The sequence below is a fragment of the Haliotis asinina genome, chromosome 3 (assembly GCF_037392515.1).
Source record: "Haliotis asinina isolate JCU_RB_2024 chromosome 3, JCU_Hal_asi_v2, whole genome shotgun sequence".
In the NCBI taxonomy this organism is placed as follows: Eukaryota; Metazoa; Mollusca; class Gastropoda; order Lepetellida; family Haliotidae; genus Haliotis; species Haliotis asinina.
Genome location: NC_090282.1, coordinates 37416577 through 37560755, shown reverse-complemented (window position 1 = coordinate 37560755; position 144179 = coordinate 37416577). Strand labels below are relative to the sequence as shown.

Genomic DNA, 144179 nt, shown 5'->3' with positions numbered 1-144179 from the left:
AGGAAATAAGAGTGAGTGAGTGAGTGAGTTTAGTTTTACGTCGCACTTAGCAATATTCCAGCTATATGGCGACGGTCTGTAAATAATCGAGTCTGGACCAGACAATCCAGTGATCAACAACATGAGCATCGATCTGCGCAATGGGGAACCGATGACATGTGTCAACCAAGTCAGCTAGTCTGACCACCCGATCCCGTTAGTCGCCTCTTACGACAAGCATAGTCACCTTTTATGGCAAGCATGACATGGATTTTAGAACGAGGCAATATGAACTGGTGTTTTACGTCGGTGTAAAGTCTGCCGCACTTTCATCAGCATTGTCTGTTGACATTGAGTTCATGAACGACTGCTCATCATACACATGTGTTTTTTTATCACTCATTTAAGACAGTGGAATGTACAGTGGAAGAAGAGAAACTGGTGCTATTTCAGAAGAGTTGAGAAGTGTGATATTCATAATTCATTGTTCTTGTATGAATGTTATGAACATAAGTGAGTTTAGTTTCACGCCGCACTCAGCAATATTCCAGCTATATGGCTGTAATGAACATAAGGCTTCTTGGAGACTTAAAGAACTTTTTACAGAATCTAACTATGATAATGATTCTTCTACCACACATTTGTTCTGCCAGTTTAAATTTCTACAGAAAATACAGTTGGACGACCAAGTACCGCACAGGACAGTCGTTCTTCGTATGGACACAATACATCTGCTTCATTTCTTACATTCTGCAGATCCAGCGAGCAAAATCCAAATGGCCCGTAACATTATGTCACAACGTACACTGATTTTAAATTATGATTACATAATAATTCATGTTATGAGAATCTGTAAAGAGAGAGCCCTAAAGACATGTATGGTAGCCTTGTGGTTACCTATTTGTGGTGTTCCCAACCGTCACACTGGTGGAATATTGTTAAAAGCAGCGTAAAACCATTCTCACTCACTCACTCACTCAGTCAGTCTAATTCAGCGTCAATGTTTCTAGGTTGACCGACATTTGTGCGGCTGAAAAAATACTCACTCACACATTCACGTATAAGACGTATAGCGTACCTGGTACAGTGTTGATGTGGTGGTCAAGCACATACGACACACAGACCCATGTGTCCAACGGTTTGATGTAGCAGCTCTGCCATAGACCTTCATGCCAAACCACATTGCCGTCCAGCTCCCCAGCTATCCAGTACGATGACCCTGTACTGGCCAGATGGCATATTATTGCTACGCCAAGAATCCCTACAGCAACCCGAGCATACACTGTAGCGTTGAAACACAACCTGATTGCTGGCTCATCGTAAGGCTTCTCTTGTTCTATAGACATGGACATCGTGGATCCAAAAAATAAAACTGTGTCTGTGAGATAATCCGCTTTGAAATATACCACCTTTAAAGTTGATATTGTCAGAGACCCAGCATTAAAAGGGGACGTGGAACACAGTCAGGAGTAGTGCCTTCGTCAACCGTTGAAATGTTCACAACGCATTAGGACGGATCACTTTCCATAGGACATTGGTGAACAAACCTCTTTACTCATTACTCAATAAACCTGCAACCATCAGCTGAAGAAGGATGTACGCCATGCATTCATCCTGGAACCTTTGTCCAAGAAGTCTGTTTGGCATATGCACGAAGGTTGGATACGTGGTCAGGTAAAAAAGGAGCGCCGTGACAAGGGAAATGCCAAAAGGCTGACTTGACACTTGGGAACATATCTGTCTTCTCTTTAATGCAGCAATTGCAATATACATTCTTGACAGGTTTAAGCGTTAACTCAGTGACACACACAGTGTGTCAGAACTCTGTTAATCACGACCGTGTTTATTGGAACATGCTCGTGGCATTAAAATGTAGGTAGTGTTGTGACATGTTAATGCCTTTGTTAAAAAATCTAGTGGACATTTATTCGGAGACGACATATCTGTGGTTGAGGAACACACAGTATATGTGTGTAGTAGCTGGCTTTGTTCGAACTTCACATAGTGAGAATTTATAGCTGGTACATATTTCAAATTTACAGAGAAGTGCACCCACAAACATCGTTAAGTGGAAAACAGAATTTCATGTTTCGAAGAGTCTAATGAAAATGTGTGACAAAAGACTGCTCCTGAATACGAAGACATTCTTGATTTTAGCCACTTTTAAAGGAGATAGAGATCTCGGTGAACTAACATTCAGCTTATCATACCGCTGTTTTTCTCTTGCTGTCTTTCACTGTACGTGCTACTGGCGATCCGGTTCATAGCAAGAAGTAGCCAACATTCATTCCAAAGTTAAGGTCATTATATCGTCAAAAACGTATTTATGAAAGTAAAGTGAACAAAATCGAGGAAAACGTTAGCGGCAAACTGCAACCCAGCTTTACTCCACCGTGAATAAGAAATTATCGGTTCAACGACTGTTTACATGAACTCTTGACCGATAGTATTCATATAACGATTTAACAGGTAAGTAGAAAATTGACAAAGTTTACATGACTTATAATTGTTGATTATAGAAAATAAGGTACATTCTGCAATGTGTACAGTATAAGTTATACAAATACATGTATATGTAATTAAAAGTTTGTTTTAATAATAATGGCATGAAGTAAATCATAAAGTTGTGCTTACAAGGATATGATGACTTTTTCAGTCGCTGTGTTCATGGGATAGAGTGTAAATATCTTCGTGTCGATGAGGTCTTCAAATGGCCATTGTTCCTGGTGGCCAACACGTTTTCAAGAAACCTAATGATCGTGTAAATCATAAATGCAGTTGTATGTGTCAACAGAAACAGAAACTGTAATGATTTTGAAATCTAACATAACTGGGCATTCAAACTATGAAATAACACTGATATGAAACATCGGTTACAGAAAGCTCGTGAACAAGCAGACACCTTGTGAACAAGCAGTACACGTGGATGATGAAGAAAACTCTTCGCCACCTCACGATCATCAGCCAGTAACGAGTGACGATCACAAGCCATCATGGCGTCATCGGTTGATCTTTACAAATGATTAAGGATGTACACACATTTAATGTGAATTATTACGGGGTAGTTTGTTGTTTAACGCCGCACTCACCAACAGTGCAGCATGTATGGCGGCGGTGTGAAAATAAACGAGTCTGGACCAGGCAATCGGGTGATGAACAGTATGATCATCGTTCTGTGCAATTTCGATACGGTGACGTGTGTGAACCACGTTAGCAAACCCTACCACCGATCCCTCTAGTCGCCTTTAACTAAACCCTCTAGTTAGTATGTTCGAATATAACACGTGCACATTCATTCTTGTCTTTATTTTGATTTCTTTTTGGTCCCCCGAAAAATCGACCTTAAAACTTTATTTCTGCGGTGGAGGACTTCTTCTGTCACCAGAAGGATGGTTCAACTGACGCTGGCTGAAGTGGGGACTATGTGAATGCGCAATGTGCATCAAACGCCATAAACGAGACCCCTGGAGTTTCAGCCACCACACGTTTCTCTGAATCGATATTGGTCACAACCACATCCGTGCCAGCTCGGTCTAAGTAAAATATGCAGCAGATATATGGAAGGATTCAAATATCTTACATGTTGGACAGTTGGAGAGAGGAATAGTTGACTTCCGTAGGATAGGTATTCAAAAGAGGCATTTTTGTTCAGTTTCGATTTCATACGATGATTTAGGCTGATATCAAGTACCTTTAGAAGCCGATTAGTGTAAATCACAGCTCCTGTCCTTTGAACAGCTCAATATCTATGTGTGATTATTTAATCAATGGGAGCTTTCATATTGACAAATCATCACCTCATATCCAATATTTCCACACCATGTGCTCCATGGTGAATAATGAAAAGGATCTAACACGTTCCTTATAGGAAGACTGACGTCACTTGATTGTTTTTGATAACGGAACAAGCGTGACCATTGTTAGTAGTGCAAGGAGGCAACAACAAGGTTAAGTTCAACGGTCCGACGGCAGTCCGTATTCCTGAACCAAAGGCGTATGTTCGGGTGTGTAGTTCTTTGTCATTCCATGTTCTTTATCTCACAGCTACGGTAAAAGCGGCCATATTGGGCCGTGTGTCAAGGCGGGTATATGTTGTCAATGACAAAATTACAAGGTATTTCATTTTGGACATTTACAAGGTTTTGTCTTAAGTCCACTGTTATTATTTTTTATATTAACGAGTTTTTAATGGTAATTGAAGTATATTCAATATCCGGATATACTAAAGGGATGTTCCGGCGAGGATACAGCTATTCTTGAGATAAATATTATAGTTGGTCTAGTTATGAAATATTTTCCAAAGAAAGTGTCATGAATTTGAAATAGAAGTGCTATTTTTAGGAGAGGTGGTCGTGTATCTAAAAGTGATACGTTGACATAGAATTGTGTTCATTTTACTTTACCAAATGGGTATATATGCAGTGGATTGACTCGATTATTTAGAGACCGCCGCCATATGGCTTGAATATTGTTGAATGCGGCGTAAAACTAAGCTCACACACTCTGTCGCTGTGTTCGTGGGATAGATTGTAAATATCTTCGTGTCGAAGATGTCTTCAAATAGCATTGTTCCTGGTGGCCAACACGTTTTCAAGAAACCTAATGATCATGTAAATCATAAATGTTGACGCTCTTGTATGTGTCAACAAAAACAGAAACTGTAATGATTTTGAAATCCAACATAACTGAGTATTCAAACTATGAAATAACACTGATACGAAACACCGGTCACAGAAAGCTCGTGAACAAGCAGACGCCTAGGCATTACCTGTACACGTGGATGATGAAAAAACACCAGCTGCAACTCAACAGCGAATAGAGTTCTGTTCATCATCTCACCATCATAAAAAAATTCCTATTGTATAACGGTGGAGCAACGTAGCAAATGTACACACATTTAAAGTAAACTATTAACCAGTAGTTTGTTGTTTTACGTCTCACACATCAAAAGTGCAGCATATATGGCGGCGATGTGTAAATAATCCAGTCTGGACAGGCAATCGAGTGATGAACAGTATGAACATCGTTCTACGCAATTGGGATACGATGACATGTATGAATCGAGTCTGCAAACCCTACCACCGTTCCGTCTAGTCGTCTTTTACTAAACTGTTGGTAAGTTTGTTCGAATATATCAAGGGCACATTCATTTTTGTCTTTATTTTGATTTTTGCAACCTGCAACCAATCCTTAAATTACTCATTAAAGTTTTTATTTGTTTGGTATATTTGTTTAATATCGGATGTTTCTTGTACACATTTCATAAAGATTTCAAAAACTTTAAGGAGTTAGAAGATCGTTAGGTCTTAATCATCCAACTGGGGAATGGAATGATGGGAACTAGATGGTCAGATGTCTCAGTTGTCACCAATGCAGAGTTGAGTCCCTTTGTTTGCCACAAACCTGGTCAGTTCCACTTTTTGCAGCACCATACCCCGCGATCTCTGTAACCTGGCTATATTGCATGCATTATACTCCCGCAAAAATGGACTTTCTACCCTCTAGATTTGCACTAAACATACATTATTTCGGCGTAGGAGGGCTTTTTATGTCATAAGAGGATTACTTCATGGAAACTGGCTGAAGTGTGGATCTTTCCGGAGGTCATGCGCAATAAGCACCCAACGCCATAAACGAGACCCCCGGAAAGTTTTGAGCCACCAGACGTTTCTGTAAGTCGATGGTGGTCACAATCACATCTATGTCAACCAGGTCAAAGTAAAATATTTTATATACAGCAGATATATGGAAGGATTCAAACACCAATCTGTGGGCGAAACATGTCTTTATGTGTTTTCAATGGTAGGAATACACAATCATTTAGATCGATATCGAGTACTAAAGACCTCTAGTTTTGAAAATCACAGCTGTTTGTCGGTGCTCTTAAGTAAACAGGTAAACAATATTTTGTGAGATTACTTAATCAGTGGAAGCTTTCATTCATTTCCGCACCATATGTTGCATGTTGGATAATGGACAGAATGTAACACGTAATCGGAACTCTGACGTCACTTGGTTGTTCATGATAACGGAACAAGACCGTTAGTAGTGCAAAGGGGCGCCACAGGGGTAAGTTTACCTGTCCGAGTGCAGTTACCCGTACTGCTGAACCAAAGACGTATATTCGGGTATGTGCGTCTTTGTCTGAATGTATGCGTGAATGTATATTTTATTTCATGTTCTTTATGTCAAAACTACGGTAAAAGCCATCCTGGGTCGTGTGTCAAGGTGGATGTATGTTGTCAATGACAAAATTAAATGAAGATAAGACCATTTTTTTCTTTTGAATTTTATTCATAACAAGGTGTGTCAAAGAAGATGTTTGGATTTGGAATGAAAATATGTTTATCCAGGTTTATAGTTTAAGGCAAGTATGTAAAACCTTCAACATAGAAAAGCTTATTTGACGATCTCTAGAAACTTTTTTAAAAGAGCATGACGTATGCATCTCAAGAGTGTCTATTTTATGTATTATACGCATGAAAACGTAAAAGTGACTTGGAATGCTGACGTTATCCTTCTTGTCATATTACGGAAGAGCTGACGTGACCTGAAATAGAATATACCCTGAGTGCGCGAGTTAGTATGTTGAGCGCACAAGTTAGTATCTTGAGCGCTCAAGCTAGTGATCTTTTGCGCACAAGGTAACATCTTGAGCGCACGGGACCTGAAGTAAAATATACCTTGAGTGCACAAGTTAGTATGTTATGCGCACAAGTTAGCTTGCTGAGCGATCACGTTAATTATCTTGAGCGCTCAGCTTCATGTTAGTTTAGTGACATTACTGGAACGTACGTTTGCTTGACTGTTGGCCAAATGTACAAACTTATATCCGTTTTGGAAGATTTCAAACAATGGAAAGTCTAGTAGAGTTAACCAGGTGCTTATGATGAGACCATGGAAGATGCTAAATTGTGCTCTCAAGATATTAGCTTGTGCGCTCAACATACTAAATAGTGCATTGAAGATAATAATAATTCTCATTCCGGTGAAAAAGCGACAGAGCCGCAAGGAGGGGAACACATTTGGTGCCCATGGCATTGCCTGCGTCTAGTCCAAATGTATTACGTCCACATTTCACGAATGTTATCAATGAAGAAATCAGGCATTCACAATTATATTGTAAACTGTAACAGTACAGTTAACTTCGGTCTGACAAACTGTCCTGAATGTCTACATTTATGCTGTGCAGTAACAAATATACCATGTATCAAAGAATAGAATTTTTATCACACGTTTGTGATATGGGATAGTGGTGTGCAAACTTGAATTAAAAAATCAAATATTTTGTCAGAACTGAATCCTGTCCTTGTTTCAAATTCAAGCAAATATTAAACAAATGAATCATATATGGACGAATTCTCAGATATACCACATGGTATATTTATAGCATCATGGGTATGAACACGTCTTCTGGCCTCGTAACTCAATCCAAGGTAATGTAAAGAATGACTTAATGAATGTAGATCAATGCTGTGCTGAGCAACATACCAGTTGTATCGCGATAGTCTGCAAATACTTGACACTAGGAAGCAAAACAGGAGTATCCTCTTGAAGGTTTTATTGATAATTTTAGCTAAAATCAATTTCAGATACATCATGTCGTACGCATGGGCTCTGCTGTTGGTGTGCTTTTCAACAGGTAACTGGACGAGTGTAGTTCTACTCCGCTTCAATCAATTCTCGAGCCATTTTACGAAGTAGAACTTCAGAAATTGGGTGTCAAGATGTGCTTTATTTTACAATTTTGCTACATTTATACTTTGATGGTAGGTACTGACATACAACATTTGGACACTTGCTTCATCAAATATTGAAAAAATATAATTTTGCCTTAGACGTATGGGGTGCTCACTTTATCTTGAAGTCAGTTAACGTTCTCTTTTCCTGTCAAACATATATTTTATATGTTTGAAAGATTGACCAAAACTATTCTCTTTCTAATAACGTCAAAGTAAATGGGAGCTATTTCGGGTGTTTGAACTTGGTATTGGTCATGTCGGAATAATACCACCGTAAAAGTTCACATGAATTTAAGTGTGTTCATAGTGTATAGTTACGTGTTTTACATTTTAGTAACGAGTGAAGTTTTTTGGAAGCAAAGGAGTTTCACAGAGTCTGGCCTCCTGGATGACTGGAATGTGGACAGCAATCGTGACTTCGGGGATGAGTCGATGGATGTTGTTGACGATCCCGCTAATCCGTCATCTAAGAAGAAAGTCCTGAGAATCTTCTACAAGGAGGGTTCCTACTCCGGGTCTGGTGATTACAGGGGAGCTCAGTTCTACTCCCGGCCCATCTCCACTCGGAGCTGTCTCACCTTGGACTACAAGATCTACTTCGCGAACAATTTCGATTTCGTAAGGGGCGGTAAGCTACCGGGTCTATGGGGAGGGAACCTGGATTGTTCCGGAGGAAGAAACGCTGACAATTGTTTCTCCACTCGATACATGTGGCGATCCGGCGGTGCTGGTGCTGTGTATTCCTATATTCCAGACAACCAGAAGAGCGGTTTTTGCGACAGGGATCATGTCTTTTGTAATTATGATTTTGGCCATGACCTCGGAAGAACGTGGGAGTTTAAGATTGGGGAATGGCAGAAAATCAGACAAACAGTCAAACTCAACTCTCCTGGCCAAACAAATGGGGTTTTGACGGTCAAATTCAACAGAAAGAAGGTGTTGCAGATGAAAGAATTGGTCTTTCGGGAGTCTAACAGCATCGAGATTGAGGGGATCTTCTTCTCAACCTTTTTCGGAGGAGGAAGTCCAAGCTGGGCAACGCCTGTTGATACCTACACGTACTTCAAGGACTTCAAGCTGTCTGACCGAGGCTGCTAAGGTGTTGGCGCTTTGAAATAAAGATAGATCTTCAGTTAAAACGATACATGTTTTGTACAGTTTATTTTACAATTGCTATGATGCAGTACAGAAGCAGAGACATATCGGAATCTATTTGAAGTAATTGTCAGGTGCAGCAAAGGACTGAAGTGTCAGCAAAATGCAGCAGGTGACAGAGAGAGGAAGTTACACTTACCACATACATGAACATGCCAGAAAAGATGGTTCGAGAAGTTTCGGGATGGGACAGAATCTGAAAGCCCGGCTAACCTGACATTTTAATTAAACTATACTACAACATCAGGCTATTATCGCAATGCAACTGCGCTTAGAAACCGTTTATTTATGGCTAGGGGTGGGCTGATGGCGGTGGTCGGAGGGCTGCAGGGGGTTGGGGACGGGGTGATGGTGGTAAGTCTTAGCACGTACAATGTGAGTGACCCCTCCTAAAATTTATGTACAAAGCAGGTGACTCCCCTGCTTGCCAGTTACAACCGAGTACCCCACTCCCCACACACCTTCTCTAAAATCATCATCACGCTTTTCCATAAATTATGAACGGTCGTTTATGGACATTGGGTCATATCAGTTATGTTCACTTGCACGGAATCGGTTTTCGACTGTTTCTGAATTACATGCATTTCCATTTTCTTCCCTAATCCTAATCCTAACCCTAATCCTAATCCTAACCCTAATCCTAATCTAAGCATGTTTTACCAGCATGCCTGTAACGTCGCATGATCGGGTTAACAGTTACGATGATGCGTGACTGGAAAGAATATAAATACAGGGAAAATATACCGTAACGCTATTTGTGGAAAACGATTGTGTGCTTCTGTGACTATCATACAATCATGGGTAATAATACATTACCAAAGAAAAACGTTGCAGCAGGACAATAAAATGATGCCCATGAAAGTCGAATTCATCATGAAAGTGTCACCACATGTGATTTGTAAACGTCCCCTCAGGCTGCAGGTGGCATGGGGGTCAACTGCCACTTTACAAGGCAGTATTGAATTGTACGCAAGCAGTCAAGAAGATTCCTGTGGGCTGTCAGAAGTCACAACATGAATTTCATGGATGTTTCAGAAGTGTTCATGAGAGCACATCAGGATTCATGATTACCTGTGATGACAATGAAACTCCACGTGCATCAATGCATATATTAGAAATTCCTAACCCACACGTAGAACCGTGCCGAATCACGAAAAAAATTAAATAAAACGTGAACCATACCGAAACATCAGGCTCATTAACTTATTCAGTCAGTGATCTACTTTTCATCCGATCCGAATTTTCTCGAGTGAAAGTGAAAATAGACACCATGCACACACAACTCTGGTTAAACAGAATTCCTTGTTTCATAAGAAAATGTCATTTACGAATGAATTTTAATTTCAAACTTTAGTAACACCGTCATTATATACTTTATGTTCTGGCAGCATACCTTAAACAACTTATTTATGGAATCACAGAATGTCCCTGTTTGGTGAGGTCGTAAAATGCTTCACAATGTGTCTGGCTCACTGCTTAAACCTGTTATGTGTTTTGTATTTTCTGTTGTTGCTTATTCAACATAGTTCTGTAACGCACAATGAGGTTGATGTAACATCAGTTCCGTCAGAGACCGCCAAACCTTTCTAAGGGCAGAGCCTCGTTTTGAGACTTTCACGATTTCCAGGTTGAACACACTGTACGACGTGTTGGCTAGGATTAGAAGGAGCGTAGTGTTGCAATATACAAGTGCTTAGCCTTATCAAATCATACTGATTAATATGTATGAAGCCAGTTAATTGGCATAATTGTTATTATCATAACTGTGGTTATCGCACTAAACTGCGCAATAGGACGGAGCCCTGTAAACAGGAAATGAGCCTGGTCTGTAATCAATGTTTTGACGCGTATTTAATAACTGAGCTTGGATTGTTTGTGTTTTGTTGTCTGACGCTGCCCTCAGCAATATTCCACCTTAGCCGGCGGTCTGTAAATAATCGAGCCTGGACGAGAGAATCCAGTGATCAACATCAAATCGGATACGATGCCATGAGTCAACCAATTCATACCAGACCACTCGCCTCTTGCGACAAGCATGGACTGATCTTCAGCAGATGAGTTCAAACCAGATCTTCACGGGCTACAGCAATTAACAAACATGTGACTAACATCATTCAATAATCATATTGCATTTAGTAAGAAACTGCCGTTTGCTTTGTGCCCCTTACTGATAGTCATGCAGAATACCCGGATGTTACTGCATGTAGTTTTGTTTATTCTTTAGAATTGTTCCTGAATATCTTGTCACCTCAATACGTATCACTTAATTCACAGTGAGTGGGACCCGTGAAGGTACTGAGTAGAATAGGCCTTCAGCAACCCATGCTTACCATAAAAGACGACTATGCTTGTACGGAGGCGACTAACGGGATCGGGTGGTCAGACTGGCTGACATGGTTGACACATGTCATCGGTTCCCAATTGCGTGCGATTATATACATCCCGCCGCCATATAGCTAGAATATTGCCGAGTGCGGCGTAAAACTAAACTCACTTAATCACCTGATCAACCGATCTTTGACTCAGAGTCCGTGTCATTTTCTTGTCAGGGCGGTGGGGTACCAAAGTGTTTAAAACGGTCACTCGTTATCCAGAAGACTAGAATTTAAGGTGCGATTCCGCACATGGGAACATCTGTCATTACCATCGCTGTTACAGTTCGTTACGGTACAGTTGTACACTCGCACATAATCGCATATACAATTGTGTATCTAGATTTACCGAATTCACCATGCCAATGGACAATCCGTCAATGACAAGGTTCACGTAAGCGTCTGCCTGCGATGGGGTTGTTGAAATTGCTGTCTTAACTACAGTATACCATGGCTATAACGAACTCAAAAGGACCACTATTTTAGTTCCTTGCGACCAAAGTTCAATACGAATTTCCAATAAAACATACAGCAAGTGGTGAGACGTGCAAAACATTTCGCCATAGCCGTCAAGCTAAACAAACCGGGAGAAATATACGGATATACAACTTCTTTATTACTAATAAGAGCAACGTTCCGTGTCGCTGCTAACACCGTTACTTTTATTGTCCACAATGCTATCCCCATTGTCGGTCACAGAAACTTCTAAATGTCATTGAAAGAAGTCGACTTTAGCCTTCCGTTATGAACGTAGCTTACTTAACAAACACCGCCAAATACATTTTTTATAATCACATGATGCGTGAGCGATGACTATGTTGTACTCATAGTCGGGGATAACCTTAGGGCAACTGTGAAAAATCTCCACGAAATAACTCAGCAAGTCTCTGTGTCCCCGATGATGGAGTACAGCATAATGAGCTCCACGCCTACTTGTACCTGTCGATCACTTGGCGAATCATATGAAACATTTTATAATAAGTGTAAGAATGTAAACAACGGTTGGTGCGCTTTAAAACTGTGGAGTCGAGTAGAAATATGTGCCCTTTTCACTTAAACTTTGCAAATTATCGAAATAACATTACAAATACGCTGTTGGCATATGACTTGTCTCATAAGTGTCAGCTTAAAATCATGGTACACGATAACGTTAATACACGCAGCTGTCAGACACAGCTGCTTTTAATGGTAAATAGATAAAGGATAGCTATTGGCTCAGATGTTCATCTCTGCACTGTACGAGACCCACAGGAACCTTTATCGCTCTGTAGGTTAAAAGGAGACTATATACGTAATGGCGTGCGTGTAGATCTATGGTCTATGTTTAACCTACTGAACTATAACGGGTTCCTGTGTCTAGACTTGTAACATAACGTTCAACATGAAGTGGCGAACAAGGAACATAACGGTAACAGATCTAATAGGTCCGTGGGCTTCGTGATCGACTAGTTCGCTTCAACTGTTTTACTGTTTTCACTGCTTGAAAAGGACGTCATGTGAAATACTTTCCGCGCATATTTGACAATTTGACGTTTATGCGATGACATATTTTGATTAAGTGTTTTATGTATTAAATAACGGTATCCACCAACACAGTCTCTCACAGTTAGCGTTAAAACCTTTCAGCACCACCTACAACTAGCATACCATCGTACTTCAACTACGTGTTGCATAAATGTTCATCCGATGTGTAAACTCCATTTCTGGTGATATAGCTCGATGGCGGGCTTTAAGACGCAAACATCCCCACATTGCACGCATCACCTCTTCTCAATCTGTATATAGGGCAGTGGGGTAGCCACGCGGTCAAAGCGTCTGCTCTTCACTCTGAAGACCCGGGTTTGATTCCCCACATGGGTACAATGTGTGAAGCCCATTTCTGGAGTCCCCCGCCGTGATATTGCTAACGAATATTAATGAGTCTCATATTATTGTATCACATCTGGATGTTTCTCTGGCTGAGTTCTAAATAGCACGCACAAGCCATTCGACGAAGCACACATGAGCGTGAGCCTTACCTGGAGGGTTGTCTTCAGTCTACCATCTGAACCATTACCCCAGTTTTTAGGCATGGCAGTTTGTATGCGCTAAACCGATTCGTAAATCCCTTCTGTTTCATACAGGTTTCATTATAAGCATATTCTAGTGTTATTGCATAAGCACTTTGTAGGTCAAGGCACAATTATATGACAGTAACCTGTGTTCACGTGGCAACAATATTGTAAGCAATAACTCAGTCTACGGCAATAAACTATAGTCTACTTTAAAAGGATGTTTTCCTGTCATTTCTAAATTACGATGACTCACAAAAGTAAGTGGGGTCCTGGTGTTTGACCCTCGTGAAATCATGTGAAAACGTTGACGGAATTCATTTTCGTTTGGACAGTTAACTTTTTTGAGTGACATGTTTAGAAGTTGGTGAATAAGATAAGGACAAACTTTACGGTTGAAACAACTTCTTGATGCAGATGAAGGTTCGTTTCCATTCACATTCTTGTATCGTGGTCACCCGTGAAGGTCCCAGGGTAGAATAGGCCTTCAGCAAACCCATGCTTGCCATAAAAGGCGACTATGCCTGTTGTAAGAATCGACTAACGGGATCGGATGGTCAGGCTCGCTGACTTGGTTGGGACATGTCATCGGTTCCCAATTGCGCAGATCGATGCTCATGTTGTTGATCACTGGATTGTCTGATCCAGACTCGATTATTTACAGACCGCCGCCATATAGCTGGAATATTGTTGAGTGCAGCGTAAAACTAAACTCACTCACTCACTTGTATCGTTGTCAACCCATGACACAAGAATTTGTATCGAAACGTCGCTTCACCTGAAGAAAGAAATAGTTCATCCAAAAAGTTGTTTTTTAATTTGGTAATATTTTGATATACATGCATTAATATACATGCATATGATTTTCGAAAGACGAACATAAAAACTTCATATGTCCAGTCATGTTCAAACCTTTAACTGAGAATCAAATTATGAATTACTAATCACGGCAAGACAGGCAAATTCCGTAGAAATCCATTCTGTGAAAAAGAAACTGGTTTAGATAAACAACATAAACAACTTATATGTTGCCGGAACAACATGAGTGTTAATTGATACGCATGAAAACACTCAAACGAATTTGATTGATTTGTTTCTGTTTGTGAAACGATCAGTTCAGTTGTGTTAAATCATTCGGTTTTTCAACTTTATACGCCACGACACCACATGGCAAACTAAAGAAAAGATTCCGTTCCTTGGTCCATTACACTTTTGCCGCTAACCTTGAAGATCAAAGACATGGTTTCGTCAGTATCTTCAAAGATTTAGGACACTTTGAGAAAATGAAAGCAAATGTCATTTTGAGTATACTGAAATACAAATCATGTACTCCTTCTAGGTAAGATCTACGTGAAATTTGTGAAGAGGAAGTTTGATGTTTGTATATACCATTATGTTCCTCATACATACATGTAGCTGTCTGATTGGCTGAGCGCTCTTCTATTATCTTCAATGTACCTTGTGCACAAGCGATGTGCATTTCAATACACCCCGCTGCCAATGGCAACTCATTCGGTACTTCATGGTAGTTACTCTTTTTATCTCGAATAACACTAAATGACGCATGAATAAATTCAATTTGATATATGTTCTTTGCGAATGGAAATCGATGAAAATGAGAAAACTCTAAATCTGTTTTCTCGTGTCTGCGAAATCTATGGATGTCACGAAAACATTTGACTCTCTTTCCAAAAAGTAAATTTTAACAAAACGTTCAAATGTAGTCGCTGTGAATATTAAGAAGGTGAATTACATCACGTGACCAAAGATGAAACTGAGCATCACGTCAAGCTGTGGAAACAGTTGAATAGAGATTCTCGGCATCTAGTATTTGACAGTCTAAGCACACACGTTATGTTGCCGTTGTTCTCATAAAAGTGTGACTGTGATTTTTTGTTTTACAATTGTTCGACACATCGGCAATATTTCTGTCATAACGTGACCATATATATCTATCCTAATAAAAAAGGAACGATATACAAGTGCTGATTCTACCCGATTCTATTAAACAGAGTAACATGGCGTTAAAACAGTAATATAACTCGGAATGTATTATAGGTATGAAAACAACGTAAAAAATGATAAATAATGAGTCCTTCAGATCATCTGGTGTGCAGTTCATTCCTTCGGGATTTCCATAAAGATCTATTCACTTGTAGTTCTCGTTTGCAGGGAGGGAATTCTCGTGTATCGTATTTCGGTTACATGTGACTGTTGGTCTGCAAGCCTTTTGACATAGCTCGATGGCGGTCTTTAAGACGCAAGCCCCCACACAATGCACGCATTACCGCTCCTCAATCTGTACATAGGGCAGTGAGAAGCCTAGTTGTTAAAGCGTCTGCTCCTCACTCTGAAGACCCGAGTTTGATTCCCAACATGGGCACAATGTGTGAAACCCATTTCCGGAGTATCCCGCCGTGATATTCCTGGGATATTGCTAAAACAGGTGTAACACCAAACTTACTCACTTAGTCTGTATATAATATTGTTTTATGATCTACAAGTAGATGATTCGTGCTCCATTAAATAAATCAACTACAGCAAGTACTCTGTTCGTGATTTCTGAAAATAACGATTCACTATCACGATGTAGTGACTGATATCTAGCAGCAATGCATCACCCGTGACATAAACTATATATCTTGTTGACAATAGGTAGTACTGCATATAGGGCAATGGATGAAATATACCACCCACATGCTGATGTTTATGTCTAACAAGCATTGAGAGTATTAAAATATAAGATAGTCCCTCGCAGTTTATTGCATGCAACCAAATGAAATGAACAACAAAATTTGCCAAGAACGTGTAACCCCAAACATAACATATTCCTATCTAACGATGAAGTCCTATCTAAAGATTCTTCAAGCTGACGAACCACAACGGAGTATTTCAGTGTGACAAGGAGTCAGAGATTATTTACTATTTCCAGGAATGGATAAATATAACTAAAATCTAATTAGATTGTGATTAGTAACTCAAAACCTTAGGTCTTGGATTATAGTCTGTCTGTCTGTCATCTTTGAAGCTGAAGAATCAGGTTGAGAATGTGCTCAGTGGGTGACTTGTAATGTTGTCATGTTTACAGAGGCGTCCGTGAAGATCAGGGCTAGTAATGGTCTTCGGCAACCCAGGCTTGTCGTAAGAGTCGATCGGGTGGTCAGGCTCCCTGAACTGATTGTCATCATACCCCAATAGTGCTTATGCTCATACTGGATTGTCGGCCCCAGACTTGATTGTTTACAGACTGACGCCTAATATTGAGGTGTTAAACAAACAAAGCAACCAGCCGAACAACTTATATATGTGTTAATCCAAACAGCACATAGGGTAGGAGAATGGCATGTTCACTTTCAAGAATATTTCACATCTTTTTGAGATGACGCTTGTATGCGATTGTAGCAGTTAGAACTGTTGGTCGAATGATGTTGGACTACTTAGATACCAAGTCGCTGTTGAACATAGACACCCACTCAGACACATTATAATAATTTTGTTCTGCATCGAACCACTAAGCTTCGTTTGTTGGTTGTTCAACCCCACACTCAGCAATATTCCGGCAATAGTGCGACAGTCTGTAGATTACCCAATCTCTGTCACACTCCACTCACGGGACAGACAACCATCTTAGGAAGAAGTCCCCTGCTAACCTCTTTGCTCACATCTGTCGATATCCATACGTCGACAGTGAAAAAATGCCCATTTGACAAACAAGTCAGTGTCCTCTCTGTGCTGTCATAACAATAGCCATGTGTTTGTGTTTTTGAAATTCCACTACTGAAATGGAATCAACCCCACAATCTATTGTAAAGGGAGTAACCGTCCAAACAAATTGTAACCATATTTTGAATGGCTTCCGAGTTCATTAAACACCAAAAGTATTGAAGATGAGGTGTGTTTTTGTAGAGACATTCAAATAGAGGTGAGGTGAAATCTGGTCGTACCTAAGGTTATTTCACTCATCTGACAGTGTGCATGCGCGTGTGTATGCTGTACTTACTGTAGTATATTTGCAGTGATAACGTACCGATGAATTTCACTTAAATCAATTTAAATTTATATTGCGAATCCTTGTAATTTTATCTTGCCAAGTGAAGATTTTAATCTCAGAATTTTATTGAACTTAGGATACTTTTTTAACAAACGATCATAAATTCTAATCGCCGTTATTGGTTTTTATTACTAGGGAGTAGGCGCAGTGGTTGGAACAGTGAAACAAATGAATATGAAGTATGTGAAGAGCGTTAACTTACACCAAACCTGCTTGTCATCGCTGTTTCATTTGAAGTGCATACCCCCTTGTAATATAAATCAATAATAACGATTGAAATTATGAGCGGTTGTGGCATGAACCAGTCTCCATCTAAATGTAAATGAGACAGTAGAAGTCTACTCATTACGACGTCCCGAGAAGCACCACATGGCAACCTTGTTAAATACTAATAATTCAATGTGGTACCCATGCAGCTTCTAAACGACATTATCTATATAGAAAACAAACAGATCACATATCAGGGGCACTTTAGTAAGACAAGCTAGATTTATTTTGTCAAAGTGTAATTTTGTTGGCAAATAAGAATTTCCCCCCTAGAAACACACGTAACGCAGTATTGCGCCTGGAAAGAGATTTCAAAGGCCTCCAGCTATTGACGCTTTTACGTTTTGATGTCTATTTAACCGAACAAAGTGAGACAGCTGATACTCAGGGAGGTTGGTTATTCTGGGAGTCTCTGGACTGTGTAGTCGGCCTTTGATTGTGCAGTCACTGTCTTGCTTGTTTAAGTGTTTGCCCAATAAGTTAACCAGTCAAAGGATCTTTGTCATCGGGTTGTACCAGTCCGTAAGTGTCGATGGGATCTGTACTTGACGCGGATATGTTGTGATTTCAGTAGTCATGTGAGATCCAAAATGAGATGGGTCTGGTGTCAAAGCAAGATGTCTTGAGGTCATTGGTTTGCGGGAGTATTTGCTAGTTGGTCAAGCTAATATGTTTTATGACATCTAAATTCTAACTGTCAAGTTTGGGTTCATGTAGTTTACATGTTGACCAGGTACGGTGTTTTGTGGTTGATATATTCTAATAGTCAACATGGGGTCAGATTGTTCTTGCGGTTGAAGCCGATCTAATGCCGGTAAGGTCGTGATTGAACCAGAGGGAGATCTTCCATTGGTTAGACCAGTGTCCATTATGGACGTTCCAGACAAATTATCAGGGTTTCGTGGTTGAAACTGAGTTTTCGTCAACATTTTCGCTGAGTCTGAGACGATTTGTGACTGACTTTTCTTTGATGACCTGTGATGCCACTGTCCAGATACCCCCTGTTGTCGAATCTTAGTAACAGGCAACGGAGGCTCAGCATGGAGTTGTAATGGTTCATTTGGAGTTACAGATGCACGTGATATCAAGTTGTCCACGGTAGGTATAGTCTGCTTAGAGCCTGACAAACCTGGTGACGTAGTTTGTTCTCCTTGCATTAAAGCCTTTCTCTTGCCAGATGGGTGTTGAGGATGACCAAGGTTTAAAGTGTTGTGTGATAATAGAGGATCAGACAAAATCATAGCTTGATTCATTGGTGGCAGAGAATTGGACTTGATTTGTGGGTACAAAGGGTCGACAGGTGTCATTTGCACACCAGCATCAATTACAGTTAGTGGCTGATCCGTTCCCTTAACACTCATGGAGCTTAACGGACCGGTTGTTTTCTCGCGTTGCAACTGGATCTGGTTCATCGTCGTTGATCCATGGTAGGGTGGGTTTAATGGCTGAAACTGAGCTCCCGTAGGCAAAGACATTTCATGGTCAAATGAAGAGTGAGACTGAGTAGGATGTTTGGAGGTCACTGTCGGCCAGAGATCAGATATTTGTCTTGTATGACCTTTGTCTTTCGGGGTTATTTGTTGCGACTGGTCGAACTGGGGCTGTGTCTGGAATGAATTTGATATCTGTTGAAATGGATCAGCCACTGAAAGACGATCTGGATTAGAAAGAGCAAGTGCTCTTGCACCTGTTTGTGTCAGTGTAGGAACTGGTTGAGTTTGAGACCGATGTGGGTCGTTTGTAGATCGGGGTAATTCAACGACCAGGGCTTTTTGTGGTGGCGACACCATGTCATTCATCATGTTCAGTCTGGAGTCAGATGCGTTTTTTGGTTGTAGTGGGTCAGCTGTTGTACTGCGCAGACTAGATCCAGATGAGGTTTGTGCATTCAAGGTGTTTGTTGACTTGGTCTGCATAGTCTGTACATGGTTTATTGGTTTGAGAAAGGGATATGGGTACTGTAGTTGCAACGGGTCCATCTTGATCAGGTTTTGAAATTGGTCGACATGTTGGGGAATATATGGTCGTCCAATGTTTGGGTTAAGGCTCGACAGAAGCGTTTGTCCGATGCTCTCTGTTACCGCTTGTTGTGGCAAGGTAGTTCCTGTAACAGCTGGTCGTGGTATGTCCCATGGCCAAACACCAGCTTGAAGTAATGGTCCACTGAAGCTTAGTGTCGGAGCTACAGGCTGGAACATGTTGGTCATGGTAAATGGTTGAAAGTATCCAACTGTTGCTGGAGTAGCTGATTGAAATGAACCGGCTTGGTTGATGGGTAACTGACCAGTACCGACTGCAGCTGTTGGATATAAATCTGGTTGGAAGGAACTGGACGAAGATGGTTTGGAAGCAGATGGCTGAATGGAACCGGTTACAGATGGCTGAAATATTCTTGGTTGTAGTGAACTGAGTGCAGCCTGATGAAGAAAAGGCACCATGAAAGGCACGGTGGCAGCATGTAACGGGGCAAGGAACGGTAAGGAATCCATCGTGGTTGGCGCAGTGGTCAATGGTTGAATGTAGTCAGATGAATACGTCGATAAAGGGTCAGCGGCAGAAACTGTTTCTGATGCTCTCCTTGGTGATATTCCTGTTGCTCCAGTCGGAGTTTGAGGAGCGGCGTCTCCTGTTCTTAGAATCGGAACATGGTGGTCTTTGTGTAATGGACCGATGCCAGGCAATGACATGTCAGTTCCTCGTGCCTCAGCCAGATATAGACTTTGCTGAAACGATGCTCCTTTTGGCAGACTCACGATTGTAGTTGCACAAGCAGTCGAAACCAATGTTGCCAAGAAGAGGAACCGCTTTACCATAATGCTCATCTCGCCTGTAATTAAAAGGACCAAACCCATATTTTGGAATGTGGTTAAGAAAATGCCAACGATGAAACGTTAGACTCTCCTCAACATGGCGGAAAGCAAAATGTTACCTGTATGCATCAAACTGGAAGATGTGTGAAGAAGCAAGTAGGTTCAGTGTCTGATTCCGTGTTTTGCAGACAAGCTCTGTCGTGAATGAGACGAGTCAGAGCTCGATTAAACAACAAGCAACAAGCCTCATCATTCTCTTTCGCTCGCAGCAGGAATTATAGTGGCATCGGAATAAAGGTTGTTATCCAGACGATTAGAAATCGCTAATCTGCAGGCTCCAAGATCCGGTGTTGTAGCACATTCTAGCCAAATGCTGATCTGTGCGTAGAAACTGAATGAATCCCAGACGCATTAGGGAGTACAGGATCGCTATGGGTGTATTGAATAAACATGTATGATATACACTTGAAGACCCTGGTCAGCACTGCCCATGCTTGTCGTACTTACAGAGGCATCTAACGTGATCGGATGGTTACGTTCACTAACTTGGTTGACACATGTCATTGTATCCCTATCGATGTTTATGCCGTTGATCTATTGATTGTATTGCTTGAATATAGCTGAATGTGGCGTTAAACAACAAACATACACAAATACGCAATGGTGTGTTTACAGCATTTTGAGAACACCAACACGAAGCGAAATCAATCTGGATGTTGTGCTTTGGTAGAATGGAGCTGGATCGCAATAAGTTCCAGTACTCGAGAACTACTGAAACAACATACTCAAACAAATATGTTTGTAAAATATGTTTTCACGCCCAGGCTGGTCCATGTCATGCCTCTATGAAGACGGTAACGCTTGTTGTCATACATCATCATCGCACACACACATGCGAACATGCATATATACATATATACCAACATAATTATATACAGGTTATTTCTGCACGTGATTTCTGCAGGTGCACAAGCAAGGAATGTATCAAAGATGAGTCCAGATGTTGCTTCTTATTTATCTTTCACACATATATCATATGTTATATACCGTTTTTGACAAGAAGAAAATCAAGTCAGTACAGATGATAAATACAGGTTTACCTAATTGTTAAAGGTATTAACAAAGTCTCCACGAATGGCAATGGAACACAGACTTGGGTCACATACATTTGTCTTATATTTCCAGGTAGTCATTACGTACCTTTGTACACCTTGTTCTCCACTTGACTTCCACTTGAATAATGCTAAGATCACAGTACCTTGATTTGTCAAAGTCAATCTGGACACGCACCTCATAAGTAAAGTGGTCGACACCTGACATACATTGATGAAAGAGACGTACGTACTTCAACAGCCATTCTATGCAAGACTGTGTCGTGGTGATTTATTTGGCCATGAGGACACGCGCAATGGATTTTATAGCCCTCTTGCTCCCTTTGTATTTCGGTTTCATTTGGAGGGATTGTACTTTTGAAGTGTCATTAACGGAGAGTGAGTTGGGTTATATGCAGCTTTTAGCAACATTCAATCAATATAATGGCAGCTGACACTAGGAATAGGCTTCACACATTGTACCCGTACGGAGAATCGAACTCGAGTGTTCAGCGTGACGAGCGACAGCTTTGACCACTGGGCTCCTCCACCGCTCATCACTAACAGCGATCCATTTACACATTTATCACGACTACTTCGATGTCGTTATTTTCTAGCGCACCGATGCGTTATATCATAATTTTATACTTTGAAGGAAACGAGAGAAAATTAGAAGAATAGAAGAAAAGTGAAATGGCAAATACATACATGATATATATTTATGTTTTAATCTGTTTCTAATTCCCTTACGGTTGCCAATGTAATCCAACCACTTTATTGAACAAGTTGGCATAACACAACGATGACACATTTTCAAGATTCCTTGATCAGTTCTTTAGTAAACATGTGAAATTAGGTATTTTGAGTGGATTCCACCTTGAAGGAATGTAGGACTTATCTTTGGTTTAAAGTAAAACACGTACTTACTCATGCGCCAACAGACAACCTGCATAAGAACATAGCTGTGGTCAAAAGATTCCTAACGAAAACTATACACAATGCATGAAGCATGATGGCCTCACTGGTGTCAAATTCTTCTAGTTCAAATGGATAAATCATTAGATGGGTATTTTAATGATTTTTGTGATATGTAAATATTTGAGATCATTTACATATTTGAAGCTTAATTAAATTTCTTGGCCAATCCGATCATAAATTCTGACTTCTATGCCGAAGAAACAGACCAACGAGGACTGAACTACCATTGGTGGTCATGGGTCTGCTCACTTTATCATTTCCACGTTTCACTACCAATGAGGAAAGTCGAACATTTCACATACTATTTTATCAGTACACGTCTTATGATAAGCTCTCTTTCTCTCTTTCACATAAGTTGCCCTCAACCTCTTAAGATAGCAATAGAACTGTGTCCAGTGGGGTAGTGTACAAAGTTGCAAAATGAAACTATACTGAACAGCAAAAGAAACATAACTTATTGTCATGTTTTTAAAATTGAAGACATTCTCGAACGCTTAGTTTTATGAGATTTTTTAGAAACTTGAATTTATTTTGTTGCTCAGTATTTGGCAGAATAGTAGCAGACTCTGTCCGGGCTTTTAAAAGACAAGCATCACCTTTGAGATTTAAGAGTCTCGAAATGTCAGAAACGGAAAGCCAAAGTAAATTATATCTTCTTTGTTAGCTTTCAAGTTTCTACCAGAAATATAAACCAAACCGTAAACTAAGTTATATATGTTTACCTCCCCATCCCGAACTCGAATCTTCTTTCTGAACTCGTCTTACATCACTCTTCGTGAGTGCCAAATATACTGAACAGCAAAAGAAACGTAACTGTTTTTTACTTCAAGATTTGAAAGAGAAGGCAAAAAAGCTTACTTTGTGAGATTTCATTTTTCGAAACGTGCGTTTCTTTTGCTGTTCAGTTTATTTGTTCCAGTGATGTTGCTGTTTGGAATCTGCGTTAATCCAGACAAGCCTGATCTGTAGGTAGGCCAAACATCAACGTAATGCTTTTATGTTTGAAATGAGTCTACCAGAACAAGAACTGACACCAGAAACAAACTGAACCGACATCTTTTAGGTGAAACTGTGGTAAACGTGGGTTATACTTAACGGGCTGAATTTTGAAATAGATTTGATTATGTTTGATAGGCTGGTGTGACCAATGTACTTGTTCAAATGACAAATGCGTCTGATAATATTTTTGATAGATCGTCTTCGAGGAAAATAGCCAGCAATGTTCACTAGAAAAGAACAAGAAAGCAGACGCTAAATACTTAAATACAATACAAGCTAGAGTATCCACTGGTCAATTTACTGATCAGTTTCACTGATAGTGAAATGTTGATATTTTTCCTGGGATGGGACCCATTTCGGATTTTTATTGGCTATCTCAACGTTGGTTGAATGTTAATCGTCTGTATATGTTTCGATGGCGTTTAATTTTTAAAGGTCTATTAACGTTCGTGCTAATTATGGAGATAATTACAAATATTAGGAGTGCAGTATAAACACTCTGACAGGTCAGTACTGATCAAGACACTGCGACTGGAAGGTGACAGGCAGCGGTAGTGAGTGAGTGAGTGAGTTATGTTTTACGCCGCTTTTAGCAATATTTCAGCAATATCACGGCGGGGGACACCAGAAAATGGGCTTCACACATTGTACCCATGTGGGGACTCGAATCCGGGTCTTCGGCGTGACGAGCGAACGCCTTAACCACTACGCTACCCCACCGCCCCCCACAGGCAGCGGTAGGTAATAAGAGATCATGGTATTGGTACTATGCCCGAATCGTGTCACAAACCGTAATGCAACAATTTTCAGTCATTTGTACGATGTTCAACAGACATTACTGTCGTCTGCCTCATCCGTACTGGATTCACGCATCATCCACCGATGATGTGGATACTCATGAATTACCATTTGGTATATTTCCTTGAAATTTCAGAACGTCAACCTTGCTTGATGTATTGAACTCGAACATGTCATGGAAGCAGAGAAACAACTCGTTCTTCGAACTCGTTTCTCTGCTCCCATGACATCTCGTTTAATGCCAAACATCCAAATGCACTAGTATGACGTTCTATATATGTACTGGAGTGTTCAGTACTCCTCTGTAGAGGTTTTACAAATCTCAGAAGTCGAGTATTAGAATGAGATCTATATTGCAATTAAAGTTATTTGGGATAAAACATCGGCGATATTACGTTGTAATGGTTCATGAACCTCTCTATCGATGTTTTGGATCAATGTAGTAACATCTGAACCATCACCTCATCTTAGAGCCTTGGGAACTAATCCGCAGTTTCCAATGGTGAACGTACTCAGTGTCAGGTCGTGTCCTGTGTCCATTTGTGCACGTTCAGCTGATTAATTGTCCGCATTTTCTGTTGAACGTGGACCAACCACTGAAGCATTGTGCAGACTTCTGTCTGGGGCGTTTTAGTAGTTCTGTCATTGCTTTATAATCAGTCTGGTCAGATTCTTTCGCAGTACGAAAGATACAATAGTTTTCGCTAAGACTGAGAAGGATGACATAAAATCAATTCATCCTGCAGAATGAGGAATCGTAAGTAAAACAATACTTAAGAAGAAATTCGGCATAGATGGACTTGGTTCTTTTAAGCTTGGCATCTATATGACATCGAGTTACAAATATCTCGAAAAGTCGGACAGGAGGTATTCAACCAGACTTTGTCTCGGGAATATCATTGTATAATTACTTATGATGTATGATTGTTTTTCCAAGGGATTTGGGACTCGATGTCATCCAAGTCAGCGAGTCTAGCTACCTGATCCGTTAAGCCACCCCTTAAGACAAGCATGGGTTACTGAAGGTCAATTCTCAGCCGGAACTTCACGTTTGCTGTTTCATTGTTAACTTCATTGTTATATTGTAATCAATTACATCCTTCCATGATATTAAGAGGTCGCGGGTTCGATCCCTTGTCGCGAATACACTACTAAAAAGACGTTAAAATATGGCACTTATTGGCCCCTGCCTGGCGCTCGGCAGTAATGGGCACAACAACAACGGGTCGGCTCGATGTCGGTAAATTGTGTCTGAGTAGGGTATTCATACTTAACTGCAGCAATACATCTCAGGGAGCTAGCACCATGAAAATAGCTTAAGTCTCTGCTAGTACAGGCAGCCACACATATACACGCATGCACGTCGTCGTATGAGAGAAGTATTCTTCGATGTTAAAACTCACCTCACCTCACCTCACCTCACCTCACCTCACCTCACCTCACCTCACCTCACCTCATATACCACGCTACACCTCTTAGACGTTGCTTACAAATCTATACAAGTGTATTGTACCACAAAGGCACTGACGGAGTTATTGTCACCTTGGGAGAATCCAAAGCATACAAGAACAAACTGGTGACAACTATTTTTATTTACTTATCTCGGCGGAACTGTAAGCATTGTGGAAATGCATACAAAATACGCTGATAAAGTTAAAAAACGCTCATATTGTGTATTGTCAGAGGATGTCAACAATTGAATAGACTTTTCGTTTGAGCAGCGTTGTGTTGTACGTTCCTGTGACTGATGCGGCCAATACAGATGGAAAAGAGGATCTTTTACCTGTTGACGGAGCAAGATTCATATGTAATGAGTGAGTGAGTTTAGTTTTACGCCGCACTCAGCAATATTCCAGCTATATGGCGGCGGTCTATAAATAATCGAGTCTGGACCAAAGAATACAGTGGCCAACAACATGAGCATCGATCTGCGCAATTGGGAACCAATGACATGTGTCAACCAAGTCAACCAGCCTGACCATCCGATCCCGTTAGTCGCCTCTTACGACATGCACAGTCGCCTTTTGTGGCAAGCATGAGTTGCTGAAGGCCTATTCTACCCCGGCACATGTAATGACTCGGTAGAGTGGGAATATAAATCTTAATAATGATTAACATAATATGATATTTGGAAATGCATTTCATATTAGAACGTAAAGACGAAACATCATGTTAGCATTACTCTGCACAAAAAATGTGAAAAAAGACCCGGCTATGGCTTTTTACGTGTTAGAGTTTGTGTGGATTACATACATACTTACATTTAATACGGGAGGCGCTAAGGTGGTGTTTGTTGACCCTTTGTTGCACTGGGTGTATCGGAGTGTGCTTTCGTTGAGACCCAAGGATCAACATGAGGCTGTCCTTGGCTTGATGGGTCCACAGTTTGCCATCTGTTAGGGTGGCTTATTGGTGGATCTACCCTAGGGGCAAAAGGACCGTGAAACTGACCCTGCATTGATGGGCCAACCACTCGCCATCTGTCAGGGTGGTTTTGTGATGGATCTAACCATGGGCCAGACGAACCTTGCCTTGATGGACCAACCACTAGCCAGGTGTCAGGGTGGTTTTGTGATGGATCTGACCAAGGACCAGACGAACCTTGCCTTGATGGGCCAGCCACTCGCCAGGTGTCAGGGTGGTTTTGTGATGGATCTGACCAAGGGCCAGATGAACGTTGCATTGATGGGCCAGCCACTCGCCAGATGTCAGGGTGGTTTTGTGATGGATCTGACCAAGGACCAGATGAACCTTGAATTGATGGATCTTCTACTTTCCAAGTGTCAGGCGGAAACCGGCCACTGAAGGATGGGTTTGTTGGCTGTATACCAGGTCGACTTGGAGGCTGGCCTTGGTCTGGGGTTTGACCAAGCGTAGGCCTGGGATCAACAGTATTTCCAGGTTGACCCTGTTGTTCAGATGAGGTTTGAGTTGGGCTATTTCTTTGTCCATCAGATCCAGACGGGTTTATTTTCTGAGAGGACTGCATTTGCTGATTGGTCCCAGTAGCAACGCTTGATTTCTCTGGGACGGTGGTATGGTCGGGGCCGGTGTGTTGTTTTGTGTACCGAGTTTGTTTCTTGTATGTAACAGAGTAGATCTTTTCCTTCTCTGTCGCTAAGGTCTTTTTCGGTTTCGGCATATCTAGGTTGTCTTCTGGACTTTGACCAAGGGTACCGTTAGGATTCAAGGAGGGCCTCGGATTTGGCAAAAAACCTCTGGGATTCATGAGCATCGGTGGGTTACCCACTGGGCCTCTGATTTGATGTAATCCAGATAAGGTTTGTAGTTGTAGCTGACCCTTAGGACCAACAGGAAAGAGGGGTGTTCGCGGACTGCTGTGTGATGGGATGGGTCGAAAAGATGGCACATAACCTTTGGGGTGCACACTTAGCAAACGTCCACCGGGAAATGAGCCCTTAGAGTAATACTGCGGAGGTGGAGGAACTGGAGGATCCTGGAAGGTGTACGGTGCGATGGTAGTGACTTTAGGTTTTGGGCGAGTCCATGGAATGTAATAACCCTTTCCGCCGTAAGGACGTCCGTTGACAACTGCAACTGCTATTATTGCTGCCATCAATATCAATCGAAAACCCGCCAGTCCCATTTTCGCAATCTGAAATTCGAAACGAGGAATGTTTTACAATATGACTATATTTAACTCAATTGAAAATATAAAGCCAGGTGGAATGGAGTTGCTCAGTGACAACTATACTCTTAAAAAGTAGGGATCTTATATTTTTTTCATTTACGATTAAAAATATTATTAGGAGATTTATAGGAGTCAATCAACGTTGATATGATATTATTGAATGTTTTGAGAGTGCATCACCATTTGCATGTCCTTACAACCATAGTTATTTGGAATGTAGTCGCTTTTGAAAGATGATTGGTGTATGGCATGTAATGTGCATGTATACGATTTTCATTTTAGGACAAACGACTAGAAACAAACACTAACAAATATGTGATGCAAGATGAGTGTCAAAATTAATTAATGCTGTAAGTGATTTCTCGACATTCTTGAAAAAACATCAAAACCAAGAATGGGACCTCATGCACGTGTATGCGTTGTGCACGTGCATATCATGCTTTGTGTTTAGGGGTGGTAATAGAGGGAAATGGTGGTGCGTTAATAAGATGTCTGTACTTGAAACGTTTTTAACGTTTACACTTCCTATCAAGATTGAAAGTTCATTATCCCCTACTTTTTTGGAAGAGTATAATCAGTATCTATTCCTGTATAAAATACTTCTCATACAAACAAAAATCCATCCTCTCAGAAATTTGATAGCCTTTATAAGGTCTTTAAGAAGTGTAATTTATTTGGATCTTTTCAACACCGAAGATTAGAAACATATAAAATAAAGTATAAAAGATATGGATATTCAAGAGAGAACTTTTTGAAAACTTTTATCAAACAGATATACCAAATTCCAGATTTCAAAATTTAGCAATAATTCTTATGACAATCAGGGAGGGCATTTCATTACACGCTGAAAAAGTATAATTTGATTCTCAAAACCTCAAAGAATTTGCTTAAATCGTTACAAGTTCAGAAAAACACTCGTGTATACATGGAGCGTTCGACTTTGGAAGTTCTTGAAAAAATTAACTTATTAGCCAATGCCATCTGAAGTTTACATTTTCTTCATGCATATTAATCGGCGTTTTGCTTATTGGCAACATCAATACTAAGGAACTTGGGTATTAAAGGGAACATCAGTTGCAGGAACATAATTAATGTGGCATTCTTCAATATTCTTTGATAATCACCCTCAAAATTTCGTGGACTTTCCTGCTACACTGGAAATTAATGCCACAGTTCCAGCCTCTTCTGTACGTAAGTCCCAAAACATTCTATGTAAATTTAGTACGGCCAAACGTTTAATCGCAGTATATTTGTTGTTTTTAATAATGTCTAAATTTCATTATAATCGTCAATGGCTGAGGGGATGGTATGAATCCTGTTGGGGTCCGTGCAGGTAGCAAAGGTACTGTAAGTCCCTATGGTCCCTAGTGTGGTGATCTACCTTCAGATGTTGGCGATCTACAGCCCGTACTTTATAATGTATTGCCCAAACAGTGATATTAGTTTTAACTCTCCACATTAGTTTTAATTCTAACTGTATTCTAGTTGTTTCGCTGTCCTTGGACAAGAGGTTATATAATGTATACATATTTCATTTCAATATCAAAATGTTCTCGTCACCATATGGCTGAAATATTGCCGATGTGACGTTAAATATTAACTCATTCACTCACTCACTCCAGCCACTTGTATCCTGCTGAGATAGAGAAGATACAAGGGAGTATGGCAAGAGATGACGTCTTCCAGAAAGTCAACTCTCCCGTCTGTGAACTACTAAATTATTTCAGCAGTTCAGCCCTTGGGGTAAACTCTTTGAGGAAAACTCGATCGTTCTTTTCATGAGATTTTAAAGAGCATCATACGAATTGTAATCAAACCGTGTTGCAAAGTTGAAACGTCAAAAAGGTAGATATTTGTACCAGCTATTACCTTTACCACCGTGACGTCTATTTGATGAACATATGCGTATGATAGTAATAGAATTGTTCAGTAAACACTTTTAGTTACATAGATTTCTTAGAAATTCTGAAATGGTGCATTTTTCGAGTACATTTCCAATATTACACAAACGTTACCACGCTTATGTCGCAATCAGCTGCTGTTTTGATTCGCTTGACAATGCCTTAAACCTGAAACGGGTTCTGCATTTATCAAGGATTTTTTGTTTGTTGGTAAACGCCGCATTCAGCAATATTCCAGCTGGCTGACGGCGATCTGTAAATAGTCGAGTCTTGTTCAGACAATCCTGTGATCAACATCATGAGCATCTACTTACGTAGTTGGGATACGATGACGTGTGTCAACCAAGTCAGCGAGTCGGACCAACTGATACCGTTAGACGACAAACGCAAATTGCTGAAGACCATTTCTAAAATCCGAGCTTCACGGGGCTTTTTCCATGACACGAGGTTTGGTGCTTTTATTTAGAAGGCATAATCAATGATACACAATATATATTTCGGAAACTATTCTGATTGGACAACCAAATGTTTTCTATCCAAATAATGTTAAACTTCTGAGTTTCTTCTGCGTGTCAGGGAAAATGAACAGAAAGAAGCCGACGGTGCTACCAGTTATGAGGCAGTTGACATATTTTCGCATATTTGCTAACGAAATATTTCATTCGCAAACAGATCCTGTGTTGTCTTAATGGTATAATTCGCAATGCTCATTGTTGGAAAATATGTAAATGTTTGCATACAGATTAGGCAAATCATATGGACAATATATTGCACTAATAACATAGTCAATTTATAAAATAAATGTGATATTTAATAGTATCGTCACCATGACGATCAACTGTCAGTAGATTTTATACATTTTTCTTTACGCCCATGCTCGGGGTACATTGCCAAATTTCTAAGACTGATAAATAATTGAGACATAAACAGATATAAATACGTAAATCGGTATATAATGAATTGCATTTATGTTTGTGTAGTCATAGATATATGCAAATGTGTATTTAGGGCTGTAAATGTTATGTACAACAATCATTTAGACTGTTAACAACTTGCTTCGAAAACAAGCAAGTAAAGGGATATACTTTTCCATATGCAGTGTAATGGCTTCTACATACTCACAGCAATGCCTTTGTGGACTCCGGCCTGAATGAAGATCATGTAGGTAAGTTTCGACTTTAAACAGTCAATAATCTTCATGAATTGCTCTTCTTAATTTTTACAAAGTGATGGATACGATTCAAATGAATTGTCGGGGTAAAAGGACAATATTGATAAATCGTTTCCTTTAAACACCGTTTTTAAATATTAGTTTTAAATATGGTTTGAGAACTCAGGTTTGATATATTGTATTGAAAATCCTCTGAGGAATTCAGTTTTTTAACAGTATACCTTCATTCACTTTGAAGTTTTAACGCAGAGGCCATACAATCAGAAATACTACAACTATGAAGCAATATACACACACCCATTGAGTTTTTAAAGATGCTAATATCAAAATTTACACGACCACGTGACTACGTTTCAGTATAATTATATCCCAGTGTATGACTCATTCATTATTTGGCCCAGATTCTTTTGGAGGCATAATAGTAAAAATGAAACTGTCAAAACTCAGTTAGACTATTATCAGCCCTATTTTCTTTCACGCAGGAATCTACGCATTTCAATAGGTTTGTTATTCAGAAACATTTCACCTATATGGCGTCATTGGTTTGCCTGGTCCAGAGCCAAACAATATGATGGGGGTCTGGAAATAGTCGAGTCTGACCAGAAAACCGCGGTATCAATATCATAAGCATCGATCTACGTAATTGTGATACGATGACGTGTGTCAACTAAGTCCTTGGGTCTGACCACAGGATCCTGTTAGCCACTGTGTAACCTATTTTTGAGCACCACTCTACTCTATTACCAAGTAATTTTATGTCATTCCTAGAAACAACCCTCTTCCTGATCAATTTTATGCATATTAATCAGAAATTTTGCTAGGATCATAATTTATCCGATAAGTCTTACTTACGCTTCAGATATAACGATTGTATTCTATTATTCAATAACCATTCTCTTCCACAGATTTGTCCACCAGGACCCTTATTCTCGAAATGTTCTAAGCCCAACGAACTTCTTAAGCCCATTTTTGAGACATTGACTACGATCAAAGTTAAGAATTCTTTTCGCTACCAATAAGTGCCCTGAACTTGAAATTACGTAAACGAATGAGACTGCATGCGTTTCATATCTAAATTTTTGCTTTAATATTCGGAGTGATGGAAAACATTTCCCTTCATGTTGGCCAATATTCCAATAGCTCCGGTCTTTGGTGTTTACACTTCACAATTCTTGTGATTGAGTCAAAAGTGTTGCTCAGAAATTGTACTATCAGAGTTACATCAAAAGCTTTCGAAAAGTTTTCTGGTAAACATGTGGAAGAAATTTCAAAATCTGACGCATCCGTGTGGAAAATGCAATTCCATATTTTGTTGCATACCGTTGCATGGGCAAGATATGATCATCAACAGCACGATCAGTGATCAGTGATTTACAAACGCATTGACTTGTTATATTTAATTTTTTAAACTAATACTCAAAATAGAGGTCAGTTTCGATTGGAGTGTCGACTTAATTGTGAAACAATTGTTTTTCTCCAATGCATTAATTTTATTTCACGTCTGATCCACAGTGTGGTATGTGCCAGCCATGTACAAAATGTTTCCATTTCAGTGAAATAGTTGTACTTAATAACAGACAAACTAAAAGCAAATTACCACCCTTTGTGAGGAGGCCCATCTAGTCCATGTATTGTATCTATGTGTATCCCATTTCAAATAAATACCCGTGAAGATCCGGGTTAGAATTTTCAGCAGCCTGTGCTTGTCGTTAGCGGTGGCGGCGTGGTGCTGAGGTTCGCTGACGTGGTTGACACACATCATCGCATTCAAATTGCGTAGACCGATGTTCATGCTGTTGATCACTCGATTGTCTAGCCATTACTGGATTATTTACAGACCGCCTCCATTTCGCTGGAATATTACCCGTAAAACTAAACTAACCATTGTGAAGAACGAAGCCACTGCAAACAATCTTGAAGTACGGTAGTTGTTTGGTGGGAAATTTAAAAGTTGAAAATTCTGGATGAGTTCACCTGACGAGGTACATTGCGTCTCAAACATATATGCACTCTTAAGAAAAAGTAGGAGAACCTGAACTTTCAATCTGGATAGGAAATGTAAACGTTAACAAACGTTTGAAGTACAGACATCTTATGAACGCACCACCATTTCCCTCTTTTACCACCCCTAAACACAACGCATGATATGCACGTGCATAATGCAGTAGCCCCACACACGTGCATGAGGTCCTATTCTTGATCTTGACGTTTTTTCAAGAATGTCGAGAAATCACTTACAGCATTAATTAATTTTGACACTCATCTTGCATCACATATTTGTTAGTGTTTGTTTCTAGTCGTTTGTCTAAAAATGAAAATCGTATACATGCACATTACATGCCATGCACCAATCATCTTTCAAAAGCGACTACATTCCAAATGGATATGGTTGTAAGGACGTGCAAATGGTGATGCACTCTCAAAACATTCAATAATATCACATCAAGTTTGATTGACTCCTATAAATCTCCTAGGTATTTCTTAATTATAAATAAAAAATGAAGTTCCCCTACTTTTTTTAAAGAGTTTATTTGAGGGAGTCTGCTCCAGTCCTCTTGCAGTACTTGACTACGTTCAGCCAAACAGGAAGGCGGCTAATACGCTGGGAGCGCTGTCCACACGGAATGTGGAGTTGCCCCCACAGCAAATCCATTTCCTCGGTAGACAGTGATAGAAGAACACGTGGCACAAGAGTAAAGGTGCGTTTTCTCTCGCATTTTCATTATTTTGCGAGTATATCATGCTTTGCCATTTGGCAGAGGGGTCTAGAAATCTGCAGCCACACCTACATGTCAGTTCTTAGATGTAGTTATTTTAAATCTTCAATCACAGTGCAGGCTTTATTTCGTCAGTAATTTTTCATTTATCGTCGAAAACTCAAACTGTACATTTTATATGGAGTTGTTCACATTCAGCAAACAGACTGCACATTACTTTGTGATTTTACTGTCCAGGGAGTTGACAGTTTGCAGTTTTAACCGCCATCTCATAAAACGATATTCTAGAGGTACTTGTGAATATTTTGTTCATGATTGTTGTAGTTTCTGAATAATATTACACTAATGGTGAAAAGTCAAGCAACCTCATAATTTTCAGACGTTATTTTCACTGCTAACGTTTCACGATGACACGCATTATGGTGTACTTTAATCTGCATAATGTCGAAATGGTAATGTTTCAGGCACATACAAATCTAACAAAGTCTGAGCACTCAGGAAGTCTTGTAAGTGTATGGCTGAATATGTTACTTTTCAGCACAAACTGTAAACTATAGACTGTTTCATGACTCCGTTTTCACAAGTCCAAACTGAAACAAATATAAACAAATATTAGTAAAGCTACTACGTTTACTTCTTAATGTAACTTAAAGCTGATCATACAAATGCAGTCTGTTCATATTTTGATGACTGATTTGTTTATCGTACGCAACACTCTGACTCATCTAATACAAAAGTTTGTTAATGTATAGTAATACTATGTAAAAATTCCACTACAAATGTGAACAGAGCATGTCATCTGGAAAGGCATTAATATAAGCCATACAGGCTTGTTGGCCAGTCCATTTCTAACTGAATAAAATATGTTTAAACCAAGTCCAAACTGACATAATGACCGTCAGTAATGGGAGTTACCTCGGTTGTTTCTCACCTCCTGACATATTTGCCTCATTGAGAGCACTAGCTTATGCAGAAAGCCCCACTGGTATGTTCTTCCAAGCATTCCGTACAGCATGGCCAAGCTCTTGTACGTTGGCCGGAGGTTGATCACACCGGTTTATGTGTCTATAAGTCTCATTCCATACTTGCTCCATCGGGTTGAGATCACTGCCCCGTTTCACAAAGATCTTGTAAGCCTAAGACTCCCGTAGCATTCGTACTTCCTATGTTACAGTATAGGAGATTACGAGAAAGTTACGAGATCGTAGACTTACGAGAGCCTCGTGAAACAGGGTCCATGGGCCCGTTTCATAAAACTCTCGGAAGCCAAATATCTCGTAACTTTTCTCGTAGCATTTATACCTGGTATACTGTAACATAGGAGGCGCTACGTGGAAAGTTACGAGTCCTTAGGCTTACGAGAGTTTTGTGAAACAGGGTCCTGGGGCCCGTTTCACGAAACTCTCGTAAGCCTAAGATCTCTTAACTTTTCTCGTAGCATCCATAGCTCCTGTGTTACAGTATAGGAGGTACAATGGCTACGAGAAAACTTACGAGATCTTAGGCTACGAGCGTTTTGTGAAACGGGCCCCTGGACTTGGAAAATAAAGGGACTCTTTTCTGTGCTCTTGTTTGGCGTCCTGTACAACAATAACACGATGTGGGCGAACATGCGTGATGTCCACTTTCTCGTCATAAGTGAATTCAGCCCATACCATGATGGAGTCACCTCCCCAGCGACAGTAGGAGGGACACACTTTGGGTTCAGCTCATCCTTGGTTGTCCGTCAGACACTTAAACAACTGTCAATGATGTGAAGGTTGTAGTGGGATTGCAAATTACTACTTTGCCAAGTTCGGATGTTCCAGTTTTGACGTTGTCTAGCCCAAAGTCTAGGTGACAGGACGTGGGTATTTGAGTAGCCTTACAGCCTTTTAATCCAGATGCCACAGGACGTTTATACACTAACTCATGTGACACGTTGATGTGGTTGCCTGTGTCCATAACTTGGCGTAACTAGTTAGCTGAATGGAAGGATAATGGTTCGCCATTCTAACTAAACGGCGAACACAGGTCTGTCCTTCACACCACCTGTGCTTCACATCATTCTGTGTTTGGATAACAGTCTACTTACCACTGACTTTCTAACGTTATGGTGCTTTGAAATTTGTCTTAGTGACACGCCTGGTTCCCTCATGCCTATCATCTGCCATGAAGCATCCGAGCGACCGTTCTATATTTGCAGTGTAATAAAGTGTAGAAGATCAGTCATCAAACTTGCATTGTCCAAGTCGTGAGTACCTCATCGGACTGCAGCCTGATATCTGGTCTCATTCTGTTGGATGTGTATCTCTACCTGTGCAGACGTATGATATCTGGTCTCATTCTGTTGGATGTGTATCTCTACATGTGCAGACGTATGATATCTGGTCTCATTCTGTTGGATGTGTATCTCTACCTGTGCAGACGTATGATATCTGGTCTCATTCTGTTGGATGTGTATCTCTACCTGTGCAGACGTATGATATCTGGTCTCATTCTGTTGGATGTGTATCTCTACCTGTGCAGACGTATGATATCTGGTCTCATTCTGTTGGATGTGTATCTCTACCTGTACAGACGTATGATATCTGGTCTCATTCTGTTGGATGTGTATCTCTACCTGTGCAGACGTATGATACCTGGTCTCATTCTGTTGGATGTGTATCTCTACCTGTGCAGACGTATGATATCTGGTCTCATTCTGTTGGATGTGTATCTCTACCTGTGCAGACGTATGATATCTGGTCTCATTCTGTTGGATGTGTATCTCTACCTGTGCAGACGTATGATATCTGGTCTCATTCTGTTGGATGTGTATCTCTACATGTGCAGACGTATGATATCTGGTCTCATTCTGTTGGATGTGTATCTCTACCTGTGCAGACGTATGATATCTGGTCTCATTCTGTTGGATGTGTATCTCTACCTGTGCAGACGTATGATATCTGGTCTCATTCTGTTGGATGTGTATCTCTACATGTGCAAACGCATTGGGTACAAATGTAATTACCTTCGAATGAATCATCGTGTATATACTTGGTTGCTTAACTTGTTACCATCAGTATACATGCATTTGTTTGATATGATTATGGTTTCGGGGACGAGTCGCATATATCCTTCAGTATCAGTCATTTTTTGTCAAGCACACGGAAAACAAAGAAGAAACAAACAGACTAGGCTATGTCTTATTGCGCAACTTAGTACAATAACGAGTCCAGAATTCTGAGACCAACTCATTCAAGTGGATATAAAAATATTATTAAGTATTATCTGTTACATCTAATCATTTGTACATTGCGACATTGCGCTTTTTATATTCCGTCGCATAGCACGTGCTCTGCCGTACAGAGTGCTCGAAAACACGAAATAATTCGGCGGTCTTTCACTCCCTTGCTATGGTATCAGTCATCTTCTATGTTAGAAAAATACACTGTAATACGCTCAAAGAACACATGATGACAGGTGTAACCAGTGAGCCAGGTGAATCATTTTACAACATCATCAAATTGGCACTCTGTGACATCTCAGTTAACGCAATGATGCCTAAACCTTCAAAATACAGAAATACGATATTTTTCAGTTTAAAATTAAATTCATTTGTACATACCATTCTCTTATGAAACAAGGAATTGGATTTTCGTGTAACCATAGTTCTTTGTAGTGTCTCATTTCACATTCACACTAGAAAATTCAGATCGACTGAAAAATAGGTCATTGTCTGAATACATTCATGAGACTCCTGTTCCAGTTTGACCTCTGCCAAGTCTTCATTTGGCCTCAGACTGCGTGTTAAGGGGATCCACTACTGTTTCCATTGCCAAGACAGGGTATCAACAACAGTAGGGTTTCGACTGTTAATGCTCTAGAATTCATGCAAGTACATGGAAAGTTACTTGAAAGTAGACATTCAAAGCAATGGACAGTTTCAACGCAACTTCATAGAAAATGTACAGTTTGACCTTTCGGCAAAAATTGAAGAATTACGGGCGCATTAAAGCCTACACTGTGAACGGAGATCTAAAATAACTACGCCTAAGAACTGACAGCTAAAAAACAGGCATTTCTGCTGAGGATGCCATACTTCGTGTTGAAACGATCGTTTTCCGCGATTTTGTTCCGACACTCGGGAGCCCTAGGGTGCCCTCTTTTAACGCGCAATGAACTGAGTGTATTTCTGATGGTCTTTCGCGTTTGTTGTGGTGATTGTACTTGCGCTTCCAACATTTAGGAAATGTAATTATGAATCTCACCGATTTTCAAAATAATAATATTATATCTGTATGTAACTAATCATCTTTAATCTCTAATATTGGAGATATATTTCACATAGTTTTAGTAGGACTTTAGTGTGGTCATTCATATATTTTTCTGCGAATTCATTTACAATTAAACTTGGGGTCTGACAGTGAGGTGGTCAGTTTGAGAAATATTTTGAAATAATTTTTGAGTTTCTGCTTTGGGATTTATTGTAGATGCTTTTTATGTTTTTATAAATCCTATTTGTATATTCAATCAAATAAATCCCATTTGTGACTGTTAGACCCTTTTCAGAAATATAATTAGAAATAAAAGGTGAACATCTGCATGATAATAATTACGTCAGAATATGTCTGTAACAAATGTATTGTTTTTCAGTTGCATCCAAGAAGTTTAATTCTTTAGCCTAGATAAACAAAACCAAAATCAGCAATACAATGTATGAGTACTTCGGTAATATTGAATACCATTGGAATTAAACAGGAATAGAATTATCGTTGCTGTTTGAAGTACAGGTTGTCCAGCTTGACCTGAGCTACTCTACATATGCATGACCCCGGAGGTCAAAGGGCACAAACGGCTGGTCGAGTTAACTTCATAAAATAGGGTAGCAGATAATGTTGTGTTTGCGTTCGTGCGAAATATGCATACACAGATTCGTTACAGAACATGTCCCGGAGAACAACTATTCTAAAAACAGCAGTCATATCATGTTTTAATTGCATAGTGTTTTACATTCGTGAGTTATCTAATTGGATTTATTTATTTACAACGTAAAGTCATTTACTTTCAGAATCCGTTTCACTGCCGCCGCTCGTTGCCTAAACGTCCGAATAGGAAACATTAAACAATATCTAGCTAACTGATTAAAGAAAATTAGTACGTTGCTGACGGTTTGTCGACTCTGAGATGTCAAACGGCGACCTTGTCTCGGCTTTTCGGACATGCTGACAATCACCTGACATAGGTGCACCCCTTCACAATAATAGACCCATCCAGTTGTGACACGGTCACTCAATGCATTTGTATTCACTTGATCACGTCAAACTGAATAACCTGTAGTTCGGATGCTCCTCTAGTCTGTCGCACAGACCCTGAAGTATATACATATCCAAGAAAGCCCACGCAAGTCTAGAAAATGTGGCAAGTCTAGATTTCCATAGCTTCTGAAAATAAAGAAAGTCTCGGGGCTCCATTTCATTATATGTTATTTTTTTTCACTATGAACGTTTTTTCAATAAAATATGTTCATTTCAGAGACTAGCTGTTAGTCTAATGCTCCTCCGCCATTATGAAATCCTTCGAGGAGGGCACGAGTCGCTATTCGCACTGTCCCGGAATAGCACGAGTTGGTCACGAATGCGAATTCTTGGAGGTTACGGAAAGGGGCGAGTGGGGACGAATGTCATCTAACGCCACACACCCCACTTATCTCCCTTTGCTGAAGACGCCGATGACCCAGATATCCACTTCGAGTCAACAACAGTGAATCAGCAACATGAACGAATTTCTTAGCAGTTCCGACTTGCATCACAGACTTATTTGTGTTGGAGGTGGCGTCGCAGCAGTGGCGGTATCCGTTGTCATCGTCAAGAAACTATGGCCTAAGTATGACTTGTAGTGGAGGCGCATTATAAGCAGCTTGGTCGATATATAGGAGTCCATTTGCTGTTGGTGACATGTATCAATGTCTCTGTTCATTATGAATGTTAAGTCATGCGTGGTGAAAATGAGATTCAGTTAGGGTGGATGTGGGGACGCTGTCTCAGTGCTGCTATGAATACAGGGTCGGATCAAAGATTTTTTAGAAAGAGGTGGTGGTGGGTTTTGGGGCTGAGAGTGTTGGTGGGGTGGTGTTCAGGAAATCATGAAGTCAAAAGGTTGGGGAGCAATGCTTTTTTTGGAGGAGAGTGGGATTTGAGTTACTCCACACTCCCCTCTTTATCCGCCCCTGCTGGACATAATCATCCCAGTTGTAAAATGGGGGACGAGATGCGCGTTCTTTTACCTGTGCAAGTCTACTTAACTATCGGTGAAGCACCCATAAAATACCTCGTCAGACTGCCGCTCCACATTTGTGCTGGAAGTAAACTGTAAAATGTTCATTACTCAAGTGCATCAAAACCTTGAGCCGGCGATTTATCCCGCCACCCTAGCTCTTGATGAGGAGGGTCACAACTATGCTTGATCATTACTGTCAGGAAACTTTGCCCTGTTATCACCAGTAGTCGCGGGTTGTGTGTTCATCATTAAATGGCTATTGGTTTGTACAGTGTGTGAAACCCATTTCTGGTGTCCCCCGCCGTGATGTTGCTGGAATATGGCTGAAAGCGGTGTAAAACCCAACTCACTCATTCACTTCCCCGTAACAAGTGACTGGGCCCTAGGTGGACTGGGTCGACCGTGGCCCTAGGTACATTGTTTAATATCTACAATATTCCAACTTAATTGAAAGTCCATATTGTGCAGTGGTTATTGTTGTTTCAGAAAAAAGAAGACCTATCCCCGAGACACTGTCATTCTTCATCAGATAGGGAGGGGTCCCTATGCGCCAAGTTTGTCTCCATTTGTCGTCAAACTTGAGACTTACATCAGGATAGCAAAAATACCTCACCAGGTAAGCCTTTTCCTCATTATCGCTGGAGACTGCGCATGCGTGAGACGGGAAAACTGGTTCTACTGTTGGTTCGCGAAAAAACCTAACACTTCAAATCTTAACTACAAAAATATGTTCGTATGCTGTCTGCTTAAGTCTTTTTTAGCTAATGTACTTTGTGATGGTTTGTTGGTTGGTTTATTATGTAAAGCTGCACTCATCAATATTCCAATATAACATAAACATGTTTGCACGCTTCAGTTCGGATCGGCAGAAACCTATTTACTTTTTAAGAAATAAGTAGTGTGTTATCGATAAATAAGATTATTTGAAAAGTAAGGTTTGAATATATAGTTATATATATAGTTCAAATGTGATGCGGGGCGATTGGGTAGCCTAATGGCTGTAGTGTCCACTCGTCACGCTGAAGGCCTGGGTTCGATTCCACAAATGGATACAATGAAGTCCATTTCTGGTGGCGGGAATCGTGTTCGATCGGATAGGTAAAATAATATTTGTATTTCAGATTTCTCATGGAATGACACCGTCTCCAAAAGGTAAATGGCCTTGGATCCAATACAATGACGAAGTGGTGGCGGACTCCCAGCTCTGCATCGACTTCCTGAACAAGAAGTTTGGCGTAGATTTGAACAGTCGCCTAACGCCTTATGACACAGCCGTGGCTCAGTCGGTAGGAATCATGTTGGAGGACCATGCCAGCTGGTAAGTTGCCCGAGGTTCTATATTGGTGAATACGGATACAGCCAGGGGCGTAGCTACCCTTATAACAAAAGCCCGGGTTTACACATGGTTGTTGCAGAAAAAGGCAAGCTCCCAATACTTTCTAAAAATAAAGTTTTGGAACCTATCAGACGTACATGACAAAATCGGCTTCCTAAGCGCCTGACAACAGTGCATGTTTGTTTGTTTGTTTAAACACGTACTGAGATTATCCAGTGATCAGCAGCAGGGGCACAGATCCACGCCATTGGGATTCCTTGATATGTGTGACCAGAAACAGCTGGCCTGACCACCCGATTCCGATCCTACGATAAATATTGGTTATTGAAGACCACTTATAACCTGGATCGTCAAGGATATGAAACGAATCTTTTCTGGAGAATTCATCTGAGCATAATGCATGTATGATGCTATGAATATATCCAAGGTGATAATATCATTATTTCATGTGATTTGTATCATAATGTTCATTTTCAGGTGTCACGCCATGTTTCGATATGTATATGATCCTGAGGTGACCTTATTTTGCAAGGCATTCAAAATCGGTAAAGTGATGCTGTGGTACTACCGGAGGGGAGTTCGCAAGCTTCTTTACTCAGTAGGGATGGGGCGACATACCAAGGAGGAGGTCACTTACTTCCTGAAACGTGATCTGAAGGCTGTATCAGACATCTTAGGTTCGTATTAACTTTCGGCAATGTAATTTTTCTTTTTTGTTAAACCTTGGGTTTGCTTCTGATCACTAAATAATAACATGATTCCATCGTATGGAAGATATGTCATTAACAAGTCATCTAATTTTGACAACCGAGGAGGTAGTTCATTAAGACATCACACATACAGGGTGAAGATTGTATAATGCAGGACTGTCTGAGTTTGTGCGAATCCAGCAATAGTGTTTCTACAATTTGCTGACCAACTTGATGGCCAGTTTTAAGCATTCATGCTTTGAAATGGGCGTTAGGGTAGCCTAGTGGTCAAAGCGTTCACTAATCACACCGAAGACCCAGTTTCGATTCCCTGTTTGGATGCAATGTGTGAAGCACATTTCTTGGATTTTTGGGAAACTTTCAATGTTTTCCTTGATGATGAAAAGTTTAAAGTATTTTTGACAGTACTGGAAGAGAAAGAAAAACAAACTCGAAGTATTTCAGTCATTCAGCCAGTCGTGACTACGAGTGATATCGTCGCCTTGCATATATTTTTGTAGCCTCATGAACATCTGATCAAGATGGGGACCCCAACTGGTTCGAGTCGTTTGCGTCTCCGCGGTGTCAATGCCAAGGATGTAATATACTGGGAACCTCATTAGTCCTGGGATGGTTGGGTATCCTCGTAGTTAAAGCATTCGCTTTTAAAATTTCCTGGTGTCCTAGGCCGTGATATTACTGGAAGTGCATATAGTGAATGTCTATTAATATAAACATCAACACGTAACAGTGACAGCTAGTCAACCCAGTCAGCTAATAATCTGTATGTTTTTCTGTTGGAAGTGTAATCGTTCGGGTTAGGAAGGGTCCAATGTATTTCAACCTTTTTTAATGGAAATTAATGTTGCAGGACAGAAGAAGTATCTGATGGGAGACACACCGTGTGAGGCTGATTGTGCCGTGTTTGGTCAACTTGCTCAGTATCATTGGCATGCCGTGGGGAACGAACTGGAGACTATACTTAAAGGTAGTACTTTAGATTAGCATCCCACGAAACCAACTGGAGACTGTGTTTACAAGTAGTGTTTTAGATTACCATCCCACAAAACCAACTGGAGACAGTGCTTACAAGTAGTGCTTTAGATTACCATCCCACAAAACCAACTGGAGACTGTGCTTACAAGTAGTGCTTTAGATTACCACCCCACGAAACCAACTAGAGACTATACTTACAGGTAGGTCTTTAGACTACCACCCCACGAAACAAACTGATCACTATACTCACAGGTACACTTTAGATTACCATCTCACGAAACCAACTGTAGACTATGCTTACAGGTAGTTCTTTAGATTACATGTACCATCCAAAGATCTAGACCGTTTGTCTAAGATTTTGAACGTATTTATAGAAATCCCTATATATATATGCAGATTATCGGTGAAGAGAAGTTATTCTTTGACTTACCGTTCTGAAAAATATGGACCGATCCATTTCTTTCAATTATCCCTTTCTATCATTTCTGATAGAGATCACCTGTATTCTATGGCTAAATATGTCATTATTCTGTGTTGTTATTTCAATGTTGGTCGTAAAGGTCCTTAATGCACAGTGGTGGTAATGCACAGTGACTTGTTAGACAACGTCTCCTGACAGCGTAGCCATGTTATGGTGCTCATAATATTAGTCACTAGAATGAATGATCACGACGACGAAGGCACTTAATTCATGGAGCTGAAATGCCACTGTTCATGGCTTTAACAGCAACCACGCAAACGAATGATCTTTCAAATAGGTCTTTTGTCCTTATGTTTTAAGTACCACAAAAACTCCACCAAATTACTTTTACTATGAAATAGAAGCTTAGCATTTTCCAAGCCAAGCTTTCTGAAGAGTATGAAACTCCCCAAAATTGCAGCCAGACCACAGGCTTGTTTAGATGTAAAACTTGTCAACCCTGACCAAAACTTACTTGCCCACAAAATATCTTCAAATATCCATGTTTGAATTGTAACCCGACCGTCGGACACGTGAATTTGAGAAATTATCAGTCCGTGTTGAAAATAACCCGTCAGCGGGACGGACAGATGGGTATTTCGAATGTTGCTTTCTGTACAAACAGTGGACTTTCTGTATAATTCCAGACGAGTTTCCATCCCTGGCTGCCTACTGTGAGCGGATAAAGGAAGCATACTGGCCAGACTGGGAAGAGTGTACAACGAGAGGATTCACTGTCGAAGCCACAAAATAACGGTTTCTGGACACGTGCAGTGCTGACTTTAACATTTTAGTTGACCACATTCATTTTAAAACGATCTGACCAGCGTGTAAGGAAATAACAAATACTATTATATGACATGAATTGCTTTCTATATTAAAGTGTTGTGATGGGAGGCACGGGTAGTCCAGTAGTCTGCGGCGTGCGTGTATACAAAGATTGTGGGTTCGATTTCCAGACCAACCCGAACATAGACCTTGATCTGTCAATACTGCTTTGCTGTTGGATTTCTCCAAAATAATTTGAAAAACCCAAAACGTTTACTGGCAAGCAAGGACAAGCTGGACCGGCACAGAGGACGCGTTTACGAGAAGTAGGCGGTGAGCAAACCCATTTGGTTTGTGAAAGGTAGATCAGATCTAGGGTAGTGCAGCGCATGGTGATGACATTGATTCCACGTACAGCTGCACACGTCTCACTGTAAAGACTCTCGGGTGATCGTGGACAACCTGGGGTCCCTTCGCTCACAATCGCAAACGCCAGTTTTGCGGCACTCATACTTGCGGGTTAGGTCGGTGCTCAACTTATCCTTGTTTGCCAGTAAGATATGTATCATATCGGTTTTCCCACCGATAATCCAAGATGTGCTTTAACCGTAACATTGTTCAAAGCCGCTACATTTTGTGATAAAGAGTGTTGATGAACTGAGTTAGTACATTGTACAGTGATTATGAGATACTATGCAGTTGTTTCGGTTTATGTGGGTTGTTCGCTGTTTAGCAGCCCACTCAGCAGCCTTTTCATCACGATCTGTAAATAGTGGAGCCAGGAACAGCCTGCCAGTGACTGATATAATGTGATCTATAACAGGTTTATATCAGGACATATGTTCAATGATTAATATTTACCACTACTGGAGTTATTTCCAGCGTTGTGTCTATGTCTGTGTTTCCTTCATCAATAGACAAGTCCGTGATAATGTTTTGTACTTGGTTTTTTTTCTACGTGATAACCTTAACACTTTGATGTTTTCAGCAAAATATGTTATACTCAGATGCTTGTGTGCTTTGTCATGTGCATGTACATTAAAAGAAGTTTATTTTCACCGACTGAGGATTTTGCAGTTTCAATTTCAAACACAAATATATTAATCAACGCATTTGCTTACCTCAAGTTCACTTCCAGACCCAAATACCTTGGCATTTGCCTACAAGATTCGCCCTAAAAATAATATTTTATTTCTCTTGTCGCAACTTACCTTCAGAGAGAGTGAGTATAGTTTCATGTAAATGTTAACATTATTCCCAGTCTAAGTACACTTAAGCTCAGTACCATTCGATACACTTTGTTTACTGAGTCTAACAAACACTAGTGGAAGGTCACGCATGCTATCTTTGCACCTGACCAGTCATTAGGCCGACACTCCGTGGTGTAACCTCAGTTACACCACGGAGTGTCGGCCTTATGTCAGAGATGGGACAAATATGGTGCAGATCCTAGACGTATGTCACTGTCAATAACCTCAGTTACACCACAGTGTGTCGGTCTTATGTCCGGGAAGGGACCAATGTGGTGCAGATCCTAGACGTATGTCACTGTCAATAACCTCAGTTACACCACGGAGTGTCGGTCTTATGTCCGGGAAGGGACAAATATGGTGCAGATCCTAGACGTATGTCACTGTCAATAACCTCAGTTACACCACGGTGTGTCGGTCTTATGTCCGGGAAGGGACCAATGTGGTGCAGATCCTAGACGTATGTCACTGTCAATAACCTCAGTTACACCACAGTGTGTCGGTCTTATGTCCGGGAAGGGACCAATGTGGTGCAGATCCTAGACGTATGTCACTGTCAATAACCTCAGTTACACCACGGTGTGTCGGTCTTATGTCCGGGAAGGGACAAATATGGTGCAGATCCTAGACGTATGTCACTGTCAATAACCTCAGTTACACCACGGTGTGTCGGTCTTATGTCAGAGAAGGGACAAATATGGTGCAGATCCTAGACGTATGTCACTGTCAATAACCTCAGTTACACCACGGTGTGTCGGTCTTATGTCCGGGAAGGGACCAATGTGGTGCAGATCCTAGACGTATGTCACTGTCAATAACCTCAGTTACACCACAGTGTGTCGGTCTTATGTCAGAGAAGGGACCAATGTGGTGCAGATCCTAGACGTATGTCACTGTCAATAACCTCAGTTACACCACGGTGTGTCGGTCTTATGTCAGAGAAGGGACCAATGTGGTGCAGATCCTAGACGTATGTCACTGTCTGTAACTCCACTTAAGCACGGCGTGTTAGCCTGATGTTGGAGAAAGCGCCAATGTGGGGCAGGTCCTAGACAAATGTCACTTTAGAGAAACACTTAGAACATGGATGAGAAAGTTTATGGGGAGCACTACCCTGGCACCAGAAGGAAACTTGTAATCCTATCTTTCACTTGCAAACCAGATGTCACTGCATGTCACTGTGAATAACTTCAGTTACTCGCCATGGCATTGAATACTCACTCCAGACTCGTGCAAGTCGTCCCTTAGGATCAACAAGACATAATCCTTGATTAGGTTGTGTTCAGCAGCATTCTGGTCCGTATATACTACTAATTGTTTGTTTATGAAAACCCACAAATGGGTGGCCATGTGTTGTAATACCAGTAACTCATTATGGGTGAGTGAGTTTGGTTTGACACTGCTTTTAGCAATATTCCAGTAGTGTCATGTTTGGAGACACCAGAAAAGGGTTTCACACACTGGACCCATATGGAGAATCGAACCCGGGTCTTCAGCATGACGAGCGAACGCCTACAGAAACAGGCTACCCACCGACCCACTAGCCACATATCAAATATGTTTATGTATATATGTCATGATTGTTACTGAGAGTCCAGAAACATGAGAGGCTCAGAAAGAAGTGAAAAGATACGTCATGACTCTTTCCAACATTTTATTGACACGAACAATATATTTTGTCTACCATTATAAACATCTGTTAATTTAACTCAACCTGACCTGTAACATCACAAATTGTAAGAAAACCATCACAAACTTACATTTATGGAAACATATGCATATACATTATCATAATCTCAAATTTATGCGAAACATATAATAACAATATATGGGTAACTAATTTAGTTATGTCAAAGTGGTAGACATTATCATCATCAAATTTATGCAAACTCACAATAACAATATATAGGCAAATAATTTACCTAGGTCAAAGTAGTAGAAACTTCCACAAAGTCATTCTCGATCAACATTTACCTCCTCTGTAATTACAGACGGTACAGTTCAAATCTGCATACAATGGACAGCACGGATTATATATAAATTCCTTTCTTAACCCTATATAATGGACAACGTGTGATACAGTAACCAGCGACGAATGTAACGGACTGTATATTTTACAGCAATTGAACCTATACATAATGGACGCCGTATATAATCAGTAGGTAACTAAACATTTGAAATCATTACTCATCAACAAATATTTCTTTCACTTTGTCACTACAGACAACTGGCAAGGAATGGACACCTTCACAATCAGGCCACGCTCAACACCCTTGGGCTACCGTGGGCACGGGTGCTTGGCCTGCCTCTCCACATCATCATCATGGGTTGGTTTGTCCATCGCCCGTATCCACAGCGACTGGCGAGCAGGTTTCTCATACGGAACTGCCTTCTTTCATTTTGAAGGATTCTTTTCATCAGGAGGAGTGCCCTCTTTTCGTGGAAAGTGAGCTTGTAAGGTGTCTGTGTCCCAGCATCTTCAGGACCGTTACAGTTGTCATTCTCCTGACAGGTCATTCTCTCTTCATACTTTCCACAGTTGCTGCGCATCTTTCTCCGAAATCGCCTGTAGCAACCTTTCTGACGACCCCAGGATTTGCCCCTGGCCGGACACGTGATCATCCTGTCATGTTTTTTTAGGTTTGTGCTCTTGTCGCCCATACTGAATTTGTCCGGGTATGTAGGAGGACCTGTAACTGTGTCTGCCAGATGAGTGCCCATTCCAATGAGGTAGGCACCTCGGTGACCTCTCACCCCACAGATTCCTCCAACTTTGGGTCCAGTTCCTGGTCGATGAAGACGAAGGCCATCGCGACAGGTCTTCATGACACGTCTTCTTTGTCCCTGCATTCCTGAACGTTGATTTCTGTGAAATCTGTAAAGGCTCAGAAGGTATCGTAAGCGGCGCATGCGTCTTACAGTTCGAAGACGATGAATTTGAAACGTTGGTCCCCTTCTATGGCTTCTGTTCATTCTATCTTTCAGCATGCACTTCCGCATCCCTTGATTCATCTGATCACATATCCCATGCCTTCGGTTATGGCCGTGGGAGTTAGTAAGGGTCTTCCTGGGGAACCTGTCGAGTTCGACTCTACAAGAATCATCATCTGAGGTTTTGAAGTTGGGTGTATCCCCCATCATCATCTGGAGACGACAGCGTTGCCTGATGATGCGTGCGCATGCTCTCTGCCATTTGTTCCCACGCTGGGTCGTGTCACTGGAATTCTTATCACGTGACTCGGCTTCATCATCGCAAACCCTCACACGACAGTTTTTCATACATCTTCCCTCATTTGCGTGCTTGCATCCAGGCATGTTTCTCGGGAAACTCATGCAACGAACACGACGTCGCTGACAGCTGGCAAAGCTGCCATCAGCGTACTTGTCGTTGGGACAGCGTTCATCTTCAGTCATATTAATTCGCCTGGAAAATCTTCTAAACACGGCCTCATTCGACAGGCGCCACATTTTTCGACTGGCCTCTCGCTGACGTTGCTGTTGACCGGCTCCATAATAACAGGCTGCTTGGAATCCCCCACATCCAGCAAGGAAAGATTTCCTGGTTCCGAGACATCCAGGGTACTGCTCAGTGAAAGCTCTCCTACTCATGGCATATTTTGAGGCCCGCCCTGCTTGTATTGATCTCCAATGTGGGCTTAGCGATAAATCTTCTTTTGTGATACCATCTCCTTGCATCGTCCGTCTTCTCCAAGGTTTTGAACATTTCCTTGCTGTGACATCATGATGGCAGGGAGTCTCGTCTTGCATCATTCGCCTTCTCCAAGGACCCTCACATTCCCTGGTCGTTTCATCACGTTGGAAGCGAGCATCTTCCAAACGCTGTCCACAAAAATTCTCGGGAGGCGTGCCACCAATGGCATTCTGCTGTTGGAGCCGATGTCCTTGCATCAGTTGCCTTCTCCAACGTTGTCCGCAGGAATTTAAAGATGCATTCTGCTGCTGCAGGCGACGTTCACCTTGCATCACCTGCCTTCTCCAACGCCCTCTATGACGTTCAGCGCCATCACCCTGACGGCGCTCACCCAGTTCCCACTGTCGTCTCCACCCACTCCGGGCGGGCATCGGAATTACCTCGTCCGTAGTTGAATCTTCATCAGCTGTAGGATCTGACCTACGCTGACGTCGCCTGTGACGCCAGCCGTTCACACTGCACACTTCAGCTCCACTGTCCCCAGAGGATGCATGCAGCTTCCATCGACGGCCGTTTCTACAGACATCTTGTCCGGATTCGCCTGTACCTGTAAATAAACATTATTATAATATGCATTTGAAACCATTAAATGAAGATAAAATCTAACTAAGACAGGACACCTGCTGGTACATGTACTATAATGTATATGTGTTCCATTGCAGATATACCCGTGAAGATCCGGGTTACAATTGACATTCAGTAACCCACGCTTGTAAGACCACATGTCATCGTGTCCCTATTGTATAGATCGATGCTCATGTTATTGATCGCTGAATTTCCTGTCCAGATTCGATTATTTACCGACCGCCGCCACAGAACTGGGATATTGAGGGGGGCGGTGTTAAACAAAACTCACTCACTCAGCACATTTACCTGTGAAATTATGTTTTCTTGTGAGGTGATCACCGTTAAATCGTCGGAGAACAAACTTTCATTTACATATGCTATACGTATATCATTTGATCCTTTATAAATGGCGCCTAGTATAGAATAGATGACTAAGATATCCATCAAGGTATTTTCCACATTTCCTAATTTTCAAATCAATGAAACCGAACATGTTTGTTTTGGTTCCTTTAGTCATTTCAACAGTGTTGTAAAGTTTAACACATTTGCGCAACTTTGGAAATGACTTACTGTTGTAATTTCTCCTGACTTGTGCATCATTTGGGGTCCTCGTGGCATTGACGTCGCCATCAGGGACTCCTTCGACATCATCTGTCCGTCCCCGTTGTGGACCTTTCCCAGCCCATCTCACCTGACGTCTGAAGTTTCGGGACTGAACGCCCTCCTAGAAGAAATACCACATTTATGACTAATTGTAAGAAATAACTTTGCATGACATGTACAATGTATTGACTACTTCAAATTAAGAAAGAAAGCAGAATGAAATAAGTGAAAAACATTCAAAATATTTATCTACGTATAGATGTTATATCGAGACAACAGAGATTTCGAGGATTTTATTAAAAAATAAAATGACAGAAAAAAGTGACGAGGGAAGAACACATTTTTATTTTTTCTCTCTCAAAAATACAGCTTGTTAATGAGTAGTAGATTCACTCACACTCGTTCTTATAGACAGTCTTTCTTATAGTGGATAAATGGATGATCGGGACGCGACCAAGTCAAAGTTTTTTTCTTTATATGACACTAAAATATTGTTACGCGTACAAATAAAAGTGACGTGCCGAAGCCCGAGAAACATTTCACTGCTTTTATTTCGCCTTACCATGTTCATCACACGGTTCCCTCCAAACCCTGCAGCTTCGTTCTCAAATGCCCGAGTTCTCGTAAGGTTATTCGCTGCAAGGGAGGTAACTCCTTCGGCTCTTTTGGCCACATTGTGTTCTGTCAAGCAGAGAAAATGAGTCAATACAAGAATGATATTTAGGTCACACTGTTTCTCTGCTTTCTGTGGCCTTGCGCAGAGGGATTGTTTATTTTGCAGATCCCGTGATCAATGCATTTATCTTATTCACGAGCGAGGTCAGAGGTGAAATCTCACCGCAAGGTGTATATACCACCTGTCACATTGATTAGCAAAACGGATAACTCGCAAACATCCTCAATGCTACACACACATATAACATATTGATTCATAATGTGTTATCTATGTTAATTTGAAATCAGCTCACCTCGGACTACGATTTTCACGACAGAATCGCGGGCACTGCCGAGAGCATCTTTGAGCTCTTCTTGTGAAGAGAAAGTTACTAAATCTCCGTCTTCATCTGCAGGGAAATGGAAAGATTTTGTTTACGACCAAACGATACTGCCGCAAGGTGTATATACCACATGTCACATTGATTAGCAAAACGGATAACTCGCAAACATCCTTAAGTCCATTCACGTTCAGCAAATTCAAAAGAATAAATTAAATTAAAACTTATTATTAATTACTATGTGGAAAATTAAAACAAAACAACCCCCCCAAAAAAACCAACCAACAAACAAAAAACAAAAAACCCAACCCCCCTCCCCCCCCCCCCCCCCAACACACACACACACACACACACACACACCACCACCACCAAAACCACACACATAAAACCTCCCCACTATACATTTACTCATTTAGAATGTGGTAATGCAGTATGATATAAATTTATTATTGATTTAGTTATGACAAGAAGAAACATCAGGACTCATATCTAACACAAACATACACACACAGACATTCAGACAGACAGACAGACACAGACACACACACGCGTATGTAATATTATGTATACATAATGTTATTTATTTGAATTTTACATTTAATTTACTTGTACCATACTGATGAATCATAGAGAAGGCAACGTTTACCTGTCCAACACAGTTTGAATTTGTCCGCTTCAAGGTGTGGAAACACCTGCATTAACTTCTCGTTGATGAAGGTGTAACTCGGGGTGGTGTCACTAGGAACAGTGAAACGTCGAACTTCGGGAGTTCCACTGTCCTGCCGTTCATAAATCACCTTTATTACAAAGGATTGCATCTTGAGATTTCTCTGTTGTACAGCAGAGGTAGAACTGAATGATTCTCACTTAGAGCAATCGCTGTTCGCTATGTAGACCGGTCTTATTCGTTCAGCAGACGAGGCTTGAGTCCTTGTATTACCGCAGTTGGCGAGGTACCTTCTGTATAGCTGTAGAGCGCTGGCCGGTAGGGTGATTGCGACCCTAAAACTAGGGGTTTATATACTAGGAAAGTCAGTGATGTCAACTTCTATGAATAGAATCAAACCGTTCCGGAACGTTCTCGTGACCGGTTCAGGGCGGGCCCAAACTATTTCAGACCGGTTGCGTCAGAATCACGGGACTCGGAGCGACTAACCAGGTCACGTGACGTATGGGAACAGTTCTGAATGGTTCTCGGACCGGACTAGTTCACATTCCTTGGCACTCTGCCAACACGGCAAAGTGACGGAAAACTGCATGTAGACATTTTCACGAGTAAAGCAATTCACATTTATTAAATGCAAACTCTAGAAACAATACTGGTGCACCATCATGTTGATTAACAAATACTACCGTATCGGATTAGGTACCATTTGTTATTTATAACAAAGTCGTTATATAAAGTCGGTCTGCATCACGGCCAGGCTATTTACTTGGCACTCAGCCAAGTTTGTGACGTCAGTGTCGTTTCTAATGCGTAGGTGTCGCGGAAAGTCCATTCACGTGACATGACTCATCCGCACTCGTGATCCTGATGCAACCGGTCTGAAACGTGCCAGCTCAGTTCTCGGAACGTTTTCGAACGTTCAGTTCTATTTTCAGAAATTACAGCATACATAGGGTATAAAAGACCGGGATCGGTTGGCTGGGAGAATCAAGCTACACAGACTACACCAGGTGACGTGTAATCAGACAAAAAGAAGATAATCGAAGTTCTGTCGTCTGCTGAAGAGACATTTCATAGTGAGACACCTGTTGTACGTTAAAGTCACTGAGAAGCATCCCGTAATACAAGATGGAAACTGTGGTAGTCAAAGTGTTTTATGAATGCGAGGGGAGGGAGAGACCTGAGATTCGGCGTTTTCCCGGTCCCAACGACTCCGCACCAACATACGCCTTCGTGCACGATAAGGTGACACAGGCGTTCAAGCAACTCGAGGCGGGGACTTTCAACATGTACTGGAAAGGTAAGTTGTTTCCTGTTTAAATGTATTTTATGTATATTTTGATTATTGCTGAAAACCTCCCAGTGTGTGTGTGTGTGTGTGTGCGCGTGTGTGTGTGTGTTTGATTATACCGCGCCGTAAAACATTATTCATTCACAATACTTTTCAAATAGTTACTCCTATTATACGTTCTATTAGCCATTTGATCAATATCCATAAGTCATTAGCTTAACAAAAGGGGTTTGAATCGGATATTATGTCCGTAAAATATTGTGATTAGAGTTCTAGCTTAGTGAGAATGATATACGTGCGTGAGTGTGTCAACACAAGCTTAAAGCTTGTCCTGACGGTCGTGCCACCAGTGGGGGCGACATTGCCTGGATTAACATTTGTCTCTATGTGTGTTTAACACCACTCAGCCATTTGACGGTAATGAGTAACTACTCTCGACCAGACAATCCAGTGACTGACATCATGAGCATCGATTTAGGCAATTGTGCAGCGATGACGTGCCAACCAAGTCAGCGAGCCTGACAATCTAGTCCCTTTAGTCCGTTTTATTGAAGACCAATTCTAACCCGATTTTTTGGAATGGGATATATGTACATACAGTACATGCACCAGTTGTAGAACATTTCTGAGACAGATGTTCATGGGTTCGAGTTATGTCCTTTGAGTATTCTAGCTCCCTATCGCTTACCAAATACGCCTGTTCCAGATAACCAAGGTTTCACAGTAAATACCATAAACGAGGACATACATAAGCTGTCATCTATTTCAACCAGTCGAACGTTTTGTAATTTTGTGAATAATCTCCCTTGTGTTACTTGTTCGCGACAACAATCTCAGCAGTAATGTATATTTAGCATCACTGTTTATTCCGATAAATGAGTTATGAACATGTACATGAGCAAAGGATGGTATGTTTCAGATGGTGAAGGCGACTTTGTGACCTGCTCCTCGGAACAGGAGATGAAGGAGGCGCTGTGTTCAGTCAAGGATTCCGTCCTCAGAATCTACATTCGAGGTACAAATGAACATTCATCTATCGCTATACAAGTGATTGCCACACTAAGTAATATTCTAGCTATATGTTGGCGGTCTGCAAATAACCGAGTCTGGACCAGACAATCCAGTAATCAACATATCGGTATACGAGTGAGTGAGTGAGTGAGTTTAGTTTTACGTCGCACTCAGCAATATTCCAGCTATATGGTGGCGGTCTGTAAATAATCGAGTATGGACCAGACAATCCAGTGAACAACAACATGAGCATCGATCTGCGCAATTGGGAACCGATGACATGTGTCAACCAAGTCAGCGAGACTGACCACCCGATCCCGTTAGTCGCCTCTTACGACAAGCATAGTCGCCTTTTATGGCAAGCATTGGTTGCTGAAGGCCTATTCTACCCCGGACTTTCACGGGTCATATACGAGTATCATAAATGTAACAGTACTGACAACAGCTGATTCAGTCTCGGTCTGGAACACTGATTTGAAATTGACTGATTTGAAATTGTTTCGGATCACTACACGAAAAGACTCGCAAGAATAGCTAGAGTATGCACGTAGAGATTCTATGTACGCTTATGTCAGTAATATTGTCAGACTAATATGTTCATGAACGGTTCTTTTCTCCAGATGTCTCACCTGTCTTATCAGAGGATGATGAACGCGATTTTGACCCCCGGATGCAGGGGTGGGGCCGTGGGTGGGGATGGATGGGTGGCATGCGAGGTGGAGGCGCAATGGTGAGTTGCCTTAAATCATTTACAGTTTTAAGCATTTCTGGTGTACCTCACAAATGTTTCTACCTCGACGGTTTTTTTTCGGAGTAATATTTTCATCGTGGTCACCGAATCATCTTCTAAATATTCAACACGCAAACATGGCTAGCGATTTGATCAATGAACACATTATTTTGCAGCCTATGAGAGGAATGCATCCTCCTCCACCTCCTCACGTTCACCGATGGATGAAGCGCATGAAACGCTGGAACAAGAAGAATAAATGCCATGAGGCAAAGGCAGAAGGGGAGGTCACTCCCGGTGAGGAGTTCGATATCAACACAGCAGATGACGACCAAGCGGGAAAACATGAACCTCACAGGACAGAAGGCAGAGGCGGTGGTAATGGTAGGTATCCTTAATTTTTATAATACAGTCTCACGTCTAGCAGTTTAACTTTTTTCAACTGTCAAAGCACTGGCTGTTCCAGGTGACACTGTTGACAAGGTACTCAAGCCTTTGACTTTTCGAGGAGTTCCTCAAACAAGGCCACCTCACTGCCTCTTCAGTGTTGGGGTGTTACAGAGTTCGTCGAGATAATCAGAATGCTGTCTTGCATGGGCAAAATCTGCCGACGTCTGTCTGAGGACAGTAATGTCAACAGAGTCAGTTCCTAGAGGGTTACTTGAGCGGTGTACCAATTAGCAAATTCATTCAAAATCCATTCGTTAAGTCGGATTAAGAGATACTGGTACTCTCTTTGGTTAGCTGTGACGAAGCATAAAGGGTACAGAGTTAACTCGTCAGATCTCCTTATTCGATAATAACTCCCTTATTCGATTTCCCATATTGGTCTACTTTGGTCCAAGGCATGAAGCCCATTTTCGATGTCACCCGACCCGATGAGTTGGGAGATTGGGAAATCTAGTCTTGCTTCATTTATTGCTTTAGCATTGCAGGGAGGGCAAGGCATATAGGGAAATAACGTGGTTCAGAGACTGCGAAACAGACTAGGTGTCATAATGCACTTTCTTTGGTATATTCTTTATTAATCTTGTACTTCTGTTTCACAGATACGGAAATGAAGCCAGATGGCCAAAATGGAACCCAGAGGTGTGGCAGAGAGAAGGGGAGAGGAAAACATCATAAACACGACAAACACCATGTTGAAGACTCCCAGACCAAAGACGATGAGACATCCGGATCTTCTGAGGAGGACATGCCTCCGCCATTTTACGACCACCCTGGTATGTTAGCTGGCGGTCCAATGCCATTCTGGGGCATGATGGGAATGCATCCTGATGCCTGGGGTGGAGGTTGTTGGAACAGAGGAGGAGGATGGAGACGTGGCGGTCGTGGAGGTTGCAAGAGAAGCTGGGAATGGAGCAATGGGACGGGACCATGGGACATGGGTTTTGTCGGATGGGAAGATGGACGATGTGATCCGAGAGAGGGCTGTAGAGGTCGATTCAGAAGTCACCCTCGAGGTGAAGGTCATGGCCATGCACATAGCCCTCGCCGCCGGTGTCGCCGTCAGAATGAGGCTGATGAGCCAATGGAAGCTTGCATTGAAGAAATGCGCAACGTGAAGGCGACTGATGACGTCAACATCATGGGGAATGAGAACGAGGCACACAAGATGTAGGATGCTGAAGCTTCCATAAGAGGGATATATACAACATATTTTAATTTGAACATCTGAAACTCTGTCATATATGCCCATGTATATAATTCATTGTGCGATGAATTATGTGATATCACGAGTAGACCATTGTTATGTCCCTGACGGTAGCAATGCTGCTCAATATATCTTGTGAACATGTATCTTTCATGGTTTAATTCAGTTATATATATGCTCTTGGCCATATGGTTATTCTGTTTGTTATTTGTATGTTTTGTGTTCACATAAAGCTGAATAAAATGTTTTTATTGTGAAACGAAATACATTTACTTTGTGTTTTTCTCAACAAGCATGGATGATTCATGCTTTGTGTGAATGCCCAAGCGGAAATGGTTTGATGGTGGTAGATTGTGAGACATTTAACACACAAGCAATGATGTCCATAGTTAAGAGACCAGTGAAGATCCGGTCTAGAATAGGTCTTCAGCAACCCATGCTTGCAACAAAAGGCCACTATGCTTGTAAGAGACGATTATCGGGATCGGGTGGTCAGACTTGTTGCCCTTGTTGACACGAGTTATTGGTTCCAAATTACTTAGATCGATGCTCATGCTCCTGATCAATGGACTGTCTGGTCCAGACTCTCCATATAGCTGGAATATTGCTGAGTGTGCGTAAAACTAAACTCACTCACTAACTCACTCCATAGCTAAGACAGTAGGAGCCACACAGGAGATTACACGTCTTCCGTGTATGACGTCTTCATAACTTCCGTTACAAACAACCTCACGTACAAGAACATACATATTGTAAATCAAAGCATTATGTTTGAAATAGATCACACACTGCCTTTGACAGCATATGCATGTATATATTATGCCCTGCAGTGAGTGACTTTAATTTTACGTCACTTTTAGCAATATTCCAGCAATATAGCAGTGAGGGACACCAGAAACGGGCTTTAACCATTAAACCTATGTGGAGAATCGAACCTAGGTCTTCAATGTGACGAGAGGACGCTTCAGCCATTAGGCTAAACCACCGCCTCTGCAGTGAGTAAGTGAACAAGGTTTAGGCTAAATAAAAAAGTGAAATGTTTCTCGGGCACGGGATGGGAACTTTTATTTGTACAAGTTGTTATTGTCATTTTAGAAATAAGTTTGACTTTGCCGCGTCTCGATCAACCATTTGTCCACTGTAAGAATGAGTGTCTGTAAGAACGAGTGGGAATGAATCCATAATACATTAACACATGCTAAACCTTCAAGCCGTATTTCTGAGAGAGAGAAAAATATAAACGTGTTCCTCCCTAGTCAGTTTTTTTATCAAAATAAAAAAAGTCCTACCGCCCCCGTCACTTTTGAAAAAAGAATGTACCCGAGAAACATTTACTTTTTTATGCAGCCACATCAAATCTTTATCACTAACCCATTTAATAGGTGCAGACGAATATGACATTGATGTGAACCAGAGTTCGAATTTCATGTTTACCTGATAATATTTCATGGGGTTTGTAAGTACAATTTCCAACTGTTTGATTTGGTAAATAAGGTAGGCCACTTCAACGGTAGGCCAGGGTATCACAGGTCGCCATAGGTGAAACATTGTTCTGAGGTGCATTTCATTCATTCACATTATTCATATACCAGGATCACTCATTCACATTATTCATATACCAGGATCACTCATCCACATTATTCATATACCAGGATCACTCATTCACATTATTCATATACCAGGATCACTCATTCACATTATTCATATACCAGGATCACTCATTCACATTATTCATATACCAGGATCACTCATTCACATTATTCATATACCAGGATCTGTTTGGTGTCAAAATGAAAACATGTATGTTGAGAATGTTACTTTCAAGGGCGGAACAACCGACTGCAACGACACATAATGCCACATGTATGAAGTGACAGAATGTTCTGGTAGACTCAATATCAGAAGGTGACAAATCAATAAGAACAAATACCCGGGGCGAACTATTTTTATCAAATATATGTGGGTTTACATCAACTAAAAGCGAAACAACATATCACAAGACACAAGAAAAGCTATACATATCATTAAAGGAAAGAATAGTCTGTCCAATCTCGTCTGCCATACAGATCCTAAAACAAATATATCCAAGAAAGGACATGCAAGTATAGAATATGTGGTAAGTCTAGATTTTTTATAGTTTCCGGCTAAAAATGAAAATATGCGCAGGAGGACAGCCTGACATCACGTGATCGAGCTAACGTATCTTTCTTGGAATGTTTCTTTCTCTGTTCTCTAGCACCATGTCTCATATAAAAGACACAACACTGAGGTGGATTTTCCAAAGTATGTCTGAATCGACATAATTACAGCAGTGGTCCAACTCTGTTTAGCTACACGATGGAGGGGTTGAGAAAACTACTTTTAAAGATCAAGATAGTTCTGTTCAGCAGGGCTACTAACTGTTAAAAGGACGAAGTTCAGTTCAAGAGAATTGGATTACTGATCGAGGTGATAACATTTGTGAGCGACGTCTGAACCAAATACATTGCCAACAGCTGTTTATATGTGTATAATGATATCAAACAATTGTCTCTGGAATACATTTGACATACATGTAATCCGCAGTCACTACTTGGTTGCCTCCCTTGTTCCACCGTGTGTGATGCACTGGTCCCAGTCAGGCCAGAATGTTTCCTTCATACGTTCACAGTAGGCGGCCAGGTTGGGGTATTTGTCTACGGAAAATGGAAAGTTCTAATTATTACCACAAAATAATACCATCAACGTATACGTAAATTAGAATCTCGTAATGCGACCTTATTTTAATGTGTTACAGATTAAGATAGATATGCAACAGAGAGGGTTTGGGTGATCCTGGCACAGTGAGACCGGTAAGGCTCATCATCAGCTCAGGGCCCTCGTCCCCTCTACACGCAGCCCAGACAGCGAATGGGACTTCTCCCAGGAAACACTGCCTAGTCGAACCCACCAAGAACTTTCCGGAGAATATAAAGGCTCCCCAACACTGCAGCCTATAGCATTACCCAAATTGTTAAAAGGGATGTGCTCCGGGTGGAGAACACAGGCACTCTCCTGATCTGCGCCAAGAGATCAGGAGGTACCAAACCAGGGGCACCGAGAACAATGGGGAGCCTGACGACAGTGTACTTGGAATGCAAGCGAGACAGTTCAAAGGCGAGGTCAGCATATTTATCATGCTTTTCCTGAATCCTGACAATCACATTGCTGTCAAAAGGGAAAGAAAATTCAATGTTATAAATAATCTCATTGTCTTTATCAAAAAGGACAAGGTCAGGTTTGTTGGCAGGAATTCGTCTCGGGCTGTATATTGGCCTATTCCAGAGAAGTTGAAAAGCATAATTTTGCAGGACGCCCTGGACATGTTCAGGGTCGTACCATGGATGGACCTCGGGATCAAAGCCACAGGCATGGCGGAGACGACAGTAAAAGCAGCGAGCCATGCCATCATGTCTTTTAAGATATGCTGTTTGTGCCAAAGAAGGGTATCCACTGACAAGGTGTTGGACAGTCTCTGTGAATTCATTGCACAGTCGACATTTCATGTTAACATTTTGATTGTGAATCACATTCTGGCGATTGCGAGTGGACAGTGACTGGTCCTGAGCAGCAAAATGAAGCCCCCAGTTTCACATTTGAGACCAGCCGACTTCATCCGGGCAAAGGAGTCGGTTGGATTGATGTTCTGTTCCACACACGGCATGTGCACACGATGCAATGGCTTCTCAGACAGCTTCTCCACTAAGGATCGACTTTTATTATTATTTGTTATAATTTAGTTAAGTGGGAGAAGTGGATTTGAATGCTAACCATGATATCTCTTAGGCTGAAAAACATGAGGTTGAAACGTAGGAAATGCAAGTGAAGATTGATTTTCATTTTCACTTTATTACCAGGAAATCGAAAAGTTCTACATCAGGTGAAGTAAAATACACAGGTACACAATAACACACATTAATGCAGACACTGCAAGAATCCAACCTCCACATAACGAGGTGGTTTTGTCACAGATGTTGGAATAAACGCATCTGCGTCTTATGCATTGTTTGTGTATATAACACATAGTTTACATCGCAAGTGAATACCCTCTGCTGATTTGCAACGTTGCCGTTAATTTGAGACATCCATTCACGACAGGGTGTGAAGTTAGCTGGTGCTCTGACCAATGAGCATTCATCTTTCATCGTAAGAAAAACATCGTGAGCCAATGGTTACGCGCCTATCTGCTCCTCACATTACTTTTACAATGGCAAGCTTCACAAAACGTTGATGCGCTCATCTGACGTTTGTTGACTAACAAGATACACACGTCTCAACGAAATCGCAAATTTGTCGCTCGTTTTGATGGGTGATTGAATAGCTTCATGTTACAATTATTGCACTAATGATGTATCCGAAAGTAATTACCCTTGAGGATGTTCTCATGGCCTGTGCCCATAAAATGCCAGTAAACCTGTGCCAGCTGACCGAACACCGCACAGTCCGTCTCACAAGGCTCGTCCCCCATCAGGAACTTCTTGGTCCCTGGAACAGAAAGCATGAGGTCTGAGGAGTGTATGGACAAGGAGGAATACACCAGATATATGCGAAAGACGGCATATAAATAATGTGTAATTTGTCGTGGTGGACAGTCTGAAAAGCACTGAATATTTATCCGGATGAAAGAAGATTTAATTAGCAATAACGGAATAGCCAATCAAGTAGATTCATTCTTTTTCCGAATATACAGAGCATATTAAATTCATCGTTGTTGTTTTGGCATTTTCACTTTATTTTCACATCCAATATCAATATAATTAATCTAATGTCTTAGTGATTGTCAGAATATATACACAATTTCAAAGACTGTCAGCAGCCCTGTCAAGAAACGAATAATTTTCACTGAAAACTGATGAAGAGTGATAATCTCACCCTCGTGTCCTCTGATAACGAATATATCAACAAGCGTTGATAATGTTACGAGAGTGTATTTTCTGTAAATTGTATTATTAAGTAAGTAATAGTTATTATTAGGTGAGAACGTTTAGTGTTTGGAATAATAATTAATATGGTTCACATTCCGTATCATAAATGTTCAGTACGTTTCGTATTTTGGCAGCAGGCTCTAGAGTTGCCTCCCTTGATTAATTGTCTACTTCCGGGAGATTACTACTGTTCTAGAGCATTCCACGTTGGCGATGGTCGTAAGTGCTCGAACTTTCAGGAATTTTGACAATATATTAAAAGGATTCACTTTCCTGCAGTATTGTACATCACGTCCTTGATAACAGTGTCTACACCAAAACGTTGCTTATATTATAATAAAGAAGCTGAATATCCATAGAACAGTCCCCACTGTTCAGCACACCATCTGCTCAATACCTCTCGAAGTTCACTATGGTTAGTTTGACCAGCGTTTAACTGCGTAGTGTATACTGTATATTTTCAGCTTTGACTGGACGAACGTTGGACTGCATCCTATTGCCTAGGTTAGACCACTGACTGTGGAATGGTTCTGTTTCTACATTTAGGTACCAATTTAAGGTGCTTTACTGTCAAGCGCGCCTCTTCGTTCCTTGGGTAGGAGCGATTTGGGTTTATAAAGATGAAGATCGTTAGTTAATAAATTTTATCATCTTGAAGAAATCAAAGAAAGTACAGCTGTAATTTTTGATAACCATGAAAAACATAAATGGTTTCGGCTTTTTAAAAATTATTGCTAAGAGCGACGAAAATCGAATCTCACTTAATGGGGCTGTTGCAGTGATTTTATTTTAGGATGAATGTTTGGATGTGGTTGAATACGCCGTTGTAGGTTGCGCTAGTGCTATCACAATGCCTTATTTGTCATTAACATCCTCCCCGCTAATAATAAATGGTTGATGTCATTAAGTTGGTTAAGACAATTCACATTCAAATAGTATGTCAAAGGAAAGTCTACATCTATCTTAAATTAGTCAAACAATGCCAAGAACATTACTGAAAACCATTTTATACTATTGAGAAATTACGAATGGCGATTAAGCTCCAGTCATTCTTGCCCAGACAGGACTGACTTGTGGGTAATATCGCTTTCTCGCTCTTTCGCTCTCTCGCTCTATGGCTTTCTCGACAATGATATCGCTTTCTCGTCTCGTGCTATCGTTTTCTCGTCTTGTGCTATCGCTTTCTCGTCTCGTGCTATCGCTTTCTCGTCTTGTGCTATCGTTTTCTCGTCTCGCGTTGTCGCTTTCTCGTCTTCCGTTATCGCTTTCTCGTCTCGTGTTATCGCTTTCTCGTCTCGCGATATCACTTTCTCGCTTTCTCACCTCCAAAATTTAAGGCGAGAAAGCGATGGCCCAAATCAGCCACCATAGTGAGTTGACATTATATTGGTGACCCATTACTGTAGATTTGACTCATTTGCATTGTATATGAAACCTCTGTTGTGTAACGTTGTATGTTGCTGTTGTTTAATAGAAATTACTGAAAATATCAGACTTCTCAGTCTTGTATTTTTGCTGGTTCTTACACCTTTTGTCATGGCAATTTTTAACCGTAACAATAAAAGTAAAAATTTAATGTGTATATGTAACTTTATCAACTCGCGTTGATATAATTGATATCAGTGGACACCCAGGTGAGATTCTCTCTGTACCATACAGGTTTGTAATTAAACGGGGGGATTTGATCAAAGCGTCAAAGCAGCGGACTCGAGTCACACTTCCTTTGAATGTGAGACCTTAATCTTCAACCGAAATATTTTGTGTACCAGCTTTCTGTACCTGTATTTCGTTGAACGTTTATTTCAAAGACCAAATTAAAACGACGAAAAGTAAAACGAACAAGGGATTTCAGCGAGCTCCTCACTGCCTTACTGTAAACAACAATTCTACATAAAAGAAAACGAATGACGAATTACTCTGACGAATGGGTGAACATACAATACATCGATATGCCTGAATCTCTGGGAGGGTTTGCTGCATTTGTACACAATGATTTTGCTGAATATTTTCAGAGGATCTACGATGGCTGTACAGACTGTGTGTTTCTCAGGATCGAAACATATTTTGATTAAAGAGAAGAAACTTATAATAGGAGCTATGTATGTGAAACCTGAAAACCAAGAGAGCAGAGACGGTGTTGAAAGTTGGAAAACTATTTTGCTATACTATCAGCTGAATTACCAAAAAGTGAATATGTTATTTCTGGTGACATCAGCTAGACCTGGTGGAGAAGCTGATTATATCAGTTTCGACAATACAGATCATCTTTCATCAGATGACGCTTGTTATAATGTGTACGATATACCTGGTGCACGGAAATATATAGACGAAGTAATAAATACCTACGGCCGTGATTTTTGGGACATGTGTAAAACTTTGAACTTGTTTATTTTGAATGGATGATTCTTTGATGACGGTGCCTACACATACACAGAACCCACAGGCTGTAGTACCCCTGACTATATATGTGTTTCTGCATCGCCGTATGAACGTGTACAAGATTTCAACATTGTTTCCTGCACTGAATCTGACCACTTACCACTATGTGCTAGTCTTACTTATCGATGGAATCGAAACCCGACCCTAACAGTGATAGTGTCCTCTCTCACGACAGAACAAATTATAGATGAAATGAAGCTAAAAGAGTGGAGTTTGTAAATAACCTATCTCTACCCTCCTCTACCCAGATGTTACAAGATTTCATCAACATCAACGTGTATGACATTAAAGCGACTGATCTGTTGCAACAAATATTACAGGAATGTGGAAAGGGCATGAGTGAGTGAGTAAGTGAGTTTTGTTTTACGCCGCACTCAGAAATATTCCAGCTGCGGTGGTCTGTAAATAATCGAGTCTGGTCCAAACAATCCAGTGATCAACAGCATGAACATCGATCTGCGTAATTGGGAACCGATGACACGTTTCAAGCAATTCAGCGAGCCTGACCACCCGATCCCGTTAGTCGCCTCTTGCAACAGGCATAGTCGCATTTTATGGTAAGCATGGGTTGTTGAAGGCCTGTGGAAAGGGCATGAAAATGCACGACAAAACAGTAAAGATGTGAAGAATCAGAATCTGCGAAAAGAATCAAATACCAGGATGTATTCGATCCTTTAGGAAACAGTCAACGACAGAATAGTATCAAAACTACAAAACATGCAGGAACTATTTTGAATCCTTATGCAAGAAAAAGCAGAGTGATTACAAAGCATTTATCAGCTCTAGCATTCCGGCAACTGCAAACGATAAGGACTGTACAACGTTCTGGAGGGTACAAATACAAATCATCACTCAGTACAGAGAATGGTGCCACATCATCGTCATGGGAGGAATATTTCAGGGAACTGTTAAATCCAACTAGTATAGAAGATGGCCAATTCACCGACGATACAATAAGGTTCATCAGCAACCATACATCTGATTTATGCTGGCTTGCCAAAATCAAAATGACATTTCATCAGTGGAATTTAATAACCAAGATGTGCTGAACGCCATTAGACACCTGAAAACTGGGAAATCCTCGGGCGACGAAGGCATCTCTTCTGAATTCTACATAACAGCTGAGGCACAGGACCCGATTTTGTTCGACTCTTCCATAGTATATTGATCCCTGGTGTATACCCGGATGCGTGGATATCAGCCATGATAATATCCAAAAGAAAGGAAGTATTAGTAACCCTGATAACTTGCGGGTCATATCGTAGTTAAATATCATGAAAAAAATATTTACTTATCTCATGAATGGAAAACTAGAGCTATATCTCGAGTTAAACAAAACCATTGGGTATTACTAAGGATGATTTCGCAAAGACCATTCAACGATTGACGATGCATCTAACCTTCAAGGATGTACATTAAGCCCAGTATTCATAAATAACCCGTGTGCGATTTCAGAGTCAATTTGATGATGGTAACTCTATGTCCAATGAAATGCTGAACCTTATTGCTTTGTTGTGTGCTGATGATGTGATACGCAGATAGCGTTGTTAAGTTGCAGAGACGTTTGGGTGATCTACATAATTATTACTACAAATGGGTACGAATATTTACTTAGCTAAAAGTAAAATAATCGTCTTTAAAATGGGTAGACCTCTGTCAAAGTGTGAAAATTTCTTAATGGAAATCCTAAGGAAACACTAAACGCATTCAAATATATGGGGTTAATGATAACGCCTAAATTGATATGAACTAAATACTGTTATACCTCCGAAAGAGGGGAAACTATAATGTGCTTTTATAGATTTCAGAAACGCGTTCGAAATGGTGAATAGAAACAAATTGTTATATATTTTATTACAAAATGGTATCCATGGTCATTTTTGCAACGTCATAAAAAGTGTGTATACTAATGTCAAATCTACAGTTACTTTTAATTATGGTAAACAACTAACAAACTATTTTTACAGTTCCTGTGGTGTCAGACAATGATGTACATTAAGGCCAGTGTTGTTCTCGCTATTTATAGATGAACTTGTGTGTGACTTGCAGAGTCATTTTGATAATGATATCTTTATGTCCAATGAAATGTTGAACCTTATTGTTTTGCTGTTTGCTGATGATTTGATACTTATCGCAGATAAGATAACCTCTTAAGAAAAGAGGTTTGGGTGTTCTACATAATTATTCCTACAGATGGGGTATAATTACAGCTAAAAGTAAAATAATCGTCTTTAAAATTGGTGGCCCTCTGTCAAAGTGTGAAAAAATCTTCCTTAATGGGAAGAAACAGATAAACGCCTAAATTGATATGGACTGAAGCCTGTATGGCGTTAGCGGAGCAAGCAAGTATAGCACTATGGTGTATAAAATAATTGATAAGACGTTTTGAATTTCCAGTAAAATATGTTTTCCTATTATGTGATAAGAAGATTACTCCAATTATTACACATGGGGCTGAAATTTGAGGTTGGGAAGAATTATTGAAATAATACATAGGAAGTTTTGTAAATTTGTTTTCCGCCAAATCGTCAATCGTCAAATGCTGTCTCATACGGGGAGTGTGGAAGATATCCTCTTTATGTTTCCTATAATATTAAATGTATTAAGTATTGGATACAACTGTTAAGAATGCATTGTTGTAATATGTTGCTGTCCATGCATTCTTGAGAGAAAGGGGCCAAATTGGACAACCATGTAAAATATTTACTTTTCCATTATGGTTTCGTTTTTGTTTGATTAAGCCAAGATTTTTCTGATCCAGATTGTTTTGTGTATCTCTTTTGTCAGCGTGTGCTTATGAGAATGGACACTTCTCTTTTCAGATAAGTATTTGCTTAACTGTGAAAAACATTACTTCGTATGAGTATAGAAGGTTATTAACTTTGTTTAGAAGTATATATCTGAGTAAGAAAAATAAAATGTCTTTTTTAATAATCCCTACATTTGTAAACACTGTAAAATAATGCTGAATGCAAAACATGTACTGTTGGATTGTTGATATATTGTAGCAGAGAGATAGCGTTTCATCCTAAAATGTAGTAGTTGTCATCATAATACTGTTTCAAACCCGTGTCAATCAAATAATAAGATCCTTCTGTTAAATCTTGCTAAAATTCTTAAACATGTATTTGAATGTATAAAACAAAAAGAAGTAACTCTATAGAATTGTATGTTGTATCCTTTATACTTTGGGCCATACTTTCTACAAAAATAGCTTGAATCTTGAATCTTGAATCTCTGGAAATATCATGATGCCTGAGATACATGTAGCTGCGTTTATGAAACAATATGTCTGTGAAGGGCACCAGTGACTTAACGGAATGTATTGTAAAAGGGAATCAAACCGTAGCTCGTAGCCGATCACGACTTAAAGACTGAAAAATTACTGCCTCTCCTTCATCATATGTACAACCCGTCAGGGTTAGAACTGGTCTTCAGAAAACTATGCTTGTCGTAATAGATTGATGCATCATATTTGTGTCTCGGTTTCGTAGATCTATGCTAATGATGTAAGTCACTGGATTGTCTGGACCAGGCTCGAATATTTACTAAGCCCCACCATATGGCGTGATGTTGACGAGTGCGGCTTTACACAAAGAAACGTAGCAGCCATAAATGTACAAGGTTAGAGAGACGATACGCCATGCGAGGCTTCAGATGAGAGATGGCGTTTGTCTATACACAGGACTGGTAGATATGAAGTGGATGTCCAGGAACGATGTAACAGAAGAAGATAGTCAAGAGAATATCTGGATTTTAACGTCCATTGTTTCCGTTGCACACATTCCGTGCACATTACGGAAAGGGGCTAGTGACAACGGATAGATCTTGTACTACATGTATTATCCAAACTGGATTCTTTAATTCTTAAACATTAGCAATTTTTAATTATAACTATAATTTGTATACAACGTAGACATCAATAGAGTTTCTACGTACCTATGAAATCTGACAGAGATTGTAGATCCTTCTTAAACATCTCAGTTACCTCCTCTTCTGTGTGCCGGCCCAAGCCCTGACTCCATGTCGCGTTTTTATGTTTTCGTCGAATCGACCAAACGCGGAACGTCCCCAATTTATACGTCTTCATCAATAGAGACTTGTCGTTGTCATACACCCATCGGAGGAGGACACGGCACCTGAAGCGAAAAAACTATTCACTCACAAATACAAATAAAATAACATTGAACATAAGACATGCAGATGCACACCCTCTAATCTCTTAAGAGGAAATGGGGTGGGGAAACGCGCGCTGAAAAGGTCCAACTGTCGTGTAGTGATTGGTATGCACGTGTTGGTGACCTATATTACTGATCTAGCCTTGTCCAGCCAACAAACATATGACACGTCAGTGTAACATGGCACAGACACGGTAGAGGGTCTATAAGTCTCGCTCCATTTGCTCGCGTCAACTTGCGATATGCGCACAGGTCTCAGCTTACTTCTGGCACCAGGATACCGTTGTAGAATACAGACTTACAAGTGTCGTAGCTCTTGGGTTGCTTTGTACAGCGGCACGCTGATTTCCGATGACCCACATCGGACCAAGCCGGAGAGAGAGAGAAACGCACAAACATACATACGTATATAATATTTTGTATACATTGTTTTATTTATTTGAAATTTACCTTTAATTTAATTGTACTATACTGATTACTGATGAATCATAGATAGGGCAACGTTTACCTGTCCAACACAGTTTGAATTTGTCCGCTTCAAGGTGTGGAAACACCTGCATAACTGTCTCGTTGATGAAGGTGTAACTCTGGGCGGTGCCACTTGGACGGTGAAACGTCGAACTAGGTTCTACCTCAACACATTTACTGCTGTATCAAGATTAAAACAAGTCTCAAAGGCGGATCCAGAGGGAGCGGGTGAGGAAGGCGGACTTGGGGAGGGGGAGTGCGTTGGTGTGCAAGGGTGCGCAGCCCCTTTTTCTCCTGCGTGAGTGAGTTTTACGCCGCACTGAGCAATATCTCAGCTATACGGCGGTGGTCTGTATACAATCTAGTCTGGACCAGACAATCCAGTGATCAACAGCAGCATCGATCTGCGCAATTGCGAACCGATGACATCTGTCAAACAACGAGGGTGAATAGACTGCACCCCACCCCTCCCTCGCCCCTTTCTAAAAAAGCTTTATCCGCCCCCTGAGTCTATCAATGTTGGTTGCATAGACACATTTCTCACCAGTACATATGTTCTTCCACCATAACCTGCATCGCCTGAGCTACACCTCTGTCAGCAGGACTCAGGTTCCTGTTGAGGTCTACACCCATCTTCTTGTTGAGGAACTCGATGCACAGTGTAGAGTCCGCTACTGCCTGTCCATTATACTCAATCCAAGTCACTTTGCCCTTTGATGACATCTGCCCCTTGTGGACATTCTGTGTGGGAGAGATCAAATTTACAACGATTCCACAAGAAAAACTAAGCTTAGCGAAATGTAAGTACGGTCTTGCTTGAACTGTACCTAAAACTGAAAAGGACACCAACAAACCAATGCAAATTCCACACAACTTAGCAGTTCCAGTTATCTTAATAGTTTTCCAGGAAAAGCTTTGTTAATGTCTCTCATAACAAAATTCTCATGAGTAAAGCTACATAATGGAAAGAACGAAGGGAGCATCAGTGGGTCTCCAGTTTTTATTCAGAAAGACATTCAATGTTCACGTGGAACGAATCAAAACATACTTGTACTCGACCGCTATTCCGAACACAGATGTGCGTGTTTTCTTTTGTTTACGTCAGTTTATGTGCGACTGTGCCTTTGTAATAGCAGTTTTGAGATTGCAATGGTAACAAAGCCGAAGCAGAGATTTTAGTTCAGTTACTCAGTTATTGACATTTCAGGCTTGTTTGTTCTTTGACTGTTTTGTGGATGCTGGTGCTGGTGCTGATGCTGGTGCTGGAGCTGGTGCTGGTGCTGGTGCTGGTGCTGGTGCTGGAGCTGGTGCTGGAGCTGGTGCTGGTGCTGGAGCTGGAGCTGGAGCTGGTGCTGGTGCTGGTGCTGATGCTGGTGCTGGTGCTGATGCTGGTGCTGGTGCTGGAGCTGGTGCTGGAGCTGGTGCTGGTGCTGGTGCTGGTGCTGGAGCTGGTGCTGGTGCTGGTGCTGGTGCTGGTGCTGGTGCTGGAGCTGGTGCTGGTGCTGGTGCTGATGCTGGTGCTGGTGCTGATGCTGGTGCTGGAGCTGGTGCTGGAGCTGGTGCTGATGCTGGTGCTGCTGCTGGAGCTGGTGCTGGAGCTGGTGCTGGTGCTGGAGCTGGTGCTGGAGCTGGTGCTGGAGCTGGTGCTGGTGCTGGTGCTGGAGCTGGTGCTGGTGCTGGTGCTGGTGCTGGTGCTGGTGGTGCTGCTGGTGCTGGTGCTGGAGCTGGAGCTGGTGCTGGAGCTGGTGCTGGAGCTGGTGCTGGTGCTGGTGCTGGTGCTGGAGCTGGAGCTGGTGCTGGTGCTGGTGCTGGTGCTGGTTTGGTGTTGGTGTTGGTGCTGCTGACACAATAGCCCACTAACAGAGTGCAACCACTGCATTCATATAGAGTCTGTGGTGTTTGTGAGACATTGCTGTTCTTTCCGATACCCGTAAAGACACGGGTTAGATATGATCTTCAGTAGCCCATGCTTGTCGTAAGAGGCCTCAGATGGGATCGGGTAGTCTTATGACAAGCTTGGGTTACTGAAGATCATAAGTACGTCGGATCTTCATGAGTTCGTCATAAGAACAATGTCCTTTGAGTATTCTAGTTCCCTATCGTCCAGAATTTTGTTGTTCCTAAGTTCATACCAGACAGCTGATCTGATGATAACGGATTAAGAGTTCCCCCGGCTATAGTCTGTTTTCAGGTGTTACCCATAGTCTCATTTGGGGGACATGAGCGTTTGGCAGACTAAGTTCAAACTCATTCATTACAAGGCATCAATTTGTTTTGAGTGAACTCGATTTCTAGCAACTAATTTGAGTGAAGTCGAATTATATTAGGTAAATTGGATAAAGCTTCTTAATGATTACTTCTGTCATTGTGCGTGTAAATTAAGAATGTAGGCATGGCTCCCTGATCGCCAAATGGCAAACGCATAAGTTAACATGAAGCAAATAGTTTTGGACACGACCTAAATGCCGAGCCATGCAACTGAAAATAAGCAGTGGATTTTGTAAACGGAATATCAAATCAGCAAGATACTTGTTTTAAACATATTTTATTCACAGAGAAAAGGATTAGGAACAAGTTCTCCAACTTCCAACTCCAAGTTCTACATACATAGCATAGATTCCTGCAACTAGAGATGACAGATGTGGACAAGTAGGTAGTAGAAGTGAAAAAGAGATAGTGCTATACAGAATAACGCAGAAATGCTAAGTATACAAATCGTTTTGTCTCACTGATGAATGATTGCACTAACATGAATACATTTGTATTTTCGCCTGATGATAGGTCTGCACTTCCTTCTAACGAAAGTTTGAGGTCAACTGAAATACCAGCCGATAAACAAATGCGCTTAACAGATAACATGAAGTTAACTCTCTGTTGTTTGTACAGTGAACATTCAAACAGATAGTGATACGAATCCTCAATAAACTCACCACATGTACAAATGGGATCAGTTTTTAGCCCAACTCTGTACAAATCAGAGTTCAAACAACTAACACGAATAATACTGAAGTGCATACTCATGGCTGTTAGCGATAGATGATTTAAAATTAGGATCTGATACACTTTTTGAATTACGAACTGTGGTTGGTAAATTGTTCTAAGAGCATATTGTAGAAGGAAAAAAAATGATTCTTTTGAATGTTTAAGTCTTGGAGTAAGAATCGATATATATATATATATATATATATATATATATATATATATATATATATATAGATTTTTGTGATTATCAACAAATTTAATTTCAACACCATTAAAGATATGATGTATCGATATCATTTTTCATCGAGAATAGGGCAGTTTCCGTCTTTTCTGGATTGTACTTAATTAGCCATGTTTTACCCCAAGTATTTAAATCAGCATCTAGATTCATTTCAGTAATGCTGTTATCTGATGAAGAGAAACCCAAAGACGAGTCATCAGCAAATATACTAAGCAATCTAATTAATTAGCTATGTCATTAATGTAAGCAATGAATAAAACAGGACCAAGCACTGAACCATGTGGGCTACCAGCGCTTAGCGTCCTCAGCTTGGAAACTGACCCATTGTCAAAAACACTCTGACTCCGATTTACTTATGTAACTAACTAAAAATCCCAGCAGTTGTCCGCTTACACCATACTTTTCAAGTTTTAACGACAATACTCTATGCCAGACACGATCAAACGCTTTTTCATCCATTGATACGCAAACCCGGTTGTAAATTTCAGTTAACTGATGTACAGTGGAATGTCCTGGCTGAAAACCAGACTAATATTCATACAGGAGTTTGTGGTATATGCCATCTATATTAATGACATTGTTGTCGGTATAGATAACAACATTCGCCTCTTTGCAGATGATACATCGATATATACGATAATAGATGACCAAGTCACAGCAGTCGCAACTTAAAACAGAGATTTGGCGAAAATTTCAGGTTGGGCTAAAAAGTGGCAAGTTAGTTTTAATCCTAGTAAGACTGAGAGTATAACGTTCACTCTAAAAACGCAAAATTATATCAGGTACCACTTATTAATGACTGGTGAAGTTATTAAAGTTGACAACCATAAACATCTAGGTATTACACTTCAAAGCGATTGTTTTTGGAAAGTTCATATAGGCGACATGATAAACAAAATTAGTCCAATGATCAATTATCTGAAGTTTGAAATACCGTTTATCTCGGAAAACTCTACACACCTTGTATAATTTTTTTTATCTTACCACTTTTTGACTACTGCAGTCATGTCTGGGATAATTGTACGATTGAACAGGCAAACTTACTGCATTTAGACGCTTTACGGTCCATATGCGGAACGGTTCGTGGCACAAGTCATGATAAACTATACAGGGAAACCAATTATAGTACACCGAAAGAAAGACGACACCACTCTAAGCTCATAACGCTTTATAAAATGTATGATTGTCTGACTCCGGATTATTTGAACAACCTTGTACCAGGAAGAGTATTTGAACAAAGCAACTATAATCTTAGGAATAGTACTTCTATTCAAACTATTAACTGTAGAACACAAATATATTCACAATCATTTTCACCAAGTGCGATTATGTCGTGGAATTCATTGCCTGGTGGATTTGTTAAAGCTGTTTCCCTCAGTCAATTTAGAACAATGATAAACCCAAGAGAAACTCATAACTACTTTGATTTGAATGCTGTAAGGAGATTCTGTCAAATCATCCACTGTCGCCTTAGCTCGGCCCTGGTGATCTAAGCGCGGACAGATATAAGCGGCACATATAGGAAACATCCAAGTGTTCATGTGGTCATGATAACGAAGACGTTCGTCTCTATCTCTTTAATTGTCAGAACTATACGAATCTAAGGTCAACTATGTATTTTTATACTCAAGGCTATGGTGTTAAAACAACTTTATACGGGAATGGTGCATTGAATAACGTAATAAATAGTGATATTCTCAACTCATTACACCATTTCATTTCAAAAAGTAACCGTTTTCAGTGATCTATGCATATATATTGAATGTAAGAGAAGCTAGATGTAACACGATCTTCTGCAGCAACTGACTTGGTTACTAGGGATAACCAACACCTAGCAACAGTTGTATGCTATTTGGTCCTACTATTGATCTTTGTCGTCGAACTACTTGTACTATATGTCCACCTAGTGGAACACTTCCATGTACTGGAGCGGCGTTAATATAAGCTTCTTAGCTTATTCGCCTATCCAGATTTCATCACATTTTGAAATAAAAATATGTTTAAACCACAGGAGTTTGTAAGCATGAAAATAATTAAAGAGGTGTTTGAAGACAATTCGATGAAACACTTTTCCAACACAGCTTGTAAGGGATATCGGTCGATAGTTGGAAGTTAAAGACGGATCGCCTTTCTTGAAGAGAGGCATGACACTGGCAACTTTCCACTCTGATGGGTACACGCATGTTTGTAAGGGCATATTGAACAACAAACAGAAGACTTTACTTATTGAGTATACAACATGTTTCAATAGTTGATGACTTATTCTGTCACGACCGGATGCCTTTTTCACATGTAAACATTTGATGACATCTTCAATTTCATATTTGGACATAATAGTTCGCTTACCGAAATATGGTAGACATGCGTTGTTTTCATCCACTGTGGAAATAGTCTGGAAATACTCGTTCAATCTTTCAGCTTTTTCACAATCCGAGAAACAAGACGGACTTTCATGATCATCATTAGATTTAAGACGGGGTATGCAGGTATAGATTTAAGACGGGGTATGCAGGTATAGATTTAAGACGGGGTATGCAGGTATTCGTGCCAGACTGTTTCACTAGATAACGTAGAAGATTCCAATATGAACTTTTGCTTTCAGTATATGAATCCAGAAGAAAATTGTCTAGATTAGAAAAAACGTTTTCTTTTGCATAACATTCATATTATTAACTGTTTGTTGTTGCTTTTTGAATTTTGTAATATCCGATAACAACATTGTTCGTTTAGCTTTTCTTGCGAAACCGATCCCTTTTCCTGCATTCTCGTCTCAGATGTGAATCGAACCATGGCTTGTCATTTGGCCTTATAGTGACTTTCTTTGTAGGATAAATGATTTGAGAAACATCCAGTTTGTGGTAAAATATTTCGCAAGCGAGATTTACATCCTGACAATTTACTAACAATTCATTCCAATCTGTGTCATTGATAAGTGCATTTAATGATGTATAATGACCACGGTTGTAACATAACATCTCTGGTATATGCCATTCGTGTATTCACTGTCGTGGTTAGTGCCACGTAAATCTCTTTGTGATCACTTATCGATCCGTCGAATTCAATAACTCTATAATCACCAATTCTTTAAATATCATCCGTGACAATAATTGATCAATCAAAGTACTAGAATGCCACGTTAACCGTGTAGGTTCTGTTATAATATTTTTCAAACAGTTATTTGACATGATATCTTTAAGATGATTACCTTTACAAGACAGAAGGTCAGCATTCAGATCACCTATTGTAGTAATTCTGTAACATCTGCAGCATTTTCAGTGCTTGCGTCTAATCGTTCCCAGAATTCTAATGAATTATACTCGGGTCTGTATGCTTAAAAATGATTAATGGTTTTACGGGAAAGTATAGTTTTATCCAGATTGTTTCATCATAATTGTTTTCTAAGTTTTGCATTCTCTTAAATGCTAATGCATTTCTGATATAAATCATAATACCTCCGCCAGATGCGTTTCTGTCCTTACGAACAGGATCGTGGTAACCTGTCCACTTCATTGAATCACTATCGGTGTTATCGTCTAAATGTGTTTCTGTAAACCAACCATGTCGTTATCGGAAACATACTCGCTGAGAGATTTATATTTATTTCTTATGCTTCTTGTGTGAAAGTGAAACAAGGATAGAGTTTTGTCATGAAACTCATGTGCATTTGTGGGACTGGATTTGACTCTATGTCTCCAGCAAGCTGGAGTAACAATAGCAGAAGTATGATTACGTTTGTGTTGCTAAATTGACACTGTAATGCTCAAAGGAAATTAATCACAAGGCTTGTTTTACAAGACGCCGATAAGAGAATACACAGTCATGTTATATAATTCTGAAAGAATAGCCAATTATAAAGAATTGTTACATAAACTAAATGGGGAATGTCTTTTGCTACAGCGCATGATCTTACAAGTTGAAACATGTTTTACACTGAAATATCCCGAATGTCACACGATGTTGAATTATATCACAAGATGAAAAGATAAGGTGTGACATGAAACTCGGGGCATGTCATTGTAAAACAATACCAATTGTTGTAGTATAATTCTAACGTGGATTGGAAGTGCAGACCTAGTGAGATAAGATATTCTGAGTAAGTGATTTGGTAAAGTTGGAGCTAAAAAAAACAGTAAGGAATGATAGAAGAAGGCACACACAGATAATAACAACATGTGTACGTGTTACCATGATAGTGATATGACATTGTATATGACAGCTTGTATGGATGTATACATATATAGCATTTACATGGTATATATGTACACACTATTAAGACGTAATAACATTGTATTAATTCGTGTCACGTAGTGACCAGTATCATACACAAGCAAATTGAAACTGACCCACACTTTGATGGAAACACACAACGCAATCTTTAGGTACATGTAATGCTAGATCCGAACACAGTACTCGACTTATTTCCGTAGATATTGGCTCAAGTCCTCTTTACACTGGATCTGGCGCACGGCACCTACTAACTGTTCAAGAATATAAATACGACCATCTCTGGTCCACGTATTTTCGATCCAGCGAGATTTCCTGAGGTCCCTCGACATCTTGAACAGCTTGCTCCTGTATTGTGTCAGGTCTTCATTTATGAAAACGTTCTCTATCATAGAGCGAAGTTTCCTCCGCTGGGTATACACCCCGTCCTTGTCCTGATAACTCACAAATTTTACAATAATCTGACGATTCCTGCCTTGGACTCTCTTTCCCACTCGGTGACATCTATCGATATCCGAGATCGAGATATCCCTGTTGATCTTCTTAAGGACATCCAGGGTCGCCCTCTGAATATCCTCGTCTTCCGATTCATGCACGCCACTTATCCTGATGGAATTCCTTCTACTGTATTCTTCCAGTTCGTCGTTTTTCCTGTACAGTTCCTCTGTCCTTTTCCCCCAAATTCTCTTGTAACGTAGATATCTCCTCTTTCATAGATTGTATCACAGTGTCGAGTGTACTTGCGATCATATCCTTTGCAACTTGTTGGAATGCTTTTTGAAATTTTACTTGTAGCTTTGGTACCATCAACGCCTCTGACAGCTTCGTCGTCAATACATCGACTGACACTTTATTTATGAAGTTGAATAATGTTGACGGGTACGAGATGTTTGGGCCACCTGTTTCTAATGAGTTGTCTGTTTTGACAGTTCTTGGTGGTGATTTTGGTGTACTTGTGAAACTGAAGACATCGGGCATTGTAAGCTGTAACAGAGGTTTGGTAGTGAGTCCGTGGGTGATCCTGACGGTTTGCGTTTCTCGCTTGAACTCCTCATTGCTGAGGATTTCCCAGTTCGCTTTAATTTCCTTTCTCTGGACGACATGATCAGACTTTTGTTGTAACAAACGTTGACATGATGTTTGTTTCACTAATATGTGCCTGTACTGGGCCTCACTGATGATAATTTACTGAGATATATCCACACAAGCGAGAGCGATTCTAAACACGTCTTGTCACATCCGCTATCTTGGATTGCAATTGAAGTAAGAGTGAGTGAGTGGGCGAGTTTAGTTTTACTCCACACTCAGCAATATTCCAGATATATGGCGACGGTCAGATATATGTCATGTAAGTCAACGAGCCTGACCACCCGATCCCGTTAGTCGCCTATTTTACCCCGGAACCTTCACGGGTTATTGAAGCAAGATACTTCATGTTATACCTATACATGTATATTCTATATTTGTAATAGAAGTTATGGTTTGATTTTCCGAACTTCAGCTACCATTTCCCCATTTTCTGAAAATATACCAAATGTGTAGTTATGAATTTTAACACGAAAATATTCCAAAATGTTGAATTGCTGAAACAGAAAAAATGAGATGAAATTACAGTGTGCACTTTGTTTGGCCGAAACAGACTACTAGTATTAGTTAATCCCCCATTGTCAAGCGAATTATCGCGCATCAGTGAATTTTCATCTAAGACGAAAACGTCCTACAAAACGGGAACACGCGTTCCGGATAACCGAAGTTGCACCGTAAATACCATAAACAAAAACATACATAAGTTGTCATTTATTAAAACCAGTCCAATGTTTTGTAATTTTATAACTAACAATCTCTTTAGTGTAGCCTCTTCAGTATTGATGTATATTTGATCTTCACTGTTCATTCATACAAACCCGTGAAGACCCGCGTTAGAAATGATCTTCAGTATCCCTTGCTTGTCGTAATAGTCGACTGATGGGATCAGCTGTTTTTGAGAATAAAGAAATAGAATTGTTCAGGCTCCCTGACACATGATTTAAACATATTCATTTCCAACAACGGAACCGGATTGGTAAACAACCAGTACGCTGCTTATCTGAATACCGCACCGGAATACAAATAAATTATAAATATAACAATCGCGGATAGAAAAGCTTGCTATTAACAAAGCTATCTGGAAGTGTAACAATCAATAACACTGAATATAGCTGCTTAGATCATTAGATCAATTAGTGTCGGAATGCAATTATTGCTTTTACTACTTACAACACAAATCTACCTGACAATACAATGAATAGATTCTAGTAATTTAAAATTATCTTCTGTAGATCCATTACAGTAGCCGTATAATATTGATTTGATGTCATATTCTTTAACATAGAAGAGACCATTGTATTTCTTTTATCAATGTAATTGACGCACGATATGAAATAGTGAATTTTATCTTTGTGACAATAGCCACAAGAACAAGAAGTGTTTACAGATATAAATCGCTCGGATTTATGTGCGTTTATATCGCTGCAACCGAGCCTGAAGCGTGAATGAATAACCTGACAGAATCGTGATCCAGAGTTTAAATTTAACTAGATCTGACTATTATTATTTGACACATTGACATGTTTCTTAAAACAACCCATAGCAGATTCTCTATGATCGATAGACAGAAGATTCCACATTCTTACTGTATCTGGGAGAAATGACTTGGCATAATTTGCACTTTTACAATCGTTTTTTTAAAGATTCAAACGGTCTCGGAAATTGTAGCTGGAAGTGACAGATACCTTAGGAGGATCAATACTACTAAAATATTTGGGAGTTAAATCGTTAACCATTTTATGAAAAAATGTTAGTTTTTTAATACGTCTGCGAGTACATAGTGGTTGAAAATTTGTCTCGTCGTAGATTTTTTTATGACTCGTACCGTGAACAGCACCGCAAATAGTTCTGAGTGCGTCATGATTACGTTTTTCAAGTATCAGTGCTTGCTGTTTGTTACAGTTGTCCACTTGGAACACGGTATTTAAAACTTTTAAGACAGTTCACCATGGGTGCAACCTTTTTAGCGATACAGTTAACATGATAAGTCCAGAAACAATCGTGCTGCATACCATGTCTCAAATGTTTATGGCTATTAACGTCATTGATAATACTACCCTTCATTGCTAAACTTCGTTTTGGGCTAGGCTGTACTTTACGAGACAATTGGATAGAATCTGTTTTATTAGGAGTAAACGTAACTTGCCATTTGTCAGCCCAGTCAGAAATTTTAGATCATTATTAAGACACAAAGCAGTTTCATCAGGATCATCTATTATAGCATAAAGTGATGTGTCATCTGCTAAGAGACGGATGTTGCTGTTAATTCCTTCAACGATGTCGTTAATATTAACTATAAACAATAGGGGTCCTAAGACAAAGCCTTGGGGAACCCCGGCTGAGATCATTGATCTTTGATCAGAAGTGTAACCATTTACAACAACTCGCTCGGCTCTTTTGTCTAGATAACTCTCGAACCATTTCAGCAAGTTACCCCCCCATACCATAACGTCTTAACTTATATATAACACCTCTATGTCAGACTTGCGTCACAAAATACAACCATAATTTCCTTACCGCTATCTAATGCACCCGATATATAGTCATAGAGGCACGTTAACCGACTTACCGTTAAATCGCCTGGTACAAAACCAGATTGTAAGTTTGTAAGTATTTCATTATCCTCAAAATAATTAAATACATGTTTAAAGATGCATTTTTCGATTTTTTAATATTGCTACACAGCGTGTTAGTGCAATAGTTTGATACGTAGAGCATTCATTTATGGATGGAAACTTTCATCTGTAACAGGAAAGGTAACGGTGGAAAACAAACAACTGAAAACATCATCTGTTTACTAAACATGTAAGTGACCTGTCTTAAATCTCAGCTATACACGCAGCGCATGATGCACGAGCATGTGTTACCTAATAGAAATGTCGTGGTCGGATTGTAACTAACAAAATATTTTTAGAAAGAGACCGTGTATACAATAGTGAGTGAGTTTAGTTTTACGCCGCACTCAACAATATTACAGCTATATGGCGGCGGTCTCTAAATAATCGAGTCTGGACTAGACAGTCCAGTGAGCAACAGCATGTGCGTCGACTTGCGATATTGGGAACCGATGACATGTGTCAACCAAGTCAGCGAGCCCGACCACCCGATCCCGTTAGTCGCCTCTTACGTCAAACACAGTCGCCTTTCATGGCAAGCATGGGTTGCTGACGGTCTATTCTACCCCGGGACCTTCACGGGTCCGTGTGTACAATAAGTAATGGCAACTGTAATTCCAAGTGTGGAATATCAACTGACTGTTGGGGTAAGTTACTCGTTGCCCACAATGAGAGCTACATATAGAAATGTTGTACCTGGGTATTATGAGTACACGCACTTGCACGTGCAGTTTCAGTAGTGTTGATTACGTGATTACAAGAATCTTCGAATGTGTGATAAACACTTTAACATGTATCACTACCTCAACTATATTCCTGATTAAGCTGAGTTTAGGTTAAAATATCATGGTCTGAAAATAGGTAGATACATGGAACACCTGGGTTACCGTGAAGATATATTTGGCAAGTCATCAAACACTCTAACATGCATCAGAATTCGATATAACCATAGCCGAGACAGTGCACGTCATGAATTGCAAATAGGGTGACACAATACATAATTTGGTTGTCTTGAGAGTATGATCTATAATATTAAGACATACTTTGGTACATTAAATATCTACATATTGATAGGAATACGATTAGCAAATGAGTTGATTTCAGGAATATTTGGAATATTTCAGTTCTCATGTAAAATATACCATTAAGCAAGTAATTTGGTGCTATGTAGCTTGCGAGCCTTGCTAGCTATGGTGGCTCTCGTTCGGGTGAGATCCACATTCATATAAATCTTGGGAGAGTTGGGTTGTCTCACGAGCTTTAATTTGGATCGGGCTTTTAGAAGGGCACGTTTGGCTGCGTTGCTAACGAACCTAATAAGAATGGGGCGGGTATTTTGTATCACTGTGGATGGTCCCCTAGGAACGCGGTGCCTTATATCAATATCTTGGGTACGTATGTCTACTCCACATGACTTGCGACGTTCACCATCACGCCATCTGTGTTCTCCCCTCACACTCAGGGATCCCCGAAATACGGAGATTGTTTCGTCTTGAGTACTGCTCGCTCCTGTCGAGGCGGTAACTGAGGTCCTGATTGATCTGATCTTTCTCACTCAATCCGTCATTGAGAGATGAGATCACACTCGGGAGAGGAAAGAATTTCTTGCCGATTCCGTTTAGCAGAATAAGGAGTTTTAGTCATTAATGAGATGCAGTTACTTACGAGTTAGTGGTCCGTTGGAAGTCGTAGATCATTGAGCGCCATTGCTAGGCGACCCTCATTGTGAGACAAGCGCAATTATCCAATCCAAGGAATTTCCAAAGAAATACCTCCATTCCGGTTATACTATTTTCACATGTATAGCAGATATATGTAATATTTCAATGTATCCCATTTATGGTCTCTCACATCTGTTCATTTATTCACTGTTGCATATTTTTACACCGCATCGTGACAGCTCGAGACAACATGCCCTTTCATCACACATGTCATAGTATCCCAGTTGCATAGATCAATTCTCATGCTGTTGATCAGTGGATTGTCTGGTCCAGACTCGATTAATTACATACTTGTCACTATTTTTTAGATGAGCGTTTTCATCACTACACCCTAAAACCAGGATTAGACAGGAGTGAGATCTTCACAGAGGAGGTGTCACAGTAAAGCGTGACCCTCATTTGCTATTCATCAAATGTCTGTAAGTAATTTACCTGTCTTCATGACCTTCGTTACAAGATTGTGATAGGCGTCAGATGAAGGTGTAACAACAGAAGTTTCATCTCGCTACCCAGCACTGGTTTTATAAACCGTCCGGCGTACAACGTACAACAGAGTGACATAAATGAACACCGAACTGGACACTAACGTGCAATCGCCACCTCCAACATATCAATATGCTATGCTAATAGAATGTCTATTGTGTCTATAAAAAATAACTAGCCTTGTTTTAAAAAAGCAAATGTTTTCAAGTGCATCATACACGCCCAGTGGACAAAAGGTATTTTAAAAGTACAAACTTTAGGACAAGGTGCATATATTTTTCAAAATACCACTTCAGAAGTACTATGAAATCAGATGACATGAAACGTGATCAATCACTTATTCGCCCACCTGGTAGGGTATCCTGGCCATCCGGAGGTAGGTCTCCAGCTTCACGGCAAATGGCGTCATGCTTGGGACGTAGGCACCTCTGACCATCTGGTGATGGATCACAGTATCACGAGGATAGTCATTATTTGTCTCTCTACAAAAGAACCGATTACAGTAGGTGTAGCATTTTAAACATACGTCAAACCTAACATTACGACATGCCTTAAGTATATCTAAAGGGTATAAATAAATTATCTCCAATTTAATTTACATGATAGCAACAAGGCCCTTTCCATATTCCTCTAAGGTTGATGCGTACACATCACTGTTCCCTGACAGATCTTGCATCCCAAAGCTGATACTGCCATCGACCATCAAAATCAAAGAGCAGCTAAACACTTTAGCTCAGCATTGGAGAAGCAAATTGGGGAAAGCACGGTCAGCTTCATGAAAAAATCCTATTTGACCAAACTGTCAGCAGAAAACTGAAAACATTGAGGAAATTGTACACAAACGACGAGGCTGGTCATTGTTGCTTGGAGAACTTGAGGAACTTATGACAGAACATGTACATTCCATTTATGATAATGGGGGAAATCATCACTAATAACATTCTTGTGGCTACAGCAAGAGGCATCGTAACGTACGAAAACCTATCACTTCTGGCCGAAAACGGTGACCCTATCTCAATCACAAAATCTTGGACATAATCATTTTTGTCACATACAACGAAAAGGAAGGAAAGCTGCCAGAAAACTGCCAGTCAATTTTGATGAACAAAAGGAAGAGTTCATTTCTGATGTTGGAGAATCAGTGGCTAAGAACAAAATTAGACCGGAATTGGTTATAAACTTTGATCAGACTGGAGTGAAAAAATGTACTGGCTTCCAAATGAAAAATTAGCTTCTCGGGGATGTAAACAGGTGGGCATTGTATGCTTAGTGAAGAAAAGAGAGACAACATTATTGCATGGCAGTAAAGCCAGCGGAAACATGTTATCCTCATAACTAGTTTACCAAGACCAGACTGAGAAATGCCACGTCCAGTACAAATTTCCAATGGCACACTCGCAATCATTTGAGTAATGAAAACAGAATGTTGGATTACGTTGATCATGTGCTTGTCCCTTACACAAAGGGAATCAAGAAAGAACTCAAACTGCCACTACGTCAGATATCACTTGTCATCTTTGATGTTTTAGCTGTGCACCGATGCGAGTCATTGTTAAAACAACGTAAGTTCCTGGCGAGCTACAACCAGTGGGCTTGTCAACTTCAACTTCAACTTCATTTATTCTCCAAAGACCACCAATGGTGGTATGAGAGTACATGGTACCCACATCAATCTTTACATACAGTCAAAATGGCAGCAGAGTATGACAATATATTATCACAAATCAGTTGCTGATATGACATGTCTGTTACCTAACAGTTCTTATAGCAGAAGAGATAACATTCACAAACTTTGCTAAGTTATTTTGTACAGTAATATCTAAACAAGTAAACAAAATTTTATACGATACAATGTTTGAGTGTTTCAATAATTTGGTTGGTATCAATTTTTTTCTAGATTCGTTAAAGGCAGGACAGCGAAAAATATAGTGAAACTCATCTGCAATTGCTGGGGATTCGCATAATTTACAGGTTCTATTTTCTCTTGGAATTTTATTCCAGCGCCCGGTTTCAATTGGTAGCCAATGATTGGAGGTTCTGAATTTTAATAATAGAAAATAAATATGTTTGGGCAATAATAGAAAGGCTTCAAATGAGGGTAGAGTTTAATATATTTATAATATTGTCCCTTAGAGCTCATTTCTATTTTATTCCTCTAATCTTGAAAAAAATGATCTCTTAATCTGCATTCTACCATATTCAACAACCATGTTCGACTAAAATTACTAGGGAAAATATACACCTTGCTAAGTCCGCATGAGTCCGCAACAAACTTAAGCCAAGGATGGGAATGATTAGTTACTACACTATCTAGTGACATGAGATTATAGATTATCTGCGATAATTTGGATTGGGACATGGTCGTAGCAAGTTTATGCCAATAACTAATAATTCTTTTAGATACATGGATACTGATAGGACATCTTCCGAATTCACCATAAGAAGTGATTTGGTGTAGACATTCTGAGACCCGAGGCCAGTTTTAAAAATTTTATATGTACGGTTTCAAGTATATCAATTTTACCATGGCCCCAAAATTCAGATCCATACAACATGATAGGTAAAATCATGATATCAAACGCTTTAAGTACACAGTCTAGTGGTAAGTCGTTATTTCTTGCCAATTTCAACAACAAAAACATACATGTTTTTGCCTGTGTAGCAAGTACATTAATACCGAAGGAAACCTTTCTATTTTTGTGAAAATTAAACCCCAGGTAGTTATAATTATCTACTATTTCAATTTCATTTGTGACATAATGAAACGATAGCTTATTTACTCTACACTTCCCACTTCCAAAAATAACAACTTCAGTCTTATCACTATTTACAGTCAGTCTCCACATCTGGCAATACCCATGAAACTGGTCCAAGGACCTTTGCAGGGATGCTGCTGAGGTAGCAAATAGTACGGTGTCGTCTGCATATAAAAGTACCAGAAGCTGTATGTAGATTACATTCATATCATAGTTATTAATAGATATATCAACGCCATTACAATCAAATGTTTTTAACCATAATTCTATATCATTTATGAAAATAGAGAACAATAAAGGAGAGAGATTGAATGTCGAGTTCAAGACAGCCATGAAAGCTCAGTTCGCGCAGCGGTATGCTGACAGCGTGACAGACACCGTGAAGGACAAGACCAACAAACATGTTTGTTTAAGGTTTACTGTAATGAAGCCGATCCATGCTCGATGGGCAATGTCCAGCTATGACCAAGTGAAGAAAAACAAGGAGACTGTTGTGCGTGGCTGGCGAGCATTCGGGCTCCTAGGCAAAATGTTTGCGGGCAAGTGTCTGAATGAATCGTTGACAAGACACTGATAATGTTCCAATAAAGGATAGTGCTTAGAGACAATATGTTTTAAGCATGCTGCATTGTTTTAAAGATGTTATATTATGGTACAATATGGAATAAAGTTAAGAAACCCCACGACCATTCGTTGCCTTTTCTGCGTCTTAAACCTTTTGCAAGGTCAGGACAAACGCAAAATTCGTCGAAACTGTTCTCGTTTTACAGTATGTATTTGTGTAGCAACCGATTCAAAGGGTTGTGTGATCACAATCATTATCACAATGACGACCTAACATCCACCTAAACTATTGCTTTGTTCAGGTGAAAGCATTCACATTCAGATCTAAATGTAAAATTTGTTCAGGTGAAAGCATTCACATTTAGATGTCAATGTAGATACTTCTACCACACCACTAGAAGAGCTTTAGGGCCCGGAGTTATTGGCTGACATATATAATGTCATCTAGTAAACAGTCATGCAAATAAAATCATCTAGAGACGGTTGAACAGTTTGTCTAATAAAACAATCTTATCCTCATCCCGTCTAATAACATTGACCTCTCCACCATATCAAACACGAGGACAAACTGATTTTCAGGTTTTTCAAACCCGGAATATTAAATACTTGACCGCTTACGTTAAACAGAACATCAACTCATAGTTTGTACTGCATTTATACTAAGTATAGCGGTGATGTACCATACGTCAACATACAACTTTAGTCCGTTACACCGTTACATGTGTCTCATATTCAAATCTAGGCAAAAGTGTCAAGAAACTTCCAAAAAGACTTCACAACTTTCTACTATTATTTTCGAAAATAATAAACTTTCTTTATGTCGAGCAATATTACTGCAGCTTCGTCTATATTTCAGAAGCATGCAGATAAAGTCGAGCGTGCTCTTTCAACGCAGATTTGAGTGTATTGCGAATCTTACATTGTGCGATTTGATACATCACTCCAGGCTCAGCAAGACAGTTGAAATTATTTTTTCGAAATAACTAGACACATTTCTCGATTTTCCTATGTACCATATATTTCCATGCATATCTGTTAACATGTTCTTTCAACACTAACGTTGCCTTTCCAGCACACGTGTGCAAAACTTCTGTAATATGTTGAGATTATTTCGTTTCACTGTTGAACCCAAATTTAGTATTTCAGTGATAATGCCCGTGTCGCTTTTACATACCGTCAGTGTAAAACGTCATGGCGTGTCCGGAATCGGAATGAAAGGTACCGAAACCAATCCACGTGTTATTTTCTTTGATGTGCGTTTTAGAAGTTTCACAGATGAAGGAAATCCAAGTTTAATGAATAGTCAGCTTCTTTATTACAATGAGTGCGAAGGTTCGGTGTCGGTACTAACATCACATGCTTGATAACGGTGTTTGTACCTACACCGAAGCGTCGTACTCATTTCCTTATTTTATCATTGACTTCCTCAGCATCGAGACAACCCAGGTGCCACTAGCTGGATTCTCAGTATCATCTCAATTGGATATTTGTACAATAGCGCTTTCGCTCGGTCAGATACCATAGGAAGGACACTCAGTTCGTATACTTCGTGTGTAATGAGACGTTGTGTAGTATTGTCTGCGTCAGGCATACACCGTTAAGGACAAGTTGCTGAAAATTACGGAACACAATTGATTTTGTTCTGAATAGATGACCGTAAGAACTAATTCTGTGTGTAAACCTTAAAAGAGAAAGTTCCTCATCCAACAAACTGGTGGTCTGTATCAAAAATGTAAATACAGAACTGGATAATGTTAATGAAATCCTTACCGGTAAGGCATGGGTGATAAAGGGGTTAACAAGTCTTCCTAAGCTGGAGACACTCCAATCTGGAAACAGCATCATATCAAGTCTGTGTGTGCATTACACAATTATAGATAATACTACAAACCATATATTGACCTACAACCAACCCGTCACCAGTGTGCCATGGTAACCTTTACTGTACTTTTCTCTTTCTTTTATTTTATGGTTGGGTTGTTGTTTAAAGCCGCACACAGCAATTGACATACCAGCTACATGAGGGTGGTCTGTAAATAATCGAGTCTGGACCACACAATTCAGTGATCAACAGCGTGAACATCGATCTCAGGAACTGGAACACGATGACATGTGTCAGCGAGCTTGACCATCCGATCCCTTTAGTCGAGTCTTACGACATGGGTTGATGAATTCTCACCCGGATCTTGACTGGTCAGACGTTCTGGACTCGATTACCCCTAGTAGGTTATTCCGACTTGACCCGGTACCCCTTACAGAGTTATATCGCTCACTTACATGGATTTAATTCAATATGTTTTACCTTATTCATGACCACTTCTTGCAATTTCAGTTTTGTTGTTAAGTACTTGAATTTGACTTGTGTTTCCATGGAAGCTAAAGCATACACACAAATATTGTTTTTTGTATTAAAACGCAGAACCTCAGTTACTTACATTCACGTAAATGAATTATTACCAGGACCACAAGCAACTTGAACCCTAACGGAATTTCATCGTCGGGGTCATATATTTGACTCATAAATGCCAACTTCCACGAATTATATGTTATACTCAACAAAAGATATCCACAATTCTCTCTTGCATATAGACCGGGTGCCATCTTTTTACAAATGTGTAATCAATAATTACCAATAGAAACAACCGAAAATGATGTGCCCGGTATTACTTTGCTGGGGTATGTAATGGCGGAATGCACACTCAGCATGTGGACGGAAGACAACATTGAACTTTTAATCAACAATCAGCAGATACCCTGCAGGTAATGCATGATAGTTCTTATATGTTTCATGTAGTAGCTACGTAAATGATTTATTAAAAGCAATACCACACGTGTTTAGCATGTACTGCTATACCATTGTTGGAAAAGGACCGTTTTCAATTCATTTCTCTGAGTTTTGCATTCACCATCTTCAGTAAATTGGTGTAAACTAACTCGGCCTTCCATAGAAGTAATCTATGATGTTAACTGACATGATCTGGAAATTATTTATTTCGTATTAAGGCTTCTTTCAACATTTTCGTTTACACTTCAAAAGTTTTAAATACGTGGTCCCGTTTAAATGTGACCTATTATAACGGATTTCCCCGTTTAATTTACAAAACAAATAACAGTTGCACACGGAGACATTTCGAACTTAATTTAATATAATATTAATATATAGGCATTTTATTGTTGGTTTTATATACCTCAGTAGAATCACAGTAAATCCGACTTTATAAAACATACTTAAATGTTACTTAAAGAACTGAATGGACCATTATGTATTGCTTTGAGTAGGTTACATGTCATGTGCACTTATACCTTGCGTACGCATGCTTTAGTATTGTGAATGTTTGCTTTGTTTTCAAGGCAAATGGGATTCATCAAAATTATTCATTGAAGATTTGAAGTCTTTTACAGACCATATTGAAAAAGGAGGTAAGGTGTTGACCCGCACACTGGCATGTGTGCTGACTATTTTAAAACTAGAATCGACTGGACCCTTACCTCAAATCACAAACAACGCTAAAATTAAAAACATAACATTAACAAATAAAATAGCCGTGGAACTGCGCTTTTGTGCATCCAAAAGAGTGAGTGAGTGAGTTTAGTTTTAAGACACACCCAGCAATATTACAGCTATATGGAATATGGTCTCTATATAATCGAGTCTGGACCAGACAATCCAGTGATCAACAACATGAGCATCGATCTGCGCAATTGGGAACCGATCACATGTGTTAACAAGGTCAGCGAACTTGACCACCCGATCCCGTTAGTCGCCTCTTACGACAAGCATAGTCACCTTTTATGGCAAGCATGGGTTGCTGAAGGCCTATTCTACTTCGGGACCTTCACGGGTCGCATCCAAAAGATTTCTAACATATGACACTGTCCATAAAAATATCAACCTTTTTCAACCTGAGGGAAATGAAATGTCAACAAAGCTTTGCTTATATCCTCTCAAAAATGCTCAAAATCCACACAGAAAAAATCAGAAACCATAAACAGGACATTCACTCCTTCACAAATACACCTTTTGCATCATCAGCTGCGTCGTCTCACTTTCAAAGAATTCGTTCATCGGATACGTAAAGACAGCAATGAACGTCTCACCGCTCATAAATGACATTCTCGGCACTTGTGCACGTGCTCCTCGAACACCTGGCTGTGTCGTTCCTTGCACTCCTCCGTCGTAATAAAAAGTAAACTGTGTCAGTATTTTAACGAGAGTTTGTTAAACAACTTAGGACAAAAATTCTGCCCAAACCTCAAAGAATTGGTATGATGTCTTGATTATGATCAGAGTTTCATTGAGTATGTTATGCTTATTAGATTTCGAGTTACATAGCAGTTCATCGGTCCGCTTTTGAGCCAAACGGACTTTAGTTGTGGACTGTTAAGTTAAATTTAGCAAATGCCACTTTTCTTGGTGCCATCTTAGCATTTCAAATTAGTCTGGAGACTTGTGATAAGGGTGTTCAAGGCGAAATCCGATCACTGAAGAATTAGGCCTGGGGCTCATATATACCCTTCATAATATCAAATGTGTTTTAGTATGTGGAACCATTCTGCACTGTTCTGATAAAGGTGTTCAAAACGAACCCCGATCACTTTATATAATTTTGCTGACGATTAACCTTCATTATTATCGTCTTCGTCAAATCACTGAAATGTATCATATATGACATTTGCAACACTCCTCTGGACTGTTGTGATAAGGGTGTTCAAGGCGAACCCCGATCACTATTATTTGACCATTTTACCCCAGATTTGGATCATCTGCCACACAATTGGAAATGTATATAATGAATGTGACATACTCATTTGATGTGTCTTCATTATAATTTGACCTGTATCTTGCTCATCTGTACAATTCCTTTTCAGTGTATACATATAAATTTGCGAAATGCTCCTGTATATTGTTGTGACAAGGGTGTTCAAAAGCGAACCCTCCGATCACTTTATCGGTTTATCTCTGTAACCCGGATGGTATTCATGTTATGCCTGGACATAAATATAATGTCAGTGGCATAATTGCCACACGAGGTTGCCAGTGCATTCATACACAAATTACCAGATTAAACCAAATCCGTATGTACATACGCTTTTGTGGAAGTTATATACTACCTTCAAAGAGGTAGGTCACAATGATGTACAGTTTTTCAGGGAGTATTTTTTTAACTGCATAGTTGTTGATTAGGAAAGGCAGGACTGTCTTAAATGGTGAATCCTATACATGTTTTGTTGAAAAGGTGTTAATGATGACTGTTTGAGAAGAGAGGAACATGCATTTGCCATGACAATAACAACAAAATAACTACAACCAACAAAACGAAAAATAATGGTTACACGTTGTGCTGTATTGGAAGTGTAACTTCACAACATAAAATTGAAAATGTAAACATGCAATGCATTAATATACAATTTTCATACATAAATTACTACCGCTGTGTGAAGACTACTTGCAGATGTGTCTTCCCCTGCTGATTAATTGTGTGCTCAATATTAGGGTATCTGTATATGCTACCAAATTGTGTATATTTCTTATGTCTCTGCATCTGTCGTCTTGGGATGGTCCACATGCTAGATGTGATATATTAATCACTGACATCACAAAATCCAGATTGAATTTTGAAATGAATGAACATGCTGTGTAAACACTGACGCTATGTTCAGAATGGCAGTTTATGGAGCACAACATCGTGCTGCAGGCTCGGGTTCGACACCGAGTTTCGAGTCCCAAGCTGGGCACATTTGCGTAGTATCCTTGGACATGATACTGAAATCCACATTGTCTCACTTCACCTAGGTGACCTGGCATAATGATGTACGTAGCTCTATGAGCTATCAATATGCCTGGACGTGAGCACGATATAAACGGATTATTACCGTGGCATTTGGATTATTATCATGGCATTTTGCTGACTAAGCTATTACTGTATACAAGAATACTTAACCGTAATAACAGCATTTCCTTTTGAGGGATGAGTACATATCAAATTTTAATCTTTGGAAATAGTAGTAGAAATCCAATTGAAACAGATTGCCATTTGAGAAATGTATAAATTTACAAGATATATGAAAGGTTGAGGGAATACAAAATTTCCCAGAAGTAACTTATTCCTTAAATAGTGCATGGTAAAATCATTGTGCATATGACTCTAAAACTACTCTGAAACACACAAATTACACATTTAATTTTAATTATGAAAATTTGTATACATGTTAACATTTGCGCGTTTTATGTTACATTTGTTACTTTGTGATAACTGGTTTGGTGAGAGGCTGCACAAATTTATGGGCCATGGACATTTCACTTTTTTAAACGTACATTTATTCTGACAACACATGTAAAACTGTGATTTAAAGTCCTCAGTAATTGCTTATTTTGCAAAACCAATAATTTTGAATGCATCTGGGGTACAGAAGAAATAGACACACGTAAAAAGCTGTGAAGAATTTCAGGGGATGTAACTCTAAATCCTATTCTTCTGGACTTACTGTGTAATAGTGACGAAGTCATTCATCAATAGTTGTCAGCAAATATACTCTTCAAAAAAGCAGTGGAACCTGAACTGTCAACTTGGATAGCAAGTGTAAACGTTGACACACGTTTCAAGTACAGACGTCTTATGAACGCACCACCATTTCCCTCTATTACCACCCCTGAACACAACGCATGATATGCAGGTGCAGAACGTAGTAGCCCCATACACGCGCATACACTGAGATCATTAATTTTGACACTCATCTTGCATTTGACACACATTTGTTAGTGTTTGGTTCTAGAAGTTTGTGTTAAAATGAAAATCGTACACATGCAAATTACATGCCATGCACCAGTCATTTTTCAAAAGCGACTATATTCCAAATGTTACACAGTATGATTGTGCATAACTGGTTTTGTTGTTATTTCACTGGAGACAATATTTTAAAACAGGGGATCCCTACTGAAGTGTTGCAGGAAGTGAAACGGTGGTTCAGAGGTGTGCATGAAATTATGAGACTTGATGTGACGGAACTCCAAACTGTGATAGACACTTTAGAAAATGTTGTGCACACAAAAACAGAGACTACCAAGAAGCTTGACAGAGATTTAGACGATCAGGAAGCGAGAAGTAGTTCCAATAATTCTGGTTACTTATGGAGTCAAAGAACTAGATAAAGAGACTGCAGCAGACTGTCGTCAAACAGTCCTTGATGTGCTGAACGATATTCCTTTCCGCAACCTGACAAGTGGAGAAGTTACACGTGCTCACGGGGTAGGCCACCGTTTACGAGATCGTGACCGACCTATAATCTTCAGGCTTTTGAACTCGGATGTCAAACATTTCCTCCCAGTGGATGCAATTGACGCCACGGAACTCACAATATATCACGACTTGTCGACTCGAGGTGAAGACGGGACACTACACAAGCATGGTAAACTGGTGGTCGTGGACCAACTGGATGCAGACCGGCGTCCTTACAGACCTAATCTCAGATCTCCAGAGGCTAATAGCTAGGGAACTAAATAGGGGTGTGGCCACAGCTTATATAATACTACTGCAAACTGTGACTCTCATTTGGAACATTGAAGTATTATTTTCAAAGCTGATTGATGTTGATCCTATTCCTTATCTATTAGAACATAGCGTTATCGCCTTTTTGAAGACGTGGGCTGATAAGGAAATAGACCACCCAAGTTTCAGTGTGTATATAAGTGTTTTGTACAGAACGCCACCAGATATGACGGCAAGGGTCGTTATTGAGGTGGTATGCATTTATCAAAAGAAATATTGTCAAACGTTTTACTTGGATTTTTAAAAGTCATATTGGCATGTTTTTCAGTGTTGATAAACATTTTGTTGGTACTGAAAGTTATGTTTTATCAGGATCTGTATACATTCCACCAAGGTATGCATCATTTTATGATGACCTCGCTAATAAAAACGGTATAAATATATATTGAAATATTGCCGATTTATACCATACTCCGTATTAACTTCTGGCGTCCCATCAGTTTGTGTACATCAACCCTATCAATTGTATAAGCAATTCATTTTCCTTTCTTTTATTGTAACAACACTTCATGTATATATTCTCTCCATAACTTTATACCCGGTACCATTAGTATCTATGTCGAAACGCCACAATAACTGAATGAAAGAAGTTGACGTATATCCATAAATCATCGTCCTCATTCTTCACTCGTTTTTGATTATGGGATGGGTTTTATTATCCTACCGGGTATTTTTTCTCAGAGTAGCTAATTTTTTGTTTCCTCAGTTACACTATCAACAAACTCAAGTTGTGACAACTTACTTGTGAAATAGTTTCTTGATAGCGACGACTGACACCACAGCTACAACAACACCACCGACAGCATGCAGCACTTTCTGTGATGTGTCCATGTCTCTATAAGCATTCACGAGTCTCCTTTGTTGATGGCCTGCGTCTCCCTGTGTTGTCTCATTTCACTGAGGTGCTTTAAACCTGACCAACCTGAATAACACCCACAAGGCCACCGGCAGTACTATGTTATGTTGGAAAGGGGAATAAGCGTTGAGCGAAGTAATAATTCATTGCGCTTGCGCTCACACTGTTGTTTGCCTAGTGAGTGAAAGAAATTTAGTAAGGCTAACCTAAATATATTTTCTCACCGAGTCAACCGACCGCTTCCTGTGAACCGCCAGGTAAAGGTTAACATCTGGACTATCGGAGTCGGCAGCAAGTAGCAATACACATTCCCGTCACTTCACCAAAATCACCAAGTACACATTGTCTGCGAAAATAGATTAAAGGGATTAGAGATCTTCGCAATTATTACTGGCCTGTTCTCATTCCTTTCAGGGTGGTTGATGGTTTTATTAGTCATTGGGTAACTTTAGACCTGTTCACTACATCCGAAATAGTATTCAAAGAATTATCAGGGGAGTTGTAAAGCCGTTGGGAAACGTAAGACCTGCTAACATTACAGTTAGAATTCAAGCGGTAGGTATAAAGGATAACGGGTCATTTCACCCCAAAGACGTTCACCCCAAGTCGATCGTTTCACCCGGGTCGTTTCACCCCATGTCGGGATCATTTCACCCCAGCAAATAAATATTTTTATCAACTATAAATTGTTTCAATATTTTATTTGTTTATGTAAAGGGTCGAAACAGATTATATCAATAATATATATCAGTAATCTGTACATATTAGCTTTGTTGGATCGTGTGATCCAACAAAGTAGCTGTAGCTGTCTTGGACAGGAGTGACTTTGTAGAGAGTTCCTTGTTTGTGTACTGTGTCTAGAGGTTAAGAAGACTTCTAATGGATCTTCTTTAACCTCTACCGCCTGCTATAGTTCTCAGCTATCAGCAAATAATGTCTTTATATCGCTGTATGATGGGATCACTGAGGCTCTGTCATCTGTTTGTGTTGGGCAGCATGTGTTGAGATCGAGAATGAATGTCTCTATTAGCACTAGTCAGTTCTGACAGGAGTTCATTAATGAATAAAAGGTAGAGTGTGGCAGAAAAGATCGCGAACTGACGAACACCTTGCAGTAAACTGAACCATCTTGATTGGTAGTTTCCTGTTTTCATAGAGCACCTCATACCAAAATACAACTTGTCAAATATACGCCACATCTGGCTTTTGACGTCGTTATCGAACAGTTTCATCCTCAAACCACCCTGTCAAACAGTGTCAAATGCCTTGTAAATGTCATAGCAACACTGACATCTGCAATAGTAATGAATGGTTTCATAGAGATTAAAGGATGCTTGCAGGGTCGACAATCCAGGTGGGTATGTTTGAGAAGACATCACTTTGCTTTAGTGAAGGTAGAAGAAGACTTAGACACATTTCAAAGAGTCTTTCAAGAACAGGAGTCAAAGTCATCCTTCTGTTTGGATCTTTGCGGTTCTTGTTACCACCTTTTAAAACTGGCAGGATTTGCTATCCTTCCATACAGATGGCATAATGCCTGACCTCATTACCATGTTGAAGAGATGGTATATATGGGCGATAAGCATTTTACTAATATACTTCAAATGTTCGTATACTACATGGTTATTTCCTCCAGTCTTGTTGTTCTTCAGTTTCGCGCACAGTTTGGCTATCATGGACTCATGGTGATAAGACGTGTGCCATCGTTGGCATTTTCATCTTATCCTCATTTTCAGATTTGAATGAAGCATCTTTTTCCGTGTCATGGAAAACAGTTTGTAAGTGAGATGCCCATGCTTCGGGCTCACTAACTTGCCGTCAGACATGGCACGATATACTGTTGCAAAACGTCTTGTTGCTTCGTGATGTTTTGATGGACTTCCAGAAGAACGTGCGGTCAACTTGAAAAAGACATCGTACACAACCATATGGTACTGTCCCACAAAACAATAATCAGTTACAAACTTAGCACCAAACTTAGAACTCTTGATCTTCAAATAATGTTGAGCAAATTTAGACATAATTATAGTTGCGAGCAGCGATGAGGGCTTCTTGCCTTTAATACAATCTAGACGTTTGTATCGCTTCCGTAGGTGTTGAAAGCAGTAATGGTTTCCGTTAGTATCGATCATATAACTGCAAGTCCATTTTCTTCAACTGGAATTACAGGAAGGTCTGTAACTCTAGATCAATTCATTACAAACTCATTTTCTTAGATTTAAAAAATATCTCTTGGGAAGCAGGAATCTCAAAGCCAATGGAACCTCTGTTTATTCAGTGGAAAAAAGCAAACCAGAAAATGTATTAACCTGGAAAACAACAGTCCTGAAAAAAACCCCCCAATCAATTCATGTTTTAATTGAATTGTTTATACAGTCATATGCTATCTATTTTGGTTTGATAACTTTACAATGTACATACGTTAGTTATTTTCACATTCCATTTCACTAACGTTTTCACCGTCTATGCCCAGTTCTGTACCTGTGTGCTGAGTTTTATTTGCAGCTAAGTCCTTATTGTCTTTGGAACCGGAGTAGCCATTGAAATGAACCTTAGCATATAAATGATCAGCTTTTGAGATACATATTGTCAATACACACTGCTCTTGAGCCATTTCACCCGTTAGTTTAACGGTCGCAAATTTCACATGCAGTAAACAGTGCATCATGTACAATATACTATATATCACATACACTATACAAATACTTTCATTTAAACGCAGACAAACACATCGACATATATCGGAAACAGCTAAGTGCTCTTTCATATGTCGGAACTATAAATATCTAAGAACAATTGTGTATGTTTATACTCAAGAGTATGATGCTGAAACTACTTTAGACGGTAACGGCATAGGGAATAACTCAATATTCAATGTAGATATTAATTTTCTGCAGCAGCATATTTCCTTGCTAAGCATAACCAGCACAAATATGGACATATCCTTTACTCAGTCATATGTTATTTGGTCTCAGTATTATTATTTTCTTGACAAACTGATTCATTAATGAATCCACATAGTGGAATAATTACTGCGTTTATACAAGTCACTAGGCTTGTTGGCTTAACCAGATTTCTGCATGCTTTAGCGAAATAAATATAAAAAGTCGGTGAAGTGAGGGTAAAACTAAAGGGATGTAGTACACCTAAAGATGAAACACCTGAAGAAGAGACCAGGACCTGTCTCGAAACGTTGTGACCTTGTATAATAAAGAAGTTGAACCATAAAGCATTTTTAGTTTAACAACATACAAGCTTGACAGGTCTTGCTCCGGCCGATACAAAAGTTGAAATGTTAACATGAGGCGATCAGGCGTTGTATTTCCATATTAATATCCATCACACTGTTTCCATCCCACTGTGGCAGCTGAACTGCTGAACCCAGAGAAAGCAAATATACGGGGACTACACATTATCAGCATAAAAGGTCAGCTTTTGAGATACCATCAAGGAAGCAAAGTTGTAATGTTGACATAAGCATAGAGCTGTATTTCTATAGTCCGTGTCAATATCTATTACACTGTTACTCTCACGCTACCACAACTAAACTTGTGAATCTAGAGCATGCACATCTACTGAGAGTACTTATAACCGCTTACAACCACGAACAGCAGAAAGTCCACTTCATACCAGAAGAGATTAGGAGAATATTAGTGCCGTGTGCAGTTTCAGAATCACAAGAACCGACGGTGATTTTCACAAATTTACAATTTGGAAATATCACATTTCCAAAGTTTCGAAAGATGATATTTACAAGGCTTGTAATTTTTTTTGAAATTTACGAAGGCTTTTAAGGCTGCTTTTTTCAGTTTCTCCTTTAGCCAATGATACCCATAAGCGTATAGACTTAATTACTAGTATTCCATTCATAGTTTGTTCCGTTCGAGTTCTTAAAGGCTAATGTACGTAGGTGATCATGCATTGGACATATTTATTTATGAGAACTGCAAGAATAAGCCGTATTTTGATAGTGTGCATTTGCGATTCAAATTAATGTAACTGCATCTGACCAGAGAGACTATATATAGAGATTGTAGGTTATCCCTGATCTGACGTGTGAAGAGGCACATTTAAAGCTGGGATCATGTACATATACATGTGAGCATGTCATTAGTTTGTGATTTTAATCAGTTAATAGGTTTAACTTTTGTTTAGTTTGAGTAATACCTGTCATGTTTCCTTGCTGTATAAAATACCGATCGAGTCAAAATCAGTCCCAATGGCAAGTTCCACCCCTAAGCGTAAAACGATGAGAAATTACTGCCGCACAAAAAAGAGAAATTTGTAGATACAAAGAGAAAAATCGTAAAGCCAAATGAGAGCCTCTAATGGACTCTATGATAAATTATTTCGAGTATGTTGGAGATGACAAAAACTTGGAGACAATGGTCAGCATGCGTGCGTCTTTCAAGCCACTCTCCAAACAGACTGTTATTGGAGATTTCTTTCAACACAAGTGAGTGATTGGTATGTGTAATGCTATAAATAATCTATTCAGACATTGCATTGACTGATTGTTATGTTAATATTCAAGTTGTTATGTCTACAAACTCTAATAAAGTCATTTGATACATGCATAAGTTCGTATGTTCTAGTCTCAGAATGTCAAAGGGAAGTAACTCGCCTGAAGTGGTGTTTGCTTCAGTAGTCCGTACGTTTCACTATCCGAACGTTTTTGATGAAAAACAGAAGTGTTCGGATTAACGCGGCCTGACTGTAAGTGTTTTTGCTATTTGTTGTCCTGTGCGATCAACTAGGAATCAATGCTATAAAGTAGTATAACTTCACTCATCTGCATCCTTCTTGCCCTAAGTGTCAAAAATTGATATTGACTGTCATATTTAGTATGACCTAGTATGACCAGCATTTTCCAAAATAAGTGTATGCTTTACTTATTATCCACAGAAGCGTAAATAATTTATCCCGCCACGATTTGAATAACACATAAACATTACATAAACCTACATTACATCATGGATTAAATAAATATTTACCAGACACACTGACTTACAGGACAAGGTTTATTACATGTCAGAATAGTGAATCCTTGCCCGGGAATAATGTTTAAGATAGTTCTAATAAATGTATGTAAATTCTAAGCTGTTCATCAATCAAACAACTTACAGTACCATTTACGTGTGTTTACATAAAAAAGGTTTCAAGAGCAATTAAGAAAAGGAATGAATTTCCACCCTATACAACGCCAATATCCCAGTGGAAGAGTACTGTTTTAGAAGTCATCATGTTTTACACAGGATTTAATTTGTTGGTGCCTTGTGTACATCATCTTAAAACATTTGCTGCTTACATTACTACAAGTACTTTAATCCATAAACTATGTCTCAAAACAGTATCAAAAGCCTGACTACAATCTATTCTTAAATATTGGTCTGATATAACTGAGTAGCCATGATTCAAGTTGAACTCTACTCCCAACATGAATACGTTCTGGCCTTCCCGGCACGACACCCATACTGTTATGCAATTCGTGAATTCACGAAATATAATGAATTTGTAAATAGATAATTGGTTATGTTGTCCACATTAGGGTGGACTGAGGCAAAAACAACCCAAATGAATTCCTTCTTAAAACCTTCATAATGTAAATAACTGATTTGTTTGTTTTTTACAATAACAGACGACTAAATGTTTCATACAATATTCATTAAATTCCAAAATAAGTAAGGCAGTCTGACCCCTAATACTCGGGAATTACTACCACTTATAACACAATAGTTTGTCAGCTCAGGAATCCATCCTTTCGATTTTTAGGCCCAGGACGTGAAACAAGCAGTACACTTTGAAGTTAGGGTGCTGCTTTATATATATGAGTATATGCACATGCACGCACCTCCACAAATCTTGCTTTTCGTATGCATTCCACTTATAAATACCCTTCAAAGATTTAACTTACTTCCAAAGGCTTCTGAAAGTGGCATATATACTAGGGACTTGACCGTCTTCATTCCAGAGGCTGTCTTAGCTGACTTGAATTGAATCACTCATTAATTAACAAAACAGAGTTTGCAACTGCTTTGACTCAGTCATAAATTAACAAGGGATTAGGTCCTGATACAAAGAATACAGTTATCCCCCATGTAGACATTTCCAAACTTGGAAATATTTAGAAATCTCATATTTCCAAAACTGGAAATGTGTTGGAAACATCATCTTTCTAAAATTGGAAATGTCTTGGAAACATCATCTTTCCAAGAGTTCCCACTTCAACAGTAGACCAGATTAGGACAGGTAGGCACAGGTGAAAAATTGTTCTGAGGTGCGTTTCACTCATTCACATTATTCATATACCAGGATCGGTTTGGTGTCAAAATGAAAACGTCGCTATGTATGTTGAAGAATGTTACTTTCAAGGGTAATTGCAACTATAAACGGAACAACCTACCACAACGACATACAATGCCAATGATGAAATGCATGAAGTGACAGAATATATTGGTAGACACAATATCACATGATACCGTATCAATAAGAACAAATACTTGGGGTAAACTATTTTTATGAAATATATTTTGAAATACATGTAATCGACAGTCACTATTTGGTTGCCTCCCTTGTTCCACCGTGTGTGATGCACTGGTCCCAGTCAGGCCAGAATGTTTCCTTCATACGTTCACAGTAGGCGGCCAAATTTGAGTATTTGTCTACGGAAAACGAAAAGTTCTAAATATAAAAATATAACAATGATATCATCAGTGTTATGCGACCTTACTTTTATATTATTTTGTTAAGTGGGAGAACTGTATTTGAATACTAAAGATGACATCTGTCAGATTGAAAAACATCAGGTTGAAACGTAAAACGTTTGAAAGTTAAGACTGATTTTCATTAGCACTGAATTAACACGAAATAGAAAGGTTCTACATCAGCTGAAGTAAAGTACACAGGTACATAACAACACACATTATTGCAGACACTGACAGAATCCTACCCCTATATAACAAGATGGTTTTGTCACAGATGTTGGAATAAACGCATCTACGTCTTATCCATAGTTTGTGTAGACAACACATAGTTTATATCGCCCGTGAATACTCACTGCTAATTTGCAACGTTGTCATTAATTTAAGACATCGAATCACGAGAGGGTGTGAAAGTTAGCTGGTGCTCTGACCAGTGAGCATTCAACTTTCATCGTAAGAAAAACATCATGAGCCAATGGTTACCCGCCTATCTGCTCCTCACATTACTTTTACAATGGTAGGCTTGACGTTTGTTGACTAACAATATACACACGCCCCAACCGAATTGCAAATTTTGTCGTAAGTTTTGACGGGTGATGGAATAACTTAATGTTAAAATTATTGCACTGATGATGTATCTGAAGGTACTTGCCCTTGAGGATGTTCTCGTGTCCAGAGGCCGTGAAGTGCCAGTAAACCTGGGACAGCTGACCGAACACTGCACAGTCCGTCTCACAGGGCTCGTCCCCCATCAGGAACTTCTTCATCCCTGGAACAAAAAGCATGAGGTCTGATGAGTGTATGGGCAAGGAGGAATACACCGGATATATGCAAAAGTCGGCATATGAATAATGTGTGATCTGTAGTGGTGGACAGTCTGAAAAGCACTGAATATATATCTGGATGAAAGAAGGTTTGATTAGCAATAACGGAATAGTCAACCAAGTAGATTCATTCTTTGTTCAGAATATAGAGCATATTAAACCATCGTTGTTGCTTTGGCATTACACATTCAGTAGCACTTATATTTAATCTAATGTCTTAGTGATTGTCAGAATGTGTACACAATTTCAAAGATTGTCAGCAGCCGTGTTCAGAAACGAAAACGTTTCACTGAAAACTAATGAAGAGTGATTTTTGATGATAGACAGAATCTCACCCTCGTGTCCCCTGATAACAAATATATCAGCACTCGATAAAAGTAAAAATATCATGTATATATGTACCTTTATCAGCTCGTGTCGATATAATTGCTATCAGTGGATACTGAAGTGAGATCTTCTATGTAACGTTCTTGTTTCTAATTAAACGGCGGGATTTGATGAAAGCGTCAAGCAGCAGGCTCGAGTCACACTTTCTTTGAATCATTTCAGACCTTAATCTTCAACCGAAATATTTTTGTACCCGCTTTCTGTACTTCGTTCAGCGTTTATTTCAAAGACCAAGGTAAAACGATAAAAAGTAAAACGAACAGCAAGGGATTTCAGCGAGCTCCTCATTGCCTTACTGTAAACAGCAATTCCACATTAAAAAACCAACAAAAACATTTGTTATTCTGACGAATGAGGGAGCATGCAGTACATTGATATGCCTGAATCTCTGGAAGGGGTTGCTGTATTTGTACACAATGATTTTGCTGAATATTTTCAGATGATCCATGATGACTGTATAGATTGTGCGTTTCTCATATCGAAACATATTTTGATAAAATGAGAAGATAGAATGATAGAATGAGAGTTAGAAAACTATTTTACTAAATTATCAGACAAATTCCCTAATAGTGAATATATTGTTTCTGGTGGCATTAACTCTAGAACTGGTGGAGAAGCTGATTATATCAGTTTCGACAATACAGATCATCTTCCATCAGATGACGCTTGTTATAACGTGTACGATATCTCTTGTGCACGGAAATAAAAAGACGAAGTGATAACATTTTCTTGGACATGTGTAAAACTTTGAACTTGTTTATTCTGAATGGACGATTTTCTGATGACAGTGACTACACATACACGGGACCCACAGGAGGTATTACCCCTATATATGTGTTTCTGCATCGCTACATGAACGTGTACAAGATTCCAGCATTGTTTCCTGCACTGAATCTGACCACTTACCACTAAGTGCTAGTCTTACTTATCGATGGAATTGAGCCCTGACCTTAACAGTGATAGTGTCTTCACGACAGAACAAGACACAACAACACGAATGAAGCTGAAAGAGTGGAGTTTGAAGTAACCTGTCTCCAACATCCTCTACCCAAATGTTTGAAGATTTCATCCACTGTGTCAACGTGTATGATAACAAAGCAACTGACAGGTTACAACAAACATTACAGGAATGTGGAAAGGGCATGAATGAGTAAGTGAGTTTAGTTTTACGCCGCACTCAGAAATATTCCAGCTGTGGCGATCTGTAAATAATCGAGTCTGGCCCAGACAATCCAGTGATCAACAGCATGAGCATTGATATGCGCAATTGGGAACCGATGACATGTGTCAACCAAGTCAGCGAGCCTGACCACCCGATCCCGATAGTCACCGCTTACGACAATCATAGTCGCCTTTTTCTGGCACGCATGGGTTGCTGAAGACCTATGGAAAGGGCGTGAAAATACAAAACAGTAAAGAATCAGAATCTGCGGAAAGAATCAAATACCAGAATGTTAATATCAGACTATCAAAACTACAAAAGATGCAGGAACCATTTTGAATCATTTTGCAAGAAAAAGCAGAATGATTACAAACTTTTTAGCAGCTCTAGTATTCGGACAGCTGCTAACGATAAAGACTGTACGACGTTCTGGAAGGTACAAGTACGTCATCTCGCAGTACAGAGAATGGCGTCACTTCATAATCATTGGAAGGATATTACCGAGAACTCCAAATTCCAACTACTGCAGAAGATGGCCAATTCACCGACGATACAATAAGGTTCATCAGCAAATATACATCTGATTTATGCTAGCTTGCTAAAATCAAACTGACATTTTATGAATGGAATTGAATAACCAAGATGTACTCAACGTCACTAGACTCCTGAAAAATGGGACATCACCGGGCGACGAGGGTATCCCTTCTGAATTCTACATAACAGCTGAGGATATATTAACACCCTATCTTGTTCTACTCTTCAACAGTACACTGACCTCTGGTGTATGCGCGGATATCATCCATCATAATGCCTATCCACAAAGAAAGGAAGTACATGTATCAGTAACCCTAAAAACTTCCGGGGCACATCGTTGTTAAATATCAGGAATAAAATATTTATTTATCTGTTGAATGGAAGGATAGAGCTATATCCCGAGTTAACAAAACTATTGGGGATTAAAAAGGAGGATTCCGAAAAGACGACTCAACGATTCGCAATATCATCCTTCAAACAATTGTGACTAAATATACCTCCCGAAAGAGGGGAAACTATATTGTGCCTTTATAGACTTCAGAAACGCGTTCGAAATGGTGAATAGAAAAAAATTGTTATATATTTTATTGCAAAATAGTATCCATGGTCAATTTTTCAATGTCATAAAAAGTATGTATTCTAATGTCAAATCTACAGTTACTTTTAATTATGGTAAACAACTAAGAAACTATTTTACAGTTAAGGCCAGTGTTGTTCTCGCTATTCATAGATGAACTTGTGTGTGACTTGCAGAGTAATTTTGATGATGATATCTTTATGTCCAATGAAATGTTGAACCTTATTGTTTTGTTGTTTGCTGATGATTTGATACTTATCGTATACTTATACTTATATTAGCGTTGTTAAGTTGCAAGAAGGTTTGGGTGCTCTACATAATTATTCCTACAGATGGGGTATGAATATCTGTTTAGCTAAAAGTTAAATAATCGTCTTTAAAATTGGTGGCCCTCTGTCAGAGTGTGAAAAATTCTTCGTTAAAGGGAAGAAACAGAAAAACGCCTAAATTGGTATGGACTAAAGCCTGTAGGGCGTTAGCGGAGCAAGCAAGTATAGCAGTATGGTCTATAAAATTATTGATCAAACGTTTTGAATTTCCAGTAAAATATGTTTTCCTTTTATTTGATAAGAAGATTACTCCAATTATTACATATGGGGCTGAAATTTGGGGTTGGGAAGAATTATTGACATAATACATAGGAAGTTTTGTAAATTTGTTCTCCATATTAACTATAAATCGTCAAATGCTGTCTCATACGGGGAGTGTGGAAGATATCCCCTTCATGTTTCCTATTATATTGAATGTATTAAGTATTTGATACAACTATTAAGAATGCAATGTTACAATATGTTGCTGTCCATTCTTGAGAGAAAAGGACCAAATTGGGCTAACCACGTAAAATATTTACTTTTCCGTTATGGTTTCGGTTTTGTTTGTTTAAGCCAAGATGTTGGGGGTCCAGATTATTTTGTGTATCTCTTTAGTCAGCGTGTTAAAGAATGTGCTTATGAGAATGGGCACTTTTCTCTCCAGAGTGATTCTCTCACGTTTTATCACTCTCATAAGTCTTTGCTTAACTGTGAAAGATATTTAATGAACACTACTTCGTATGAGTATAGAAGGGTATTAACTTTGTTTGGAAGTGGATATCTGAGTAAGAAAAATGTCTTTAGTAACAATCACTACATTTGTAAACACTGTAAATGAATGAAAAAATGTACTGTTGGATTGTTGATATGTTGTAACAGGGAGATAGCGTTTCATCCCAGAATGTAGTAGTGGTCATCATAATAATGTTTCAGACCCGAGTCAATCAAGTAATAAGATCCTTCTGTCAAATCTTGCTAAAATTCTTAAACATGTATTTGAATGTATAAAACACAAGAAAGTAACTCAGTCTACAGAATTGTATGTTGTATCCTTTATACTTTGGGCCATACTTTCTACAAATAAATAGCTTGAATCTTGAATCTCTGCAACTATCATCATGACTGAGGCACATGTAGCTGCGTTTATGAAGCAATATATCCGTGAAGGGCACCATTGGCTTCACGGAATGTGTTGGAGAGGGAAATCAAACGAGGACCGTAGCTCGTAGCCGATCACGATTTAAACATCACTGCCCTGTTCTCCTTTATTATTTGTACAACCAGTGAAGGTACGGTTTAGAAGTGGTTTTTAGAAAAATATGCTTGTCGTAATAGGTTGATGCATCATATTTGTGTCTGGCGTGAATATTGATGCGTGCGGCTTTACACAAGGAAACGAAGCAGCAAAAATTAAATAGACAATGAGCCATGAAGGCTTCAGATGAGAGAAGATGGCGTCTGTTTATACAAAGGACTGGACTGGTGAGTTTGAACAAAGAAGTAGATATGAAGTGGATGTCCAGGAACGATGTAACAGAAAAAGATAGTCAGGAGAATATCTGGATTGTTACGTTTACTGTTTCCGTTGCACACATTTCGTGCACATTACGGAAAGGGGCTAGTGACAACGGATAGATCTTGTACTGACTGTTACTATCATCCAAACTATGGACTTGTAAATTCTTAAACATTGGCAATTTTTAAATTTGTATACAACGTAGGCATTAATAGAGCTTCTACGTACCTATGAAATCTGACAGGGATTGTAGATCCTTCTTAAACATCTCAGTTACCTCCTCTTCTGTGTGTCGGCCCAAGCCTTGACTCCATGTCACGTTTTTAAGTTTTCGTTGAATCGACCAAAGGCGAAACGTCCCCAATTTAAACGCCTTTATCAATATAGATTTGTCGTTGTTATATACCCATCGGAAGAGGACACGGCACCTGAACCGATAAAACTATTCACTCACAAATACATATAAAATATCATAGAACATAAGACATGCACACCCCTAATCTCCCTTAGGAAATTGGGTGGGGAAACGAGTGGGGTGTAACGTCCCGCTGAAAAGGTCCAACTGTCGTGTAGTGATTGGTGTGCACGTGTTGGTGACCTCGATTACTAATCCAGCCTTGTTCAGGGTTACAGCAAACCAACCGACCTATCACACATCAGTGTAACGTGGTACGGACACGGTAGAGGGTCTGTAAGTTTCGCCCCATTTGCTCGCGCCAACTTGTGATATGTGAGCCGGACACCAGGGTGCTGTTGTACAAATCAATCTTAACTCTAAGGTGATTGTAACTCTCATACCCTAACGCAGGCTTACAACTGGTGTAGCTTTAGGGTTACAGTGGCTCCCAGAATTCTGATGACACCTGACTGGACCGAAGTGTACAACAATGCTCGGCTGTCGAAGCATCAATACAATACGATGCAATGCACAACACATAACATATACACAGATGTCACTGGAGAGTGATAAAAACGTTTACGTACGTGTATTTATTCTGATCTATTGATACATTTAATATATTTTCACACATCTTTAACATTTTTAGCTTTCTTTGAACAAAATAATCTTTTAAGGTATACAGGTTAGGAAAGGTATGGGCGTACTGTGGTATACACTTCCGCCGCTGGTTCTTAAGGGCTTGACACCTGAACAGGTAGTGAAACGCATCACCAACAGCGGGTGAGTTACATAGTTTACATAAACGATCACTCCTAGGGGTATTTGTCCACGGACCAGTCTCAACGGGTAGGTAATGGTTACTGCGCTTTTGTTTCAATCATAAATAAATATTTTTTCACGGTTAAAAGAAATATCAGAACCATTCATGTTGCAACAGTGATTGAATGAATGGGTTATTACTTATCTTCAAATAAGCATAATTTCTATCAAAATTGAACAATCTAATTTGTATCACTATTAAAACAAGTCTCAAAGGCGGATCCAGAGGGGGTGGACGGGGTGGGGTGGGTGTGTGCAAGGGTGCGCAACCCTCTTTTGTCCTGAGTGATTGAGTTTTACGCAGCACTCAGCAATATCTCAGCTATACGGCGGCGGTCTGTATATAATCGAGCACCGATCTGCGCAAATGGGAACCGATGACATTTGTCAACCAAGTCAGCGAGCCTGACCACGCGATCCCGTTAGTCGCCTCTTACAAGGAGAGTTGCCGTTTATGGCAAGCATGTGTTGCTGAAGGACTGCTCTACCCCGGACCTTCACGGGTCCTTTTGTCCTGAAATTGTGTTAAATGACCATTGAAACGCTGGAGAATAGATTGCATCCTCCCTTTCTGAAAAAGCTGTATCCGCCCCCTGAGTCTATCAATGTTGGTTGCATGGGAACATTTCTCACCAGTACATATGTTCTTCCACCATAACCTGCATCGCCTGAGCTACACCTCTGTCAGCAGGACTCAGGTTCCTGTTGAGGTTCACACCCAGCTTCTTGTTGAGGAACTCGATGCACAGTGTAGAGTCCGCAACTGCCTGTCCATTATACTCAATCCAAGTCAGTTTGCCCTTTGATGACCTCTGCCCTCTATGGACGTTCTGTGCGGAGGAGATCAAATTTACAACGATTCCACAAGAAAAACTACGCTTAATGAAATGTAAGTACGGTCTTGCTAGAACTGTACCTAAACTGAAAAGGACACCTACAAACTTATGCAGATTTCACACAACTTAGCAGTTCCAGTCATTCTAATGGTTCTCCTTGTGTTAATATTCCAGGAAAATCTGTGTTAATGTCTCTGATACCATTGTCACGAGCAAGGCTACATGATGGAAGGAATGAAAGGAGCATCGGTGGGTTTTCCACCGAGTCTCAAGATCTAATTCAGAAAGACATTCAATGTTCACGTGGAACGAATCAAAACACACTTGTACTCGACCACTATTCCGAACACAGATGTGCGTGTTTTATTTTGTTTACATCAGTTTGTGAGCAACTGTGCCTTTGTAATATAAGTTTTAAAATTGCAATGAATAGAGATTTCAGTTTAGTTCACATTTCAGGCTAGTTTGTTCTTTGACTGTTTTCTGGATGACAGATGCTCCTGTTGCTGCTGCTGACACAACAGCCCACTAACAGAGTGCCCTCCAATGCACGGCAACCACTGTATTCAAACATAGTCTGTGATGTTCGTGAGACATGGTTGTTCTTTCCGATACCCGTAAAGACACGGGTTAGATATGATCTTCAGTAACCCATGCTTGCCGTAAGAGGCCTCAGATGGGATCGGGTAGTCTTACGACAAGCTTGGGTTACTGAAGATCATAAGTACGTCGGATTTTCATGAGTTCGTCATAAGAACAATGTCCGTTGAATATTCTAGTTCCCTATCACCCAGAATTTGGTTGTTCCTTCGGTCATACCAGACAGCTGATCTGATGATAACGGATTAAGAGTAAAGGTCAGCTAGTTGCCCCGGCTATAGTCTGTTTTCAGGTGTTACCCACAGTCTCATTTGGGGGACATGAACATTTGGCAGACTAAGTTGAAACTCCATAATTACAGGGCATCAATTTGTTTTGAGTGAACTCGATTTCTAGTAACTAATTTGAGTGAACTCGAATTATATTAGGTAAACTAGGTGAATCTTATTAATGATTGTTTGTCATTGTGTCTGTATATAAAGAATGTAGGCATGGTTCCCTCATTGCAAAATGGCAAACGTACAAGTTAACTTTAGAAAATAGTTTTGGACACGACCTAAATGCCGTGTCATTCACCTGACATACTAAAATACGCAGCGGTTTTTGTAAACGGAATATCAAGTCAGTAACTTACTTTATGTTATAATTATATATTTCACATTTGTAATAGATGTTATGGTTTGGTTTTCAGAACTTCAGTTACCATTTTCTCATTTTCTGAAAATACAAATGTATACAAAATGTGTAGTTATGAATTTTATCACGAATATATGCCAAAATGTTGAATTGCTGAAATAGAAGAAAATGAGATAAAGTCATAGTGTGCACTTTGTTAGACCGAAACAAATAGACTATTAGTTGATTCTCCATTATTAAATGAAATATCGGGCATCAGTGTTTTTTCATCAAAGACGAAAGCGTCCGGCAAAACGGGAACCCCGTTCCGGATAACCAAAGTTTCACCGTAAAAACCATTAACAAAAATATACATAAGTTGTTATTTACTACAACTAGTCCAATGTTTTGTAATTTTGTAATTAACAATCTCTTTTGTGTTACCTGTTCAGTACCGATGAATATTTTATCTTCACTGTTCATTCATACAAACCCGTGAAGATCCGCGTCAGAAATGATCTCCAGTATCCTGTGCTTGTCGTGAGGGGCGACTAATAGGATCAGGTGTTCAGACTCGCTGACCTGGTTGACATATGTCATCGTATCCCAGCTGCGCAGATTGATTCTCATGCTGTTGATCACTGGATTGTCTGGTCCAGACTCGATCAATCACATACTTTCACATTCTTTAGATGACCGTTTCCACCAGTACTCCCCTAAACCAGGGGCAGACAGATCTTCAAAGAGGAGGAGTCACAGTAAAGCTTGATCCTATTCGTCAAATATCTGTATACAATTTACCTGCCTTTGTGTCCCTCGTTACAAGACCGTAATACACAAAGTCATATGGAGGTGCAACAACTGAAGTTTCATCTCGCTACCCAGCACTTGTTTTATAAACCGTCCGGCGTACAAAAGAGTAACATAAATGAACACCGAACTGGACACCAACGTGCAATCGCCACCTCCAAACAGATCAATATGCTATGCTCACAGACTGGATATTTTGTCGGTCACTCCTTCAAAATATGCATTTTTATATCTTTCTATAAAAAATAACTATTCTTGTTTTGAAAAAGCAAAATTAAAGTTTTCAAGTGCATCATACACGCTCAGTGAACAAAACGCATTTTCAAAGTAAAAGTTTCATACATTTTCCAAAATACCACAAATGCCAATTTGGAAATGCTATGAAACTAGATGACATGAAATGCGCTCATTTACTTATTCGCCCACCTGGTAGGGTATACTGGCCATCCGGAGGTAGGTCTCCAGCTTCACAGCAAATGGCGTCATGCTTGGGGCATAGGGACCTCTACCAATCTGATGATGGATCACAGTATCCCGAGGATACTCTTTCTTTGTCTCTCTAAAACAGAACTGAGTACTGTTAGTCTAAGTAAACTTAGTTTCAGTACTTTTCGTTACACTCCACTACTGAGTCGAAGGAAGACATTATTTGTTATTATTTGTCTCTCTATAAAAGAACCGATCACTGTGGGATTAGTATTTTAAACATACGTCAAACGTAACATTACAACATGCCTTTGGTATATCGAAAGGGTATAAATTTGTGTTCCTTTATCTCTAGTTCAATCTACATAATAGCGACAAGCCAGTTTCGATATTCTCCTAAGGTTTGTGCGCACACATCACTGTTCCCAGATAGATCTTGTATCCCAATTAAATATTTCGAAACGATGTTACTATGTCGACGCTAGCAGCTAAGTAAGGTTACTAGCGTATACCCCAGACACCATCACAACCAAACGAGGTACGAAACGCATGCGCTAGAATAACAACTTTTCCCCTAAGACTAGAGCAAAATTTGCTAAATATACCATCGAAATCCGAGAGCAGCTAAACATTTTAGTTCAGTATTGGAGAAGCAAACTGGAGAAACCACGGTTAGCTTCATGGAAAATTCCTATTTAGCCAAAATGTCAGCAGAAAAAGAATGAAACCATTGAGGAACTTGCTTACAAATGACAAAAGAAAAAGAACTTGATGAACTTGTGAGAGAACATGTACATTCCATCCGTGATAATGTGGAAATCATCACTAATAACAATGTAGTGGCTACAACAAGAGCCATTGTAACTTACTAAAACCGATCACTTCTGACGGAAAACGGTGACCCTATCTAAATCACAAAATCTTGGACAGAATCATTTTTGCAATTGACTGGTTTTGTGGAACGAAAGCTGCCAGAAACCTGCCAGTCAACTTTGGTGAACAAAAGGAAGACTTCATTTCTGATGTGGGGGATTCTGTGGCTAAGAACAAAATTAGACCGGAATTGGTTATATACTTTGATGAGACTAGAGTGAAAAGTTGTACTGGCTTCCAACTGAAATTAGCCTCTCAAACAAACAAGGTGGCACTGTAGGCTTAGTGGAGAAAAGAGAGATAAGATTATTGCTTGCTTGACAACGGTACAAGAATCTGTATCGAAACGTCGCACTCACGCAATAAAGAAGTTGTTGTCCATGACAATTTGTCCTATTTGTACATCTCAACTTCTAAAATGCTACTCAAACAATGTTGGATTGCGTTGATCATGGACTTGTCCCTTACACATAAGGAATCAAGAAAGAACTCTGCCACTAGGTCAGAAATCTATGATTACACGATGCCATTTAGAAAGTGGTCAAATGCAACATATGTCATATTTGGGATTTCACTTTCTTAGTAAAGTACATATTCTAGTACTTTTTTGGTTGAGTTTCATCTGGGATTCGAACCTGTACCCTCAGAGTCAGGCATCTAATCACCAGCACACAAAGTCAGCCGCCTAGCCCGCTCAGGGACCGAGACTTCCACCGTGCCAATTTACACTTATCAAAGGGGTACACAAAGTACGCAGTCAAGACTACCAGTTGTCCGACTTTCATTTTTGTGGAAGTAGCGGTGGCTTAGCGGGCTAGGCGGCTGACTTTGTGTGGTGGAGATTAGGTGCCTGACTCTGAGGGTGCAGGTTACTAGGAAAGTGAAACCCAAATATGACATATGTTACGTCAGAAATCACTTATAAATCTTTGATGTTTTCGCTGTGCACTGATTCGAGTCATTCCTCAGCCTGTTAAAACAACTTAACTTCCTGGTCCAGTTCGTTCCGACTGGTTGCACTGGCGAGCAACAACCAAGACAGACAGATATTTTATTAGAGTCTCACCTCTTTTGCACAGTACGAAATAGAATATACATTAAAAGCGTATTTATAAGAGCCACCCACTTAGGGTTATGAGAGACTGGTAACAAGTTAAATAGTAAGGTACATACATCAGTAAACTACAGATAAATTAACTTTTAAATTAACACATTCTCTGCGATTTAAAATAAGTCTGCAGGTTTTGGCGGCGGCAAATAAAACTTCAGGACTGGACATAGCAAAACTAATTTTTTTCATAGTCAATAAAATTCACAAAATTTTTAATTTACATTTTACCAATGGGCTTGTCAGTGAATGTCGAGTTCAAGACAGCCATGAGAGCTCAGTTCACGCAGTGGTAAGCTGACAGCGTGACAATGAACGTGACGGACAAGACCGACAAACATGTTTGTTTAAGGATTAGTGTAATGAAGCCGATCCATGCTCGATCGGTAATGTCCAGCTTTGACCAAGTGAAGAAAAACAAGGAGACTGTTGTGCGTGGCTGGCGAGCATTCGGGCCCATGGACAAAATGTTTGCAGGCAAGTGTCTGAATGAATCGTTGCCAAGACAATGATAATGTTCTAGTAAAGGATAGTGCTTAGAGACAGAATGTTCTGAGCATGCTGTATTGTTTTTATATGGTATAATATGGAATAAAGTTAACAAAACTCACGAACATTCGTAGCCTTTCCTGAGTCTTAAGATATTTGCGAGGTGAGGAGGTAAAAATTCGTAAAAATATCCTGCTCGCAAAATTTTCTCTTGTTACAATATTTATTAGTGTAACACCCGATTCAAGGGGCTGTGTGATCACAATCATTATCACAAACAATGACGACCTAACAGTGAGTGAATGAGTTACGATTTAAAGTCACATCGGCAATATTTCAGCCATATCGTGACTAAAACTAGTTCTAAATTTATACGATAGACATATGATATATAAAATCCTGTCGACGAAAGACAATAAAACACTAGATTATCACAGGCTGAGGTAAAACTAGCTAGCAGATATCTTTAAAGGGGAAAAATCAGTTTGGACAAAACAATGTAAAAATGGACTATAGGTCGCCATCAGCTGAGGATAGATCACCATACCAAGGACCATGGGGATTTACAGTGCCTTTGCTACCTGCATGGACTCTAGTTGGATTTACACCAACACCTCAGCTACTGGCGACTGTAGGAAAAACTAGCCGAAAATTAAAATAACAAAAACGCTACATTTACAAATTTGGTATGTTTAGACTTTCTTTCTTCTTACATACCCTCTCACAGGGACAATAATTTTAGGGTACTTTACACGAACTAACAGCCACCTAAACTATTGCTTTGTTCAGGTGAAAGCATTCACATTCAGATCTAAATGTAAAATTTGTTCAGGTGAAAGCATTCACATTTTTATCTAAATGCAGATACTTCTACCACACCACTAGAAGAGCTTTAGGGCCCGGAGTTGTTGGCTGACGTATATAATGTCATCTAGTCAAATGCAAATAAATTTAAATCATTTAGAGACGGTTGAACAGTTTGTCTAACAAATCAATCTTATTCTCAACCCGTCTTATAACCTTGACCTCTCCACCATATGAAACATAAGGACAAACTGGTTGTCAGCTTTTTTCACCCCAGAATATTAAATACTTGATCCCTTACTTCATACAGACCATCAATCGCAGTTTGTACTTTATTTCAAGTAAGTAAAGCGGTGACATAACATTCGTCAACATAAAACACAAGTCAGTTACACCGTTACATGTTTTCTCATTAGTAAATCTAGCCAGAAGTTTCTAGAAACCACCAAAAAGAAGTCACAAATTTTCTACTACTGTTTTTCGATAATAATAAACTTTGTTTATGTCAAGCAATTTTACTGCAGCTCCCTCAACACTTCAGAGCCATTCAGATAAAGTAAGTTGTGTGATTTAATACATCACTTCAGGCTTAGCAAGACAGTTGAAATGATTTTATTCGAAATAAGTAAACACATTTCTCGATGTTCTTATGTAACATATGTTTCCACGCATGCCTGTTCAGTACAACACTAACTTTGCCTTTCCTACTGCAAACCTACTGTAATATAGATATCATTTCGTTTCACTGTTGATTCTAAATTTATCATGTATATTTCAGTGATAATGCTCGTCTCGCTTTTACATACCATCAGTGTAAAACATCATGGCATCTCCAAAACCAGAACAAAAGGTACCGAAGCCCATCCACAGGTTATTTTCTCTGAAATGCATTTTAGAAGTTGTATAGATGAAATAAATCCAAGTTTAATGAATAATCGGCTTCTTTATTACAATGAGTGCGAAGTTTCGGTGTGGGTACTAACATCACATGCTTGATAACGGTGTTTGTACCTACATGCTTTAGTATTGTGAATGTTTGGTTTGTTTTCAAGGCAAATGGGATTCATCAAAATCCCTTAATTGCGTCTTTTATAGACTATATTAAAAAAGGGGGTAATATGCTAACCCGCACACTAACATCTGTACGGATTATTTTCAAACAAGAATGGACTGAACCCTTACTTCCAACCAAGAACATAAAAAGCAAGCTAAAATTAAAAACATAACATTAACAAATGAAATGGCCGTGGAACTGCGCTCTCATGCATCCAAAGATCTCTCACAGTCATAAACAGGACATTCACTCCTTCAAAAATACACCCTTTGCATCATCAGCTGCGTCGTCTCACTTTCAAAGAATTCATCGGAGACTCACCTTAAAGATAGTAATGAACGTCTCACTGCTGAAATTAATCAGTTACAACAAGTCATTCTACTTGAACGTGATTTGAATGCTATTTCATCATCAGCCAATGGAATAATTGCGGAAAGCATTAAACAAACATCCTTCTGGTAGAAACTACGCCAGAGATTTAAATCTATTTCTGGTAAAAGTTACAAGTGGTACAGAGGTACTGTAAACTAGGCCAGTGCTCCAGGTACAAGGGCGTGAATGAGTGAGTTTAGTTTTACGCCGCTTTTAGCAATATTCCAGCAATATCACGGTGGGGGGCACCAAAAATGGGCTTTACATAATGTACCCATGTGGAGAATCTTCGGCGTGACGAGCGAACGCTTTAACCACTAGGCTACCCCATCGCCCCCTACAAATGGTGCAGAGGTACTGTACTCCAGGCCAGTGCTCAAGGTACAAAGCCACCTTATGCAGATGATGATGATGATGATGATGATGATGATTCTCTTGCAAGGAAATACATGCTCTTTGACATTAAATATGATATGGACAGCTCCATTCGTATTGAAAAGGACTGGCATCAGGGACATGTGGTATTTGAATCCCAATAGGTTACACTCTAATGTCAATGGTGCACCTTGTTACATCATCCTGTTATGTGGCGCTGGCCAGACAAAGCAGAGTGTTCTTATCCTCCGTTCCTCTACTGAACAGTGATCTTATGTTGGTGACTGGTAGAGGTTTGAGGCACTTAGTTTTGGTGAAGGACATTTCGTTGCTAATTGTACATGTACATGGATAAATATATTTAGACCTTTTATGATTGTTTTCAGTTTTCACATACTCTCACAATACTCTCATGTAACAAGTGTGCTTTGTAAAAAATGATATAATGGTGCATAGAAAGTTTTACCCTATTTTGAGTTTATTAATTGTTGAACTTAACCATCCCCATGTTATTTGGTACACTTTTATGTAGAATGTTGTGTAGAAAGACCCTTTAAGAAACCTTAGGACAGTGCATGTTGGAATGTTGTATATATTGATAACCTCACATTATATCATGCAGTGCTATAAACAGTCTTTGCTTTCCTTTGCAGCCATATTGTAACCAACCCAAATTTTATAAGGGGTGATCTATTCTGAATATTCTTTAATTTCTTAAGTTGTAATGGTCTTAAATATGAAACGACAATCTTGTTGTGGGACTTTCGGCATCTACATTGTTTAGAGAAAATGTACACATGCACAATAGTTAAGCGCCACCCACTGTGTTTGTGACCTGCTACTTTGGATACTTAAATCTCATAACGAGATCTATGCCTGTCATTGACATCATTGGTTTGATTATTTTTGGCAACGGGTCATGACGCTGTGATGACGACCCTTTTGCCATGTAATGGCCCTGCATGACATGCCTGCATATTTCATGCCATCACCTGCCATCTCCCAGCGCTAGTTAACCTTCTCCTCACCATCACTGATTTTCTAACTCTAAAGTGAAAGGAGAATCTCACAACAGACCGGTGAAACCAAGTGTGTGAAACTTGATTTTCAAGATTCAGATGGTAGGGAAATGGAGTTGCACGTGCAGAACGTTTTCCTTGTCATATCTTGACAATCTTAGGTTCAAGAATCTACGGAAGGCTAATTCAGTCATAAGCATTTATATTTTGTATTTCTGATCTTCAGTGGGGAAATCAAGACACTATGAAAATAGTGGCGCTTAACGTTTGTGCATGTGTATAAAACACTTAGTGATCAAACGGCTTCTTAACATTAGTACAAGGGCTCCAGGGACTCCAAATGTTCCAGGTAAGGGCGAATGTGGCAGATTCCGTTAACTTGTCTTCTCTGCTGAGATGTGTCAAATTTTGGCTGAGCGTTACCCGTATGCCTAGTAATAGGAATCCACGTAAACAATATGAAATGCTGTATTCATTGGATTTTTTTCTATCGCCATAAATCGGCTTCATCGGTTAGGCAAGTTTTATTTAGTTACGGGTTTAATTACGTTTGGCTGTTTCAGGGTGTTGTCAGTGTTGAAGTATTTTTGTCAGAATTCAAGCAAAGCGTTACTGATATTTTAACTCAGGAATGGAAATCTATTTTGCAGTGCAGTAGTAGATATGACTCTTATGCCTCCTTCAAATTGAACTTGCAACCGGAAGTGTATTTAACACACGGTAACTGTTCCTTATATCGTCGCGACTTGACGAAAGTGCGTATTGGCATGGCTAGATTACAAGTTGAACTTGGGCGATGTCATAACACAATGAAAACACTGCGACTGTGTAAAATGTGTAACTTAGCCGGGATTGAAGATGAATTCCATTTTGTTATGATATGTCCAGCTTATGAAAGTTTAAGATCAAAATACCTACCATTTGTCTGCACATCCTTTAATATAACATATAGTTTTACGACTCGTATTACCTTAATGGCATCTAGTGATACAAACGTTATTATAAAGCTTCAACTTTATGTTCACTATGCACTACGTCTGAGAAGTCAATTGTTGTAACATGCAAATCTCAGCCTGCTGGCTATATCATCTGTATATGGGTGATATCATAATGTACTAAGAGCACCACAACTGTGGAAAGTGTGTAAGCTGGCCATTATTGAAGATGATGCCCAGTGCATGATCTCACATGATACGGTTTGCCTACACATCCTATGATATAAACTTATGAACACAAACGTTACTATTAAGCTTCAGCATCACGTTTACTGCGCACTGAGTTTGAGATATTCGTGTTTGTAAGATACAAAGTCCAACCTGCTGCTGTATGATCCGTATATGGGCCCGAGGCCAAACATGCTGAATAACACAATTGATTGATTGAATTGATAAGCTTGACTGCTTAATTAGATTTGCTATTTTCTATTTGCCTCAGATCCAGTATCTTGTTCGTCTTTGACCAGATTAAAGTAATTGTTGTAGGAAAAAGTAGGAAAGTAGGGATATGAAACACCTGCCACAAAATTTGAAATGTATATAAAATGTTACATGCTCATTTGGTGTGTTTTCACAATAATTTGACCTGGATCTTGCTCATCTGAATAATTCCTTTTCAATATATATAATGTATACATTTACAAGACATAAATTTTAAATGTTAAATGCTAGTTTGGCATTATGTGATAAGGGTGTTCAAAGGTCACCATCATTTGGCTATTTCATCTTTGATCTTACTTACAATGATATTACATGAGAGAGAGAGAGAGAGAGAGAGAGAGAGAGAGAGAGAGAGAGAGAGAGAGAGAGAGAGAGAGAGAGAGAGAGAGAGAGAGAGAGAGAGAGAGAGAGAGAGAGATAGTGTGAGAATATGCAGTGCTGTTGTATATTGTTCTGAAAGGGGGGTTCAAAGCGAACCCCGATCACTTTATCTCTATAACCTGGATGTATTCATGTTATGCCTGGATATAAATAAAATTTGAGTGGCATAATTGTCACACGAAGTTGCAAGTGCGTTCAAACACAAATTGTCTGATCTGTATCTGCATAAGAATTTGTTTATTTTATAGTTATATGCTACCTTCGAAGAGGTGGGTAAGTGTCACCAATTACGTTATTCGTCAAACAGCTGTGTGTCGTGAAAGGTATCTATATCATATGTTTTCATTTTTGGAATGGTTTTTTAAACTGCGCTGTTGTTGACTAAGAAATAATAGAAAGACAGGGATGTCTTAAATGGTGAAGCCGATACATGTTTTGTTGAAAAGTGTATATATGTGTTATGTTTCCAATATGACTTTTATGATTAATGAAATAAATGCATATACATCTGCATCTACCATCTTCGGATGGTCCACATGTCGAGTGTGATATATTACATGTTTATCACTGACAGCAGTCATAGCACAAAATCCAGACTGAATTTTGAAACATATTTCTATGAATGAACACGCTGTGTAAATACTGACGCTATGTTCTGAATGGCAGTTTATGGAGCACAAGATCGTGCTGAAGGCAGCAAGGATGCATGATCCCCGGGGAGTATGGAAACGTATGATGATGTCCTACGAATATGACCGGTAACAATGATGTACGTAGCGTTCTGATCTTTCAATATGCCTGGATGTGAGCACTATATAAGTGGATTATTATCATGGCATTTTGCTGACTAAGCTACATTTATTATTGTTATACAAGAAAGCTTAACGATAATAACAGCATTTCCTCTTGAAAGACGAGTACATATCATATTTCTACCTTTGAAAATAGTACAAATACAGTTGAAACCATTGATTGCCATTTGAGAAATGTATACATTTACAAGATATATGAAAGGTTAAGTGAATACAAAAATTCCCAGAAGTGAGTTATGCCTTAAATAGTACATGGTAAATCATTGTGTTTTACTTTTATGACTCTCAAAATACTCAGAAACACACAAATTACACATTTGATTTTAGTTATGAAAATTGGCATACATGACTTTGCTCTTTGTGACGCTGGTTTGAACATACAACAGATTGTTTGTGACAACAGATGTAAAACTGTGATTTTAAGTCCTCACTAAATGCTTATTTTGTAAAACAGCAGTTAATTTAGAATGCGTCTTGGGTAGAGAAGTAGTAGGCACATGTACAATAAGCTGTGAACAATTTCAGGCGAGGTACCTCTAAATCCTATACTTCTGGGGTCACTGTGTAATAGTGACGGAGTCATACGTCAATAGTTGTCAGCAAATATACTCTTCACAAAAAGTAGTGGAGCCTGAACTTTCAACGTGGATAGGAAGTGTAAACGTTGACAAACGTTTCAAATACACACAACTTATGATCGCACCACCATTTCCATTACCACCCCTAAACACAACACATGATATGCAGGTGCACAACGCAGTAGCCCCATACACGTGCATGTGGTCCCATTCTTGGTTTTGACGGTTTTCAAGAATCTCGAGAAATCACTTTGAACATTAATTTTGACACTTATCTTGCATTTGACACACATTTGTTAGTGTTTGTTTCTAGTCGTTTGTTTTAAAATGAAAACGGTACACATGCAAATTACATGCGATACACCAAACATCTTTCAAAAGCGACTACATTCTAAATAACTATGGTTGTAGGAAAGTGCAAATGGTGATGCACTTTCAAAACGTTCAGTATCATCAAAACAACATTGATTGGCTCAGATATATCTCCTTAATGTTTATAACCGCAAATTAAAAAATGAAGTTCCTGTACTCTTTTTTTAAAAGTATACATATACCTATCTGTAACAGACGCCCCCGAGCTCCTTACAGTGGTAGACAAAACATGGACATGTTTAGGCAGAGTTAGGTGTTTTTATCATTGCAAAACCAATACTTTTTATGACGGTCAGGCTAATTTCCTTTGCTTAGGGGGTTCATAACTTACAAATGAAAACATAAATTGCACGAAATCAGTATTTTATGTTGTTTCTCTTCTTACAAGTGAGTGAATAACCCCACAATAACAGAGAGATGCAAGAGTTACCCACCTCCCGTTCATTTTAACAGTAAGTTCATCACACTTAAGACCTCTTTTACCTCAATGCGTGTATATGGTGATATTTTTTTAAAAAAGTAAAATCTATTCTGTGTGTTTATAACTGGTTTTGTTGACAATGTTATTTCACTCGAGACAATATTTTAACAGTGCTTGAGAGGTGAGCATGAAGTTATGAGACTTGATGTGACGGAACTCCAAACTGTGATAGACACTTTGGAATATGTTGTGCATACCCAGACAGAGACTGCCAAGAAGTTTGACAGAGATGTAGACGATCAGGAAGCGAGAAGTAGACGTGATAACCTGATTACTTATGGAGTCGAAGAACTAGATAAAGAGAATGCAACAGACTGTCGTCAAACAGTCCTTGATGTGCTGAACGAGATTCCTTCCCTCAACCTGACGAGTGGAGAAGTTACACGTGCTCACAGGGTAGGCCACCGTCTACGAGATCGTGACCGACCTATAATCACCAGGCTTTTGAATTCGGATGTCAAACATCTTCTTCCAATTGAACTCACAATGTATCACGACTTGTCGGAGTTCTTCGCGTTGTTGTCTTGTCAACTCGAGGGGAAGACGGGATACTACAAGCATGGTAAACTAGTGGTCGTGGATCAACTGGATGCAGACCGGCGCCCAAACAGATGTAACCTCATGGTTTCTAGTGGCTAATAGCTAGAGAATTAAATAGGGGTGTGGTCAAAGCTTACACTACTACCGCAAAATGTCTCATTTGAAGCACTGAAGTATTATTTTCAGACATGACTGATGTTGAACTCATCCCTATCTATTAGAACGCAATGTTGGAGACGTGGGCGGATAAGAAAATTGACCACTCTATGTTATACTGAGTATATAAGTGTTTTGTACAGAATGCCATCAGGTTTGACGACAAGGGTCGCTATTGTAGTGGTATACATGTATTTATCAAAATAGATATTGTCAAACATTTTACTTGTATTTTTAAAAGTAATTTTTCTATGTTTTTTAGTGTTGATAAACATTTTGTTGGTACTGAAAGTGGCGTTTCATCAGGATTCGTGTACATTCCACCAAGGTATGCATCATTTTATGATGACATCTTTAATAAAAACGGTATAAATTTTTTGGAAGAAACTCTTTCGGATATTTTACAACATATAAAATCAGATCCATTAAATATGTTATGTGGTGACTTCAAAGACTGGTCAACTACCTGATTATATTGAACCAAACAGACAAGTGGATAATGGTGATATTTTCTATGATGGACAGCGAGAGATAATGAAGACAAATTGAATGTTAATCAGTGTGGGAATCCATGTGATGAGAGAATCATGGTCAAGAATGTCTTGCTTGACTGCACTGAATACTCCATAACAAGGGATAACTATTTCAAAACTGAAGGATCTTTTAAATAATATAAGTTCCTACTTAATTATTGCCTTTGAAATAGAATTAGACTTCTTGAACGATTTGTGAACTGATAAACAGTTTGGAAGGTTATATTCTTTTGTTAGCCGCTGTATCCTCAAAGATACTATCCTTAAGGTACTGTAAAATTATTGATTATTTTCCTACCGAGAGGATACATAAGTCCTAAAACATTAAAAGCCAATGAAAACTGTCCATGTTTTTAGGGGTAAAATACGTGTCTTTTTAATATATGGCCAGACTTCATCAACTGATAACGGCTGCTAGGAAGCATAGATATATAACCTGTTTTTACATTTTGTTTCCCTCTACAGGTTTAGGTCTATTTACTAGTTTTAAATTCGAATCTCTGATAATCTAGTTATTTTACTGTATTTTGTTGACAGTTTTTACAATTTACCATTAATTACAGTTACAATTAATTCTTCTCGTCACTATATGACTGGGATATTGCCTCACTCCTTTTGATTATGGGGTTGGTTTTATTATCCCACCGGCAAGTTTTCTCAGGGTAGCTAATAAATTTCACCAGTTACACTATCAACAAACTCGTCAAGTTGTGACATCTTACTTGTGATATAGTTTCCTGATACCGACGACTGACACCACAGCTACAACACCACCGACAGCATGCAGCACTTTCTGTGATGTGTCCATGTCTCTATAAGCATTCACGAGAGTCTCCATGGTTGATGGCCTGCGTCTTCCTGTGCTGTCGTTTTAAACTGAGATACGTTAAAGCTGACCAATCTGAATAACACCCACAAGGCCATCGGAGGTACTATGTCATGTTGGAAAGGGGAATAAGCGTTGAGCGAAGTAATAATTCATTGCGCTTTAGTAAGGCTAACCTAAATACATCTTATCACCGAGTCAACCGACCGCTTCCTGTGAACCGCCTGGTAAAGCTTAACATCTGGACCATCAGAGTCGGCAGCAAATAGCAATACACATTCCCGTCACTTCATCAAAATCACCAACTACACATTGTGGGCGAAAATAGATTAAAAGGATTAGAGGTCTGTTTAACTCTTCGCCACTATTATTGTTCTATTCCTTTCAGGGTGGTTGATGGTTTTATTAGTTATTGGGTGACTTTAGACCTATTCACTACATCCGAGATAGTATTCAAAGAATTATCTGGGGAGTTGTAAAGCCGTTGGGAAACTTTAGACCTGTTGACATTAGAGTTAGAATTCAGGTTTAAAAGGTAGGTATAAAGGATAACGGGTCATTTCACCCCAAACATATTCACCCCAAGTCAGTCGTTTCACCCGGGTCGTTTCACCCCAGCAAATGAATATTATTCTTATCAACTATAAAACTGTTTCAATGTTTTATTTATTTATGTAAAGTGTCGAAACAGATTGTTTGAATAATTACATTTCCAGTAATCTGTTCAATGTTTTATTAATCTGTGTAAAGGGTCGAAACTGATTGTTTCAATAATTTATATCAGTAATCTGTACATATTGGCTTTGTTGGATCGTGTGACATCCTTCTGTGGCGATAGCAAGTAGCTGTCTTTGACAGGAGTGACCTTGCAGAGAGTTCCTTGTTTGTGTACTGTGTCCAGAGTTTAAGAAGACATCTAATGGATCTTCTTTAATCTCTGCCGCCTGGTATAGTTGTTAGGTATCAGCAAATAATGTCTTTATACTGCTGTATGATGGGCTTACCAAGGCTATGCCGTCTGTCTGTGTTCGGCAGCATATGTTGATATCGAGAATGAATGAGTCTCTATTAGTACTAGTCAGTTCTGACGGGAGTTCATTAATGAATAAAAGGTAGAGTGTGGCAGACAAGATCGCGCCCTGACGAACACCTTGCAGTAAACTGAACCATCTTGATTGGTAGTTTCCTGTTTTCACAGAGCTCCTCATACAGTATACAACCTGTCACATATACGCCACATCTGGCCTTTGACGCCGTTATCAAATAGCTTGACCCTCAAACCACCATGCCAAACAGTGCCAATTGCCTTGGAAGAGTCAAAGAAGGCAACACTGACATCTGTGATAGCAAGGAATGGTTTCCTGGAGATTACAGGATGCATGCAGGCTGGTTTGCCATCTGTTGTCTGCTGAAGACACCACATTGCTTTAGTGTAGGTAGAAGACACATTTCAAAGTGTCGTTCAATAACAGGAGTCAAAGAGCTCCCTGTGTAGGAGTTTGGATGTTTACGGTTCTTGTTACCTTATTTTAAAACTAACTGGTTTATGCTATCCTGATATACAGATGGTATAATGCCTGACTTCATTTTCATGTTGAAGAGATGGTATATATGGGCGATAAGCATTTTACCAATATAATTCAAATGTTCGTATACTAAGCAGTTATCTAGACCAGCCTTGCTGTTCTCCAGTTTCGCGCACAGTTTGGCTATCATGGACTCAGTGATAAGATGTGTGCCATCGTTGGCATTTGAATGGATGTTATTTATTTTATCCTGAATTTCAGATCTGAATGAAGCATTGAAGTGATCTTTTCAGTGTGACGGAGGACAGTCTGAAAGTGCGATGGGCATATTAAACATATATATAGTTGCGAGCAGCGATGAGGGCTTCATGCCTTTAATACAGTCTAGCCGTTTGTATCGCTTCCGTAGGTGTTGAAAGCAGTAATGGTTTCCTTTAATACCGATCATATAACTTCTAGTCGATTTTCCTCAACTGGAAGTACAGGAATTTCTGAAAATTTAGATCAGTTCATTACAAACTCGTTTTCATAGATTTAAAATATCCCTTAGGATCGCAGATGAAACTGGAAGTACAGGGATTTCTGTACGTTTTGATCAATTCATTACAAACTCATTTTCTTAGCTTTAAAACATCCCTTGGGATAGCAGATGAAACCTCTGCTTTGACTGAATAAGGTACAAGGCTCATTGTGATTTACACAATGTGAATTTAACCGTACGTCTGCAATTACCAACCTGAACACCTCCGGCATGTCACCCAACTTGACACCTATCTCACTAAACGTGTTGATCGTGTGACCATCAACCCAGCACCCAAACTCAGTACTAGCAACCCCCACTCCGCTCCCTTTCGCATCTCGCTAATCTAGGAACATTCCCACTTACCCAACTTACTGGAGGAATGAAATGAAATTATCAGTCGAGGGTCAGTGATTGTGAGTTGCGTTGCCTCTCAGTGGAATATCATTCTCGGTTGTCAATGCGGCGCTGCAGTCTTTCGTTGTGCATGTCCAACAATCTACCTCATATGATTTCCTCCTACAGATTCTGCACACATAACTTCCAGCTACCAAACACCTTCCACCTTATGTACGGGCTCACAATTCGTATGATAACCAATCACTTGTAAATGATATTTTGGCAAAACTGTTCACCGCTAAATCAGTGTCAGCATGAACGACCTATGGACTGTATTCACGTAGAAATTAGTACAAGTTTAGTTGCCACCCTGACGCTAATACCCCTTTACATTACTACAGCAACACTAAACATCAAAAAGTACAGTGCATTACCTTTGTGCGGAAAGCTGAAAGTCACCTTTATGCGAATGAGCCAAAATCACGAGCAGGCATAGACACGGTTCATTCAAACCCCTACCCATTTTGGTGTCTTAACGCAAAGACAGCATTTGGTATTACAGTGAAAATCCTTTTGACGTTTCGCCCAGGTAGATTCGTGCTGTTTTAATGGATTGGCGAAAAGGGTTAAATTATAAACTGAACTGCATAACAAAATCGGTGTTCATTTACACGTCAACTCTCTGGTTGTTTCAAGTCTTTGAATGTCATTTAGAAGTGTAAATACATAAGAATGAAGATTTTATGGATATCAACTTCTTTATGAGAGAACACAACGTTTCGGAGTTAATGCTTACTCCTTCATCAGGTGATTGAGAAAGGGATACAGAGGTGTATTTATATGTACAGGTAAAACAATAACAAAGTAACAAGTGGAATGAGTTAACGAAAGCTAGTATAAACAAGCACTGATAGGAAGCCGATAGTTAAAGATAACAATGATGGAAGCCAACGGTAATGCATTACAGTTGATTGGATATGTTTACATAACATGATTGGGGATAAGGATGGAAGCCAATGGTGATACATTACGCATGATAGGATGATGTACATAACACACGATAGGGGGTGAGCATGTTTACATGAGGGTTGGTGATGTACAAACACAAGTATGTACTCGGGTAGATAGGCTATACATGAATTACATAGATAGAATGTACACAGGTAGATGAGATTAATTTATCAATAAGTCCCAGGCACTTGGTAGGTACACTCCTTGGTCGCGGTTGATGGCTGGTTTCTGTCTCCGGATCTCGATGGCCTCTTGCAGTTTCCTTTGGCGCCAGTTGTTGTTGTTGGTAGATAGTATCCTAGTGTCCTCCCATCGAATTGAGTGTTCAGGGTTCTTGAGAATATGTTCAGAGATGGCCGATTTCTGGTCGAGTTTCCTGACTGAGGTCTGATGTTCCTTCTTTCTGGTGTTGATTGGTCTCAGCGTTTCTCCAATGTATAGGTCGCCACAGTTGCAAGGGATCTGGTAGATGCATCCTCTCGGGTTAGGGTGTTGACAGCTGGGTCCTTTACCGTTGGCTTTTAGGTAGGTCTTGATGGTCTTGCCACTGGAGAAGGTGACATCGATGCTGGCTTTGGTCTTGATGAGGCGTGATATTTGATGACTGATGGGGCCAAAGTAGGGTATGGTTACTCTGATGGGTGATGGAGAAGGTTTGGGGCGGGGTTCTCGGTCCTTAAGGGTCTTGTTGATGGTGGCTGTGACGAGCTGGGGAGGGTACCCGTTGAGTGTGGTGAATGTCTTTCTGAGGTGGTCCAGTTCATTGACCTCAGTCAGGAAACTCGACCAGAAATCGGCCATCTCTGAACATATTCTCAAGAACCCTGAACACTCAATTCGATGGGAGGACACTAGGATACTATCTACCAACAACAACAACTGGCGCCAAAGGAAACTGCAAGAGGCCATCGAGATCCGGAGACAGAAACCAGCCATCAACCGCGACCAAGGAGTGTACCTACCAAGTGCCTGGGACTTATTGATAAATTAATCTCATCTACCTGTGTACATTCTATCTATGTAATTCATGTATAGCCTATCTACCCGAGTACATACTTGTGTTTGTACATCACCAACCCTCATGTAAACATGCTCACCCCCTATCGTGTGTTATGTACATCATCCTATCATGCGTAATGTATCACCATTGGCTTCCATCCTTATCCCCAATCATGTTATGTAAACATATCCAATCAACTGTAATGCATTACCGTTGGCTTCCATCATTGTTATCTTTAACTATCGGCTTCCTATCAGTGCTTGTTTATACTAGCTTTCGTTAACTCATTCCACTTGTTACTTTGTTATTGTTTTACCTGTACATATAAATACACCTCTGTATCCCTTTCTCAATCACCTGATGAAGGAGTAAGCATTAACTCCGAAACGTTGTGTTCTCTCATAAAGAAGTTGATATCCATAAAATCTTCATTCTCTGGTTGTTGATTTCCATTGATTGACAATGATTAATTTCAACTCACTACTAATTGATTGCATTTGACACGGATTTTAAATCACTAATTATTTGTTGATATTTACTCACTAATTATTATGGGCATATATCCTGCTTATCCGCAATCCAGTGCATCACTTTCGAAATGGCAAATCAACAGTTAGATTACAAGGTCGTTCCAACTTTACGTCACCAAAAAAGATGTCAAGACATCAAGTTACTGCATGCAGCTAAATTCTAGTTCAGTTGCAAATAACAACGGAAGCAAACATCGCGATATGCGTATCTAATCAAGATATCGTAACATACCTCCTGAAAACAAAAACAAAAACAAAAACAAAAAAACCCAAAAAACAAACAAAAAAACCCACCCCCCCCAACCCCTAAAAAAACCCAAAACAAAACACAAAAACAACAAACGGCAACAAAAAAGAAACAACAACAACAACAAAAATACCCAATCGGTTCATTTTCAATTGAATTGTTTATACAGTCATGTGCTATCTATTTTGGTTTCCTAACTTTACAACGTACATACGTTAGTTATTTTCACATTCCATTTGACTAACGTTTCCACCGTCTAAGCCCAGTTCTGTACCCGTGTGCTGAGTTTTATTTGCAGCTAAGTCCTTGCTGTCTTTGGAGCCGGGTTAGCCATTGACTTGTAGTGCAGTAACTGATCATGGCTTTGTATTATAGTGTAATATGTGTTGCTGGCACTGGCGATACTGACTAGAGATTGGGATGATCTCTACTATCTCTAGCTCTACTGCTGCCAGAAGACACAACAAATATACATCTATCTCTCAAACATGAACCTTAGTATATAAATGATCAGCTTTTGAGATACATATTGTCAATACACCCTGCTCATGAGCAATTTCAGCTTATAGTTTAACGGTCGCAAATATCGCATGCAGTATACAGTGTATCATGTACAATATTCTTTATAACATATACAATATACAATTACTTTGATTTAAAGTTTGGTACTAGAGTTTGTCAAATCATCAGTTGTCCCCACAAACTCGGCTGCAGTGATCTAAACGAAGACAGACACATCGACATGTATCGGAAACATCTAAGTGCTCTTTTTATATGTTGGAACTATACAAATCTTAGAACAATTGTGTGTGTTTATACTCAAGAATACGATGTTATCACTACTTTATACGGTAACGGCATAGCGAATAACTCAACAAACTGTGAGATTCTCAACTTATTACAACAGTTCATTTCTAAATGTTTCTATTTCCAGTGATTATCACGTCTATTCGTATGTTCAATGTAGACACTAATTTTCTGCAGCAGCTCATTTCCTCGCTAAGCATAACGGCACAAATATGGACATATTCATTACTCAGTGATATATGTTATTTGGTCTCAGTATTATTCTTTTGTTGGCAAACTCTTTCATTGATGCATCCAGCTTGCGGAATAATTACTGCGTTTATATAAGCCACTAGGCTTGTTGGCTTAACCAGATTTCTGCATGCTTTAGCGAAATAATTTATACTCGAACCAAATACTGTTTGGTGTGCCACGTGCAGTATGCGCAGGACTTCTGCTAATCACTTCGAGAAACATCCGCCAACACCCAGCAACAAACAACACCTACAACAACATAATAGCAGAAAGCCTGACAGGTCTTGCTCCGGCAGATATAAAAGTTAAAATGTTAACATGAGGCGATCAGGCGTTGTATTTCCATATTAATATCCATCACACTGTTTCCATCACACTGTCGCAGCTGAACTCCTGAACCCAGAGAAAGCAAATATACTGGGACTACACATTATTAGCGTAAAAAGATCAGCTTTTGAGATACATATTGCCAACTTTCATTATGCTCTGAAGTGGACTGATGAAGACAGCAACAATAGTGAACAAATAGAATTATACTTGTCCTGCCGTTGTCTTTGGAGCTGTATTGCTACAGTCGATAGGTACAGTGGGCGCTGGCAGCATACGTGCATACACAAATTCTGGTCGAGTTCGGACTGCGAGTTTCAGGTGCTTGAATTGCGAATACAACCTCTGACCACAGTTACCAATGCACTATTGCATGCTCAGTATCCAAATCAAAAGTGGATTCGTTTGAAGACATTTTCATGACTGCTACAGGGAAGCATGTTGCGATTAATTTTGGAAGAGTTTCCATTTCTATCATTGCTGTAAACAAAACGTCCACGTCAGACAGTTGTTGAAGTCAGAATCAAGGGAACGATTCTACTAACTCGAAGGTGAAAACGTGAATGAAAAAAATTGTACAATGACCTTGTCAGTTTTCTCAATCAATATGGACTACAGAGGAGCACTGTGTGAGCAGCGTGGCTACCACTGGTAAGACAGCTCACAAGATTCCGTTCAGCCCTTCTGCTCAGACCACCAACACAGTCCAGAGAGTTATCACATGTTCAGATTGTGAGAAGCCACGGGTGCATTATGCTGCGACCAAACTGACCCCAGTAGACCATGCTGGTCTTGACACATTCATCCAGTTGTTTGACTACATTTGTGGAAATGAGCTTCAAGAAATCAGATCCAGTGATGGCAGCATTGTCAATAAAATGTTTGCAAGGGCCAATCTGTTTTGCCAATCTGTTTTGATATTGCAGGACCATTCCTTCAAACTGGAGTAAATTCACGCTCGCTCGCTCACTAACTCACTCACTGACATGAAGATCTGGGCTAGAATAGGTCTCCAGCAACCCATGCTTGCCACAGAAGGTGCCTATGCTTGTCGTAGGAGGCGACTAACGGGATCGGGTGGTCAGACTCGCTGACCTGGTTGACACAGGTCGTAGGTTCCCATTTACGTAGTTCGGTGCTCATGGTGCTGATCACTGGATTGTCTGGTCCAGACTATTATTTACAGACATCCACCATGTAGCTGGAATATTGCTGAAGGCGGCGTAAAGCTCACACACTCACTCCTTAGCTAAGACAGTAGGAGCCACACAGTAGGTGGCACTCTGATGTCTTAATAACGTCCTTTACACACACTTAGGAACCTCACACACAAGAACATACACATTGTAAATCAAACATTATATTTGAAATAGATCATACACTGTCTTTGACAGCCACTTTTAGCAATATCCAAGCAATATCGCGGTGAGGGATACAAGAAAGTTCTGACCATTGTACCTTTGTGGAGAATCGAACCTAGGTCTTCAGCGTGACGAGAGGGCGCTTCAACCAGTAGGCTACTCCACCGCATCACAGGTCAGCATAGCTGAAAAATTGTTCTGAGGTGCGTTTCACTCATTCACATTATTCATATACCAGGATCGGTTTGGTGTCAAAATGAAAACATCGCTATGTATGTTGAGGAATGTTACTTTCAAGGGTAAGTTCAACTAAAAGCAGAACAACCTACCGCAACAACCTATAACTCCAGTGATGAAGTGCATGAGTAACAGAATGTCCTTCTGACATAACAATATCACATGGTGCCGAATCAGTAAGGACGAATACCTTGGTTAAACTATTTTTATATAAAATGCATGGGTTGTACAACATCTAAATTAAAGCGACACAACATATCACAAGAAAAGCCATACATGTCATTAAACGACAAAATTTCCTTCTGATATAGAATATCTAATAACTAGTCTGTCGTACACATCCTGAAACAAATGTATCCAAGAAAGGACATGTAAATGTAGAATATGTGGTTAGTCCAGATTTCTACAGTTTCAGGCTAAAACTGAAAATAGGTCCAACAGGACAGCTTGACATCACGTGATCGAGCTAACGTATCTTTCGTGGAATGTTTCTGTGTTCTCCAGCACACAACACTGAGGTGGAGTTTCTAATTAAAAGTATGTCTGAATCGACATAATTGTAGTAAGGGTCCATCTCTGCTTTGCTACGCGATGCAGGGGTAGGGAAAACTACTTTTAAAGATCAAGATAGTTCTGTGCAGCAGGGCTACTAACTATCAAAAGGACAACGTTCAGTCAACTGGAGTATTGGCTGAGGTGATAATATTTGTGAGCGACGTCTGAGCGAAGTACGTCTTAACAACAGTATAAATGTGTATAATGACATCAAACAAGTGCCTTTGAAATACATTTGAAATACATGTAATCCGCAGTCACTACGTGGTCGCCTCCCTTGTTCCACCGTGTGTGATGCACTGGTCCCAGCCAGGCCAGAATGTTTCCTTCATACGTTCACAATAGGCGGTCAGGTTGGGATATTTGTCTACGGAAAACGGAAGTTTTACATATAACAGCAAAATAATGATAACATCAATGTATACGTAAATTAGAATCTCGCAATGCGACCTTATTTTAATATTACTTAGTTAAGTGGGAGAACTGGTCTACATCAATATACAGTAACATACACGGGTACACAATTTTGTTGGTTTGTTGTTTAACGTTACTATATGCAATATATGGCGGTGATATCTGGAGTCTCGGCTAGACAATCCAGTGATCAACATCATGAGTATCGATCTGCACAACTGGAATAGGATAACTGTGTCAATCACGACAGTTTGCCTTACCAGTTGTTCCCTTGTGATGCCGCTTACGACAAGCCTGGTTTGCTGAAAAGCAATTTTAACCTGGATCTTGAAGGGTACTTGCTAGTTTACAGGATCACACTTTGACAAAGGGGCGATGTCTAAAGGGTAAGAGAATATCATGCACATTATGTAATCGGTATCCGTCGTTGTTGGAGGTTGGTATACTACATGAACATAGCAGCAACACACATTAATGCAGGCACTGTCAGAATCTTACTTCCATATAACAAGATGGTTTTGTCACAGACGTTGGAATACACGCATCTACGTATTATGCACTGTTTGTTTATATCGCCAGTGAATACTCACTGCTGATTTGCAACGTTGCCGTTTAGTTATGACATTTAATCACACACTACAGGGTGTGGAAGTTAGCTGGTGCTCTGACCAATGAGCATTCATCTTTCATCGTAAGAAGAACATCATGAGCCAATGGTTACCCACCTATCTGCTCCTCACATTACTCTTACAGGATTCGCAAAACATTGATGTACTGGGCTGCGATCATTTGATCTTTGTTGGCCAAAACGATACACCCGCCTCAACCAAATCGCAGATTTGCCATAAGTTGTGACGGGTGATTGAATAACTTTATGTTACAGTTATTTCACTGCTCATGTATGTGAAGGTGCCCTTAAGGATGTTCTCATGGCCTGTGCCCCTAAAGTGCCAGTAAACCTGTGACAGCTGACAGAACACCGCACAGTCCTTCTCACAGGGCTCGTCGCCCACCAGCATCTTTTTGGTCCCTGGATCAAAAAGCATGAGGTCTGATAAGAATATAGGTAAGGTGTAATACACCGGATATGTACGGCAAAAGAATATTGTGTGATTTGTAGTGGAATATATATTTGGATAAATGAATTTTTGCAATAAAAGAATGTTCAAACAAATGGATTAATTTTTTTTGAGCATATAGAGCATATTAAACCGTCATTTTGTCATTAAACATCTAAATACTATATTTTAATCTAATGTCTCAGTGATTGTCAGAATATATACAAAATTTCAAAGATTGTCATCATGTATTTATGATAAAAAAATATGAGATATCGTTTTGACAGCTGACTTTGAACAATACCCTGACAATGCTACGACGTCATAAAGCTATACCATATCTGCCTCGCAAGCATGATTGCTGCACCGTGTTCCGAGACGTATATCCTTCATTGAAAACTAAAGAAAACTGATTTTTGATGATAAATAGAAGCTCACCCTCGTGTCTTGTGATATCAAATATATCAACACTCGTTGATAAAAGTACAAATATAATGTAACGTTATCATCTTGTGTTAATACTAGTGGACACGTAGGTGAGATTCTTAATGTAATATGCGTGTTTCTTATAAAACGACGGAATCTACCAAAGCAGGAGACTCGAATCGCACCTCCTTTGAATCATTAAAGGAATAATCTTCAACCGATAACACATCGATGTGCCTGAATCTCTGGAAATATAACTATGACTGAGGTACATGTAGCTGCGTTGAATATTGATGAAAGAAGATGGCGTGTGTCTATACACAGGACTGGTGTAACGGTGAGTTTTAAACAATGAAGTAGATCTGAAGTGGATGTCCAGGAACGATGTAACAGAAAACGATAGTCAATTAGTTCATTGTTTTCACCCTGTGTCAGTTTAATACAAATAACTTCCATACAGCCTGGATATCTCGGTCTATAGGAAGCAGTCACCTCCAACTTACTATATGACCAGTTCCCCTGCAGTCAGGAGGTGATGCACACTTTTCGTGCACATTACGGAGCGGGGTTAGTGGTGACGAATGGTGTTGGACTATCATAAAAACAACGGATTTGTCACTTGTCAAACACTGGTAATCTTTAATCATATCTATAATTCGTATACAACGTAAACATAATTAAAGCTTCTTGCATACCTATGAAGTTATCTCCCTTGTTGTGTGACCAGTTCTCTCCCGTTGCACACATTTCGTGTACATTACGAAAAGGGGCTAGTGATAACGAATGATCGTGAACTGTTATGCAAACTATGGATTTTTAAATTGTTAAACACTGGCAACTTTTAATTATAACTATAATTTGTACACAGCGCACGTATTAGCAGAGCCTCTACGTACCTATGAAATCTGACAGGGATTGTAGATCGTTCTAAAACATCCCAGTTCCCTCCTCTTCTGTGTGTCGGAAGCCTTGACTCCATGTTTGCTTCTTAACTTTTCGTCGAGTCAACCAAAGGAGGAACGCCCCAAACTTAAATGTCTTCACCGGAAGGGGACAATGAACCTTAAACGATAGAACTATTCACTCTTAAATAAATATAACAACACAGAGGATAGGAAATGTCGCGCCCACTTGCGATATGCGAGGCAGGGTCCCGCGTACTTCCGGTACGAGGGTGCCGTGGTACAAAGCAGCATTAGCTCTAAGATGATTGTAACTCCCATACCTTAACATAGACTTACGTCTGGGATAGATGTTGCTTTGTAGTGCGGCACCCCGATTTACGGTGATAAACGTATGCTAAATTGCTGTGTCAAAATGCGCGACTGCCAAATATGCCATTACGAGAACGGACCAAGTGTACAACAATGCTTGGCTGTCATCACGGGAAAGTTATAATGACTGGTTAATTCAGGATGGAAACCTGTTCCTCCTTGTTACTGTTGCAAGGAGTAACGCTTTGTTACTACCAACTGACAATCATGAGATCATTGGAAAAGGTAATACGCTTCCCCAGCCCCACCCACGTGGTATCGGCAGAATATTTCTAAAAGCGGACGGTCAAAGCTGAGCGAAGACCAACTCTTTCAGTTTGAAGCAGCCTTCTCCTTCTCTTCGAACCACCGGCCTTCTCCTCACCAGAATGACGCTCCGCCTACAGTGTGTTTGTACTGTGGATTTGTTAGTGGTGTACTGCACATAGAGTTGTTGACAAGTCTATAGGTGTTTGTTGCATGGGCACATTTCTCACCAGTGCATGTGTTCTTCCACCATAGCCTACACCTCTGCACCCTTAGAGTCAGGCACCTAATCGTCAGCACACAAAGTCAGCCGCCTAGCCAGCTAAGCCACAGTTACTTCCACAAAAATGAAAGTCGGAGAACTGGTAGTCTAGACTGCGTACTTTGTGTACCCCTTTGATAAGTGTAAATTGGCACGGTGGAAGTCTCGGTCCCTGAGCGGGCTAGGCGACTGACTTTGTGTGCTGGTGATTAGATGCCTGACTCTGAGGGTACAGATTTGAATCTCAGATGAAACGCAACCATAAAAGTACTAGAATTTATACTTTACTAAGAAAGTGAAATCCCAAATATCACATATGTTGCATTTGACCACTTTCTAAATGGCATCGTGTAATCACACCAGCTCATAGTTGCAGATTTTCAAACAAGAAAGTGGTGATGTAACATGAAACCGTTACATGTGTCTCATATTTAAATCTAGGCAAAAGTGTCAAAAAACTTTCTACTATTTTTTTCAGTAAATGTTCTTTTTTTCGAGCAATATTATCGCAGTCTACATTTCAGAACCATCCAGATAAAATCGAGCATGCTCTTTCATCGCATATTTGAGTGTATTGCGAATCTTGCTTAAACGTTGTGTGAGTTGATACATCATTCCAGGCTTAGCAAGACAGTTGAAATGTTGTTTTTTTTTCTAAATAACTAGACACATTTAGTACCATATGTTTCCATGCATGACTGTTCAGTGCAACACTAACACTGACACCCAAACCTACATTTTTCCATATTTATGCCTCAGGTTTAACTTTTCTTCATATTCGGATTTCGGCATTTGAATCCCGAATATGAATATTTTGTTCAGATTCGGAGTTTTGAACAACAGTGTCAATATACCTTATCTCACCCCTTCTAAGGTACTAGGAGCCGTTAGTAAACATGGGTATCGTTAAAACGTATCTGAACAAAAAATATTCAGATGAAAGCAAACATTTATTTAAAGTTCCTAAACAAACGTTACAATTGCAGATATATATCTGCCCATAGATACATTGGCGACTATCTCATATTCTGGTAAATGCAAACACTTATGTACACTGATATGAAATATAAACAAATGAGCACATACACTATGATGATATGACGCTTAAAACAAGTCTTCTTAAAAACAAACAAACAAACAAATCCAAAAAAAGCAAAAACAAACAATAAAACCAAAAAACCCAAAGAAAGAAAGAAACACCAAAAAAAGCCGCCAAAAACATGTTTAAAATGATAAAATGGTATTCAAAACTTATTGTAAAGCAACTGATAACATAATATCAGTACGTTTCACTAATGTGAAAAATATGAAGTTAGCTCCCATAGCTAAACAAGCAGCTACGCAGTATGTACAGCACGTTCAAGATTTTCCCAGAACACCTCCTGACCTTCCTGATCATTCGTGTACTCCACGTAGGAGTCTTGGCGCATTAATTCCACAATGTCAGGGGGCAGATCCTTCAGTGGGATCTTCTCCAGGACTACCACTAGCAGTGTGTTTCGTCCAGTGTAGATGCTCTCCATCTTAGCCATCTCCACCTCGTACTTACACCAGTAGCTCTTCAGGAAGTTTCTTGATAGGATTATCACGGTCCTCCGGCTGGATCTGATGGCGTTCAGGACGTTTGCAGCAATAGCTTCCCCCACAAGAAAGTCTCGATGGTGGATACAGAGACGAAGTCCACGCTGCCCCTCCAATATCCGCCTCATGTCTTCAACAACAAATCCTCGGTCCTCGTCAGCATAGGAGATGAAAGCATCAAACTCAAACTGAGGTCCACCTTCTTCTTCCTCAGCAGCCAGATAACCCCTGTGTTTTATTCGCACCAGGTAGTAAAGATACCTCAGTTTCCATCTAAACCTGTACACTATTCCTGTTATGGACAAACTCAGAACAAGCATCACGAGGCAGAGGACACCGATAGATAGACCTAAGTATGAGGTACACCTTTTGTCAAGGTCAAAGACGATCTGATGGATGTCTTTTAAGAACCGTTGTCTGTTGTTGACATCCACGCAGATCATGTTATCAAAATTGGGAAGTCTAAAAGAATAATCTCTCATCCATTTCAGTGAGTTCAAAGTCAAGCAATTGCATTTGAGAGGGTTGTCATGAAAGTAAAGCTGAAAATCCTCTCTCATCATGCAACTGACTTGATGACGCAACAGAGATGGAACTTCATCAAAAGAGTTTCTTGATAAATTGATGACTGTCATTTTGAAATTGATTTGTTCGATGTTCCACGACGTGAGATAATTAGAACCTAAATTTAAGATTTGAAGCCAACTGTTGTGTTTGAAGATCAGCTTTGGAAGTGAACTTATTTTATTGTTTGATAAGTCGAGATATTCTAGCAAAGGGATTCCACCAAATGTGTCATTCGTGAGGGTATATCCAAGGTAATTGGAACTGACATCCAGATATTTCAAGGATGGAAAGTATGATAAGACTCCTTCAGCCAAGTATTCGCAGAAATTGTTAGAACCGTGCATTTTCTCTAGGTGTGTCAATCCTATGATTGGACCCGTCTACGAAGAAAAATAATTAAACGACAGATTTATCTCCCGAATTTTGTTTTCACCAATTTGGAAGCGTATGATTTCAAAGGCCATTTTTGAATGACTTACATCGACAAATGAAACATTTGGGGGCACATAAATTGTAACATTTCCCGTGAAAGGTTTGCTATAGCTATCCCGTTGAAGAAGGTGACGTGAATGAAGATTTGCATCGTCAAAGAAAGATATTGCTGATTCACTTTGATGCGACCCATCAAACCACTCCAAATCTGTCAACACAGACAATTCCATCATGTAAAGCCCAAACGAAAGGTGATTGTCCCTGAGAGATATTCTTTTTAGAGAAGCTGGGAGGTTAATCATTACATTTCTGTCAATGATTTCTATTCTGTTTCCTTCCATGTACAATTCTTCTAATTTCGTATTCTTTAGATATTTGACATCTTCAACTGTCACTTGGGTACTACGGCCAGTCATACGGCCTATTCTATTTATGCTTAGTGTTCTCAGACGCGATTTCTGCAGTCCATACGTAGCTTGTCCCAAGTTTGTAATTCCCAGATATCTGTTATGTGACACGAGGAGGGATGTAAGATTCTTTAAAACTTCAAAAGACGATATTTCAATGTCAAGCAACTGACAGTATGACACATCTAGTGTCTGTAAGTGAGGCATATTCTCAAATGTATTATTCCTGAGGTAACGAGTGTAACACGTCCTAAACCGTCCCCCTAGTGATAACGACTGGAGCTGCTTCAAATTCTTGAATCCCTTCCCAAAGTATGGTTCATTCGGACCATCAATGCGCAGATCTTGTAAAGACACTAAGTATTTGAATGCGCAGCCTGGATAAGCATCTCCTTCAAGGTGATCCCCAGTACGGCGAATGTCCTTTTGAGTGGAACTAGAATTTGAGCTATCTTTCAACGATCGCCTTTCCAACTTTTGCTTCAAGCGTGCGTCATAAGGGCGAGGTTGAACATTTTGGTTAATGTGGAGTACTTTAAGGTTGGTCTGATGTTTGAATAGCCCGTCACGATAGACCTTTGTTGGAGATAAATGATTATCAGTAAGATCCAAAACTTCTAGGTTTCTTAGCTCTCGAAAAGCGTCAAGTTCAATGTACCGAAGACCATTGTACGATACATCCAATCTGGTAAGATGTTCATAACTGAGAGATCCATTTTCCAAGCAACGAATGTGGTTTCCTGAGAGTTGAAGATCAGTTATGTTGGATGGCAGATGTGTTGGGACTTTATGAAGTTGCCTATTCCTACAATCGGCTGTCAACCTATCTCCATAAGTAGAACATTTGCACGGCACACACTGATCTTGATTCATATGTTGACGTGCACCATTACGTGTATCTTGAGTTGCATCACCATTTGTATCTTGACTTGCAAGCACACGTGTATCTTGACATGCATCATCACTTGTACCTTGGCTTGCATCAGCACGTGTGTCTTGACTTTCAGCATCACGTGTATCTTGACGATTATGACCACGTGTATCTTGACTTTCAGCATTAAGTATATCTTGACTTGCATGACTACGTGTATCATGACATGCATCATCACTTGTAACTTGACTTGCACTGGCACGTGTATCTTGACTTGCATCATCACGTGTATCTTGGGGTGAATCATCACGTGCATCTTGACGTGCATCATCAATTGTACCTTCACTTGCACCATGTAATAAGTTCAGACGTTTATCATTACCTGCATCATTAGATGCAACGTAGTTTGCATTTCTACTCGCAGTTTGGAATGATGTGATAGAAATATTTGAGACTGGGAGTTCAAGCAGTAAGGCCAGCAACAGAAGGTTCTGAAAGTAGCATATACAGACATTATTCGTAGACATAGATGTCTTGGAGGATTGTTTGAAAAAACGTAGAATGTACAGAACAATATTTCTCCTCAGATTTTTCAAATGTGCTGAAATATTACTAATGCCTAAGACTGTTTTGTCCATGGTAATGTTGATAGGTGGCAAGCAGCGCAATGGTAAGGCCACCCAGTGTCAGTACTTTCAAATTCAAAATAAAATATTGTATAAGAAAAATAAAAGATGCAAGACGGATTGAGTTGTAGTTACCTTTTACCCTGAATATGACAATGATAGCCAAGTTAATTATACATTATCATCTATTATAACAGTTGATAATACGAGTACCTTTGTACAAACATCCGGTTTCTTACTTTTGACTGATCTCTGAAAAACTGTTTAGGACAATGACAATGTCTCTCCAGATTGTGATTATACACAATCAAGTAATTTTTAAGTGCAGTTAGATGCAGCGATCAGACAGAGAGTTATCCCAGGCTGGTTAGAAAGCAATAGCCTTACAAGCCATGGATAAGTAGAGCTGATGATTTATTTTTAATTGTCTCTAAGACAAACTATCTGAATAAATGATGAAATTGTTCTCATTTGATTTCTAAAAAAAATAGCGTTAATAAAATTGAAAACAGCTTCCGAAAGAGGAATGGAACTTCCTTCAGGTAATCTCAGAAAACAGGTGTTTATATCAGCTGATGTCTGAACTCCATCTTTCGATCCGTCTGAGTAAAGAATTCGGTAACGATAATACAATTTCCAGGGTTAACTGTAAAAGTTTGAAAGCGCTGGTGGGAAATGAACTGTCGCTAATGGCCCGGGATAGACTCTCTACATGGTTAAATCTGTGAAGTGTGTTTATCTGGTATATAGGGAATGTTGCTAAAACAAGTCTGACTAAGTTCAGATTATGAGTCGTACAAAACACAAACTTTCTCCACAATATACGGGAATACCAAACATTTCATTAACATAATTCACAAAAATCAATACTGTGTCTCCCTGTTGTCGGGTAGGTACGGGATGAAACCTATGATATAGTCCCAGGTTCGCCATTGTTATGTAACGATCTTTTTCAGAACCTTTAATCGTTACATTAAATGATATAAAACTAAACTCTCTAACTCCATTACTCACCCGAACGAACTCCATTTCTGGACTAGCTCTTTTCAGAGCTTATCTAACCAGTGGGTGAGCTGCACACGCTTTAGCTGTAGAGCTGATTGCAGTCAGCATTTTCCTGTTTTGTATTGTACATCTAAATTGTCTGATAAAAGTAATAAAACTGTTCATCTACCAATGGGTGAACTGCACACGCCGTATCTGCAAGTGAGATTGCAGTTTTCACTTTCCTGTCAAGGTGTAATTAAAAGAGGAAAATAAAGACGCACAGATAACAAACCGGACAATCTCGCGACCTCTAAGTCTCGTATTCTCTCAAATTTGCTGTACGCCTGGGTGTTTATCATGTTTTTATTTATCTTAAGAGCACGCAAATATAGATGACAAATCAAACTATTCTATCAGTGAGAATCTGGGATTCGACCCCATGTACGACCACCGGATAATGTCCAAGTTACGCTAAACGTAATAATGCTGGTGTCAATATAACCTATCGGTCCTATGAAAATTTTCACTTTAACATTTACTAAGGGTTTCACAGTATGGACGGCATTTGTGGTCAAAGAACAAGACTGGTTATCATCCGAGGGAATCTGCATAACTAGCGATATAGATATGAAGTTAGTGTAGCCGTTTTATTTTACAACAACCAAGAGGGGCCATTAGGCAGCATGGCAACGCAAGACCTAACACCGCCAGAATTGTTCAGGAATACCCGTACAACGTTAGCGTTGACGTATTGCGCTGACCGTCGCGTTCTCCAGACATGAACCCCACCAAATATCTCGCGGATCATCTTGAAAATTTAGTCAGAGTATTGGAAAATGATTTCTGTTTGTGAAACAATATCAACAGCCTCACTGACATCTTTTTTCTATTTTTGTTTTGCTTTGCGATAATTTTCCTTTGCTCGGTAGTGTATGTATACCAAACGGCAGGTAGAGTAGCAGCAAATGCCATTATGCCCATTCGCCCACCTCAAATGCTCAATCCATCACGCTCTTCACGTTGGAATTTGTGGGTCTGTACATGCACAAATATGAGCTACTATCCATGCAATGGAGGCAAAATTACACAGAGTCATCTCACAGAAACTAACCACAGATATATAAATTGTAGTGAACTGTGAACACATACAGATGACTGGGACTCAGTTCCATCTGCAATCCCAGTCAGTCAAATAGTCACTAATTGTCTCATATATTCTTCACTTTATCTCGCCATTCTGGGTTTAAATGCAGATGAAGTAAACAGTACCCTGTCGTAAGTTCCCTCTTGATGTACTGCTAGTATAGTCAACATGCAATAAAGTTATATCTGGCCAGAGAAAATATCATGTGCATTAGGGACGGTTGGGTCATTTCGTGGTTAAAGCGTTCGTTAGTAACGCCGAAGACTCGGGTTCTATTCCCCACATTGGTAAAATGTGTACAGCCCATTTCTGGTGGTTTTGCTGGAATATTTCTAAAGGCGGCGTAAAACTAAACTAAACTCACTCACTCACTACCATTAATATCAGTTAGTGACACAAGCTAATAGCCCATAACAATGTAGACATTTAGAGCGTAATAATACTGCACTGAAACAGGATGTGCACACACAAGGATGATCTGACTAATATCAGTATTTACTCTTTGTGATACACATAATGGCAAGAACTTTATACTATAAGATGTCAACTTTTTTACTGTGATGGACACGATGCTTCACATTTATTCTTACTCCTTCATCAGGTGAATGAAAGCATTACAAAACAGACATCTATATGTGTACATGTGAAAACAACAATAGTTATGAGATAAGGAGGGAAACCAGTAGTTAATTGACACTAAATTGGTAGAGGACAAGTGGAAGCCCCGTGTTCTCAATCTGGCATTGTTGATGAGATAAGAATTAGTGGCATTTAACCAGGGAAAGAACACAAATGGAAGCCAGTCCTATAATAGTCATAATTACAAGAACAATGCAGAGAGCAGTGATGTTTAAATGAAATCAGTAAGACCCAACGGCTAGGCAGATATGTTCCCTGGTCACAACTGCCTGCTGGTTGGCTTCTCCTGATGTCTCTGACCATTTGCAGTTTCCTTGACGCCAGTTGTTGTTGAGAGATATCAGACTGACCCCAAACACCCCCAGATAACGACCAGGTATTTCAGTTCACCTTGAAAGGACGTAAAGTAGTCCCTGACTGAGTTCAGGCTAGTCATTTGGTTCACCGCGGGTACTTCACAGTTATATCAGGTTGTATTTCTCAAAGTCGGGTTTCTGAATAATACATTCAGCTAACCTGTTATCCTCAGTTATCTCACCTGTTATACAGGTACATTCACATAGGTATAAGCAGGCATCTTACACAGGCACATAAAATTCACCCGGATATAAATAGTCATCAGCATGGTTACAGGTACATGCACAAGGGTATTTCAGCATGTTACACAGGCACATTCAATTCACCCGGATATAAATAGTCATCAGCATGTTACACAGGTATATTCAATTCACATGGCCATAAACAGTCATCAGCATGTCGTACGGGTACATTCACATGGGTATAAACAGTCATCAGCATGTTTCACAGGTACATTCAATTCACCCGGATACAAACAGTCATCAGCATGTTGCACAGGAACATGCAGCTCACCCGGATATAAATGATCATCAGTATGGTGTACAGGTACATGCACATGGGTATATACGATCATCAGCCTATTGTAGGGGTATAATCACGAGGGTATAAACAATCACCAGCATGTTGTATAGGTACATTCACATGGGTATAAACAGTCATCAGCATGTTGCACAGGTACATGCAGCTCACCCGGATATAAATGATCATCAGTATGGTGTACAGGTACATGCACATGGGTATATACGATCATCAGCCTATTGTAGGGGTATAATCACGAGGGTATGAACAATCACCAGCATGTTGTATAGGTACATTCACATGGGTATAAACAGTCATCAGCATGTTGCACAGGAACATGCAGCTCACCCGGATATAAATGATCATCAGTATGGTGTACAGGTACATGCACATGGGTACATACGATCATCAGCCTATTGTAGGGGTATAATCACGAGGGTATAAACAATCACCAGCATGTTGTATAGGTACATTCACATGGGTATAAACAGTCATCAGCATGTTGCACAGGTACATGCAGCTCACCCGGATATAAATGATCATCAGTATGGTGTACAGGTACATGCACATGGGTATATACGATCATCAGCCTATTGTAGGGGTATAATCACGAGGGTATAAACAATCACCAGCATGTTGTATAGGTACATTCACATGGGTATAAACAGTCATCAGCATGTTGCACAGGTACATGCAGCTCACCCGGATATAAATGATCATCAGTATGGTGTACAGGTATATGCACATGGGTATATACGATCATCAGCCTATTGTAGGGGTATAATCACGAGGGTATAAACAATCACCAGCATGTTGTATAGGTACATTCACATGGGTATAAACAGTCATCAGCATGTTGCACAGGTACATGCAGCTCACCCGGATATAAATGATCATCAGTATGGTGTACAGGTACATGCACATGGGTATATACGATCATCAGCCTATTGTAGGGGTATAATCACGAGGGTATAAACAATCACCAGCATGTTGTATAGGTACATTCACATGGGTATAAACAGTCATCAGCATGTTGCACAGGTACATGCAGCTCACCCGGATATAAATGATCATCAGTATGGTGTACAGGTACATGCACATGGGTATATACGATCATCAGCCTATTGTAGGGGTATAATCAC

At 39.8% G+C, this 144179-nt stretch overlaps 9 protein-coding genes across 9 annotated transcripts in view; 3 read left to right on the top strand and 6 right to left on the bottom strand.

Moving 5' to 3' along the window:
• LOC137277939 (uncharacterized) overlaps positions 1-1643 on the bottom strand; it is a 5218-nt gene extending 3575 nt beyond the window's left edge. Inside the window, exon 1 of the mRNA XM_067809950.1 lies at positions 1058-1643. Within this exon, the coding sequence (XP_067666051.1) occupies positions 1058-1331 (274 nt within the window). The 5' untranslated portion in view covers positions 1332-1643. The remainder of the gene's footprint in view (positions 1-1057) is intronic.
• Positions 1644-7311: 5668 nt separating this feature from the next.
• LOC137276800 (uncharacterized) lies at positions 7312-8835 on the top strand. Its single transcript, XM_067808443.1, has 2 exons — positions 7312-7621; positions 8056-8835. The coding sequence occupies exons 1-2, from the start codon at positions 7579-7581 to the stop codon at positions 8817-8819; spliced, it is 807 nt and encodes a 268-aa protein (XP_067664544.1). The 5' UTR covers positions 7312-7578; the 3' UTR covers positions 8820-8835.
• A 17029-nt stretch (positions 8836-25864) lies between these two features.
• LOC137276799 (basic salivary proline-rich protein 2-like) lies at positions 25865-31017 on the bottom strand. Its single transcript, XM_067808442.1, has 3 exons — positions 30969-31017; positions 26555-27909; positions 25865-26076 (listed from the first exon to the last, which is right to left on the bottom strand). The coding sequence occupies exons 1-2, from the start codon at positions 31005-31007 to the stop codon at positions 26572-26574; spliced, it is 1377 nt and encodes a 458-aa protein (XP_067664543.1). The 5' UTR covers positions 31008-31017; the 3' UTR covers positions 25865-26076; positions 26555-26571.
• An 8331-nt stretch (positions 31018-39348) lies between these two features.
• Positions 39349-45285, top strand: LOC137277960 (failed axon connections homolog). The gene is made up of 6 exons (XM_067809977.1): positions 39349-39581; positions 40461-40590; positions 41096-41292; positions 41788-41987; positions 42871-42987; positions 44103-45285. Exons 1-6 carry the CDS (start codon positions 39472-39474, stop codon positions 44207-44209), a joined length of 861 nt encoding a protein of 286 aa, XP_067666078.1. The 5' UTR covers positions 39349-39471; the 3' UTR covers positions 44210-45285.
• A 1825-nt stretch (positions 45286-47110) lies between these two features.
• LOC137276798 (uncharacterized) lies at positions 47111-52339 on the bottom strand. The gene is made up of 5 exons (XM_067808441.1): positions 51997-52339; positions 51324-51419; positions 50918-51036; positions 50323-50476; positions 47111-49732 (listed from the first exon to the last, which is right to left on the bottom strand). Exons 1-5 carry the CDS (start codon positions 52166-52168, stop codon positions 47727-47729), a joined length of 2547 nt encoding a protein of 848 aa, XP_067664542.1. The 5' UTR covers positions 52169-52339; the 3' UTR covers positions 47111-47726.
• Positions 52340-52879: 540 nt separating this feature from the next.
• LOC137277955 (uncharacterized) lies at positions 52880-56967 on the top strand. Its single transcript, XM_067809973.1, has 5 exons — positions 52880-53317; positions 54228-54323; positions 54940-55049; positions 55226-55433; positions 56099-56967. The coding sequence occupies exons 1-5, from the start codon at positions 53146-53148 to the stop codon at positions 56668-56670; spliced, it is 1158 nt and encodes a 385-aa protein (XP_067666074.1). The 5' UTR covers positions 52880-53145; the 3' UTR covers positions 56671-56967.
• A 2284-nt stretch (positions 56968-59251) lies between these two features.
• LOC137278867 (failed axon connections homolog) lies at positions 59252-93781 on the bottom strand. The gene is made up of 6 exons (XM_067811370.1): positions 93693-93781; positions 82433-82565; positions 69276-69472; positions 68025-68224; positions 61090-61206; positions 59252-59378 (listed from the first exon to the last, which is right to left on the bottom strand). The coding sequence occupies exons 1-6, from the start codon at positions 93779-93781 to the stop codon at positions 59272-59274; spliced, it is 843 nt and encodes a 280-aa protein (XP_067667471.1). The 3' UTR covers positions 59252-59271.
• Positions 93782-100341: 6560 nt separating this feature from the next.
• Positions 100342-122545, bottom strand: LOC137277962 (failed axon connections homolog). The gene is made up of 6 exons (XM_067809980.1): positions 122430-122545; positions 110325-110457; positions 107671-107867; positions 106047-106246; positions 101160-101276; positions 100342-100468 (listed from the first exon to the last, which is right to left on the bottom strand). The coding sequence occupies exons 1-6, from the start codon at positions 122543-122545 to the stop codon at positions 100362-100364; spliced, it is 870 nt and encodes a 289-aa protein (XP_067666081.1). The 3' UTR covers positions 100342-100361.
• Positions 122546-136233: 13688 nt separating this feature from the next.
• On the bottom strand, positions 136234-137875 carry LOC137276797 (toll-like receptor 4). The gene has a single exon (XM_067808440.1). The coding sequence runs from the start codon at positions 137397-137399 to the stop codon at positions 136245-136247; it is 1155 nt and encodes a 384-aa protein (XP_067664541.1). The 5' UTR covers positions 137400-137875; the 3' UTR covers positions 136234-136244.
• Between the last annotated feature and the right edge of the window lie 6304 nt (positions 137876-144179).

Coding starts and splice junctions, on each gene's coding strand:
- LOC137276800 (XM_067808443.1), top strand. CDS start 7,579: ATGTCGTACGCATGGGCTCTGCTGTTGGTGTGCTTTTCAACAG. Junction 7,622..8,055: donor GTTGGTGTGCTTTTCAACAG/GTAACTGGACGA, acceptor TTTACATTTTAG/TAACGAGTGAAGTTTTTTGG.
- LOC137276798 (XM_067808441.1), bottom strand. CDS start 52,168: ATGCAATCCTTTGTAATAAAGGTGATTTATGAACGGCAGGACAGTGGA. Junction 51,037..51,323: donor CGTGAAAATCGTAGTCCGAG/GTGAGCTGATTT, acceptor TCTGCTTGACAG/AACACAATGTGGCCAAAAGA. Junction 50,477..50,917: donor GGAACCGTGTGATGAACATG/GTAAGGCGAAAT, acceptor TATTTCTTCTAG/GAGGGCGTTCAGTCCCGAAA.
- LOC137276797 (XM_067808440.1), bottom strand. CDS start 137,399: ATGCACGGTTCTAACAATTTCTGCGAATACTTGGCTGAAGGAGTCTTA.
- LOC137277960 (XM_067809977.1), top strand. CDS start 39,472: ATGAACGAATTTCTTAGCAGTTCCGACTTGCATCACAGACTTATTTGT. Junction 41,988..42,870: donor GGCTGTATCAGACATCTTAG/GTTCGTATTAAC, acceptor TTAATGTTGCAG/GACAGAAGAAGTATCTGATG. Junction 42,988..44,102: donor ACTGGAGACTATACTTAAAG/GTAGTACTTTAG, acceptor GTATAATTCCAG/ACGAGTTTCCATCCCTGGCT.
- LOC137278867 (XM_067811370.1), bottom strand. CDS start 93,781: ATGGACACATCACAGAAAGTGCTGCATGCTGTCGGTGGTGTTGTTGTA. Junction 82,566..93,692: donor ATCAAGAAACTATTTCACAA/GTAAGTTGTCAC, acceptor GTTCTTTTGTAG/AGAGACAAATAATGACTATC. Junction 59,379..61,089: donor CCATGAGAACATCCTCAAGG/GTAATTACTTTC, acceptor CATTTTCCGTAG/ACAAATACCCCAACCTGGCC.
- LOC137276799 (XM_067808442.1), bottom strand. CDS start 31,007: ATGATCTTCATTCAGGCCGGAGTCCACAAAGGCATTGCT. Junction 27,910..30,968: donor GAGTCCACAAAGGCATTGCT/GTGAGTATGTAG, acceptor TTCGAATTTCAG/ATTGCGAAAATGGGACTGGC.
- LOC137277962 (XM_067809980.1), bottom strand. CDS start 122,545: ATGGAGACTCTCGTGAATGCTTATAGAGACATGGACACATCACAGAAA. Junction 107,868..110,324: donor TGGCCAGTATACCCTACCAG/GTGGGCGAATAA, acceptor TCCTCCGCACAG/AACGTCCATAGAGGGCAGAG. Junction 101,277..106,046: donor ATCCCTGTCAGATTTCATAG/GTACGTAGAAGC, acceptor TTTTTGTTCCAG/GGATGAAGAAGTTCCTGATG.
- LOC137277955 (XM_067809973.1), top strand. CDS start 53,146: ATGGAAACTGTGGTAGTCAAAGTGTTTTATGAATGCGAGGGGAGGGAG. Junction 53,318..54,227: donor TTTCAACATGTACTGGAAAG/GTAAGTTGTTTC, acceptor GGTATGTTTCAG/ATGGTGAAGGCGACTTTGTG. Junction 55,050..55,225: donor TGCGAGGTGGAGGCGCAATG/GTGAGTTGCCTT, acceptor ATTATTTTGCAG/CCTATGAGAGGAATGCATCC.